The 113,121-nt window shown below is 41.7% G+C and overlaps 1 protein-coding gene across 1 annotated transcript; it reads left to right on the forward strand.

Annotated features, from left to right (window-relative positions):
• The first annotated feature begins 10,245 nt into the window (after positions 1-10,245).
• On the forward strand, positions 10,246-77,445 carry ATXN10 (ataxin 10). Its single transcript, XM_081913340.1, has 11 exons — positions 10,246-10,442; positions 12,982-13,173; positions 14,280-14,362; positions 34,873-34,969; positions 36,688-36,852; positions 44,119-44,199; positions 47,013-47,160; positions 48,955-49,063; positions 50,423-50,586; positions 62,395-62,458; positions 77,084-77,445. Exons 1-11 carry the CDS (start codon positions 10,267-10,269, stop codon positions 77,272-77,274), a joined length of 1,470 nt encoding a protein of 489 aa, XP_081769466.1. The 5' UTR covers positions 10,246-10,266; the 3' UTR covers positions 77,275-77,445.
• Positions 77,446-113,121: the final 35,676 nt, after the last annotated feature.

Consider the following 113,121-nt stretch of genomic DNA (forward strand, 5'->3'; position numbering starts at 1 on the left):
AGTCATACTGTATCACCACCCCTAGTTACAGTTGTTTATTAGAAACCAATATACTGTACTGGAATGTACTGTTCAACTATGGAGAGGCCATAGATGGAAAGAAAAGCAAACCTATTTGGGGGATGGAAAAACAAGGATTTGCAGAGTGTGTTTGAGTTATCTGGATTAATGGCAAATGGTGACTGATGTATTGGCCTGTATAGTAACATGTATTCTTTCTTTCAGGTCTCCCACTAATTGCACAAGTTGGTGGAGCATTTTGGACAATCCTTCCCGACTTTGGTCTAGAACTAGATTATGGTTTATCTCCCCCACTCCTCAGAGGCTAAGATTGACAGGTGGACAGAGCTGCCCACCTGCCAATCACCAGACGTCAGGTGACCTATTCTGCCTTCAGATGTGGTATCTTGCCCATGGTTTAGTAGCTCCATAGAAGAAGACATTTCAGCTGCTGTAGCTTGAATGACAAGCATTAGTGTTTGTGCAGTGTTTTACTGATCTGTAAGTAGTAGTAGTAGTAGTAGTAGTAGTAATAGGATGAGGGTGGCACTGTGGTCTAAACCACCGAGCCTCTTGGGCTTGCTGATCGGCAGGTCAGTTCAAATCCCCTTAACAGGGTGAGCTCCCGTTGCTCTGTCCTAGCTCCTGCCAACCTAGCAGTTTGAAAGCACGTCTGTGTAAGTAGATAAATAGGTACCGCTGTGGTGGGAAGGTAAACAAGCGTTTCTGTGTGCTCTGGTTTCTGTCATGGTGTTCTGTTGTGCCAGAAGCAATTAATCATGCTGGTCACATGACCCAGAAAGCTGTCTGTGGGCAAACGCCAACTCCCTTGGCCTGAAAGCGAGATGAGTGCCACAACCCGATAATTGCCTTGGACTGGACTTAACCATCCATGGGTCCTTTACCTTTACCTATTAAATATTAATAATAATAATAATAATAATAATAATAATAATAATAATAATAATAATTTTATTATCTATACCCCACACATCTGGCTAGGTTTCCCTAGCCACTCTGGGTTGCATTAGTGTGGTTGCAATGCACTAATGAAACACTCCAAAAAAAGCACTTTTTCATATATGCCGGTGCATCGATACGTAGTGCTGCTGCACAAACACACGGGTGCACTGATAAAAATACAGCATGGTAAAAAAAATTCAAGACTATCCCAGTTATACTGGTATTCATGAGTAGTGGAATTGCTGTTGTACAGAAGGTACAATAAACTGAGTGCAAAGAAGGGAAGATTAGGATCCCTTTCCAAATGCATAGCCATTTTTCCCTCTTGCTTCCAAAAGGGTGAATTAGGTTCACATTTAAAAGCAAATGTCTCTCCATCCCTCAGCTAGCTAGTAAGTTTTTGGAAACCACTAGTTGGTTTTGGAGTGCTTTGCTTATCTGCTCCAAAATGACTCGGGGCTTGTTTTGAGCCCCAAGAAGGCACTTCTGTGCAAGGATTTAGGTGTATGCGAATGCTCCAAAGGAAGATTAAGCATGGGAAAATATCTGCAGCCAATGTCAAAAGAGCGACCTGCAAAAGCTGGTTTCTAGCACAAAGCTTAGTCCTGCAAGTGAGAATGTATTGCTGCTAAAAAACCAGCTTTATCAGCTTTCTGTCAGCAGCTATCACCAGCACTTCCTTTCCCAATCAACGTGAGCTGTGACCTCATCATTGCAGAGGTGAAACTGTGACAGGGATTAGAGGCTAATAAAGAGCAACAAGGTAGTGGGACTGAACAAAGATGAGACTGTTGCACAAAACAACACTTACTCAGAAAGTTACAAGTGAAATGTGAGTAGAAAGGCCACAGGCAACACTGCCCCACCAATGAAACCAAGGTCTCCAATGCATAAAAGCCCCCTGCCAGCTTCACCAAGAAACTTTTTTTTTTAAAGCAGGGTTAGACTGGCTTTGTGATTTGTGGGTATTCTTCTGGGATTTATTTATTTATTTATTTAAAACATTTTCACCCTGCTTTGTACTTTGAGAAGGCCAATAGTCAATTTAAACAATGCCATACCACAGGAGCTACAAAAACCTAAAAACAGCAGAGGTAAAACCCACAATCAAAATCAGAAGGCAGTTGAACCAGCTTCCAACAAATTCCCAGTGTTTAAGAAAAGAAGTCTTCTGAAAAGGAAGAGAAGGGGGGGGGGGGCGCTGCTTAAACAGAGAAATTTCCTCTCCCCAATCCGCAAACTCCATTGAACAAGCTGGCTGCTGTGATTCACACTAAATCAAACTTCTGGGGCTCTTCAGAAGCAGAGAGAGATGTTGATTTAAGTTATCGATTTAAATAATTTCCTACTGATTCCTATTTATGCATTTTCTAAACAATGGTGCAAATCTGACCATTAAACAAACTCCTTGCTATACTGCTAAAACTATTTTTCATTTCAGCAAGTAGTCCCAGACATATGACTTAGTTATGCATTCTCAGTTTTTTTCATGTTGCTTATTTTATCTGCATATTATTGACTATTATTTTAGAAATGGGGCTAACAGACACAGCAAAGGTGCAGAAACTCTAATAATGGTTGGGCTGCCTTTCCTTATGGTAAAGGAAAAAGGAGAGGGCAGTCAGGGAACCAGCAAAATATAGTACAGCAGATTTGAGTTTATTGAATGGAAAAAGATGACTCAAAACACTTCCTTGGATACCTACAGCATTCATTATAGTGTTTGGAATGGATTGTTGGTTAAACTTCTTGTGCTGGAAGATTTTCGCTCTCGTTGTTATCTTATCCACCCCCCCCCCACAGCTTGTGTGCTATTTTGTTACTTGTAAGGATAATGACGCACCGCTACAGTAGAGACTTGGCTGTTTTAACTTTTTCCTGTTTTTGGTCTCTCCAAGAGATGGAGCTAGAGGAGTAGATTTCAGCCTCTCCCTAAGGTTCACCCTCCCCATTTAACGCGTTTGCTGAACAGCTTTTAAACCAAGCAGAGATAATCATCAATCCCACAGAGCAATCATTGAAGATAGAAACTTTGTAATTTTGATAAGAGTCATGGCATGCTGTCAGATTTGCACTGATGTTTCTAATATTGCCACACAGCAGCAAATTTTCGAGCCTTTGCAAAATTTGGAGACTTTCTAGTCTGACAGTCTTGGAATTCCTAGAAACAATTAGTAATTGATTTCCCCATCCCCACAGCTGCACCAAAAACCAGTTTCAGATACACTACTGGGTAGTAATTGATATTGGATTGGAAATATAGGAAAGCCAAAGTAAAAGTAAATTATGCGATCAGATTTCCCTCTCCCTCCAATAAAACTAAAAGTATTGAATCCAGGGGTGGGGGAAGAAGGAAACAGCATTTTGGGAATGGACGGCACAGTTCCCCAGTGTTCATCATACTCTCCAGCTTCTCTTGGGGAGGGTCTAGTGTGCGTTCCAGAGCTGGCACAATACCTTTGGGCACCTGAGGTGAAAAACAGAATGACCCTCTCTTCCTGCTAGGGAAGAAGGGGTGAGTGAAGATCTGCATCAGGAATGGGGGGGGGGATAAAGATCTACATTGGGAGCAAGGAGGGGAGACCAGCAGACCTCCTATGCACCCAGAGGCTGCTGTTAGAGGGGGCTCTGGGAGGGCTGCCAAGAAGGCAGATCAGACCTCTGTTGTTGCTGCCACCTGGGCAGTGAACATGCATTCCTTGGAGGCTGCCCCCCCCCCGTGGATCCTGACGCCTGAGGCAGTTGCCGCACCTTGCCTCATATGTGCCTCTGTAAGCCAGGGTGTATATAACCACTTGGCAAACTGCTCATGTGTATTATACCATTAAAGGGCAATGAGCACTTTACCTCATGTCAGGAGCAAATGTGTTGTAAAATCATAACCTGTAACCAACCCAGCTGAATGTAAAATTTACATAACTTGGTCTTCTATTGATAATGGAGTTCAGAAGCCAAATGCATTTGCATTTTAGCTAGGAGCACTAGTTCATGTAAGCCATGGCAAATGGTTCTTGGTCCAGGAATTGATCTGGAGAGCCCACCTGTATCTTCACACAGTAATGGAAGAAGTTGCCTGCTACTTCCCAAGACCCTTTCCTCCACACTTGCTGTTAGGCAGAAATTATTAACATTCCCAGGCTTCAACAGACAAGAGAAGTGGATCGCCAACAGATCCAGGAACAGGGCAGGAGGCGGCACTAACTCCTTCCGCATCAAAGTGGTGCCAGTAGGTTTATTGGACAACATTGTGTTCTGTGCTGTTTCTAAACAAGAAAGGTGCATTTTCTACTCATTTTGGTGTGTACATAAAGTACAAAGTGGTAGAAATAAAAAACAAATCTCTTAAGAGAGTGGAGTACAAACAGCAATCATTTTTTTCTAGCATCACAAAAATTGTCTGTAAGACACTAGGGCTGCAATCCGACACCCACTTATCTAGGAGAAAGCCCCAGAGCCATGGACGCCATTCTAGAGTTTTCTGAAGCATCCAGAAAGCAAGTGTTGGAAGTTAGATATTGTTGGGGGGGGGGGAGGAAAAGATCAAAAATGGTCCATTAAAGAGAAGCCAATTCATTATTTCTTCCTTCACAAACAAAGAAAACAAGGAAAAGTGTTCTCAAGAGAAACTGTATGCCTTTCTTTAAGAGGGTGCACTTTAGATCAAGGATAGACTAAAATCTGTATGAAGTTGGAGTTACTAAGGTAACGATGCATTTTTATGAATACCAAAGCAAACAGATGAATAAACCTTGGGTCAATCATTAATTCATATTACTATTTTTTAAACTTTGCTAGAGTGATTTAGGTACCATACTTCCTCTTTATTTGATATTACATATGGTATTATTTGATTTAAAAGCAAACACTTAACACTGACTTTAAGTAAACACTGTTGCCTTTCTTCCCATATTACACTTCTTTTGAAATGTTAAGTTACTGATCATAGTGTGTATGTGTTTTAAGCTACAAAAACGGTTTCTGATTCAATAAGGTAAAGAATTGATGATTGAGACGAGGGTTGAAAATGCTAAGCTTTTACCAAAAAAGAAAAGAAAAAGAAAAAAGGAGGTGTATCAAGCACCAGGTCAAAGTAAAAGATTTGGGTAGATAATAATGAAATAGGAAATGCAGAGAATTTGCATTCTTCTGACATTAAATGTGGTTATTAGATCTTTAAAAGCATAATGTGTACTTGGAAAGAAGTTCTTAAGGCTACTATGTTAAGCACATACTTACTGGAGAGTAAGCCCTGTTCAACTCAATAGACTTATTTCTCAGCAAGTTCATATAGGATTGCACTGCATACAACCCTCTCGTGATTTCTAAATACTGTTGGTAAATAACAGATAACTTGAATCTTAACAATTTGTATGTGGTGCATGTTGAAGATCAAAGATATATTCACATGGACCATGATTGTCTTTGTTAGAGCTGTTAGAATCCTTTGTGAATGAGGTGAGGCAGGAAATGTACTAAAGTTACTATGAGAGCGCTATCAAATAGTGGAAAACACAACTTCTTCCTTTTGAGTTTTATTCCACCAAATCCTTTGTTGTTTTGTCTCTACTTATTCACATATTAGCTATGTCTAGTGACATATTTAAAAGTTCCATAACACCATTTCAGTAAACAGCAAGGCAATGCAAACTCTCAACATTATAATGAACAGTCTTAACTATAAGAACCATTTCCCTGCAACTCTGCCTGGATAACTCAGTTGGTTAGAGTGTGGTGCTGATAACCCCAAGGTTGCAGGTTCCATCCCGTAAGGGACAGCTGTATAGCCCTTCATTGCAGAGGGTTGGACTAGATGAACCTCAGGGTCCCTTCCGACTCTACAATTCTATGATTCTAGATCGTTCACAAGAAACACTGATCAAGATCAACCTGGAAGTTGGAGTGAGGTGTTGTTGATAGGCTGATGACACCCAACTCTTATCCCTTTCATTAAATTCAGGTGAAGTTATTGACATGGTATTGGTAATAGACTAAATGAATCTTAAATCTGACTGTTGGTGGGTGATTTGTCTGTCCTCCTGCTTAAAATATAAAAGACAACAGAGCCTTAAAAAATAGCGGGATGAGGACTAACATGTAAAAATAAAACAGCTCTATGAAGAAAAGACCTAAAGAGACCTTGGTATCCCCAGTCCTAGCCTAACTCTAATTACGAACACCACACTGGCACCATTAGCCACTAAAAGCTGGCAGCTGGCAGTCCAGAACAAACCAAATGTTTTTTGTCCTGAGGTGAGCATTTCACAACCAGGGTACTGGGTCACTAGCCAGCTGATTTTAGAAGATCGGAGAACTCAGCATCTGAGAAGGTCTGAACCTCCTCGGCAAGGAAGACTTACTGCTACAACCAAGAAGACCTGCTGCTTGGCCACTATGTGCTCCTCCTCGGGTGGCAGGAGGGCCCAAAGAGGAAAAGCTCAACAATCAGACAGCTTTGTGGGGGCAGGTCCTAAACTGTACAGGGTTTTATGGTTAAAAACAGCACTTGAACTGTGCCCAGAAATAGATGGGAAGATGTTTTAACATTGCTGGGATGTGCTCTGACCAATTCACATGGAGAAAGAATCCATGTTTCAGAGGGGATAATTCTGACCTCCCTCATGTAAAAGCTCCACAATCCTACAGGATATATTTGCCAGTTCCCTGAACAGATTCTTTCAATGAGTAATTAGCTTCAAGCAGCATGAATGGGCTAGTTTTCTATCAAGAGAGTAAATTTTAGCTGACAAATTAGACAGATTCCCTAAGGCAACAGCTATGCAGCTTTGCCATCTGCACTTAAAAACATGATTTATAATGGAGTCCTGTTTTCTGGGCACTCCTTTCTTCAGGAATGAAGCCTACACTGCATCTTAGATTTCTAGGTAGGGTGATCATATAATCCTGCATTTTCCATTTCCTTTGGTTTACACCAGGAGCCAGCAAACTTTTTCAGCAGGGGGCCAGTCCACTGTCCCTCAGACCTTGTGGGGGGCCGGACTATATTTTGAAAAAAGAAAGAAAAAAGGAGTGAGTTCCTGTGCCCCACAATTAACCCAGAGATGAATTTTAAATAAAAGCACACATTCTACTCATGTAAAAACATGCTGATTCCCAGACGGTCCGCGGGCTGGATTTAGAAGGTGATTGGGCCAGATCCGGCTCCTGGGCCTTAGTTTGCCTACTCATGGTTAACACAAAATATAATGGCCACGTTACCCAATTTAACATGCTCTTTTAAGATCCATCAGCATATTCTTGGGGGGGGGTTCCCCCTGCTGATATTTCCTGCTTGAGCATGGATGGTCTGGTTTTGGACACAGGAATGTATCCAACAGAGGGATCACTCAGTTGGTAGAGCATGAGACTCTTAATCTCAGGGTTGTGGGTTTGAGCCCCATGTTGGGTGAAAGGTTCCTTTGGCAGGAGGTTGGACTAGATGATCCTGAGGGTCCCTTCCAACTCTATGATTCTATGTGGAGCCTTGGATATTCCTCTTACCATATATGATGATGAGAAACAGGGTTGGGGGCAAACCTGACTAGAGCTGATGGAAGTCCACAACATCTGGAGGCTCTGAAGGTGAGGCTGGTAGATATGGGAGTGAAGCTAGCATTCAAAAATGCCTGCCTCCCACTCTCCCACCCCATTGCGATCTTGTGTCCTAGAAAAGCAGCCTAGCCTACTTTCTTCTCCCTGTCTCCTTTGCTCAGCACCCTTTCCCTCACTTGCTTGGCATCTAGTTTTGTGTACAACCATCATTTACTAAAAGAGCAAGATTGTCCTTTTAATTATCTTCTGCATCCCACTCATGATCTGATCCAGACAGTAACCACAGTCCACAATTTTTCTCCCCTTATTTCCCACTGCAGAGAAACCGCACATCCTACATCCACACAGCAGCAATCCCATTCTTTTCATACTCACAACACATCAAATCCCACAATAACTCTGCGTCTCACGGCAACTCCTCTTTTTAAAGCCATGCCACAAAAAGAACTGTTTGTGTGTGTTTTGGTAAGAGTGCACTGGGAAGGAGGAATGGGGCTGCTGTCAACTTCTGGGCGTGATCCACTATAAAGTACAGATGGACTAGTTTTCAAATACATTTTATTGTGTAGACGGTTCCCTAATGGAAGTGAAACCCTATCTCCATTGTGAAGATGTACTCTTGCATCAAGCTGGCATGTATGGGGATTAAATGCAGCAAAGTCCCATCCTGGGCCAATGTTTGATCCTTATCAGTCTTTGACAGCAACATGAGCTTTTGGTCTTGTTTACACCTTGGCAACACCTGAATGTCTTCTTGTGTTAATAAAATATGACTGAATTTAATTTTATGGAACGAGTGGGGAGGGCATTTACGATGTGGAAGGCTTTGAGGGAAAGAAGATGGAAAAAGAGCAGGGTGAGGCATGCATAGGTGAAAATCCAGTGATGAAGTCATCATGGATTCAAGTTGAAGCAGCAAAGTTATTTCCAGCTTGGGTGTGGGAGCGGCAGCAGTTGTGAAATGTGTAGAATGTGACACACTAGAGAGGTGTGGGTGGGCAGAGCTCTGCATAAGAATCGGCAGTACAACCTCATAGCTGTACATGGGGAACTGCCTTATAGTGAGCCACACCACTGCTCCCCCGGCCCAAGATGGTCCCGGACACTCACCTTTTCCAGCCCTGCTACCCAAAACCATTTTGTCTGGGATGGAACTTGGCACCTTCCTCATCACAAGTATGTTCTCTGCCATTAAGCTATGCTCCTCTAGGCTGCCCTGCAAGGTAGCGGCTACAAAACCCACAAAGCTCCACACATCTAAAAGGCCAGGGTGGGAGCACAAAGCTCCTCCTGCCATTAGCAGTCCTCCGACATCAGGATGATGTATTTCCAGTAATTAAGGCGGCTTAATAGTAAAACACTTTTGGACAAATGCCATATTGACATACTTAGGAAATTTAAGGCTACATCAGTTTTCAAACAGAAAAGAAACAAGTGGCAAAATCAAACAGCTGCCATGGGTGGCAGAATCCCATGGGGCAGCATGGGCCTGCTGGCATTGTGTGGCTGTGGTTTCACGTGAGACCTTGTGAGAGCTCTGAGAGATCTCACTGGAAGTCACCAGTGCTGCAAGACCCAGGTAGGCAAGGTTTGGGAGGGGGGCACACTCCCATTTTCTCTCATGCTGCCCCTGACAAGTGGGGCCCTGCAACAAAAAGCTGTTGTGTGGAGGCTCCCAGCCACTCTTCCAATTCAGCTTCCCCTGGATTTTTGCCCTTTCAAGCCAGTATTTCATGATGAGGATGCTCAGTCTTTAGTGGACTCTTTAATGGGGTCTAAAAAAGAGGGTGGGGTAGGGTGGGCACATTTGTGCTCAAGGGTGTTTACACACTTGTGCTTGAATTGTTTAATTTATCCATTGATGTTCATGGGCAGCCTGGCCTTCCACCCCTCAGTGTCTCAGAGTGTGAACCACAGTCACCTATGCAGGAGGAGATGGTTCTTTCAAGGTATGTGTGTCCTTCTCTTTGTCCTCTGCATTCAAGCCCATCCTCTACCTATGGGTAGTGTTGTCCCCCTACCTGTAGCCAATACTGTCCTCCATTACCCTGAGTTGTTAGAGGGATCTTACAAGGGTTTTCAACCCCATGGCAGCTGGCTTCAAAATATATATTTTTTTGTGCACCTACAAACCTTAGATTTCAGCAAGACAGCCCATAGCCCAGAGTGGTGGTGAAGCTCCCTGAGCATAGGAAGAATCAGATCGATATTAGTATTTATGATATCTTACAGTAAATAGTTTTCATAGTTGGTGGAAATACATGTGCAAATTAAAATAAACACACCCTGTCATAGGAGAACAGCCACAGAAGGAAATATAAGCTGGTTACAAGTAAAAACACAAAATACATTTTTAAAACCTTCTTGGCGTTCAAACTCTCCAATTCCTGTTTTTCTGTCCTGCTCAGGAGCAGCTACGGAAGAAGGGAACTCGCCAGGGAAGTGGGGAGCTGGGCTCCCTCCGGCCCCTTCGGGAGAGTCTCCTGCGGAGGGTCGGGAGCAGGAGCTGCGCCCCTTCTCCCGGGGGGGGGGAGCCTCACACAAAATAAACCTTGGGCGCGAGTGGGGGGGGCGGATAAGAAGCTGCGCCGCTGCTGCGAGCGAGCGAGGCCACGAGGCCCCCACCCCCGCGAGAAGCCGGCAGGAAAGGGCGGGGATTGCTGCCTGGCGAGGCCGCGGAGGGCGAGCGGCTGAGGCCCAGGCCTGCCTGGAGCGGCGGCTGCGGGGCGGAGCGAGGCCTCGAGCCGGGCGGCCATGGCGTCTTGGGAGGCGCCGCCCGGGGAAGAAGAAGCAGCAGCAGCAGCGCCGCTGGCCGCCCTGGCCGCGCGGCTGACGGGGAGCGCCGAGGAGGAGCGGGAGGAGGCCTCGGCGCCCGGTCGCCTGGCAACCCTCGGGCAGATCGCGGCCCTCTTTCGCGACGCGGCGGGCAGGTGAGGGCCGCGGGGGGCTGGGGCCGGGCTGCGTCACGTGTGGACGCGCTGCCGCGTGTCTTCCTGCTGGGGCGGGGGTGGTTTTGCCTCGTCTCGGAGGAGGGACGGGACGAAGCAGGCGAAGGGGTGGGGGGGGGGTCGCTTCCTCCTCCTCTCATTCTTCCTGGCGATTTTGTAAGGAAGCCTCCAGAAATTTCTCGCCCCCCATTTCTCCCTGCATGTCTAGAAATACAAGGCGTCAAAAGTTCCTGCTGCTTCTCCTCGCTTGGCTGGATGCTGTGGCTTTTTGTCGGCAGAAGTTGCTTGGTGGGGTCTAAATACTACTACAGTACTGCTACTAATAACAACAACAACAGTAGCACTAATATGATTAGTAATACCCCACCCATCCGGCTGCATTCAGCCACTCTGGGTCGGTTCCAACACGTATGAAAACATAATAACGTGTCAAACATTAATAATAACAATCAGATCCAATACAGAAAAGTCACAATAACTTTAAAATAAGTAAAGGTAAAGGTAAAGGTACCCCTGCCCGTCTGGGCCAGTCTTGACAGACTCTGGGGTTGTGCGCCCATCTCACTCAAGAGGCCAGGGGCCAGCGCTGTCCGGAGACACTTCCGGGTCACATGGCCAGTGTGACAAAGCTGCATCTGGCGAGCCAGAGCCGCACACGGAAACGCCGTTTACCTTCCCGCTGGTAAGCGGTCCCTATTTATCTACTTGCACCCGGAGGTGCTTTCGAACTGCTAGGTTGGCAGGCGCTGGGACCGAGCAGCGGGAGCGCACCCTGCAGCAGGAATTCGAACCGCCGACCTTTAGATCGGCAAGTCCTAGGCGCTGAGGCTTTAACCCACAGCGCCACCTGCGTCCCTTAAAATAAGTAACTTATATCAAATAAAGCAATATTCAATAGTCGATTAGAATATAATGGCAAATATTAAAATTAAATATCAGCAAATAATAAACAGTTTCCACTAGGGAATTACAATAAACAATTACTAAACTGTAATTAATAAAAATCACAATGTATAAAATATCAGAAAACATACAGAACCATGTATTTAAAAATATATCTAAATTTCTTTCCAGTGAAAAATAATATAATATAGCTTTATTATTTTGTTATTATTATTATTATTTAATAATAAAGCTACAAATTTTATGTAGAAGATGCTGCTTTTCAGCATCTTGCAGTTTTCGTGTACATTCCTCATCCTAGTTCAGACAGTTTAGGAAGAAGCATCCTAAGAACCAGTTCTTTGATTCCAAGAGGAGCTTTTTCTTTTTTGGTAACATAGTTTCTATTCATTCTCATATTTAAAGCGTTTAACATTAAAGTGTATTACATGCAACATTTACATAAAATAAAAAATAAAGCAGCAAGAAACACAGAGTTAAATGTTTCTGAGTGTATTAGCAAAATTGTGTCAAACTGTATCTATCAAAATTATTACAGATATGAAATGATGCGTAGTAACATGTAATGACCATAACTAACATGTATTTTGAATTAATAACAATTAGAATTTATAGGAAGGGGCGAGGGAGAGGAGCAGGGGGGGAAAATAAAATATATAGTAATAAAACTGCTAGCCCATTTGCCCATGCCTGCCCAGGTCTTTGGATCCTGGGAGCCAGGGAAGTGTCCTTACACGGAGGCGGAGTGCCTACACGGAGCGGCATGGAGGCCGAACCTGGGACCTTCTGCATGCAGAACAGAAGCTCTGCCCCTGGACTATGCCATGCAAGGAAGTGTGTCTGCAGCTCCACTTTAGGAAAAAAGTCTGTGGGAAATACTGAAATACACATCAGTCCTGGCTTAATTTTTTAAAATTTCACATCTTGTCTTCATTCCGTGGCACCACAGGAAGGAATGTAGCTCAGTTCTGCATGCAAAAAATTCCTAGGTTCCATCCTGTTATCTCCAGGTAGTGCTAAGAAAAATTCCTCTCTGAAACGTTGAAGAGTTTCTGTGGGTAATTCTGAGCTAGCTGGATCAGTGGTCTGAAGTCAGCTCTTTATATTCCAGTTCAGACATCCATCGTCCCCAGAGCTGCTGTGTTTCAGCAAGATGGTTTCATCATATTCTGAAGGCAAGCGATGCAGCCACCTTGGTGAAGCTAAGCAGGTCGGGGTGTAGTCAAAGCCTGATGGGATACTGCCTAGAAGCTCTACTTAACTTGAAAAGTGGGTGTAATAAACAAACAGAATAATTCACCTTTTGACTTGCCCTGGGAACTTAAGTTCAGAATTTAGAAAAACTCCAATTTTTATGAATTCTCTTCACAATTTTATGAAGCTTGTAGAGGCTGGAGAAAATACCTGAGTTCATGGGTACCTATAGTAAATATTTCAAAGCCAGGGCAACCCTTTATTTGCTATATTTTTTCTATCCTATCAAGTACAAAATATGCAAAACAGCTTGGATTAGTTTTTTTTAAAAAATATTGCATGGTACAAATGATATCCTTCTTTCATGTATATTTTTTTAATGTACTGTTGATGCTGTCTACTTTATATTTATTTTTCTTTTCAGGGAAAAAGCATCAGAAAGCCTATTCCAAGATCTCCTGCAAATTTTGAGGAAGGCATCTTGTGAAATTGATGTAACCTACAAGCAAAAGAATACACTGGAACACACAGATTCCTTGTTCCTGTTGGTATCAGAATGTTTCAGATGCCTTCGGAATGCTTGTGTTCAGTGTACCAAGAATCAGAACGTTATGAGGTAGGATTATTGCCCCCCTACTTGCCTAGTTTTTTAAATGTTAAATTACAGTAACTTGTTTCACCCAACTGAGTTCATAGCTGATTTAACTTTTGAAGCAGGCTCTCTTTGAAATACATTTCACTCCTCACTAGTTCACTTCACTTTGCTGTATACTCTTGGCGTTTGAGTGGAAACCTTGTGAATGAATTGTCCAGACTAACTGACCAGTGTGTAATCATTATATATCTACATATTCTCTGAAAGTAAATTAATCTGCAAGAGAATCAAGGGTGCATGAACACAAGATTTATTCTGACAACTTTTTTCTTTGATTTGCTCTTTTTAAAATACTCGTGAAGTGAGATTTCATAGACATTATCTTCACCAAGTCTTGTGATTATTTAAGATCTGACTTTTTTTTTGTTAGTCTTGCATCTGGATTACTTAATATTTGTTGGCTGCAAGGATGTGCATTTTATTTGCCCCTGAGGTCAGGTGAATTCTGGGGTGTTCTTCATGGGATTTAAAGTGCACCTCAGCAGGGAGCGTTGTGTATCCATGAAGGTTCCTTGCACAGTCGAAAACCCGGATTTTCTAGAATTGTCAGTTGTGCAGGGAGCATTCATGGCTGGACAAGGATCCTCAGTGCAGAAGTGCACTTTAATCATGTGAGGGATCAGAATGAGTTGTTAGTTATTTTGAATCTTTATGTGAATCTTTATCTCTTGCCAGCTCCTCACCATGAAATCCCCCTCCTGTCTGTTTTCTCTCCTGGTGTGCCTTGCCACCTTAGGACTTTTTATTTTCATTCCTTTCCATAATTGCCCAGCATGACCTCCCTTTCCTAGACTTCTCTGGGCCTGTTGTTTTTTAAGCTACAGTCTGTTCTTTCCAAGTATTTTTAAAACCATCTTCCTCCCCTTGGCTTTTCTTCCTACTCAGTCCCTTTCTGTCACTCTTACCTTACTCAGTCAATTACTCCACAGAATTTATTTATTACATTACAATATGTATTACAAATTTAGGACTTTATATTATGATACAGCTTTGTATAAAACACTGGCTTCTCTGCTTTTTTTTTAATTTCAGAGAATTTTAAATTTAAAACTGTTCTTTTATAACAGAAACCTGGGGCTAATTGAGGCATCTGTACACTTGATCCAATTACTTCACAAATTAGAAACTAATCTGGAGTCATTATTGACAGGTAAGATATTGCGGGGGCTACATACATAAGCCCACATAGCTACTAACTTACAAACATGTTTACTTGCCTGTGTGCTCACACATACCTAAGAAAAGACAACTATTCCAGTTGAACAAAAAGACTTTACATGTCCAGCTTCCATCTCCATGTTGTAGAACTCTTAGAACTGTGGAACTGTCCTGATTTCCCCCCTGATGCTCTGTGGCCTTCTTGTACAGTGGTATCTCGGGTTAAGAACTTAATTCATTCTGGAGGTCCGTTCTTAACCTGAAACTGTTCTTAACCTGAAGCACCTCTTTAGCTAATGGGGCCCCCCGCACCGCCAGAGCACAATTTCTGTTCTCATCCTGAAGCAAAGTTCTTAACCCGAGGTGCTATTTCTGGGTTAGCAGAGTCTGTAACCTGAAGCGTATGTAACCCGAGGTACTACTGTAACTTGAAGCCATTGGTTTGCGTCCTACCCTTTGGAGCAGGAGAAAACAAGCTTGCTCCATCTTTCATGTGACAGCCCTTAAGTTATCTGAAGATGGCTATCGTATCTCCTCTCAGTCTCCTCTTTTCCAGGCTAACCATGCCAACTTCCTCAAGGCTTGGTTACCAGACCTTTGGTTATCTTGGTTGCCCTCCTCTGCACACATTCCAGCTTGCCAACGTCTTTAAATTGTGGTACCCAGAACTGGACACATTATTGCAGGTGTAGTCTGGCCAAGGCAGACTAGATGATACGTTTACTTTCTTCACTCTGGAGCAGTATGCTCTTTATGAGAGAGAGAGAGTTATTTCTTTATTCTGTTACAAAGCCAGAACATCTTGCTAGCTAATTGCCGCCGTGGCAGTGTAAGGCCTTGGGGTGCTGTTGCACTCCCTCCAAATGCCCTGGGACTGCTAGTTGCTGTCCTCAGCAACTCTGTACAATGAGATCATGCTCTGGGAGTGCCAGCTGACCTCCAAATTAGCATGTTGTGGCACTTATTAGTGCCAGATGTGCTGATGATGGATACAGTTACAGGTCTCTATACCAGCAGACTAAAATCAAAAGACTTTTCTTTGAGAGCAGGTGTTCTTTAATTTTGGAAGCTTGAAACTGAGTGGTATAGCTCAGTGTTAGATAATGTGTTCTGCATGCAGACAACCCCAAGTTCAATCCCAGTCAAAAAGATGGGGTTAAGGGAAGACATCAACTGTCAAGGTCCCTCAAAGTTGGAGAAACTGATTTTGTTGTGGTTGCCATATTTATTATATTAAGTGATCATTTTACCCTGTTCAAGGAGGTGCACATCAGCATTCATTAATGAAATATGAAACCTGAGTAAACAGATAAAACAGCAATGGAATTAAATGATAGGTGAAGATAGAATTATTCCAAATTATTTCTCACCAAGAGTTCATGTAATCAAAACAAGGTTTAACTTGATGTGAAAAGACAAGATTAGGTGCCAAGCCAATTCTCTGGAGAGGACACAACCTGGATGTTGACACAGAAAAGGCTTTGTATCTTAGTAGCCACCTTCTGTTATCAGGTTCATACAGAAGAAAGCACCCTGTTTTACTTAAGTGCTTTAGGGCTTTATAGGCCATCACCAGCACTTTGAATTCTACCTGGAAATACAGCGAAGCTCTTCAAGCGCTGGAGTAAAACATAACATAAGGCAAGAAAATTTATTTATTTCATAAAATTTATAACCCACTTGATTGGAAAAAACACCCTCAAAGCGGTGTACAAAAAGATAAGACAATAAAATCGAGAAAAAATACAACCCTGCTTTTTTAAAAAATAAAATAAAATAAAAATAGATTAAAATAAATGACATGACCATCATATGTTGATCCAGTTGAGGTTTTTGAGGCTGCTTTTCAGAGGCAGTCTGACACAACATATGGAGAGGTTTCCAAGGTGTTTACGGTTATGACGAAGTCGCCACAGAAGGAAACATGGCATACTAATTGAAATGAGCAAAAAGGTGTCCTTATATTTGCACCCACAAGCTATGAATCTTGCTTTAAGGGGAACATGATCTCCTTTGTTATGGGCCAACATCACTTCAAACTCTATTAAATCACCAACCATCAGGAGAAGACCTCCATTGGTCTGGATTGAATTTTAGTTCCCTAGAGCCTACTCCAGAGCCTGTGTTGGTGGTGATGGTGAAGAGAATGTTATTTCTGCATTTGCACAATGCAGTTTCAAGTGGTAAAGGGACTGCTTCATTCTGAGCCCCAATATAATAAATTTATAGTTCTGGAGGCACTTATCCAGCTCATTTCTGACTCAAGGAACATTCACATCACACTTGAATTAGAGAAAAAAGGAGGAAACAAAACTGGATGCCACTGGCCTCCTTTTGATGCCTCACCTAAAAATTTGAAATAAGCTCAGTGAGTGGCTTCATTTCATTGTTAAATAACATGAGAGGCAGAATAGATCCCCAAGGCACTCCATTGCAGAGTTGTCCCCTGGAAGCACTGGGATTCCTTTCCAGGGCTTTCAGTCCAGACTGATCCTGTGATGGATGCTGTTGAAAGCTGAGAGGTCCAAGACAACCTGAGGGGTCACTTTTCCTCTGCCCATTTCCTGATGTAGGTTGTTTCACAAAAGTAACAAAGGCACTTTCTGTCCCAAAACTAGTGCTTAGCTGCAAGCTCTCTCAGGAGAACTTTTTACTCAAATGTGTTTGGGGGAAAGGGGATTAACGAGTCCCAAAATGGGGGTAATTTTGGTGATGGCAGAAATCATTCAAAAAGTATTTGTGCGTATCTTACCATTTGTGATGGCAGTGGTGTAGTGGTTCCTTTTTAAGCTTGTGAAAGCCTGTTTCCCCAAAGTGCCTGGATGTAGCTTTGTTGTGGAGCATTCTGTCACAGCAATTCTGGGCCTCTTAAAGCAGAGAGATGATGTTAGGGAGAATACAGGTGAAACTCGAAACTCGATTATGGCGTACAGCTGATGAAAACCCTAAATTAACTATCTCAGAAAATTAGAATATTAAATGAAATCAGCAAAACAAGGATTGCAAATAGAGCAATATTGGACCTCTGAGAAGTAGAAGCATGCATATGTACTCAGTGCTTGGTTTGGGCCCCTTTTGCATCAATTACTGCCTCAATGCAGCATGGCATGTATGCTATCAGCCTGTGGCACTGCTGAGGTGTTACGGAAGACCAGGATGCTTCAATAGCAGCCTTCAGCTCTTCTGCATTGCTCGGTCTCATGTCTCATCTGTCTCTTGGCAATGCCCCATAGATTCTCTATGGGGTTCAGGTCAGGCGAGTTTGCTGGCCAGTCAAGCACAGTAATCCCATGGGCATTGAACCAGGTTTTGGTACTTTTGGCAGTGTGGGCAGGTGTCAAGTCCTGCTGGAAAATAAAGTCAGTGGAAGGAAGCATAAAGTTGTGTTGACCCTGGACTTAATGAAGCAGAGTGGACCAACGCCAGCTGATGAGATGGCTCCCCAAATCAACACAGACTGTGGAAACTTCACACTGGACTTCAAGCATCTGGCATTGTGTGCCTCCCCATTCTTCCTCCAGACTCTGGGTCCTTGGTTTCCAAATGAGATGCAAAAGTTGCTCTCATCAGAAAAGAGGACTTTGGACCACTGAGCAACAGACCAGTTCTTTTTTTCTTTAGCCCAGGTAAGACGCTTCTGACGTTGTTTCTTGTTCAGGAGCGGCTTGACAAGAGGAATAAGACATTTGAAGCCCATCTCCAGGATCCGTCTGTGTGTGGTGGCTCCAGCCTCATTCCACTCCTTGTGAAAATCCCCAACCCGTCATCCCTGGTCATCCCTGCTGCTTGTGCACCTTTTTCTTCCACACTTTCCCCTTCCGCATAACTTTCCATTAATGTGCTTCGGTACAGCACTTAGGGAACATCCAACCTCTTCTGCAATTACCTTTTGAGGCTTTCCCTCCTTGTGGAGGGTCTCAATGATGGCTTTCTGCACAACTGTCAGGTTAGCAGCCTTCCCCATGATTGTGCTTCCTACTGAACCAGACTGAGAGACCATTTAAAGGCTCAGGAACCCATTGCAGGTGTTATGAATTGAATAGCTACTGCACCTTTTCACAATATTCTAATTTTCTGAGATAGTTAATTTGGGGTTTTCATCAGCTGTACACCATAATCATCACAATTAGAACAAATAAAGGCTTGACATATCTCACTTTGCATGTCATGAGTCTATCTCATAAATTAGTTTCACCTTTTAAGTTGAATTACTGAAGTAAATGAACTTTTCCACGATATTCTACTTTTTCGAGTTTCACCTGTAATTCAAGCATGTCTGAATGTACTCTATCTATATTTAAGTGGCATAATTTGGGACCTGCATTTCTTCTAACCAGGAATAATAATAATACCTTTATTGTCATTGTACAACTTGTGTACAATGAAATTAAACGAGCCTCCCCCCCCCAAACACTCAGCCTCATTACATTCTCTGTGCTTATCGAACAACACACCACTTCGTAAGTCAATTGTGCTATGTTATTTTCCATTCAACAGCCTAACAGCCCACGGATAGAAGCTATTTTTTAGCCTGTGGGTTTGGTTGATTATATTTCTATATCTCCTGCCTGAGGGTAGAAGATTAAAGAGGTGATGGCCGGGGTGTGAGTCATCCCTGAGAATTTTTCTCGTTCTCCTAAGGCAACGATTCCTAGCGGACTCAAGGGACAGCCCATGATATCATGAGCTGTATCCACCACCCTCTGTACAGACTTTCTGTCCTTGTCTGTCAAGCCAGCATACCACACTGTGATACAATATGAAAGGACACTTTCTATTGTGGACTGGTAAAAGGAGTTCATCAATTGCTGTTTCACAAGACCCTGGGGAAATGGAGTCTCTGTTGGGAAAGAATACAGTAAAATCTTTTAAGTTAATTATCCTGATGGCTATGTGTTTCTCTCTCATCCAGTAACATCTATTTTAAGTTTTTATTGTGGTGTTCATAATGTGGGTAGGAAAGTCCAGAGTGTCCCAACAGTTTGGAATCGGTAATGCACACACTGAAGTGGTATGCTTTATGTGCCTGGCAGATGCTTTTACCACTGCGGCTGACTTGCGGGAGGAGTTTATTTTTAACAATGTATTAATGAATAAAGCAGCAGAAAAGGAAATACCGTGCAAAGTGCTGTGACTTAAATAACTGCTGTCTAATATCTGGTTAGGTCAAACTGCAATTTGCAATTTGCCATGAGAGCAAGGCATTTTTATATAAGGGAACAGCCAAGTCCCTGCTCTAAAAGTTTTAACCCATTTTGTTTACTGTTCCTGCTTTCATGTTTACTTAGATCTAGCAATCATAATTTAGAAGCTGTTCAATTAACAGCTTCTATATTATGACCAATTTGCATACGACCAATATGCAATTATATATAAAGAAGTTTAAATCACATTTTTTAATATTGTTCTAGAATATTTATTCAGTTAATGGATTGAGTTAGTATTGTTGACTTTGTGAATTGTATTATCATTCTGTACAATTTAAAACCAAACTGCATGTGATGTAAACTGTATCATTACATCCATTAGGCAGGTTATTTTAAAAAAGAAAATTGCATCAGCTGAGGAGGAAGCTGGTAATTAATCAGTTTGTAGCAAGTATGAAAGGGGAATATAATCCTTTTGTCCCCTGCTGCATTCCTGAGGAAAATCCCTTTTCTAATACAGTGGTACCTTGGGTTAAGTACCGTATTGTTTGCACCATAACACTCAATTTTTCCTCCTAGAAAGTAAGGGGAAATGTCTGTGCGTGTTATGGAGGGAGTGCCTACGGGTGGAATGCCTATGGATTTTCCTCCTCTAAAAATTACGTGCGTGTTATGGCTGGGTGCGTGTTATAGAGCGAAAAATGTGGTACTTAATTCGTTCTGGAGGTCTGTTCTTAACCTGAAACTGTTCTTAATCTGAAGCACCACTTTAGCTAATGGGGCCTCCAGCTGCCACTGCACCGCCGCTGCACGATTTCTGTTCTCACCCTGAAGCAAAGTTCTTAACCCGAGGTACTATTTCTGGGTTAGCGGCATCTGTAATCTGAAGCGTATGTAATCTGAAGCATATGTAACCCGAGGTACCACTGTACTAATAATTATATTGTGAGAAAATCCCCCATTTGCACCAGTTAAATACCCCAAGATAAATTTCATTTTTTTGCAATTAACGCGGGTGGCACTGTGGGTAAAACCTCAGTGCCTAGGACTTGCTGATTGTAAGGTCGGCAGTTCGAATCCCCGCAGCGGGGTGAGCTCCCGCCGTTCGGTCCCAGCTCCTGCCCACCTAGCAGTTCGAAAGCACCCCTAAGTGCAAGTAGATAAATAGGGACCGCTACCTAGCGGGAAGGTAAATGGCGTTTCCGTGTGCGGTGCTGGTGCTGGCTCGCCAGAGCAGCTTCGTCACGCTGGCCACGTGACCCGGAAGTGTCTTTGGACGGCGCCGGCTCCCGGCCTCTAGAGCGAGATGAGCGCACAACCCTAGAGTCGGACACGACTGGCCCGTACGGGCAGGGGTACCTTTACCTTTACCTTTTTATTACTCTTTTAATTCTCTTAATTTTTATTTTGAAATTGGGATTTCCTTTTGCAAGTTTCACAATATAGTTAGACTGTAATATTCACAACAGAGTGAATATTCTATTCCACTCACCCAGAAACCTCTGCATTTGGGATCCTAAGGTGTACTGACCACCCTTCAATAGAAAGGCCTCCCTCAGAAGGTGGTGGAGTCTCCTTCATTGGAGGTTTTTTAACTGAGGTTGGATGACCACCTGTCAGGGATCATTTAGCTCTGATTGCTATATTGCAGGGGGTTGGACTAGATGACCCTTCCAACTCTACAAGTCTATTACATATCCCTCTAAGACAGCATTGCTGGCCATGCTGGTGGAAGTGGTACTGGCGGAACCCAGGACTTTGGTTCTGTGTGACTTCAGTGTCTATGCCAAGGCCTCTTCCATGACAGCTTTGGAGCTATCACAGCTCATCAGTGGCCCAACCCACAGGGCAGGACAGATTCAGCCTGGGTTGTGTGGTCTGACAATAGATGGGATTCAAACAAGATAGACCACTTCCTGGTGAGGTTTAGTCTCATGGTGATTATCTCCCCATGCAGGGGTTCAGGACCTATTCAGATGGTCCATCCCAGAGACTTATGGAATCTAATGGAGAGAACTGGCAATGGTACTGAGGCCCTTGTCTTCCCCTATAACAGTGAAATGTGTAGGGCTATCCACACTTTCTCTCCTCAGTGCCCTCTCCACTGTTGTGGAGCTTGAAACACACCTTGGTGCTCTAGGGAGCTATGAGTTATGAAGCAAGATGAACAATGGCTACAGCGCTCTTGGCACAAACCCCATTGCAAAGGTGACCCAACACACCTTAGAGTGCACAATAATGCATACTATGTTGCAATGAGGGGCAAAAAGGGCTATTTTGTCTCTGCCATTGCATCCTGAAATAGACATCCGTCTCAACCCTTGCCTCTCATAGCTAATTATAGCTTGTTAGGTGTGCTTGTGTGTGTGATTGGTTATGTACTGTATATGTGCAAAAGTTCTGAGCCAGTGCCTGGATGCAGCAATGGGCTTGGTGAGGGCTAATAAACTGAAGCTGAATCCCCGAAAGACTCAAACCCTGTTGCTAAGCATCTGGAAACTTGGGTCAAGTACCATCTCTGCATGGGGTTGATCCATCCTTGTCATTGGGAAGCCTAGCATCCTCAGTGGCTAGGAATTTCTTTGACCAGCTTTGCCTTGTGTGCCAGCTGCCTTTCCTGGACTGAGATGATCTGGCCATGGAGCTTTCTGCCCTGGTAACCTCAAGGCTAGACTAATGTGCCAAATGCAGGGCTGCCCTAGAGATTAATCTGGAAGCTGCACTTGGTGGATGTTACGTTGCTCTGTGCAATGACTTAACACCAGCAAGCTACACCATTGTTAAACTTTTGCTCTGGTTGCCAATAAGCTACTCAGCTAAGTTTAAGGTTATGGTATTGGCAAACGGAGCTCTGAACAGCCCAGAACCTGATTATCTGAGATATACCTGATTAATATAATATAATATAATATAATATAATATAATATAATATACCTGTCTGTCTGCTCTGGTCTGCTGTGTTTTGTTTTTTTAAAATACCATGTGCATCAGTGGGCCTGTTGTTTGTTACTCACCACTGAACATTTAGTTGTATAGTCCCTTTCTGTCCCTTAATATTTTAGACAAACACCATATTGGTATATTCTTGGATGCTTATTGAACAGATCTTCCCAGACTAAGACTAGACTGTATTTTATCTCCACACAATGTTTATTCAGTTACATAGTTGTGCTTGTGTTTTGTAGCTGTAATTATATTTTACTGTATTTTGTATAGTTGTTGTTTTAAGGGAATCACTTAGATATTTTGGTTTAAAGTGACAAATAAATAAAACAGTAATGACTATGATGCTAATCTGTGCTGACTTTTCTTTAATTACATAAGAAAAATAGCTTAAAAGCTACTTATTTACATCTTTGCTTTGTCTTTCTGCACTTCCAGGACAGGGAATTGAGGCCAGTATTTTGCTACTGTGGTTGAAGCAGAAGCTGTAATTACATTGTCAGAATAATATTTATAGCACTGTATTACTTTCTCAAAATAATTGCAGGCATATGACAAATACATTACACTCATCAAAATTTTATGTAAACACATGCACAAGTTTTTATTTGACTTATTGATAGTGTGTGTGAGTTTCATGCCTTGCAATCTGTTGACCAGCCAACCAAACAAGCAAAAAGCAATCTTCGTGGCCTTTTAACTGTTAACACTATAAATATCTGCTGTAAAATAAACGGTCACTTCTACTGTGGGCAATATTTGTTCTATCATACTTTATGCTATGCAACTCTCATATCATGCTTTGAAGTGAGACATTTAATCTTTTTGTTCCTGGGATGTTATTGGATGAATTTGCTCTTGAAACAATTATTAAATTGATAACTTTTAAAATATGAGAGTTGAAAGTGATCTTTAGGGCTCATAGGGTCCTAAAAACCTGGTTGTCTTGTAAGCAAATGAACCAACAACAGCCAGAAGACCTGAAAGCAAAAGCAGACTTTTGCCCAAACGATTCATGACAGGTGCACGTGGTTCCCACGGAAATGGCTTGATGTGTCCTTTGATGTCGAGATAGGTAATTTGCAGCTTCAAGCTGATTCACTTATGCTGAAATAAATAAGTGGAAAGAGCTTTCTGAACTCTTGCTTACTGGCCTTTGGGGAGACCATGTGAGGCCCTGCGATGCTCCCAGAGTCCTTTCACATCCTTTCCAGAGATTGGTAAGCAGCCCTGTCTGTCTCACTGGGCTTGGGGAGTGTATTCTCAGGTGGGGGCATCATTCTACACAAACCTGGGTGTTGTAGATTTTACCTGTTGGCCTTGAGTGTGACATTCACTATACGATTCAATTTTTCATTGCAAAATGAATATTTTCGCTGATTTAATTTCTAATTGCCTTACCTTATATAATAAGATGCAACATAAAAAGAGTACTGGTTACATTATAAAACTAATTCAAAATAGCTTTTAAAAATACATTAATAGTTTTAAAACAGCTAGTAGGGAGGACCACAAACTATTTTCCTGTTAAGTAAACACTGCTATTTTTTTTTAATTATTCAGAATATTTATATCCCACTTTTTCCGGAATATTGCTAACAATAAAAATGAAATTCATAAACTTGGCAAAAGGACCCCATAGTAATAAGATACATATCCCGCAGGCTGGTAGTTTTTTGGTCCAGCTTGCTGGAGTCTGCAGTGTGGCACCCATAGACATCCTGGCACCTCAGGTGGTCCCCTGCCCCTCCCAATTTTTAAATTTGACTTAAACAAGCTTTGCAGGTTTGCTAATTTGGTCAGGAGTGCCTGTTTTATTTGGAGAGAGAAGGTGATAAATCACCAGTTTTCCTTCTGAAAAATTAGTATGATGTGGTGCTCACAACAGTTTCTTCGATTTCCAAATGTGGTCCTGGGCTCAAAAAGATTGGGAACCCTGTTCTAATATTCTCAATTGTGCTTTCTTCTGTTCAGAGTGCAATACAATAAAATGCAGTATAAGAAATAAAAGAAGCAATAAAGATACGCTAGCTCAGTGGGAGAACACATGCTGTCCATGCAGAAAGTCCAGGTTCAGTCCCTGGCACCTCCAGCTGAGAAGCAAAATAAACAAGGAGACAAGAGCATTCAGGCAGCAGATGATGTGAGACATCCCTGCCTGAGAGTGTGCCAACTTGAATAATTTTGGGGGGTGGGCGCCAGGTAAGCCCTGTCCCGCATACACTGTTTGAATGGCCATGCTCATCAGCTGGGGGACAGCACCCTCAATTTTTTGGGGGGCAAATACCCCACGGCCCCTAGGAGTTGGCTCCTTACACCAGAGTAAACAATAAACTGCTCGATGACGATTAGTCTGACTACGAACTCCTCCTCCGCCTTCCTTCCTATCTTCCTATTGCTTGCTGTCCTGTCATGGAAGTGGAGATCTAGGCCTATTTGTGTCAACAAAACAGCCTGTCTTTTAAAATGTATAGTTCCCAACTCCAGGGATGCAATCTTAGAGTTGATAAGCAAAGCTAGGATCCCTCATTTTCACAGAAGACTGACATTCTTTGAAATTAAATGAAGCAGCCAGTCTATCCAGACATCTCTATAAATCTAAGTGTGCAACATCTGCTACATCCTGTGAACTGGCAGGTCATATGGTCATGTAATACAGCAGCTGGACACTATGAATAACTCATGGTGGGTGGCCGGTCAGCCCTGTTCACTCGTTTTCTCGGTTACCAAGTGTGGTTGAAGTTCAGGTTAAGACTCAGACCATTCATTTTCTGCTGATTTTATGCAATTGCTCTTTGAAGGGATACTGTTGCCTGATTATATGCTTAAATGAAGGGCTAATCCCAGGATTGTGTTTGCTATGAGGTATCTGAAATGAGAACACTTGTTCTTTAACAGAAAGATTAACTGTTGTTCTAATGCATCAGGGACTAGTGAAGGAACTTCAAGCAATCAATAATGTTTAATTTATTAACTACAATTTAGTCCCTCAGTTCCTCAAAGTAATTATACTTGCAGGCCCTGGGGCACTAAAAACGAACAGAGGTAAGGAAATTTCTGCATTGGTTTTTAGACCACAGAATGAATAAAACTCCCTTTGGTCCCTGTAAACAGAGGCCTTTAAAAACAAAGGACCATATCATATGTGACCTTAAATTCAGATTTACATTTAACTTGTAGGTTTAAAATCCAAAAAGTATCAGCTGTTAGCGCCAATAAGAGAATGCAGAAACAACCTTCAGAGGACAAATTTGTCTTAGTAGCTCAGCTGGGGAGAAAAGAGTTAACCTCCCACATGCCTGCTGCAACCCTGATAATTATCAGCACACCCCTTACCACTATTTGCATGTTTTAAAACACCAGGTGTCCTAAACCCTCTCCAGTTTTTGTATTCTCAGTGGTTGCTGTCATCTCGAAACTGTGGGCTTGGGCTGGCAATATATTCTGCCTTAAATTGGCCCTCTCACAAGTTATCCAACTTCCTAGGAAGGCTAGTGCCCTTTAGCCTTGTTGCACAGCTCAGAAAAGCATGGCATACAAGTGTGCAAGTGCATTAAAAATCCAAAATTAAAGTTTACCATTAAATTACAGAATCTCTCTAGCAACTTGAAAATACTATTTTATTCTTTGCCTACGGTTTCATTCACAGAAAAAAAGTTTTGTATTACCTTGCTTAAATCATTGTAGAGTGGGGAGGGGGGAATCGTTTAAACCTGAAGAGTAAAATCAACTGTAAATTAGAAATCAGGGATGGACTGAAAAGAAGCTTTTCTCCTTCAAATAGAGGAAGCCATCTAGCCTGTGAAAGACTGCTTCCAAGGCTGAGAAGACAGACTCCTGATTCAAATTCCAGAGGACACATAGTCTTCCCAGGTCCCTAAATAACTTCTTACCTTTGCCAAGGGTGAAAGGCTCTGATGGGGCTCCCTCTCCAGCAGTTCCTAAGGCATAAAAGAATGGAAATGTAGCTCACAATTTGACTAAAGGAGCTGTTTATTTCATGTGTAGACAGCCAGCTATTTTTTTTATTATTATTTGTGTTCAGGGCTACCACCTTTCCTGTTACAGCTGCAGCCTCCCCCCCCCCACTTTACAGTGTCTGCTTTCCAGCCCAAAGTTGGTGGGCATTCTTAGTGTTCAGCGCTCTGAAGGTCCTGGAGGGTCTTCCTCTGGGCAACAGCTCTCACAGGAAGTGACATCGTCTGGTGGTCTTCCACAGCAGCCTTCCCATCATTTGTTGTAGAGCCAGGGGTAGCTTAACCTGTGGCCCTCTAGATGTTAATGGCCTAAAGCTCCCACCATGGCTGGGCTGATGGAAGTGGGACCCCAACAACCTATGGAGGGTCAAAGGTTGCTCATCCCTGCTTTAAACAAACAAGTGTGATTTCTCTGTGTGCCATGTTCTCCCATGGGAATATGTAGGTCATGCGGCTGCCATGACTTGTAGAATTGCAGCCTTTTAAAAAGGTCCAGTGTGATCATGCAGAATTTAGAGGTCATGTGTTTACTTCCTATGTGGAAGAACCAGTTATTACCAGTTATTACCTGGTTTTGTATGCACATCCCTCCCAGGTTGCAAGCCTGCCAGCGGTCAGCTCTATATGATTGCTCTTTGATACAGTAGTGCCTCACAAGACGAAAATAATTCGTTCCGCGAGTCTTTTCGTCTTGCGAAGCACGGTCCGTCGCAACTGCGCTTCTTCAAGCGGCTTTGGGAAAAAAAGCGATCATAGCAAGCCCATAGGGAAATTCGTCTTGTGAAGCGACGCAAAAACCGAAAAACCCTTTTGTCTTGCGTGTTTTTCGTTTTGCGAGGCATTCGTCTTGGGGGGCACCACTGTATTTAGGATCTATAATAGGCATAGGCCTTCTTTTTGTGCAATTCAGATGAAATCTAGCCTTAACTTTTAAGTGGTTTGTGGCTGAATTCAATCAAATTTTGATGTAAGATGAACTTGTGGCCAATCAATATTCCTTTTACTGTTCAGATAGCCACATAGCCTGATATAAATTGGTCTCCTAAATTGTAGCATACAGTATTGTGCTAAAAATCCTTTAAGCCTGAGATCCACGATGACCTAGCATTTGTGAATCTTAAGCCGCAGACTCCTTGATCAGGGTACATATCCTTCTTTGGTAATTTTCTAAGAAAGGAATATAGAGAAAATTATTCTCCTCTTGGAAGCAAAGTGGAAAGCTGAAGTTACTATTCTTCATACTTCACTGGCAATAAAACGGGGGCATGTTCTACGTTTCAGCAAATACAGAACAGTAAGGCCTTTAAATTGTGTGTAAAATGATCTATTGCCATGGTCGCCAACCTTTCTGGGCACATTAGCAATCTGGAGAAACTCCTGTGGTCACCAAGCATATACCACAACCTGTTCTTTGTATTGGCTACAGTAGGATCCTCCTTTCAAGCCCAGTTTCATCAGAGCGAGGGGAGAAGACCCTGTGGGTGCCAGGGGAGGCTTCTGCAGGCGCCTCCTTGGTAGCCTCTATTCTGGTGTTCTAAAACTAAGTTGCAGTGACCATACACATCAAGTACACATTTTCTTCTACCTAGATTACCCTAGACTAGCTATCCCAAGCAAGCTTTGTTTTTGTATTTGTGGTGAGGTGAAAGCAAATTGGATGGCCAAGAAGATCTGTCCCAATGGATCATTCAGAAATAAGAAATAGCCTTCTGGCACCTTAAAGATTAACAAAAAAATATTTTAGCATAAGCTTTCATTGTCTGGAGTCCATTTCATTGCATGCAAGTGGACTCTAGTTCAACAAAGCTTCTGCCACAATAAATTTGTTAGATTTTAAAGTGCCACAAAACTTTGTCAACAGACTAACACAGCTGCCCCTCTGGAAATACCCTTAGAAAACCTGAAGTTAGGTTGTGACACATAAGGGCTGGGAATATACTGTATTAAACTGTCTTGAGGTATATATAATTCTTGTTAACGCTGTATCTGCATGGGCCAGGATGCCTCTGCTACTCAAAGACCAAGTCACACACAGCTATATTCTGCTGCTAACAGTTGGATGGCTGGCAAATTAAATATGTATTACCTTGGTAAGACAAACCTGAAAATGCTTGCCCTGTGTTTTGCTTTGGGAAATTGAAAACTTCCTCTAGAAATGGCTCAATTTTAGGTAGGTTTTATTAGGAGCAGCTTGTATGGAAGAGTCCGCCATGACATCTTATTCCCTATGGTGTGTTGCTGCATCACTTTGTGTCCTTGGATATTAGAAAGGGAGGTATTAGAAGGAATGCTCCCTGAGTGCCAGGCTACACATTCTGTAAGGATAGAGATGAACTCTGGTTTCTTAAAGGTAAAGGTAAAGGGACCCCTGACCATTAGGTCCAGTCCTGACCGACTCTGGGGTTGCGGCGCTCACCTCGATTTATTGGCCGAGGGAGCCGGCGTACAGCTTCTGGGTCATGTGGCCAGCATGACTAAGCCGCTTCTGGCAAACCAGACCAGCGCAAGGAAACACCATTTACCTTCCTGCCGGAGTGGTACCTATTTATCTACTTGCACTTTGACGTGCTTTCGAACTGCTAGGTGCAAGGAACAATTGCTTATTTCTATGGATGTCCTGCAACGAAGTAAGGAATTGCCTGCCATGGTATCTAGTGCCAAGAGTTTAAATTTAGAAACAATGTCTTGCTTTTTATTTATTTTCTTCAGGTCTGGGGAAATTGAAATAGGCTTCTGTTATTACACACTGATTCCATTTATATATATTTTTGTTCCAAAGGACTGAAACAGAATGTCAGCCTCTTATGGGAGTTTGTGGGGCAATGCAGCTAGGGATTGTCAATTTCAGTTCCTCTCAGGTGAGAGCCTGAGCGGGAGTTTATGTAGGTAGAGGGTGGGCCCATGAGAGAGAGCTGGGAGTGAGAGTTAACGCAGGACACAAGCAGGGGGTGGGGTGGGGCCGGGGGGGTGATGTTGTGGTGACAGAAAGGGGTCTGACTTAAAGGTTGAAAGGGGGCCAGAGAGCTGGACGTTTCCTTTCCCACTTTTATTCAATTCCGGTATTGGAGCTCAGCTGCGGAGAAAAAGGAGTCATTTAAGTGTCAGGATCATGTATGAATCAGTCCCAGGGCAAGTTTGCAGGGAGGTAAGATACCAGAGGGATTAAGCCTCAGCACCCATTTGCTTCAAAAATTGGATGTATATCACCTGCTTTATAATTGATTTTAAAAACAAGGATTGCTGCTCACAGCTTGGTTTAAGTGGAGGGATTTGCCGCTAGAGGGGGCTGTAATACATTCTTTGACAACTGGTTAGACAAGATTGTGACCTTTGCCCAGAGATGTCCCCAGAGCCACAACTCGGCCACAGTTTCTTGATGTCCAAACTGGCCAAGCACACATGTCTCTTTAAATCCATTCAGTCTTAAGTTAAAATCGGTGTCTCTCTATCTATATAATGTGAACTGGAGGATTTATTCCCATCCTGCTTCTCTCTCCCCCCCCCCCAAGCTGGAGTGCAAAGCTGTGACTTTTTTTGGCGTTTGGAACATTTGTCTTTCTATGCTTGTTTTATAAGTAAAGAGTAAAAATGATCTCACTGTTGCACTATTTCATGATGCTTTTGACTCATTAGCCAAGTATCTGAAATCCTAGTAATAATTATAGATTCTTAACATCAGTCTTCCATTTGAGATGAATCTTAATTTATATCACAGAATAATAGAATCATCATACCTTTCAAATTTTAAAAGCATGATGGTTATGTTTTGGTGATATTTAACTTCAGTTAGAATTTTGGAGTTGATCCATCCACATAATGATTTGATTTTTGTGAAGTTGTAAGTGTTGGTTCCATGTCCCCTTTTGTATAAAGGTAGGCAACATTATGCTAATTTAAACAGTTTTCCTTAAATCTTTGAGATTTGAAGAAAAATCAGTTTTAAAAAGTTAAGAAAGTAAAAGTCAGAGGTTGCTTTGTGCCTAACCCCAAGTGACCTTACTTCAAGTTCTCTTTCTGTGTGTTCCAAAGGAGCAATGTTCCCAGGCCCTTCTCGCAACTTTGGTTGCCAGCTGGCTCCGTCCCTTTCAAGCGGATACTCCTTTGCTATTTCCAGGACCTGGCAAAGGACGCTTCCATTTGCAATGGGCTGCCTTTTAGTAATATCTGTTTAACTATATTTTAATATGTAATAGTATGTTTATAAGCCAGCCTGTAAACAACTGAAGAAATTGAGAACTTGTAAGTCTTGCCCAGAGTGTCCTGTATGCTAATGTTTAGACTTTTATAGACTGGAATTATTTGATTATTCTTATTTAAATTTACTGGCCTTCTTCTTTTGGAGTCCTAGCTACAAACCTGACTAATATTTCATTGAAAATCAATAGTTTTCTTTAACTGAAAATAAACCTGGGGTGAAGATTTACATAGCTTGCATTACTAGCATACTTGATGCATTTACATTACCGTACAAAAATTGGCTTTTACGATATCGCTGCTGAAGCAGACATACGATAAAAGAGAATGGGTGTGAGTGCCTGTGGAATTTGAAGGGAGCGGCTTATATTTGGGTATTGTCTTTTTTTCTTTTCCCCTCTTGAATTTTAAAGGTGTGGCTAATATTCGGGTGCAGCTTATATTTGGGCCAATATGGTAAGAAAGCAAAATACTCTGGCTTCAGTGTTCTGGAAGGGAGATTTTAGGGTGTTGTATTCCCTGACTGCAAATTGCAGTGGTTTGCCAAGCTGCCTAAAAATAAAGTTAGTAGTGAGTGACTTCAACATTTCCCCTTTGAAATATTGCTATTTTGCAGCCTACAGCCTGCAATATTTTTTTTTTCCTCCATTAGATTGTATTTTTGCTCCATAGTCGCTCCTGTTTACTTCTTTGAGTCACTATAAAATGTAACTTTTCTGTTACATGACAGGTTGAAAAATATTTTAAGTACTTGAGGCAAAGCAGACAAAAATAGTGGTAAAAGTTAAAGTACGCTGATCCTGTTGTTGCCCCTGCAGAACTCCAGGGAAATAATCTTTGCATTTCTACCAGGTTCCTTTCCAGCCAGAGTGCAGGAGCAAGCAGATGTTGTACAGTGAACAAAATACCACAACCTGGTTTTGAATTTTGAACAAGATATTTATTAAGGGAAATCTACAATCATTAGGCATATGCAGAATATGAAACTGTCTAGTATTATTTTATTTTATAGAGGGGAAAAAGGAGTTTCATTTACATGCTCTTAAAGGGTTTGTCTCCGCAGCATGCCTGTAGTGCCACAGGGGCAGGCTGGCATGTTAGATTGTTTTGAAGTGTAACAGTTGGATTCATTCTGCAGTGCCAATTAATCCTCCCCCTTTGTCATGCTAAAATTTAAAATGGAGTTGTTTATGCATCAGCTTTATTCCGTATAGAAGACCATATATGTAACAAAGCTCTATTTTTTATTTATTTTTTCAACCCCTTTTCACCCCTCTCTGCAAAGTTCTCCTTCCCTCCCAGTTGCAGTGGGGACAGTCTTGTGATTGCCTTCAGTATCCTATAGCAGTGGTGGCGAACCTATGGCACGCGTGCCAGAGACGGCACTCATAGCCCTCTCTGTGGGCACACGCACAGTCGCCCCACTGTGCTGGAGGTGGGAGGAGGAGGAGGGCTCACGCACACGCCCACAGCCTGCATCCCTAGTGCCGTAGCTTCCATGCCAGGGTAGGGAAGGAGGAGAGAAGGGCTGGGTTAGGGTAAGGAGAGGGGGCGTCATCGCTGTGGAAGCAGCGGCCTCCCCTGACAAAGGGAGGCGACTTGAGTGCAAAAAAACTAACAACCCCAAGACGGGAGGTGATCTGGTGTGGGAATTTGCACGTGGGGGCCTTAGAAACCTCCTGCGCTTTCTTGGGAAGGAAGCGTTGCTGAGGTTGGTGAGGTTTACTCCCGAGTAAGGGTGTGCTGAATAAGGAGGAGGGAAGCCTGGTGGGGACTCAAAGGGGGCCAGGTGTAGGTGAGGGAATTAAGAGCAAGATGGTGGGCAACACTGGGGTGTGAGGGATGGTCGTCCTCTCTGGAACGTTGTTTCCCATTATAAAGAGTATCTGAGGGGTGGATCAACAGGACTTCAGCCAGTCGACTTCCCCTGGGACTGATAGGGGCGCATGTAAACACGCTTGTGCAGGTTGCATTTTGCAATAAACAGGTGCTTAATTATTGGCAGGCAGAAGGGTGACCCTTTTCTGGTCATGTGGTTTGTGTTTATCCTTTTATCTTGTGAATGTAGATGTTTACATATGGAAAAAGTATTGGAAGAGAGGAGGGTTATTGGTTTGTTCTTGTTTTCATTGTGTATTTTGTGTTTTTTATCTTCTATTTTTATGCTGTGAACTGCCCTGAGACTTGCACATGAAGGGCAGTATGCAAATTCAATAAATGAATAAATAGAAGGATTTGGATCTGAATGGAGAAAAAAAGCACTGAGTTATACCATAAAATTATATATCAATGGAAAGATAATTTAATAAAGAACTTTCATGAAGGATTATTTATTACAACAGCAGTCATAAAGAAGAAATGTGAAACACACAGAAAAATATACAGGTGAAATTGCCATGTTGGCACTTTGCGATAAATACTGTATTTTTCGCTCCATAAGACGCACCTGGCCATAAGGCGCACCTAGTTTTTAGAGGGGGAATGCAAGAAAAACAATATTATTTAAAGAGAGCGCTGAGCAGAACCTGTATGAATCACAGGCTCTGCTCAGCGCTCCCTTTCATGAGCCGTGTGGAGCGTGTGTGTGGCACTTGCAGGCTTTTCCCCAAGGAGGGAGAAGGGCAGCCTATCACTGATGGGCTGCCTTTCTCCCTCCTTGGGGAAAAGCCCCCAACAGCCACACACACACTCCACGTGGCTCTTTAATGGGAGCGCGGCTATCCCTGGCTTTTGCAGGAGGTGGGGGAAGTGTTCTGGCTTTTGGGATAGCCGCGCAGCCTGCATTCGCTCCATAAGATGCACACACATTTCCCCTTACTTTTTAGGAGGGAAAAAGTGCGTCTTACAGAGCGAAAAATACGGCAAGTGGGTTTTGGGTTGCAGTTTGGGCACTCGGTCTCTAAAAGGTTCGCCATCACTGTCCTATAGTATTCGTCTTATTAGTGTGTTGAGACCCACAGCCTGGATCACATACCCATTGAAGGTGGATTGTGTGCCACCACTATTTTTCTTTTGGATGGCTTTTTTCTCTTTTAGGGAGGAGGGTGAAGAGCAGGCAAAAGAGAGAGCATGGGAAACCAGATTCAAAAAGGCCATCTTCTAAGAGAGACATTTAAAAGTCGCCCCCGTGTTTCGGGCTCTTTGATGAACATAGGCCCTGGGTTTGAAAAAGTAAAGAGGTCTGGCAGCAAACCCGGGATGGATGTTGCGCTTGCCCGTAGCTGCACTGCCGCCTCCCAGCACCATCACGGGGGGTTCATGGCCCTTTGAATGAGGCAGTGGCGACATCCTGCTACAGATGTGGAAGGCTTTTGTCCCTGCCATCAGGGTGTCTGTCTGTAGCAGAGCTGCAAAAAAAGGGAGGGAGAGGTGAGAAGCAGGGGGACCAAGCAGCACTGAGAAGGACATTTTGCACCTGCAAGGCTGCCAAATGCTGCTTGTCCTTCACCCCCCAGAGGTGTGCTCACCTGGCAGGGAATCCACACCTTTCCCATTTATGCTGTAAGAATTATAAGTCTGTATTCTTACATTTCGTGTCCCTGTGATATCACTGCTAGTATTTCTCTCTCTCTTACTTTATAGCCATGTACCTGCCTCCTTCAGATAACATTCCATGCATCTGATTAGGTGGACTTGAGTCCATTAAAGCTTATAAAATGATCAATCTGTTAGTCTTTCAGGTGCCAGAAGACTTTGCTGTAACAGACTAACATAGTCACCACTCTAGAATTTTTTCTAAATAGGTGATCAGGGGTCAGCAAACTTTTCAGCAGGGGGCCAGTCCACTGTCCCTCAGACCTTGTGGGGCCAGACTGTATTTTTTTGGGGAAAAATTAAACGAATTCCTATGCCCCACAAATAACCCAAAGATGCATTTTAAATAAAAGGACACATTCTACTCAAGTAAAAACACGCTGATTCCTGGACCAACCACGAGCTGGATTTAGAAAGCGATTGGGCCAGATCCAGCCCCTGGGCCTTAGGTTGCCTACCCATGGTGTAGATCTAGTAATTTGTGAATACGTAGCAAGCTTGTAGATTGTGAACATGTTAATCCTATACATGTTTCCTCAGAGTAAGTCTCCTAGATTTAAATTGCAGTTAGTTCCAACCACATGTGCATAGCTTTGCAACACTAATGTGCTGCTGGACTAGATTATTGTGGCTTTCTTTGGATAGCTTTGATATGTTGTAAGGCGCTTTGACTGGGCAATTAAATGATTCTCTCTTTTCCCCTTCAGCTTTTCGCTGTAGCCTCCAGTTTCTTGGAAACATTGCAGCTGGAAACAAAGCTTCTCAGCAAAGGATTTGGACTCTTGCTTTCCCTTCGCTTTTCTTGTAAGCATCTTGTCCCGCCCATCAACAAATGAAATATTATATGGTTATATTTTAAGTTGCCTTATTTACCATCCCTAAAATGTGTTTTTGGAGAATGAGAGAGTAGTACTTTATTTGTGTATGCTAATCACAGGAATCAGGTTAACTGGAAAAAACCTCTTGTTCTAAATTTGACCATGGATTGGGTTGGTTTTCGACATAGACCGCAAGATCACCAGTAGGCTTAATATGCTTAACGTTTTGTGCCAAATCATATGCAGGTAGGTACAATGGGTTTTAATTCATTAATGCTTGGCTAAATACAAGTTTATCTTGACCAAAATATCACAGTTTACATACAAAAATTCAGTTATGAATTTAGAACAGGATCTTAAAATTCTTTACAGCTAGGTTTTAATAGGACTGCTATGAATTTCAAGAAAACCTGGTCAGTTGATTAATTGTTGATTAAAGCTGCATAAATTTGGGTATTAATCGCATATGAATAACTCAGTATATAAATAGCTTTACTTGCTTTTAAATGATTTACAAATTCCTGATGGCAGTATTTTAGATAACACATTTCCTTTTGCATGTGAGAGAAGAATAAATGGTTTTATTAATATTGCACTGACATTTTTTGTCAGTTATAGTATTAAAATAGTTACATTTTTTAAAAAATTGCTGCCTGATATTAATTTGGGGCCTTCTTTTAGTTAATTAATTGGTTGGAGTAACTTTGATTAAATAAATGTTGCAACCCCACTTTTTAGTCTAACGTCACCTCTAAGAGGAAATGCTAAATTCAAATAAATTGTCCAGAAATGTATGGTAGTATTTGAAACCTTAAACTCCTTTCTCAATGAAAAACTAATGACTTTGTATTACACTGTTTAGAATTTGCAAACTACTTTTTAAATTGCCCATTGCAACATTGTCATGAGGCAACAAAGTTTTTGAACAAAGTTTGACAGAGTCTGGGGGATTTAAATAGAAAAATCTCCATTTAAAAATCTCTACTTGGCCACAACTCTAACCTGCTTCCCAAAACTGTGAGGGCAAGGTAGCAAACAATGAAGTAAAAAACACTGTACACAGCATCACAATTTAAACATTTCTAGTTACCATTCCATTCATATAAACATAAGCGCTTAACTTTATATGAATTCCCTCTCAGTTTCCAAAGAGTGTCAAAGCAATTGGTGTTAAAAGGATGACATAATAATACAGCTTCAGTGCTTGCTTGCTTCAGTAGCAATTCTTAGATTAGCATAACCAGACAGGAACCCATCCTGACCTTTCTAGTTTCAGGTAAACTTTTGGATGGATGGATGTGTGAGTGAAAACACTTCTCTATAAACAGGCCTTTGGTTGATTTACATTCTATGGCTTTTTAAATGTATTTGTGGGAGTGGGGTTATTGGTTTGTTTTCTTTGTTTTTGTTTTATTAAGTATTTTGTGTTCTTATTTTGTATTTTTATGTTGTGAACCACCCTGTGATCTTCGGATGGTATTTTATTGATTGATTGATTGATTGATTGATTGCATTACACATTGAGGGATTAATTGGGGATATCCATTAGAATAAAATAGCCCCCAAAGTCCCTTCCAGCATTCTTAGATTCAGTAAATACCCATCACCATTTGAAGAGTTGGGTGCATTACATATTGGCTGTTGGTACATAGCCTAAACAATCCAGAACAATAAATATTCCTGTTTTTTTGTTTTGTTTTTGAGGAATTGCTTGAAGCATCAAGATGAGAAAGTGGTTTCCTATTGCTGTATGGTTCTTTTCACTTGTCTTAACCCTGAGAGGACAAGAGAACTACAGGAAGAAAGCAACTTGAACGTTGCCCTTGCTGTTCTGCAGGCATCCAGGGAGCACCTGGAATCGGAATGGACGTCAGTATACCTCTCCTTTTTCCCAATACATTACCTTAAGTCTTTGATAGTTGTCTTTTCTCAGATGAGATGTGCAGCTTGCTTTTAACTTCTTTTAGTAAATACATTGTAATAACTTAATATTCATTTTAATTCTAAGAGAACTTTAAGGCTGGGATTGAAAGAACTGAATGCCCAATGGTGTTCCATAGTCTCTGGTAGAAGTCACGTGTTTCTAACAAGCTGGGCCATAATTACAATAATTTCACACTCTTCATCTCTTGCTAGAAGTTGTTGTAGGAGGAAGGAGAATGTGATAAACCCTTTTGGATGTGCAAGTTGTTGGGCTTTTTTTTTGCATGTCTGCAGGGCTCTTTGGACTCTAAAATAAAATGCCACTTGCAGACAGGGATGGTGAGAAATTTGAAACTCTCTTATTCACACTTTTTGAACTAATACATGAAGTGAAAAACAATTCTCATTTGAATTCACACTTATTTGTGCCTCCTTGAACCACACAATGAGGAATGAGTACCCAGACTGCTTTCTGTCTGTCAGAAACAATAAAGTGGAAAGTGAGGCGAGTGCTGTGCCCGCCTTGAGCTCCTTGCTGCTTACGGTGTTAGGACCCTGAACAGGAGATTCATCACCATCATTCCTTTTGATGAATTTTGTTGTATGTCCAGTTAGTAAACTGCTATAATAAATCCAGTTCAGGGAGAGGAGGACCTAATGGACATTGATCCCAGCTGAGTGATGGAGACGGTTCTGGGAGGAGATGAGGGGAAAAGCAATATTTAAAATGGAAAGTTTATTTTACTCTGTATCTGAAGAAGCCATTACAGAATCAGTAAGATTCCCGAGGGCATTGGAGTTATCCTATACCAGAGCTTGTATTGTTGGGAAGAATAACAGAGGTAGATTTTCAGCAACTTGACACAAGTGGAGTTTGGTACTGGTTGTGATAGCTAGATTTTGATGTGAGAAAAAAGCTTTGGAATAATTTTGTAAATAATGCATTTTACAAGGAATAATAATATATATTTTTTAATTTATATGCCACCCCTCTGACTGGCTACTCTGGGTGGCTCCCAACAGAATATCAAAAACACAATAAAGCATCAAACATTAAAAACCTCCCTGTACAGGGCACCAGGCACATTTTGTGCCTAAAGATTCTCCATTTGCGAGCACCTCAAAAAGTCTGGGTGCCATTTTTTGTGTCAGGTTGACACTCAATGACTACTGAAATGTAGGTGCATTGAAGCCTTGTACAGTAGTGTATGTTAAGGATAGACAATATGGCAAGGAGTTTAATAACAAAGAGTAGAGTGTTTTGAAAACTGAAGTATGGTACCAATATTTTTATTGTAAACACCAAATTAAACATGTATTAATAATTTCTGATAAAAATGATATTCACAATCGTGTCACTTATGTGAATTGCATATTAGTCCATGTTTATCAAAATGATAAATAAAAAAGTGTTGCTGAACCCTCCTGTGGCAACTAGCCATTCTCTTTTGACACCCACAACCCAGGTCCCAGAAGCCACTTGGCTCCTAGCTTTTCTACCCCAGTTTCTAACACTGGCTGCCTTCAGATGTCTTCTAAAAGTCAGGTTGTTGTTTATTTCCTTGACATCCGATAGGAGGGCGGGTGCCACTACCGAGAAGGCCCTCTGCCTGGTTCCCTGTAACTTGGCTTCTCATAGGGAGGGAACCACCAGAAGGCCCTCGGTGCTGGACCTCAGTGTCCAGGCTGGACGATGGGGGGGTGGGAGACGCTCCTTCAGGTATGCAGGGCCGAGGCCATTTAGGGCTTTCAAGGTCAGCACCAAGACTTTGAGTTGTGCTCAGAAACAGATATTTTGATTATTAAAAAGTCTTCTGTCTCTGAGATTCTTCTCAAAGGGTTAGCCATGGTTTTATATATTTAAATGTGAAAGGCAAGATACCATCTTTACTTTGATATACTGTGGTGGTTGCCTTAGTTACAAATTTATTAGCATATTTAGTTGTTGACCCCCCCACCCCACTCCCAGGATACTCATTTTTGTTTTCTTACATAGAGGCTGACTGATGACTGGTATGCTCTATATACAGAAATAGTATATGCTATTGTTTTAAGTGAGGGAATTATTTTTTCTAGCACAGTAGTGGCCTTAAAAAGGGGGGGGGGGAATGGGACATTTTATTAATGTTGAAGGTGTGTGTGTATCTAGCTTTCTTCAGTTGTTGTTTTTCATCTAAAACAAGTTGAGCCCTCTTCCCATCTACCAGAAATATACACTGCTTAAACTGAGCATCTTGGCCTCACTAGATATGGTAACCTGGATTTCTTCAGGTGCAGAATTGTACTGAGGCAGGTTATACAGGTTCCTTTTTAAAACACAAAGCAGTTTAACTTGGTCTCCTTCGAAGGTAGCCTGGCCAAGGGGTCTTGGGACTCAGTTGATCTTTAAGAGTCATACTTGGCAACTCACTGTGGCAGAAACGTGGGCTTAGGGATGTGAGCAAATAGGATGCTGTCCACTTGGCTGCACCCTGTATTATGTGCAACCTGGGGTAGCTTACTTGCAAGTAGATTGGTCAGAGAGACAAAAGGTTTTCCAAATATAAATGTTCCTGAAGCAATTCACAATATATCCAGTTAAAAGGACCTCAGGTATCAGGGGTGGAGAAAACATCTAGCTGAAATCTTGGATAGCCGCTAGATAGTAAAGGGGATAGTTTTGTGCTAAATACACCGATGGGTGATTAATTATAAGGCAGCTTCTCTAATCCTTATATTGCAATGATTAGCATAGGCCATAGTAATAATACAAAATAGAGCAAGGATCTTGTGTGGATGTATTGCATTATTGCATTGCTGACTGAGAGTGTGAGTTCTGTGCAAGACATACTGTGCCAAATCATAGATATATAGTCTGTGTGTGTGTGTGTGTGTGTATATATATATATATATATATATATATATATATCCGTCGTCTTCTACCCTGTTTATTATCCCAGTCCTGTAATCATTACTGTGGTTATCTACTCATATGTTTTCTTGGGTAGAGGGAGAGGAGATAGCAGAAATAAGATGGGAATGTCATGAACTGCAGTGTAAACTGATCCGACTGCTTCTCTGAGTTGCATTTCTTCCTTCCCTCCCCCTCCCCCTTTTATGTATAAAAAAACACTTCTTTACACGCAAGCAGATGAAAAGTCATGCCTTAGGCACTGGAAAATTTAAAAGTCTTCAAGAAGTCAGATAATTTTTTTCTATTTTGGTTTGCTCTAATCAACAGCAGAGAAGAGCCTTGTGTCTTTTGAAAGCTACCGCCTGTAAAAGGGAAAAGAAACAACATTGGACACCATATGTTATCTATTTTAAACACTGAACCTGCAAACACATACTGTATATCTGGGATAGGGAAAAGTGCTTCAAAGATGCATTATAATTTATCCAGTATATGTTATAAAAGCTAATTTAGAAAAAACTATGGATACTCAATTACAGACTAGATTTAGGACTGGTGCTCCATTAAGGAAGGGTTCGTCAATGAGCTTCAGTCAGCCACATTTGTCATATTAAAATTATTGATTTGAAGAAAAAGCATTATTTGTCTTTAGATAATTTTAGAACAAGCACTCCCTCCTGAGCACCCAAGGAGAGCCTGCTGGATCAAGCCAGTGGCCCACCTAGTCCAGCATCCTGGTCTCACAGGGCCAAGCAGATGCCTGCGCTCTGCCTCCACGCAGGACATGAGTGTGCCCTCCCTTGTGCTCTTCAGAGGCAGACTGGCTCTGGCAAGGGAGGTCCTATCGCACAGCCCTCGTAGCTAGCAGTAGACGCAAAGCCTGCCAGAAGCGCGCTTCAGAGGCGTCTCACCTCTGATATGGGAAGTAATACACAACCACCGTAGTGGTAACCACTGATAGCCCAAACCTCCAGGAATCTGTCTGACCCCTTTTAAAGCCATCCTGGTTGGTGGCCATCGCTACATTTTGTGACAGCACAGTCCATAGTACAGTATGTGAGAAAGTGCTTCCTTTTCCCCATTTTGACTCTTCCAACATTCAGTTTCATTGAATGTCCCCAAATTCTAGTATTATAAGAGTGGGAGAAAAGTTTTCTCGGTCTAGTTTCTCCACACCATGCATAATTTCTATCATATCTCTTCTTAATCACCTCCTCTCTCAACCAGTAAGCCCCCAACACTGTAACCTTTCCTTGATCATTTTGCTTTACTTTTTCTACATCTTTTCCAGTTTTGAAATACCCCCTTTGTGGTGAGGAAACAAGAACTTTATTCCAAGTGTGTTTATACCTAGACATAAGAAGTCCAGAAAAAAGCAGAATTCTTTGGGGAGGAACCATTTTTATCTGTTGATATACCGTAGTTGTGGTGGAGGAGAGGATAATGGGGAGAAGAAACTAAACTGTGCCCTTCTTCGTATTTGTTCTTAACTGGAATAAGCATATATGAATATTTACCTCGGGATGCGAACGGGATCCGTTCTGGAGCCCCGTTCACATCCCAAACGGAACGTAAGATGCAACAGCACATCTACATGTGCACGGGGCGCGTTTCGCCGCTTCCATGCATGCGCCTGATGTCATTTTGAGCGCCTGCGCATGCTCGAGCGGCAAAACCGGGAAGTAACGCGCTCTGTTACTTCCGGGTTGCCGCGGAGCGCAACCTGAAAGCGCTCAACCTGAAGCACATTCAATTCGAGGTATGACTGTATAGCTGATTCTGTACCTCTCTTCTACAAGTTTAAAGACCAGAAAATAGCGCTATCTTTCCCCACTTCGTAGTTACTTTAAGCTTGTGGAGCTAATCATGAATGGAAAGCCAGTAGTTGAGACCAGAAGCTGCGAGGAAGAGTTTGAAAAGGGAGTCATGGAATTGTATAATCACTATGCTATGATGTGTAAAGTATTCTCTAGCTATATGTAAAAATATTTTTCTGCCCTCTTACGGGTTGAAAATCCTTCCTTTCTAACTTAGGGATAGATTTATTTTTCCCCCTACAAAATTGTGTGCTCTCCAAAAGACCAAATTTGTTTTTAATTCCTGGAAAGTTGGAGTTTCCTCATGTTACAAGTTCCAAGTGCAAGTGAGGGTTTGATAGCTATTTCTCACTGGAAAAAATGTTCTTTAATTGTAGCGTTGCAACAGATACTTGACATCTGTAGAAGCAATGCTGGTATTCTACAAGAACTCTTTTAATAGTTTTCTCTCAAAGCCATGACTATATTTGACTTTTGAATGGGAATTGTGACTAATATAATCACAAACACCATGTGGAAATGATTTTTGTGCTGAAGCTGGGCAAAGCACATCTAATGGTCCTCTTCTCAGCATTGAAGCTGTGCCACATTGCATAATATAAACACAATGCCTTTGTGGGTGGGGCTACAAGTGGATCTGGCCGTTTGGAGTGTCAAGGGACATACTTTGCACAACATGAGAATGCTGCTGAAAAGGCATATTCCTTTGGTGAATTTGCCTTCTTTATCTGTAAAATTTAGGAGCCCTTATGCCATGTTGTGAAGTCATTCTGTGAGTTTTCATGTCTGATTCCTTATCATAGGCTGGTGGAGAGAAGAAAGAACGCAATGGTGTCATTGCATAGGGCAAGCATTATGGATGATGACATTTTTGGTGGTACCCCCATTTTGCATTTAATGTGTAACTTGGTTGTGATTCTGTTTTTTTTCCAACCCCCTTCCTTAATCAGTCAGATTTATTACTTGTAAAAGGTGTAATTTTGCTTCTTAAGGAAATGCAACTATTTTGGTTTGAGATGAAATAATCCTATACTGTAATCTGGTAAATCTTCCCTTCTCCTGTTTATAGCGAAATCATAGCACATGACTTGAATGGAGCTCATGCTCATGTAAATATATATAGGATTGCACCCTTAGTGTTCTGACTGTCTCAAAAACCAAGTGCCTAGTTGGTTACCTGGTCACCTGAAATTCACAGTCAACAGCTAAAAAAAATTATGATTGTTTTTTCTATCTTTGTCCAAGATTGAGTCCTGAAGGTTTCAAATGTTTGTTACGCAGCAGTGCATGATCCATTGGACAAAGGGGTGCATGCGGAAATAACATTAGATTGGGAATCTCCATTTTTGTAGTTTAGGAAAATCTACAGAGGAATTTGCCTACTTCTGTTATCAAAGATGTCTTGGCTTGCGTGGGACAGGGAATTTAATCCAACTATTTGTGTGCATATGAAATTCAGTATCATAATTGAGTTATCTATTTAGCATGTTTAACCTATTGTCTTCTGGACATTTACAAATGATTGTATTCTTGTGTCTCCCATTTACGTTATATTACGTTTAAGTTTGGCTGAACAATATCCAATTCATTTTTTTTTTTTTAAAGACCATTTACTATTTAATTTTCTTAACCTGGGGTCAAGGAACAGAGCTGCAATGGACCAACTTCTGAAGTGTTGCCAGCCAGGACAGAAAGCGGGGGGGGGGGGGGAGCATTTGTTATATTTTGCAATGCTACCACTAAGCTAGCATACTTGAGGGGTCTGAGGATTGCACCATTTGGTGGAATGCATGGTGTTTTGGATCGGACAGAACCAAAGCTTTGGCAACCCATGGACAGCTAGGAGTCTAAAATGACTCCCAGGCTGCACACGTGGTCCTTCATGAATTTAGGAGGTCAGGGATTGCAGTAGCAATTAGCAAATATATTTATAGGCTAGAATATCTAACGACACGTGTCCAGGGCTGGATTTAGGTTTGATGAGGCCCTAAGCAACTGAAGGTAATGAGGCCCTTTATATGTCCAGCTGTCCTTTGTCAACAACAAATTTTCACTTTTTTTTGTGTTGAATATATGCTATATGGTAATTTATGAACCTAATAGGTATCTAAAGCCATTTGCACATAACAAAATATGTCTTTGATCAAAGTAATTGTTGAACTTACCTTATATTTTGGAAATGTACATTAGTTTCCCCCCCTTTAAATTTTTTTGGGGGCCCCAAGAGAGTGGGGTCCTAAGCTACAGCTTGTTCAGCTTATACGTAAATCCGGCACTGCACATGTCCATGGTTGCAAAGAAAAAAATAGTTAAATTTGTTGTTGTTGTTTACTTCTTATATCGTTTAGCAGGTACTGATAGAAATGTAACTTGATTAGTGACCAATTATTATAAAATGCCAGTGTGAACTACCGGTAACTTTGCACAGTGCAAAGTAGCTAACTTTTGCAGTTTTCCTACAACCAACAACAGTTTGTCCTATTGTTTTTCCTCCTCTTTCAGGTTCTTGATTGTTACCAACCATTTGCTGAAGTGCCCCGAGTTGGTCAAAGCCATGTATGCCAAACTGAGCAATCAAGAAAGGTAACCCCAAAAACCAATGTGGGTTTCAGCATTTAGCATTCCATATAGAGTATCCTGTTCACATGATTTGAAAAAAAAAGTGTGGTTTCATAGTTGGCACAGAATCTCTAAATACATGTTTCTATGTCAGTAATGGTTTTAAATTGGTTGGTTAACATTACAATTTAGCCACAACTGGCAGGGATTTAGATAGGGGTTGCAGAATCCAGGTTGGCGCCCTTACTCTGTAAGAAATGCACACAGAGAAAGAGAAAATGAAGACAAGATTTCATGCTTATGCCTTGATTTCATAAGTGCACCGCGCCCTGTTGTATTTTATGGCTCAACTTATACAGCCATTTAATAGCTATTTGGAAAAAAAACAGATTTGCACCAAATAACTTTAGATATGCTTCACTACCTTGTAAAGGAAGTGCAGAATGAATGCGACAATGCATTTGTGCCATGTTCTTTTATATCTCAGTCAGCACAAACATGCACATAAATTCTGTGTATGGAAAAGAGCAAGTGTGCTACTCTTCAAAAAGGAGATGGGTCGGGTAGATTTGCACATTATATAAAGTGAGGTCAGAATCTACAATATACATATTTTTAACACCATCAGGCAGGCCTCATTAAAAAAAAATAAGGAGATGTGGGCCAGCAACTGGCTGCACCACTATTTAGTGAACAGAAACCTGAAAGGCGGTTTAGGTTAGATTAGCACCCTGTGGATGGGATTTTTTTCTGGGGAGCGGACAACGTATGATGAATTATTCTGCATTCCTCACCCCACTTACATGGGAGTTAGCCCTATTGATTAGACATAGTTAGGATTACAGTCTTAAGTGAGTATGTTTTTTACTGAACTAGTTTTTACTGATTTTGAATCTGAAGCAAAAGCTGAGCTTTTAACTTGGCTTGAGGCCTGCCCTTACCATTTAGTTTATATGCTGCACTTAACCTTAAGTCGAACCTGTGGTAAGCTTCCGCTGATGTTTTTAGACGTATACGTTACCCTTTAGTTTAAAGATGTCAGTTTCATACCCTAAATTTGAAACTGAACTATGGTTGTATCTGCGGTTTGCTGCAGTCCCCCAAGGCTGCCCTGCTAGAGTTAGAGCAGGAAAAAAAGGTTCAACAGACTTCTCACCCCTAGGATGCCACTCCTGAGCTATACTTTTTACAGGGTTTAGATTAAGCTCCTGCTGCCCATTGCCTTTCCCCTTGTTACAGGGGAACAAGTTGTACTTTAAGAAAATACATGAATAAATGGTTGGTAAACACAGTACTTTCCATGCCCAACCCTCTGACTTGCTTGCTACCTTGACAGTTTCTTCCTGGGCCCTAGACTTTACATCAGCTTCATAAGGAACAAGCAAAGCTGTCAGTTATCACTTTTCACTGTTGGTGCCAGCAGTAGAACTGTCAGCAATAGCAGGCAAAAGAAATCAAGCAGTGTATACATTTTATGAAACAAACAAACAAATAACAATATAAAAAGTTGCCGGGGTCTCCCTCACACAGAGCCTGCCACTTCTGGCTGCAGCCCTAGCAGCCAGAAGGCAGTAGAAGGGGCAATGGAGTGGCCTCCTCCTGCGTTTCTAGCTTGACATTTTCTTTTTTCTAGTCTGCTTTTTACTCCCAAGAGGGGCTGGCAAAGAAGGGACCAAGTAATCTGTCCAAGCTCTAAAAGCCCCTCATATAAGAAATAGCAGAGAATTTCATTTTACAGGCTAGTAAGTTTTAAGACTTGGGATATAGTTTGGGAATCAGGATTTGTCTCAAGGGAACATCTTATTAATTGAACAATAATTGGCCAACTTAAATTGGGGTGGGGGTTGTTAACATTTTGTAACACAAGAATTGGGAATACTGTAACCCAGGCAGTTGACTCCTTGTGACGTTAAAGGAGTATATTCATGTATCTTATCAAACTTTACTGCCTTTTAAATTTGGAAAAAATGAGGGTTATCGTTTGGGAAAAAGATTTTGGAACTTCTTCTTCAGAGAGGTAGGGCCGAAAATATAGGAGCCAAAAAGCATTTTTCTGCCAGTACATAATTGAAAGAGACCTAATTTAAGATACTCTAGAATAGATAATATGTGACAAATCAAAGAATGAATATATGGAATGGATATGTTTGGATACTTGAAATGTGGAATGGTGGATGCAGACTTATATGTTATGAAGATGTCCCACAGTTCAAAATGATTGGGTTCAAGTTATAAGGATCAGTTTGCAAACTGACATACTAATAATGGTTCTAAATTGTATAATGAATGTACCAAAGAAACCTGATAGTTAATCTTTTGCTAGTGGCCAGCATATTACTTGTTCAGTACTGACAAAAATTGTCAGCTCATTCTACTGGAGCAGCAGACTCCAGCCTGGTGCCCTGTTTTGGAACACAACTTTCATCTGCCCCAGCCAGCATCTCCAGGGGTCAAGGATTATGGGAGTTGTAGTCTTAAACAAGAAAGAAAAACAAAAAATGGGTCATTTCCTGAATTTAATAAAAGAAATATATCACACATCTGGTATAGACTGAAGGATAAACTGAGTGAATATTACCTCTTACTTCAGTTTAATTGTTGTAAACCACTCTGATTTTTTTTTAAAAAAATGAGTAGTGGTATATAAACATTTTTATAACTAGGTAAGTAAAAATCATACTTAAGGTGTGGATTGGAATTTCTTTGGTCAGAAACTCCATGAGGCATCAGGAGATCTGTGGTGGCCTAGCAACTGTGGTCTAATTTAAATATATTGACTGTGCCCTCCATTCAGTATACTTCAATGTAAATAAGCAAGGTTTGCATTTTTATTCTAGGGCTTCGTTTTTAGAATTGATACAGTCAGAAATTGGTGAAAACAATACAGTTATCAGTGCAGAAACAGCCAAATTTCTTGTAAGTTGTTTCAAGGAGAAATGTCAAGCCGTGCTCCTATTGGCTTTTGCAGCAAATGATGATGATGAGGTAAGTATATTTTTATCTGATGTTGTAAACCTGATGAAACGTGATCTGATGTGAAGTTAAAGCTCTGTGAAGTGCATTTAGCTCTGTGGCTCACGTTTGCATTTACCAGTTCAGCTCACTACAGACAGTTACTCTGTACATGTCCTGTAAGACATTATTGACAGGAAAGCAGAAATTTAGAAAACAAATGTTAATAATCATCTGCACCCATGGATTTTTCTGCTGTCTTGAAACAAATAGGGATGTTCTGTGGGTGGGCAAACAGCGCATGAGCCAATTTATGAGATCATGGTGATTGAGTCTGTAGTATCAGGTGCATGAAATATCAGAGATGTTTGGATATGCATGTCCCAGTAATAACTTGTAGTATTGCCACACAGTTGATATATTAGCTGATACAGTTCGTCCTAATACTTGTGGCTAGATCACATTGAAAATTACTTGTACTCTCTCAGACTACAAATGGGGGGTTCCTTTGTTTGAATTCTTCCCTGTGGGAAGGAAAATAGCCTGAGTTGAACAAAATGTCAAGGAGAAGGCTGGGAACCATATCTCTTTCTGAAATCTAGTTCTTTATAGATATTTGGAAAGGAGGAAAATATACAATCATACCATCTTCTCAAATGGATATAATCCAGGAACAGATTGATCTGTTTCTGTTAACTGGTTTGTTCATGCAGTTTAGAAAATCCTGGATTTATTATAAGGGTAATTCCTGTCTTATTTAGGAAAGCCATGATATAACACACGGCTCTGCCGCTGTTAGCCCATAATTATCGCTTTCTAGTCTTAAATTTTATATAATCTGTTTTCTGCATATGATGATTTGCAATTACCACAGTTGGTACAGATCAATCCAGCTGCAGTTAGACAATTCCAAGCAACAGCTCTCAGGTTGAATAAATAATATGCAAATGACAATAATTTCCTTTTCTATCTAGTCACAAATACTACACATTATTTCAAATGAATATTTATTGAACTTTAACGTAAATATAATTACTTTGCCACAAACTATTTAATTCTGTTGCAGAACAATCTTATATTGAAAATAATGTAGCTAGAGACTTTCTATATTTCTTTATTTCAAGTTTGTTTTTAGTTTTTAGAGTATCACCCTTGCAGCAGTATTTCTGTTCTTGATTATGTATTTGTGATTCTGAGGTTGATTGGATATTTGTAGTCCAATATGCTCATTTTTATGGAGGTTTGCGTTTGACTATGTTACAAGGCTTTTGAGTTAGAAAAATATCAGTACAGTGGTACCTCAGGTTAAGAACTTAATTCGTTCTGGAAGTCTGTTCTTAACCTGAAACTGTTCTTAACCTGAAGCACCACTTTAGCTAATTGGGCCTCCTGCTGCCGCTGCGCCACCGGAGCCCGATTTCTGTTCTCATCCTGAAGCAAAGTTCTTAACCCGAGGTAATATTTCTGGATTAGCGGAGTCTGTAACCTGAAGCGTCTGTAACCTGAAGCATATATAACCCGAGGTACCACTGTACCAAAGAAGGTTGTAAAAAATTCTGCACAAGGGTAATAAAATTTCATTGCCAAGAAAAACTGAATTCTGCAGTCTGTACAAAACATGCGTTTTTTTTGTTTTGAATAAACATGCATTTATACTACATTGGGACAAGGAACTGTGTTTGCAAGTAAAGCTTACCCCATGACCATTTGCAATAACCTCTAATACCATCTGACAATTTCAGTAGGCATTTGCTGCCATAGGTGCTAGAAATTTGCTTCTTAAGTAGGTGAAAGCTGAGGTTTCAAACTGTTGCCTGTTTTTCATAGGAAGCACTAGTCACGATTCGGCTTGTTGATGTTCTTTGTGAAATGACATCAAACTCTGGACATCTGGAATGTCTGCAGGCTTGCCCTGATTTGCTTGAGGTGACTGTCAGTAAGTAAGAAGCACACACATTTTTAAAAATGTAATAATCTAAGGAGTAATGCTTTGTATTTTATTTGAAATTAGGTTTTATAAGGAACACTTGACAGTTGTGACCAACAACTTAAAAATAGGAAGCAGAAAGTTGATAGCATGTCTTCCAATATTTATATTTGGATGAAAAAGGTATTCAAAGGTTTGCTAGAGGATTAGCTAACCATGAGGTAAAACGTATAAGCTTTGGTGCTATATATGTTTATTCCAAGATATTGTGTATCTTGTATTAAAAAAATTAAATATATGAACCAATTTTCACACACTACTTTCTGCATGCCTTTATTCTTCACATTGTACAGAATGTGTGAAACAGAATTGAAACTTGAATGCTCCTGTGAAGTAATTTGGTAGTAAATGTTATAATACCTTGGTGTTATGGCAGCAGTTGGAGCTGAAGAGGAGCACAGCCAGAACTTTTCAGCAGCATGCACTAGAGTTGGTTCACATTAAATTGTAGTTTGTTTTTAACTCTGATTCTATGTGATATGTGAACTACGCTTATGAATTAAAGGACTCTGTTTGATTTCTTATCTATTGTACCAGAGCAGAGGACTAAACAATAATTTCTAAAGTTGCACACTGAGCAATATTTGCTACTTTTGGTGTAAAAAAGTTTACCAGTGAGCTTAGAGATCAATAAGTACTTTTATGAATTTTCACCCAAATAGCCCAGCTGACTAATTAAACACAGGATAGCATAGAACATTGAAACCATATGTTAATGTTGAGGGTTCCCAAACATTCTTAGCCAGCAAGTTTTAAAGTATTTATGCAGCATATTTAAATATGCTACAAAATACATTCAACTTGATGCTTGAAATGTTGGCTAACTTCAGAAAACTGCAGTAATATGACTCATTATACCAGCCTTAATTGAACCAGTGCATTTAGAACATGAGTTAGAATGTCACATACAGGAACCTGATCTTGAACAGGAATATCTTGTCTAATGCATTTTCTGTTTTTACTTTTCGGAATGATTCCCAGGATACTCTCGGAGACCTCAAATACACACACATCACCCCTCTGACCTCCCCATGCCACCTTTCCCGTTCTCGGGTTGTACCCAGATTCTCCTTCAGCTCTCTGTCCTTGCAAAGAGGACCATCCATCTGGTTCCCCTCCTGGGGAGACTTCTGGGACAAACTATTCCAGATTTTAGTAGTGTTTCTTTCAATAGCAGTAAGATGTAGATTGATTTCCTTTTGTAATTATATGTTAATAACTATGAAGTAAAACAAAATATAAGTATCATGGGCATTATAAGGATTTTTTTAAAAAAAAAAATAAGACAGAATTATTTTCTCTGTTTAGAAACTTTGCAGCTTACACATCTTGCTGGGAAGCAGAGCACAAACATCTTCACAGTGACTCATTCTGGGCAAGAACAAAGCTGTCATCCAGCTGTGGGGTTTAAGTCACATCTAATTCGTTTGATTGGAAATTTATGTTACAAGAATAAGGCTAACCAAGACAAGGTAAGAAAAGCTAAAGACTGTAAGCAATTGGTTGTGCAGTTCATAGTACAAAAAGACATTTATATCTTAGAAATTTTGCAAAAAAAAAGGCTCAAGTAAGTAATAAATATGGTATGCTGCAAGGGTGCTTTAAGTCAGTTGTAATATTTAAAATCACTTCCATTAATTCCTGGTGTTTCATGTAGGACTGCATGTATATGCTAAAAATACCAAATTTCTACTTATTATAGGGAGGGTAATAGCTCTGACTGTGCCCGCCCGCTGACTTTTGAGATTTCATGAGGCAGTGTCTGCAAACTTTCAAGCATAGCTTCAGAGCTGTAGGAGCGAATACTTTTGAAAACAAACATTGAAACTAATTTCAAGAAACTAATTCTGCACTAAATATAAGCCACCATTTATTTTTTATTCTCCAAGGCAAATTGGGATGGAGATGATTCATCACATATCTTTTAAAATAGATTTGATCTGTCAGCAAACTCAGCCTCCATTGGGAACAGGGGTAGCATTTAGTGACTCAAATTCCCCATAGTTTAAAGGTGGGTTTATAAGCCACTGACTAGTTGAGGCTTGAGAAATCTTCAGATTGTCCTATCTCAGTTCATTAAGCGAAGAGGTGCACAGACCTTTTGCCCACACACACAGTCCCTTTCTTCTTCCTTTGTGTCTTGTAGCAATTAAACAATATTTCCTTGTTTCATCTGAATTGGGAAACTGATTAGCAGATTTGGAACAAGCCAAGGTGTTACACCACCATTTTTAGAAAGTGTTTAATTGTCCCAAACTGGTAGCCATAGTTTCCTACTTTAGATAAAATGGGAAACTATAAACTGTATATTTATCTCCTGCTTTAATTTCCTCTTACATGAATAATGGAGTGAAGGAGCTTTTTGTGCAAGAAAAATGATAGTGCATATCGTGGCTTAATAGGCTGAAATATTATCTGACTTGCGGCAGTGTCATTTTCCATTTCACTATATAGAAAAATCATTGCCATTGTGTAGGTGTTACAGTATTTAATACATTTGTAAACCAATGAAAATAGCTCACTGAGCTGAAATAAGTGCTTTTTACAATGGTTTTTCACTTCTTGTTGACAATGTGTGTGAGGTTGTTTTTGGTGAGGTTTGTTTCTTCATAGTTTTCCTTGGGGAAGAATAGTCAAGTTTGAAATACTTGGAATTTTGTTTGGCAATAAAAAAGAGTTTTTCTTCTTACTGTGAATTTCAGTCCCCATTCCTGATAGGAATGACTCCCCCTACTGGAGACAGGGAATCTTCAGCTTGCAATGTCCTCTCTAAAGAGGAGGGGTCATCCCATCTCTCCAGGCAGAGTAACAGAGCAGAATAACACCTCAACACTACAGCAACTGCCCATACGCCAGCCCCACTGCTGGAGTACAGGACACTCAGACACAAAACATGTGGTTAGACAGCAATGCAAAAGTTAATGTTCCAGAACTCCTCCCCATATCAATCAATCTACAAATCAACCACAGCAGCCAATAAAGTCAAAAAATTATGCAATGCATAGAACCAGAGGAAGATAGAGGAGGGTCGAATGACACCCCCCCCAATTATGATATATGTAGGTCGGCCTCTGAAGGCTCTGAATGGCCAGGTTGCTCCCCGGGGCAAGCCAATGGCACTGGGTACCAATTAGTTTCTGGACCCAATTCAAAGTGCTGGTTTTGACCTATAAAGCCTTAAAATGGCTCAGGACCACAAGACCTTAAGGGGCATGAGGTTCATACCTCTGTATAAACCTTCTTGGACCCTAAGATCATCCTCTGAGGCTCTTCTTTGTGTGCCTCCTCTACAGGCGGTCCGAAGCAATCCTGGGAATTTTTTTGAACTAAGGAAGGCCTCAGAATCAGAGGGGGCTTCCCCCTTACTCATGCTCACCTGCTCTGACAAAGAACCTGGAGAATCACCAAAGGCAGCTTGCCTGGAATCTCCAAATGCATAGATCTCCTCTGTGCCAACACTGCAAGGAGAAAGGCTGCCCTGCAGAGGTGCAGTCATCCTGTGCATAGATGCAGAGAAAAGGTGGGAAAAGCAATGCGACTGAGCACACTGCAGCAGCTGCTCAAACTTCCAGTTAGCACTGGGACCCAAAAGTGCAGTGATAATGCAGCCAGTCGAAACTGCTAGACCAACAGGTGCAGCGATCACGTCTCTAGGAGCTGCTGGGGCCATCCCAGGAACACTTGAGTTGCTGAAACAAAATGGCGTTCCTGCTTTTTTTTAGAAAGAGGCAGGAAACGCAAGCTCCTGGCCCTGTGTCGCCTCTGTGGACTCCTCCTGTGCCTGCCTGGTAATCCAGTCAAAATCCAGCTGCTCCCTACAGTCTCCCCAGAGAACAGGGTGGGGGATAAAAACAAAGAAGAAGAAGAAGAAGAAGAAGAAGAAGAAGAAGAAGAAGAAGAAGAAGAAGAAGAGGAGGAGGAGGAGGAGTTTGGATTTGATATCCCGCCTTTCACTCCCCTTCAGGAGTCTCAAAGCGGCTAACATTCTCCTTTCCCTTCCTCCCCCACAAGAAACACTCTGTGAGGTGAGTGAGGCTGAGAGACTTCAGAGAAGTGTGACTGGCCCAAGGTCACCCAGCAGTTGCAGGTGGAGGAGCGGGGAAGCGAACCCGGTTCCCCAGATTACGAGACTACCGCTCTTAACCACTACACCACACTGGCTCTCAAAGAGAATGAAGTAGAAATGAATAAGCTGGAGGAGGCAGCCAACAGGAAAACAGAGAGAAAAAATTCACTCAGAAAGATGATACAGCAAACAGGACGAAGGAGAGGACTAGACAAAGGGGAAATCCACACAAAACAAGCACTCAGGCAAGTGTTTCTCTCCACACACAGAGAGAGACACAAAGACCCAACCATCCCTTGAGCAGGCAGGGTCATTGGGAGAGAAGGGGTTGGAGAGGACCTTGCAAACTGAAGACCCTGCCTGTCTCCATAGGGGGAATCCTCCTCTTTCAGGAATAGAAGCATCCCCCTCCATCTGATGAACATTCTCTGCACCTGGCAGCTTCTGCCTTACATATATGCTTACTTTATTCTAAGGTCTTACGAGAAATGGCATGCAGTCAGTGGCTAAGTGGCTGTGCCAGGATATCCCCCTGCCTTGATCCAACATGGGAGTTGCCCATGTGAAGTGCACAAGCCACATTTTCTGTGTTTTTACCCATTGCTGCTGCTATGTCGGAGCAAATCACAAGGAAGCAGTTTTGTGGCAGCATATATAGCAATTGCAATGTGTAAATTGGTCCAAAGCTGTGTGTGTTTTAAAAAGTCTGAATATAGAATGGATGTAAGAAAAAAACTTGGATTTTTAGCCAACTAATACTTGCTTAAAAGTTTCATTTGTAATTGTGAGACTAGAGAATTGGTGAGTTTTAATAAGGACAGATCTTTCGACAACTTTTAATATGTTTGAAGGGGAATCTTGCTGAATTAACAGTGATACTTTGTAGGTGAAGAGGGGATTGCTGTACAATGTCTCCATTCTTATTCAGGAAGATGCAGGAGGTTGTGATGGACACATGGTCAATTGTAAAACAAGCTGTCCAGCTAGATTTCAGTTCTCTTGCCTCATTTAATTTCTGGATGTATAAGTACTGAGGAAACTAAAGGCTGAACAAATGTTGATTTAAATTGAAACTTTTAGAGAGTGGAGTCTCAAAGACGTGAAGAAAATGGACATAATTATACTGATAATGTTGTTATAGGATCTTTTAATTTGCCAGTGGGATTTGTATTTGCCTGGAGTAATTGTTCTCAAAATCAACCTATGAAAGGGGGTGGGGGGGGGAGAGAGGTGAAATTATGAAATCCTCTTGGATTACCTCATACAGTACTAACAATTGTTAAGTGAAAGGTTGAACTGTCAAACACACCCTGTAAACAATTTCTGTAATCACCACCATCATCTTCATTATCATTATCACAGTAAAATCCACTTCAGCCCTCATTCTGTAAGGGTGACTTATGTGTGTAAGCATACAGATACAAATGCTTATCATTGGTCCCTTTGCATAGGCTCACCTGGGTCCCTCTGAACAGGTCAGATGTGCCTTTTTGGAAATACCCATTCCCATCCATGTCTGCTAGTAGCACACAACTGTAGCAGGATCAGGAATGATTTTCTTTTTTGTTTGTATTGCCTCATTAAGGAATCAGTGAAACCTATCACTGAAGGAACTGCTTCCCCACATGGGGTTTGCTAGCTAATGCTTTGCATGCACAGAATGATATGTTGTGGAGCAACAGGGTCTTCCTCAATGTTCAGAAATGTGTCGAATGATCTTCACCTTGATTTAGATGTCTCGTGGCTGGGTGGTGGTAGAGGGCCGTGATAGGGGCAGCATTGAACATGTAAGAAGTATTTCAGGCAAGGGGTTTTTTTCAACTGGAACTCACTAGAACTTAGTTCCTGCACCTATCAGGTGGTCAGGTGGGTGCCATTGCCATTCTAAGAGAATGAGGGAGGCATTCATGTTGAGTTCCTCTTTTTCTAGAAAAATAGCACTGATATCAGGCATATTTCCAGCAAAGATGTGTGCAAGAGGTCACATGGGCTATAGGGAAGAGCAGGATTGCAGTCGCAGTTTGGTGGTTTTTCTTTTGGTCCATTTTTGATTGGCATCCACAAACTGGGTTTAATCAGTAGAGGAGGAGGATGCTGAACATAGTCTGCAAGCACTGTATCCCTCTTGGCACCAGGGCTAGGTAGATCTGGATGTACGTCTCTTGTCTCAGATGTCGTGGAGGATGCAGCACACTGCAGTCATGGTAGGGTCTTCCTTTCCTGCTTCAGAACAGGTGACAAGATTTCCATTCCCCCTACCCACCCCCAATCCCTGCTACCACCATCCATAAAGAGCCTTCTGCACCTTTTAAGGGGGAAATGCTGTGCCTCTGATCTCACAATGATCTCAAGCGTAATGGTTTCCAATGGAATAAGCCCACACATTCTACTGTTAATCATCAAATGTTAAGAAATAAATGTTTGTATGAACCAACAGGGCCCACATCTTAGGGCAGTATTTTTCTTTTTATAGACCAACAGTTTGGTGGATGTGTCAGAAAGGAAACTCAACTAAAAAGTGAAATGGTTTTTAAGAAGTGAAATATTTTTAAAGGTTTCCATTAAATCAGTTTCTAGATTAGTTAAGACAAGTAATTGGTAGAAATGTACTGTATTTCTTTCTCTGATGTGAAAAATCAGTGGTGTTTCACACACTGCAGGGTTTTATTGTTTTGGTTTTTGCTAGGCTGCCAGGTTTCTAGAGGAAGCTAACGCACCATGAAACCTGGCTAGCTTTAACTTTGACATTAAAAAGTGGCATATAATCTAGTGATAGTTTGCTTCATGTGTTGCCCTGTTCAGAAACACTTGAGGCTCCAGTCATCTCTATACTGTAATGCTTAAGTACTACAACATTGCATACCTTGGTTATTGTATATTCTTTGTTGTAAATATATAGATTTCATAGATGCATAAATCACAAAAGTAAGTTACAGGTTTATACAAACATATTAAACATATTAAAGCCTGACCAATATGTATATGCTACTTAAGTAAGATCCATTCATCTTGGAGGACCAAGAAGCTATTTCCCTTCATATAGTTCAGGTCTCTCTTTTTTTAGTCCTCCTTTATAAAAACGATGGAAATGTAAAAGCAATGCAAAAATTATTAAAGTTGCAGTCCATCAGTTTTTTTTTTATGAAAGGTTACCATCCAGCTGTCAAATAAGAGATATTTTCAGCAATGACACTGCAGTTAGTGTGTGTGTGTGTGTGTGTGTGTGTGTGTGGATCACTTGTGGAAACTGTAATAAAGTCCAATCATAATTGCAATAGGATGTAGGGTGTGTCATTCTGGGAAGTTGCCACTACTTGGGTGGTTGTGGTGCTGAGATCTCTGCTTCAGTCTGCAAGTGAATCTTGGGAATTGCAACCTCAGCATGAGATCAGCAGAGAGAGAGAGAGAGAGAGAAATCTTCTATTGCATACACTCCTTACAAAGACCACTTCAACTTTTCTTATCTCAACGCTATTTTAAACAAATTAAGTAAGGTGTCTGTACTGTTGATTGCATAAGTTGACCTGATTCTTATCTAAGGCACTTAAGTACTGTATGTGCTAAACACTAAAATTAAAACTAAAGGGAAGTTGACTCTTCAAAGTTAGACATTCTTTTCTCAAATATTTTATATAGAATTATATTGTTCTGCTTTATAAGTAATGATTTTTCTACATTGAAAATCTTTTTGACTCCGTAGAAGAATTATCATGTATAACAGAGAGTTCTTAGAAACTATGCTACTCAAGTTTAGGTTCAGCATAAATCTGCTTTCATGGCTATATTTAAAGAACACTTTAAAGACCCTTCCCCTCTGCAGGGAGGTGGGACCGATTCGGATGGTCCGCCCCCGCCACTTAATGGATCCAAATGTTTTCCAGAGAGTGGTAGGGGATGCTTTATCCCATGTTGATGGCCTTTCAGCTGATTCTCTGCTGGTCCGCTGGAATACCAAGTTAACCAGGGCTATTGACTGTTTGGCTTCAAAGTGCCCTCTCTGATTGCATGGGGCCCGGCAGCCCTGTGGTTTTCCACGGATCTGAGGGCAATGAAACAATCGCTGAGATGGCTAGAGTGCCGGTGGCGGATAACTCATTCTGAAGCTGACTGGACATGGGTTAGAGCTCAATGTCGAGCCTACCAAGTGGCGGTAGCGACGGCGAAAAAGACTTTCTTCACTGCCTCTATTGCATCTGCAGAAAACAGCAGCAGGAGATTCTTTCAGGCGGTTCGCAATTTAGCGGAACGGAACCACCTACTACTACATCCTGCAGTGATTTTGAATTTTTTTTTTGCAGATAAAGTCCAGATTCGGGAAGAGATAGACTCCACTGTGGGAGCAGGGCTGGGGCGGGATAGTGCTAGAGTCCTGTCTAGTCAAGTTACGTGGGATCAGTTCCAATCTGTTACCTCCGAGGATGTGGACAGGCTGCTTGGACGAGTGAAACCAACCACCTGTCTCCTTGATCCTTGCCCATCCTGGCTTATAAAAGCTAGCGGGGAAGGACTGTGCGATAGGCTTCGTGGGGTGGTGAATGCTTCTCTCTGTGAGGGAGCCTTCCCAGACCCACTGAAAGAGGCAATTATCAAACCGCTTCTTAAAAAATCCATCTTTAGATGTGGCCAACATGGCCAACTACCACCCAGTCTCAAATCTTCCATTCTTGGGCAAGGTGATTGAGTGGGTGGTTGCTGAACAACTCCAGACACACCTGGAAGAAGCGGACCATTTGGATCCCTTACAGTTGGGATTCAGGCCTCATCATGGGACTGAAACTGCCTTGGTTACACTGCTTGATGATCTCCAGCGGGCTAGGGACAAAGGTGAGAGCTGTTTCCTAGTTCTGCTGGATCTCTCAGCGGCCTTTGATACAATCGACCAAAACATCCTTCTGGACGTCTAGAGGGGCTGGGAGCTGGGAGCACTGTTATACCGTAGTTCCGCTCCATCCTCCTGGGCCGTGTTCAGAAAGTGGTGGTGGGGGATGAGTGTTCAGACCCCTGGGTTCTCACTTGTGGGGTGCCTCTGAGGTCCTGTGCTGAGGGCCTTCTGGCGGTTCACACGCTGCGAGAAGCCAAGTTACAGGGAACCAGGCAGAGGGTAGTTATTGCCAACATTACAGAAGATAATGCTTGGTAGTGGCACCCGCCCTGTGGGAGGGCACCCGCCCTCCCACCAGATGTCGAAGAGAAAAACAACTATCAGACTTTTAGAAGACATCTGAAGGCAGCCCTGTTTGGGTAAACTTTTAATGTTTAATAGACTATTGTATTTTAATATTCTGTTGGAAGCCGCCCAGAGTGGCTGGGGCAGGGTATAAATAAATTATTATTATTATTATTATTATTATTATTATTATTATCATTCGTGGAATGGTAGGTTCTTACATTCTCAGTACAAAACATTTGAAGCTGTGTGAAGAGCAAGTTCTTTTTTCAAATAAGAAAATTAAATATGAAATGATGTAAACAAAATAATACAAAACTGTAAGATGCATATAGTTCAAGAGCACATCTTTTTTCCTTTGTTTGTGAATGCTGCCTGAGAAGTCACTTCTCCAGTCTCTTATTGCCAACATTACAGATGATAATGCTGACTCCCCCCCAAAAAAAAATGAAATGTATTTTTAATGCATGAATGTCTGTATCTCATTGTATTATTTTTCATAGTATAAGAAATAACAGTTATTCCACACAGTGAAATATTATTCAGGGACGTCTCCCTGTAACCAATAGCTGCTTTCCCCAGCTAACAGGACAGTATCTTATCCCTGCTGAACCTCAATCCTTTAGTGGCTCAGATAACTGGAAGGCCAACACGTGCTTTGTGTCAGGGTTTGCTACCCTGTAAGCTTTGCTGCACTCCTGATTTCCAGTGTTCATGTTCAGTTACTGTGCTGCAGTAATAATGCTCATCACATTCATCTCATATGGGGTTGGTTTATGCAGTCAGTAAGATGAAGCTAGTTTTCTAAATCCACACAAGTAAATTACGTTTTCAAAAATGCTTTTTCAAAGAATGAATGAGAGCAGTGTGAGAACAAGATTAGATGTGATGTTAATTAGGTAAATGCAGTTAACATGCACATTTTCATATGCAATAGTAGCAACCAAAAGGAAGACTAAGCAACCATATAAGCATCCTTGAGCTCCTTGATGAAAGGACAAGCAAGGTGAAAAGAAGAAGAGAGAAATTCTGAATTATGCTGAAGTACATGAATAAAAATCAATAAAAATACATAGCTAACTGAGGTTCTCCCCTCCCCCAAACAAAAATCCTGGCTATGCCGATGCTGAAGTAGTAGAGGGAAAGATGGGCAGTAGATTGAGATTAGGGAATGGGGGAGGTTAGTAATAAGAAAAAGAAGGGTGTCCTCAATATTCTCAATGAGTGCGAACTCATTTTCTAGCTTTGTTTTGAGTGTATTGAGCTCTGTTTAACTTAATGACATGCGAATATTGTACAGTCAGCTTAAATTTCAGTGGGATATCTGTTGTAAGACATTAATACAATTGTGTCACTAGACAGCCACTTTTATTGAATGACACTTTAAATATATATAGACTTCGCAAGGAAAAGGTCAAAATTATCGTTACATTTGCAGGAGAGAAAAAGTTTTCCCCTCATATGTATATATTTAAATGTTTCATAGTGTCAGTAGAGCAACGCAATTTTTAAGTATGGTAGAGGCAATGATCATAGTTTTGCTTTCAATGGGTGGGCATGGGGCTTCCTGCTGTGGCTGGGAAAGAATCTCTGCTACTTACACCATCCATCTCGTATGGGACATATATGTCACATCAGAGCCTTTGCCATTCCAGCATATGTATACCCTGGGAAAAAGAGCCACAAGTATTTCAGCAGTTTTGCAGGATGTGGTAGCTTCCAATAATAGACTTGTTTGCCACAAGCCACAGTGCCATATATTATAAGCCAACATGCCTGTACCCTAAGCTCTGAGATCTTTAAACAGCAGGGAATAAATGCCCCATCTTTCTTTGGGTTAGACATGAATTTGCACCTTGCCTTTGTGTGGGGACAATATCTCACATATAAAGCTAACGACAGCAGGTTGCCCACCTCTAATAACAGGCTAACTGGAAGCTGCTGTGGCTCATTGGACGTCCAGGCTGGTTCACTTGGCATGAAAAACTGGAACTGAAGTTAGAGCAGGGACTTCTGTCTTTGCAAAGTCCCTCCACCCCAGGCCCTCAGTTACAAGATCAGGCAACATTTGCAACAGGGATACAGCACAACACCTTTTTGTGGGGCCCAGCTTGTCCATGTGACAGGCTTCAAGAGGGAAGCCACAGTTTATAGTTGTCTTTGTAAACCCAGGGCAGAAATCCTACAATTTTTGTCTCTTAAAGACACTTTTGTTTGTACAAGTTGTGTGCATGTACAAGTGTGCCAACAAAAACAAGGCTTACCATTGCCTTGTTCCTTGTGCAAATGCTAAAAGGGGATTTGTTTTTTAATCAACAGGAGCAAGGCAGTGTAAGCCCCTGATCCTTCCTCTAACACATTACAGTCTCTTTGCAGGTGAGCAGTGCTTCATATATGTTGGGCGAGGCAGGTATTTCCCTCTGGCGCAGGGCTTGGGAAGGAGCCCAGGCCTCCTTTCCTCTCTCTCTAGTTTGGCACGATGCGCGACTGACCAAGGCCTGAGTCAAGCAGGGAAGCCCAAGGCTGAGAGAGAGGTGCTTGCAGAAGGTCACCCAGTGAGGGCACGGATGAAGTGAAATTTAATGGAGGATTCTGGATTGGGAACTAATTCTCTAAACCACTGTAATATGTACAGTGGTACCTCACAAGACGAATGCCTCGTAAGACGAAAAACTCGCAAGACGAAAGAGTTTTTCGTTTTTTGAGTTGCTTCGCAAGACGAATTTCCCTATGGGCTTGCTTCGCAAGACGAAAACGTCTTGCGAGTTTGTTTCCTTTTTCTTAAAACAGTTAATACCCAGGGAATCCGTGCTTCACAAGACGAAGAAACTCGTAGAATGAAAAAACTCGCAGAACGAATTAATTTCGTCTTACGAGGTACCACTGTAGTGTGATTGGAAATGGGAATGGGGTGGGGAATAGTAGCTATGAGTGATATGTATATTGTGGAAGGCATTTAATGACAGCCCTGCCCTGCCCCAACCTGTGGTGGGGAGGTATTGTTTTGGTTCATGATTAAGTAATAATAAGGGACGCGGGTGGTGCTGTGGTTTACACCACTGTTTCGATCCCAAGCAACCAGCAAGCCGCTTGGGCTTGCTGATTGGAAGGTCGGCAGTATGAATCTGTGCAACAGGGTAAGCTCCCGTTGCTCGGTCCCAGCTCCTGCCAACCTAGCAGTTTGACAGCACGCCAGTTCAAGTAGATAAATAGGTACCGTTCCACGGGAAGGTAAACAGTGTTTCCGTGCACTGCTCTGGTTCGCCACATCACCCGGAAAAACTGTCTGCGGAAGTGGACAAACGTCGGCTCCGTCGGCCAATAAAGCAAGATGAGCGCTGCAATCCCAGAGTCGTTTGCGTCTGAATTTAACTGTCAGGGGTCCCTTTACCTTTACCTTAAGTAATAATAATAATAATAATAATAATAATAATAAAGCCATTTCACAGTAGTGAGGATTGGGAATGGCCTTTGTTTTTTATATTAAAACTGACAGCACTGCAGATCACATGCTGAATCCTTAGACCTGTTATATGTAATGAAACAAACCCTTGTAGTGTTCACTTATCATTGTTGCCCAACTCTCCATTTAGAAATTGACTTACTTCTGATGTATACTTTCTGGAATGAAAACTGTCTGAATTGGTAATTACTGTGTCAAAGAGAGCTTTGCACCTAGAGTTGGCATGCCTAGGCATATCCAAATGTTTTAAAAGTATATTGCTATACTTTTGTTGTAGGAGACTAGTTTAAATAGTGTATTGTGATGTTTTGGATAGTTGCAAGTTTGGTTTTAATTGTGCATGCATTGAGATTGTTTAATCTGAAATTGCGTGATTATTTAATTTCTGAACCGCTTAATATATAAAAAATATCTCTTAAGCACTGTATAGAGATAAATAAATTAAATAGGTTACAATAAAATAACTGTTGGAAGTAAAATATTCTTGCTGCATAAATATATTAAATATATTAAATATATATTATGTTTGTGTATTTTTATCCACCAAGGAGAAATATTTTATAATTTTTTTTCTTTTCTTACAGGTTTATGATCTAGATGGCATCCCATTAATCCTGGATAACTGCAGCATTGATGACAATAATCCTTGTATCCTTTCAATAACTTTCTAAATTAATAAATAATTACTCCTTCTGATGTAATTTTAGCTGGAGGTAGGGATGTAGATGTGAATGCTTTGGGAATAACGTGTGTTGTCCTTGTGCCTCAAAGTATCTTAAAACTCCCGCCTAGAGAAAACATTACTTCAGTTGTAAAGACTTCAGAGAGACATAGCACAATCCTAGCCCACTTCCCCTCAATTGGTGGCTTGTGGGTCGGTGGTCAGTAAGAAGCAACAGCCAGTTCTTCCACTGACAGTTCAACGTGGCATCAAAACAGGGTGTTGCAGAGCCCTGGTAGCTTGGGATCCAAAATCCCATAGAAGGATCCTCTCCTTGGGTCATTCAGCCATTCCCAGAGCTACAAACAAACAAAGACCAAGGAAACTTCCCTTCAATCCTGGCTGTTGTGAGCTGGCAGGGTTTGGAATGTAATGGTGTCCCTGCCACTCCAATCCAGTGAGACCTTGGCGTAGAATTATTCTGCCCAAAGGGCAATCCTATACATAACAACTCAAAAGAAAGTCCCATTGAATCCAGTGGACCCTTTGTGGGAGTGGGAATAAGCATTGGCCTATTTTAACTTCCTCTGGATTCTATCCCAGGTTGTCAGAGTTGACCGCTGACTCTAGTGTTCTGGTATACTCATTTGTTAACCTTTTACCACCAGTACTAAACCTACATTATAATTTCTACTGCCTATTTTAGGAAAAATTATAGCTTGCATCAGAAAAGGGTTATTGTCATATTTATTTTAATTTTTAACACGAAGAGAATCATTTTATTAAATGGCCATCGGTTTTCATTTTGCATAACATATTTTAAATCTTTTTTTCTGTGTGTGTTTTTGGCTGTCTACTCTTTTGTCTTGGGTTATACTTGTTAATTGTATGAAATTTAATTGCTGGGAATGTTGTACTGTATTATGAGATCAGAATATCATAAAATACTATGCAAACAAGTTTGAGGGGGTAAAACACAAAACACCGAGGCTGCTTTTTTTTGGCTGGGGTAGCAAATTGACAGAGAGGTTTAAATCTCTTAACTAAATACAAAAATGGCCTCTTTTGAAGTGGAGAAACTACATTATTTTTAGTCTTAAAACAAATGGGCCTGGTTGAACATTATCTCGTGTTCTCTAACTTTCTGAATATCCCAGAATCATTGTTGTCACTTTAGATTACGGATTGTAATGGAATCTAACCAAATTTGGTCATTGTAGCTAGTCTTGAAGCTTTTGCTTCAACTGACATCTGACCAGTCAGCTGAAATGAACAGGTAGATGAGTTAGTAAGCAGCTCATCAGTTTTACATACCTTATTAAATCTGACCAGTGGAAAAAATATTTCCAACTCGTATATCTGGTATTATCTGATGAAAGAACAATAGATATTTCTGTTGTTAGGGCTGGTGGAGAAATTCCAGTGGAACCACCACTAAGAAAGATGGCTGTTGGTTATTAAACTTTGTTAAACAAGGTTGTTTTTGAAAGTGAGTATGCAGTAAATAATCTGCCTTGTAAATATTGTGTGTAATATTTAATTATTATGACTAGCCAGTAAAGCCCTCAGCCTAGCATTCATTGTATTCTTCAAAATGATATCACAAAAATTTAGGTTTAATCCCAGAATAAAAGGGAAGGGAAAATTAATAGTAAGAGACAATCACCTGCATGAAAGAAATGGTGGAAATAAGCAAAATCATCCTGAGAAATCTCATGAGTCTTATTGACTTCCTTCTGGGAAGGAAAAAAACTTCCAGTTTTTTCGAAATTCTTACGCAGTCCTTGAAAAATCTTTAAATTTTTACATATGAGAGTTCCCAAAAATTTTTTGGGGTTTAGCTCTGGACAGAATTCTTGTGGCAACTTTAGAGAGGTTTAACTGCTCTTCAGATGCTACAAGGATGGAGAATACTTTGTGGTATTGGTTACATAGTGTGGTACTACCAGTATGGTTTGTGAATAAATTCTAATGATGCAATAAAGGGAGAAGCACCATCTTTGTATGAATTAGAATATTATTTCTTATCTCTGCCTTTCTCACACATGCATATACATATATGTATATGTATGCACCCACACACTTTTGTTAATATTTAACATTTCAAACTGATTCATAGTCCTACATCATTGTGAATTCTGTTATTGCAATATACGCCATAGATACCAAATATTCTTTCTATGGATAGCTTCTTTCAGATGCCCAACAGGCCTCAGCCAGAAGTCCGTGTTTAGTCCAGGCAGCAACCATTTTGCATGCATTCAGTTGAAGGGGGCAGGGTGGACTTACCACTTATGCCTTACAACTGACGTTTCAAACGGGGGGTTGCCTGTACCGTCAGTCCCATGCTATGGAACCCTCTTCCAGCAGAGATATGGCAGGCATTTCTTGACTTCCAGATGTCTCTTGATGCCTTTTCTTTCTTCTGACAGGCCTATGCATTTGTTTAAAACCTTTTGACTAGCCTGTCATTTTATTTCTATTTTTCGTGGTTTTTATATTTTATTATACACATATTGTTGTACACCGCCTTGATTTTTTGTTGTTGACAGGATAGTGTATATAAATGCATTTATAAATAAGTAATAACAAATCTCCCAGCTTTCTACATATGGCAGCAACTGAGGCTAGTGGCTAAACTATCCATCTTTCTGACCAAAGGCACTGAGCTGAATTCAGTTTGGGTACTTTGAGGGCCACAAATTATTTGAATTTGCCTCAGAGTGCAAAGGAGGTTTTCAGTTGAGTTAGAAAGTGAGCCCTACTCTCTTGCAGTGCAGTGTTTATTCCACCAGTTCATCCCAGTCAGTCTGTTAAATGTTGGTAAAACTTTAAATGCAATGCATTTTTTAAATATTTCATTTATGTTGCAACCAGCTTACTCCCCAATGGATTACCTCTTATAAAAAGAAAACTCCAGCATTAGAAGGGAGAAACAGGGGCTATTTACTTTAGAGTAGTCCCATAGGAATCCCTGGAACTACTTTAGAGCAGATAATTACAGGAGTGTAGTCTGAGTGATCTTGTATTCAGTTCTTGAGAAGGTAGTGAGAAAAGGTTCTGATGATAATATGCCATTTAACATTTGATGAAAATAAGTGGCTCTTTGACTCCAAAGACCTTTATACTAAAGCTTCTGTGTTATGTTAACACAGTCCTCTTGGCAAGTCCTCTTGCGACCAAAATGTCGGTAATATTTGGAGAGGAAAAAGCAGGGCTGCCTTTCTGGGTGATCATTCAACTGGCTACTTAGGAGACAAAATTGGCGTCGTTTGTGAAAGGAAAACCTGTGGTTTCTCTTATGCTCTCCTATTGCAATGGCAGTGGTTTATCCACACATACAGACCCTTTAGTTTGGATAAAATACTGAAAATATAAATGCGAGCTAATTTTTACATATACCCATTTGAAGAACATTTTCTGTCATTATATTCAGTCTGACAGTCATCTCAGAGGTAGATTCAAAATACTTTTGACCTCATGGCAACGGTTAGTATAATTGTGGTTTATGAAACCTCAGGTTAAATCTAGGAGAAATCAAGTTGCTATGGTCTATAACAATGGCAGTTTGTTTTGTGTCATGCCAGGAAAGACTTTCTTGGGGAAACCGATGAGCATTTCATATTTAAAAGTGTAGCTTGAGACGGGCCTCATGCTGTGAAAACAATCCATGCTGCTGAGGAGAGCAAAAAACAGGGATGTGATTAAGTTCTGAAGGAGTGAACTATAGTGGCTACCACAAAACAGACAACTAATAGAATACAGTAGCTTTAAAATGGTGATCAAATATGAATTACAAGTACTTTTATTTGACAACAGCTATGTTTTCATAGATTTGTACCCATTGGGGGGAAAATATTCATTTGTTTATATTGTTTCTTACAAATTATAATGTAAATAACAAAAATAATACATTTGATGTAATATGGTGCCTCTGCAAGACACAAACTGGCTCTTTGCTGAGGAAGGCAAAATAAATGGGGATAGTTTTAGCTTTCACATTGGGATTTTAAGCCAAGCATGCACAGTTTTCAACTCTCGAAACCAAACAGAGTACACACCAGCCCCACCAGGGGCTTCTGAAACCTTTTCCGTTTGCTGCCTATCTGGGATTGCAAAAGCAGCAGTGTTGCTAAGCCCCTGGCAAGCCACAATTCACTTCTATGGGCTGCATTTGGTTTGTGGGTTGGAAACCTAGTAGGCTTGTTCATAACTTAGTTGAGAACCATTCTAGTATTAATTCTTCGAATATTTGAGTACCATTGTGGTTCCCCCACCCAGAAAGTATTTTCCTGCCCCCCCAGTCCCCCAATAAAAAAAATTAATTAAAAATGCTTTTACTGACTGCTCCGATAGATGTCTAACTGAGATACTGTGAAGCCAAAAGCTTTTTGTGCTCCCCCAAATGTGTCCATTCTTTTTAAGAAGTTGTTGTTGTTGTTTTTATTTTTAACAATGTGTAAAAAAAAAGAAAAAAAGAAAAAGCTAATGGTATGCAGCCCCCAGAGAGATAGCTAAGGCCCTTGGCCCAGAAATGGCTGGTCACATATATTTTAAGGAATGTTTTGGCTGGTTAATCTTTTTTTTTTTAACTGCTTGATTCATCAAATACAACTAATTTTACGGTATGTAAATGTATGAAATAGCATGCTAATAATTATACATTAACAATATTATTTGAAATTAACTGTGCTTTCACCCAATCTATCTGTAATTAAACAATATCATTTCATTTGTTTTAATAATTAAGGTCAACAAATGCCAGAGGGTCCAATTGATTTACTACTTGCTAATGTTTATTTCTACCTCCAAAACATATATAGATTCACTTCATTCTCTCATTCCATTAAGACATAAACAAACTCTCATTTTAGGTAAAAGTATTAGCACTTTGTCTACCTTTCCCTGGCCCTGATTATGTTTGACATTTCTTTCTTTTTAAAAATATAGTTTTATTAATTTCCAATACAGTGGTACCTCGGGATGCGAACGGGATCCGTTCTGGATCCCGTTCAACTTGAGGTATGACTGTATATGACAATTACAAAAAAACAAGAAAAAATACAAAAACAAAATTCCAACTCTCCCACCTCCAGGACTGACCAATCTAGTTAATTTTGCCAAAGTCCAGTCTGCGATTTGGGTAGCTGCCATTCTTCAGGGTTATCAGTAAAGTATTTTTTAAATGGATGCCATATTTCAACAAAATCATCTACATCATTTGTATTATACAATGCATGTAATTTCTTTCTTAATTTTTTTCTGATACAGCAGTAGACCATATATTCTGTCTTCAACGAGAGATACACAGATGTTCCAATTCTGTGTCACTAGTAGGCATGCTACAGAAAAATAGTTCTGTAACACAAAGGTCAGATTTCCCTTATTTAAAAAATAGTTAAGAATCCCAAACTTGTGGCACATTTTGTAAACACCCATTATTCTAGATTCTTTCCAAGATATCGGGACCGTTGCCATTCTTAGAATGCTGTTAAAGAACCTGCCCATATGGGGATCAATGTTTCAGAAAAAATTCTTATAAAAGGTACCTGGCAGAACAGCTATACCATGTTTGCCATTTCTTGATATTGAATTACTTGTTATTTTTTATTTGTACATTTGCATACTTTCATAACATTGGTGTGTATTGTAGTGTTAAAATTGAAGGAATTGTGAGAACCTACAATTTATTTTAATAAAAACCCTACACTATCATTAAAAGAAAAGCCCTCTTAATATTTTCATTTCTTTTACTATCACCTGCCCTAATGGTCAAGTTGGTGGCCCCACGCTCATAGGTTTGGAACCAAAACGGGAGCCCTGAGAAGCAAGGTGAGAGCACCAAGATTTTCAGAAATACCAAAAGTAAATCCCCACATCCTGCAACAGCCAAATGTGGAGAGAGCCTGCTTGTTGTAACACTGGCACTTGCAGAATGGTCCATGTTAGTTGGAAAGGGAAAACGGGTGGAGAGGAAATTGATTTGTGTGAATCCCTAACACTGTGGTTCTCAAAAGGTGCACCAACACTACCACAGCACTGGTGCAACAGGAGAGGATGTGGCAGGAAGATTCACAGACAATCAAAGAAACATTAAAGCATTTCAGTGCAGTATCGTATCGTATCATATTGTATCAAAATGTGTTTTATTTATTTGTGGAATGTGGATAGATATATTTTCAAAATGAGAGCAAGAGCATGTGCTATTCTTCTACTGTTCTCCGTGACCTATTGTTGTGAACAGGAATTGTTCTTAGGTAGCTTCCTAGATGTCCCATGATCATATTCTAAGGCAGCTGTGTTTTGTTTTCCAATGTATGTCTTCTCAATTACAAATTCATTGTGGCACCAGCAGATTTTTATTCTGAAAGTGTGGCCCAAAGGAAAAAGTTTGGAAGCCCCGGTCCTAACAGGCTGGTTGCCTGCAACAGGGAGCGAGGAATTGCCAGCCACATTTAGCTGTAGGTCCCACTAGAACCGAAATATTGTTTGTTAACAATTTTTGCCCAACTGGCATGTTTATGTAGGTGGTAGAGAGTGTTAATGACAGATAAATAAATTAAAGTGACATTTCACAACTCTGCATATTTCTGGATAAAGCAACTGAGTGCAAAATGCATTGTTGCATGTTGTATCACATTCAGTTATTCTGATTCCATGGATTTTCATGACAGTGTTTAAACACTGACAATTAATTGCATATGTTCCCATCTGGAGATAGATATATAATAACTCTTAAAACTGAATATCTTAGGCATGGAATGTTTTTGGCTTTACATTGTCCAAGAGTGTGATTTTTTTTCTTCTCCTTTTTTAAACCCAAAGGATTTTTAGTTGCATATAAATTATAGGTTTCTATTAAAAATGCCACTTAAAAATATGGGCAGCCTCTGTAGCAAGAATGTATGTGCCGCATACAAGCTAGCATTATACATTTGAATTTAGTGCCTGCTTTTACAAAAAAATATATATTTTCTAAATGTAGACATTTATAAATTTGACAGACTTTCAAAGAAAGCCTAATAGGTGCCTTACTTATGAGCTTTAAAATACTTAATTGTCCTAAGCTGTAATAATGAAACTCCTTCCATATTTTTTTTAATTAATAATCACAAGTCACTGCTTTGAGCTGACATTCTGCTTTTGAAGCACATGATATAAGAGCGCCTGCCTTAGGAGATTGCACTTCTTAGGCTTTGTCATAGTAAGCTGCCTTAGGTGAAGATTAAAAGCCTTAAAAACACTAAGGTGCTCCAAAGCACTTTTAAATGTAATGTGCCCCCCATCTCCAGTTGTACCAACTTTCAGGTTGCATTTGTGTCCCCTCTTTTACCTGTTTATATTCAATACACTTGTGGCAGCTCTACATAACCATGATTCTGCCCAATGCTGTCGTTGTACCCACCTTGTAGTTTGGTGACTCTGTGATTCGAGGCAAAATACAGTGGTGCCTCGCAAGACGAAATTAATTCGTTCCGCAAGTTCTTTTGTCTTGCGAGTTTTTCGTCTTGCGAAGCACGGTTTCCCATAGGAATGCATTGAAAATTAATTAATGCGTTCCTATGGAAACCGCCTTCAGACCAGGTCCGGGGACAGTCTGTCCCCCGACCTCTTCTGAAGGCTGGGGGGCGGCGGACAAGGGCTTTTCTTCCCACCCCCAGCATTTTAAAAAAAACCCGGGACAGCAGAGGTTTTTTAAAATGCTGGCGGGCGGCAGCGAAGGCAGCCCCGGGGCGATTTAAAACAGTCCCGGGGCGATTTAAAAGCCCCCGGGAAGGCAGGCAGGGGGGACAAAGACTTTTGCCCCCCGCCCGCCTTCGGAAGAGGTCCAGGACCTCTTCTGAAGGCGGGCGGGGGGCAAAAGTCTTTGCTCCCCCCCCCGCCTGCCTTCAATAGCCATCCAGAGGCTTTTAAATTGCCCCGGGACAGTCCCGAGGCGATTTAAAAGCCCCCGGGAAGGCAGGCAGGGGGGACAAAGACTTTTGCCCCCCGCCAGCCTTCAGAAGAGGTCCTGGAAGGCAGGCAGGGGGGACAAAGACTTTTGCCCCCCGCCCGCCTTCGGAAGAGGTCCAGGACCTCTTCTGAAGGCGGGCGGGGGGCAAAAGTCTTTGCTCCCCTGCCTGCCTTCCCGGGGGCTTTTAAATCGCCCCGGACAGCCTCCGCTGTCCCGGGGTTTTTTAGAATGCTGGCGGGCGGCAGCGAAGCCTTCGCTGCTGCCCGCCAGCATTTTAAGATCGCCCCGGACAGCCTCCGCCTTCCTGGGGAGCGGAAAACACAGCGCTGCCTTCCCGCTTTCCGCGGAAGGCAGGCAGGGGGGACAAAGACTTTTGCCCCCCGCCCGCCTTCGGAAGAGGTCCAGGACCTCTTCCGAAGGCGGGCGGGGGGCAAAAGTCTTTGCTCCCCCCTGCCTGCCTTCAAAAGCTGTCCGGGATAGTGGGGAGTGCTTCCCTGCTATCCCGGACCGCTTTTAAAATGCTGGCGGTGGGGAACAAAGCCTTTCGCCCCCGCCGGCCTTCCTGGACCTCTTCTGAACGCTGGCAGGGGGCAAAAGTCTTTGCTCCCCCCCGCCTGCCTTCAAAAGCCATCGGGGGCTTTTAAATTGCCCCGGGACAGTCCCGGGGCGATTTAAAAGCCCCCGGGAAGGCAGGCAGGGGGGACAAAGACTTTTGCCCCCCACCCGCCTTCGGAAGAGGTCCTGGACCTCTTCTGAAGGTGGGCGGGGGGCAAAAGTCTTTGCTCCCCCCTGCCTGCCTTCCGCGGAAAGCGGGAAGGCAGCGCTGCGTTTTCCGCTCTCCTGGGAAGGCAGGCAGGGGGGAGCAAAGACTTTTGCCCCCCGCCCGCCTTCAGAAGAGGTCCTGGACCTCTTCTGAAGGCTGGCGGGGGGCAAAAGTCTTTGCTCCCCCGCCTGCCTTCAAAAGCCGTCCGGGATAGCGGGAAGTGCTTCCCTGCTATCCCGGACCGCTTTTAAAATGCTGGCGGTGGGGAGCAAAACCTTTCGCCCCCGCCGGCCTTCCTGGACCTCTTCTGAAGTCCGGAGGGGGGGGGGAAAGGCTTTGCTCCCCACCGCCAGCATTTAAAAGAGGTCCCCGGATATTTCCCTATGGGCTTTCGTCTTGCGAAGCAAGCCCATAGGGAAAATCGTCTAGCGAAGCGATGCAAAAACTGAAAAACCCTTTCGTCTTGCGGGTTTTTCGTCTTGCGAGGCATTCGTCTTGCGGGGCACCACTGTAGGAATTTTTTTTGCTGTGGAATGAAAAAAGGAGAGAAAGAACAAGGAAACCAGGGGGGCCAACCTGCTGATGAGTTCTGAGTTTTGGGGAGGTATAAGTTTGGGGTAGTTATTTAGTGGTGAGGCAAAAGCACTCTGTGCAAGCTTGGAAGTACTTCTCTCCCTAGGCTGAGTTCTTGTGAGATCACAACACATAATTAAGTCATAGGGAGGAAAAGACAAAGAATGGAGGGGGGAGTTGTAGCAATAACAGGCACAACCTTTTATTGGGTGAAGAATTCCTGGAAAATAAATGGGTTAAGTGGAGATCCACTCCATGTGCATCCTGGCTGTCATTTGCTTGCAGTGGAGGTCAGTTCAGCGCCTAATTCCTTTATTTTTAAAGAGCTGGGGCTTTAATCTGTGTGGGAGACAAGCATTGCTCTGTCAGCTTTTCTTCTTAATATTCCATGTCTGGGGAGGGTACATTCTCATTTATCAATATGCCTTCGCACTCTTCAGCCACAAAATGGAGCCCATGTCCTTTAAGTAGGGAGGGATTGAGCAGTCTCATTCTGCAATAGTTTCAGTTTCACTGGTGCTCAGAGGTCTGTCCTCTTCTCTCTCTCTCACTCTGTGTGTGTGTGTGTTTAAAGAATACATTAAAACTCTGCCTTTAAATTGTATGGATTTTATACACATTTTTATATAAAATTCGCATTTTTCAATTATTTTCAATGCATTTCCCCATTAAACTATGCATTTTGTGCATTCTATTTACATAAAATATGGATTTCTGTACACACTTAGTAAACACTGAAACCACATCACAAAATCTGGCAAACTGTGTAATCTGACTGCAAAGTTGTATTCTGATCTTTAGGCAAGTTCCGGCTTGTTGCATTGGGCCAGTCAGCTGTTTAAAGCAGGCCTAGCTAATTCCTTCTCCCTCCCTCCCTCTAAAGGAGTTGTGGATATGAGAGTTGTGACTCTTTCCAACTTGCCTGGTGGTATCAGGCGCTGGGTTGAGCTGTTTTTAGGACTTCCTTAACCCTTGCAATATTATGAAGATTTCATTTCCCTTCACAGATGTATACAATCGGGTCATGTTGACTGGATCAGCCCTGCTTGGTGTGAAACTAATGGGCAAATGAATGTCCCAAAATTTGTGCTCGCTTAGGAAAACAGGGCGGGGCAGCATTTGTAGGACAAAATCAGTGGAAGGGGGGGTGGAAGCTTGATCCTAACGGCACCCACTGGTTCTCCTAGGTTACTTTAAGTCATAGAGCTGGAAGGGACCCCAGGGGTCATCTGGCCCAACCCCCTGCAAGGCAGGAATCTCAAGGAGATCATACCTGGCAGGTGCCCATCCAAGCTCTGCTTCTAAACCGCCAAGGAAGGAGAGTCCACTATGTACCTCTCATGGGAGTCTGTGCTACTATCAAGCAGCTATTACTGTCAGAAGGTTCTTCCTGGTTTTTTGTGGAAATCTCCTTTCTTACACAGTGGTACCTCGGGTTAAGAACTTAATTTGTTCTGGAGGTCCGTTCTTAACCTGAAACTGTTCTTAACCTGAAGCACCACTTTAGCTAACGAGGCCTCCTGCTGCCGCCGTGCTGCTAGAGCACGAATTCTGTTCTCATCTTGAAGCAAAGTTCTTAACCCGAGGTACTATTTCTGGGTTAGCGGAGTCTGTAACCTGAAGCGTCTGTAACCTGAAGCATCTGTAACCCGAGGTACCACTGTAACTCCATTGGTTCAGGCCCTACAATCTGGAGCAGGAAAAAACGAGGAGTCCTTGGAGTCTAGCTGTGAGAAAAATGATTTGGGGAGCATTTCAAGGGGAGCACCAGGCAGTTAACCACCCTCTGCCAGTCTATATACTTTTGTACTGGAGTATCTCACACTTTTTAAATTGAAGGTATAGTTAATACCAGCTCTTATTTTAAAGAAAGAGTGGCCATGTGGGGGCATTGGTTAAGTTTTCCACCAACCCCCCTCCCTGGGTGCTATTTGTGCTCTAAGATCCTGCAGTGTGAACATTGAAGAGCACAAAATTTTCAGTGGGAAACTAGCACAAGATCTCAGTCTGGATGGGGGAACTGCATGTTTGCCTGATAAGCTGCAGTTCTTTTGGAAAACACAAACACTTGCATGTGCGCGCACACAGAGGAGCTCTCTTTTTTCAGCTGAGTGTTTAGGAAAGTGGTATCTTTAGCACTTTATAGGCTGAGATTGGGAACGCAATGGAAGGGTTGTGCAAAATCTGAGAGAAAATCTAATTGAAATCAGTAAGACTTGGCATCAAGTAAATATTCATAGGATTTTACTGTAAAATATGTAAAATTGTAATTGAAGACACAGAACTGAACTAATTTGGGGGGGGGGGGTTCCTATATTTTTTCATAGGAGATCCAAGTGATTACCTTGTCATATGATTAACATAATTCTGCATACTGCAGTGCTATGCATTTGTATGGTTTTCTAGAAATGTAAAGCAAACCTGCAAAATTGGGTTTAGTGTGATTGCTGTGTTTTGTTTTATTTTGTGAGGTTTGGCAACCAATGGGCTCATGCTCCTATTTATAGTAACTATGGAAACTTTAGAAGCACTCGCTTTCTAAGGCTGATTATACAATAAAGTGCTTAAAGTGTTAGTCGGATTATGGACTTCAGAATATGTTCAATTTTCTATCTGTCTTTTGGGTAAGAACAAGAGGGTAATGTGAATATTAATTGGGGACTCGCTTTAATCTCTCGTGACACTTAAGTCTGTATGGGTCTGCATCCAGCCATCCAGAAGTCTCAGGCTCACTCAGCATGTTAAGAGCAATCATACATATTCATGACTCTCCATTGCAAGAGTGCGCTAGGGAAGGAGAAAGCTGTGAGCAAGCTGCAGCACACAAACCTTCCCCCAAGCAGGCAATATACTGGTAGTAGGAAAAGGGGGATATGACAAACACAGAAGCCATGTGACACTTTATAATTTATATCATGGGTTTGTTTTGTTTATAGCACTTGTATTGTTCAATCACACTCTACAGCAGTATACTTTAATTGTAATTTAATTTTAATATCTCTGCCCTTGCAAATGTTTGAAGACACTCTTAATCAGCGGGCCAGTTCATGAAGCTGATGTTCTCTACATGGTGGTCTTTTTAAAAAAATTAAAAGTTCATTGGCATAAACACAAACAGAATACACTAAACTTGAAAATGCTCTGTTAAAACAATGAGAATCCATATTGATCTTTATATTGATAACCTGCTTTTTCCAATCCTTTGTTTAGTTACTGAGAGCCCCTGTTCAGGGCCCCAATGCACTGGACTGGATCAGGGTTGCCTGACATAGGCATGTCTATCAAGAAGTGCCTCCGTGTGTCTCCCATACTGCTGGTGTTTCAGGACGGGTCAGAACTGGGCTGGTTAGGGATCTGCTGCCATTGTGATGGCAACAAGTCTGATCCATCCCTCCTTCATGGCTCCTGCCCTTCCACCCCAGCCAATATGTGGGGTGGGACTGTGAATGAGACAGTGGCTCCATCGCTCTCTTAAGCCCTGCTGCTGCAAGTCTGGGTCACTCTCTTATAATTAAAACTATATTATTTGGTACTCATGTTTATATTGTGGGTGCAATAAACCCTTTTGGATTGTCCTAACATGGCAAATATCCTCAATGGTCTTAATTTTTCATATTTAAAGCAGAGGATTGTACATTGCAACCAGCTTTTAAAGAAACAACTTCTTAGCATTCATTCTTCCAGAAAGCTGTACTCAAGTCAATCAAATGCTAATAATGTGCTGCTGAGTGCCATGTGACCATAATTAGAATCTGTGACACTTGGAGATCACTATCCTTTTCTACCAAGTTGACAATATGGTACAGCTCTCTGAAAAGGTCTTCATGTTCTCTGTGCTAGTAGTGAATAAAATCGGTGGAGCTCTGCTTCAGATCTGTTCCTGAATTAAGATATTGCCAAAATAGCATTAGCTTGGGTAAACTAGCACTGTGTTACTTTCCACTGCCAGACTACATGGCTGTCTTTGTTTCCCTCCTCAGCATTATATCCATCTACTTATCTTTCTTCATTTTGTTAATTAGGACAAATCTCTGGTCATAAACAGTTGTGTTTCATGCTTTGGTCTGAGGTTGTTAGAGGGAATTCACAGTAAAAATAAGTAGTCTAGTATACTTGAAGATCCAACTTCAAACTAGGCTTTTCTTGTTTATTAAATTTACATGGGATACACAGCAGTGATCCATGTTGACCAATACTCCTCCATACTTTTCTAGTCTTCACTCTTTTGACTGGTATTCTTGCCACACCCAGACTCCAGACAGCTCTGCTTATGCCCTGAAGGTGAATGGCCATGTGGAACTTAGCAAGAAACTATGAAGGATACGAGTAAATTATGCACAGCTTTCTCTTGTATGTGAAGCTACATGTAGCAAATAATTGGTGCCCTGCAGGCATTTTGTTCTTGCATGGAGAGTTGGAATTCCTTGTCTCCTCTGTTGGTGTTTTTGAGAGCAATTACATTTTGTGACATAACACCTTGCTTGCAGCATTTAAGCAAATAGTTTTAATGGAATGCTCAGGATGTAGTTTATTAATGATGATGGAAATTATTAAACCTGGATCTAACATTTGCCTGAAACTTTGCTTGAAGGGAGACCACCATGAAAGAGGAATGGATCATTGCAGGGTATCCTAGCTCTAAGTGTCTTCCAAAACCAGTAGTTATAGTTTAGTGACTTTAAAAAGGTAATTCATTTTTCATTTTACAGAAGCAACACATGTCAAGAAATAACTTAAATATTATAAACAAAGTACAACCAATAATGCTAAAATATAAATATACATGATAGAACGTATTAAAATATGGAAAATATGCTTGCAGGCTTCCCATTGTCACCTTATTCACCACTGGGAACAGAATTCCAGACTAGTTGGGCCTTTGGCATGACCTAACAGGCTCTGCTTATGTTTATGCTATTAAAAATATAAGGGGGGGGGGATTTTGGTCTGGATGCATTTTTCTTACACCTAATTTCCTGCATTAAAACCTTCTTCCATACTAGGTTCATGTTGAATATTTTGGTCACACATTTGATTTTAACTGTAATTCTGTACATAGTCATGAGAGCTTCTACTTTGTCCTTCATAGCAGTGGCATACACGTAGCTGAGTACAGGACCATGGCCTGTTTTTCTGATATCTGTGAACTGACATTCCCTTAACACAGACTTTTGGGTGGTTAAAGTGACTTTTGTAAATGACAATATGGATTTAATCAGTCTGTTTAATTTATTGAAATACAAGTATTTGTAACATGTGCCGCATATTATATACATTAACTGGAAATGAACATGGGATCAATTCCTTAACTCTTTTCAACAGTTGTAAGCCAGTGGGCAGTATATACAATTCGCAACCTCACGGAACAGAATGAAAGAAACCAAGAACTCATTGCACGGATGGAGCAGCAGGGACTGGCTGACAATTCTGTCCTGGAGAAGATGGGATTGAAAGTTGAGAAACGAGATCAGAAGTTGATTTTGAGATCCAGTGGAAAGACACCACATCTATAAGCAAACTGAATGGTTTTCATCTGTTTTGCTGTGGATACGATACCAATGTAGTATAAAATAGACTCTCAACCAGATTGTTGGCATTATTTCTTACCAAAATCAAAGGTTAATTTTAAACCTTCCTAGATTGAATAAAATGTTAGTACCAAATAAACTGCAAATCCCAAATTACCTGGCTGATAATTTTTTCACTCTTTAGTTCCATTAATTAAAAATATAATGTATCTACCAAACTAATTCATAGCTGCTAGATGCCTGGAGGTGGTTGGAGGATGGATGGCGGCTAACAGATTGAGATTGCATCCAGACACAACAGAAATATTTATCTTGGGGGACATGGTGTGGGTGGGTATGGGGGACTCATAGCTGTCCATGGAGGTGCAGATCAATTCTGTGTCCAGGGCAGCTGTTTACCAACTCCATCTGGTACGCAGCCTGAGACCCTACCTGCCTGCCGACTGTCTCACCAGAGTGGTACATGCTCTGGTCATCTCCCGCTTGGACTACTGCAATGCGCTCTGTGTGGGGCTACCTTTGAAGGTGACCTGGAAACTGCAATTAATCCAGAATGCGACAGCTAGACTGGTGACTGGGAGCGGCCGCCAAAACCATATAACACCAGTTCTAAAGGATCTTCACTGGCTTCCAGTATGTTTCCGAGCACAATTCAAAGTGTTGGTGCTGACCTTTACAGCCCTAAACAGTCTCAGTCCAGTGTGCCTGAAGGAGTGTCTCCACCTCCAACATTCAGCCCAGACACTGAGGTCAACTTCCAAGGGTCTTCTGGTGAGAAATGAAGTTACAAGGAACCAGGCAGAGGGCCTCCCTGTGAAACGCCCTCCCATCAGATGCCAAGGAGATGAACTACATAACTCTTAGAAGACATCTGAAGGCGGGTATCAGGAAGTTTTCAAAGTTTGACACCCCCCCTATATTTTGCTAGAAGCCACCCAGAGTGTCTGGGGAAATCCAGCCAGATGGGTGGGGTATAAACAATATTATTAGTATTTGTATTATTTGTATTAATATTTTCATCTAAAGCTGCAAAAAAGGAAGCTTGCCTCCAAGTGTATGAAAAGGTGGGAGATGAATATGTCTGGCTGCAATAATGCATTTTCCCCCTTGTGTAAACACAACATATCAGACTCTTAATCACTCATGAATTTTCTGCCTCACTTTAGTGAACATGAGAAGCCATCTTCTGAGGAATTACTGAAATATGCCCTCATACATTGCAACCATTAGAATTGTTTGTCGCTCTTTTTTATTTATTACAAATATCTATTTATCATCACTGCAAAAAACTGATACACTACTTACACATCAGAGTTCTTCTGTAATTTACCATTTGCAAAATGAATTAAAAAATGCAGAAGCTGCAGCAGCAGCAGGTGTTAGGTTTAACTGTCACAGGGCTTGTCTCTGTTTCTAGAGAACTGGATGTTTGTTTGAATTTTATTTGTTCCCTTGGTAAGTCATCCCACTTACCCTTTTATTATTCTTTTGCTTCTCATGAGCTTTTTCTAAACTCTGGAAGACTTAAGAGGTAGTTTCTCACTGTGATTAATTCTAGCAATTTCTTTTCACCCTGTGCCTTCCCTAAACATTGACAAAACTCATTTCCAGTTAATTAATTCAAGAGAGGCTGAAGAATGGAAAGCTCTGCCTTTCTATTTTGGATACCATTCTGTATTGTTGTTGAACTCTGCCACTGTGGAATGTGGCATGAATGAGATGGGTGGGAGAGAGACAGTGGTCAATTAACTCCCTGTGCCCCAAATTCATTTTCTCAGGTAAAAACAAAAAAACAGAACAAATTAATTCTTAATATTTTTAATATGCTTCCTTCAGTTTCCAAACTTTGGGCTGTATTCCAAAAATGTGTATTATTTTAAGATAAGCTACTGCAGCTTCCCTCAGATAACAACGTGGTTTGCCTTAAGTTGGAATATTCAAACACATGTTATTAACATTGACCGTCTTCTCTCTCCCCAATAAAGCAGAAAAGGAATGTGATTTAATGAATACACAAGCAATATATTCCTTTTTTGTTTTAATGGAACACATGGGAGAGAACAGAAGGACAGAAGTTCAGCTAAGTATTTGGCATAGATGAAATATTTCCATAAGAAGACCAGGGATGCTTTCATATGCCCTGTAAGTTGAACCACACAATTCCAGTGGTGATTTTCCCCCATGATCAGCAGCACAGCTTCATGGCGGCAGAAACATCTGACTAGGCACAAATATGTTGACAGGCACTTCTTTCAAGTGATGTGAGCAGGCTGGGGGGAAAAAATCTGCCATGCATTTAGCATTTCAATTGTGCTTAAACAAAAAACATAATTCCAATGAGAAATTGGACTACTTTTGTATAAACTACTTCCATTTCATTGGGGTTTCTCTGTAAGTAATCCATACTTTTGTTGTGGTTGTCATGGGAAATAAAACTACAGCTGTAAGAGAATATTATGCATAAGAATTATGCATATTATGCATAAGAACTCATGCTCTGGTAAAATAAAATTGTTCATAACTTTATTCTTTAATGTTTCTTTTCACCCCTTTAAATATTTATTTTAGTTTTAGTGGAGAATGTGAAAAAAGACAGTATTACAGATTCAACTGGAATTTTGAAACTTCAGCATTGTACTCTTATGTGTACCTGAGGCTATAATTGTGTTGAGTCTTACTTCTGAGTAGACATGCAAAGTGTTGCACTGTAGATTTTTGCAACTGATAGTTAATATTTAAAGCATATTTCTGGAAAATGGTTGCTGGAAGGAAAATGCAGTTCAGAATGACAGTAAAAATTGTGTGCAACAAGTATACCCAAAAGGCACGCAATATTTTTAAAAACGGGTTCTGCTTTTCCTCCTTTGTGTCAGTGGCTGCAATTGAAGAGTGTCAACTTGTGGGCTCTGCACATGCCCACGGAATCAGGAAGCATAGAACTGTAGTTGGGAGGAACCCCAAGGATTATCTAGTCCATAAATAAGAGGCTAGGAAGAACAAAGGGATAGAGAAGCATTTTCTCCTTTGTTTGTTTGTTGAAAATATGTAATGGGTAAAATTTTAGTTCTAAGTAGAAAATGCAAGACTTTTACAGTTGAAAACATGCTGATTACTGTATTGAGGTTGATCAGCTCTTGATTTTCCAGGATGGATTAATTCTTTTGAGCACAACGGCTTCCCTGTCCTCCTTCCGTGGTCTTGTGTTTTCTGAGGGGTGTGCTTTGCAGGCTTGAGGACTAATATAGGGCATCAACTAACGATAGGAAAATGCCTTAACAAGATTGAAAGGAAAGAGAGTAGTCAGATCAAGGCTTGTGGCAATCTTGCTAAACAAAAGAGATCAGTTTTCTCCCCCTTTTCTTTAAAAGCAAGTGAGGATTTGGGTTTTCATGATAATGGGTAATTGAATCCTAGCAGAAAGTGTGTGCTATCTTTTACAAAAATCAGATAGAAAGGTATGAATCCATTATTTTATTGAATTGTACGCTGTGCCTTTTGGTAACTGTTGACTTGCTGTGGGCTTTTTAAAAATGCCATTATAAAGAAATATTTCTAAATTATTTCCCTTCACTAACAATTATTCTTTAAAAGCAAAATCAGTCTGAAGCTGACTGAAAATTGGTTTTGTTTTGTTTTGAAATATGTTAAATATTCCTTAAAATGCTTCTAATTTGGTCATTCTGGCATGGTAGGTTCCACAATATAAATGCAACTTACATGAAATTCAATATTTGGATCAAAGTGGAAGATTGTAAATTCAGAATTTCATGAAGCACAATAAATGCAAAACATCTTGGGGCAAAATAAGATGAACAGTCTCTGCAGTGCTGTCCAAGGTTCTGATAAAATGCTTCTCTGAAGAGTATTTTTGTCCTTGAAAGGCTTAAAATATTAGAAAATCTTTGGGGAAAACAATGGAGTTTTTTTGTTTGCTTTTTGCAGTTTCTTTACATTATGACACAAAAGTATTGCATATCTGTTTTGGTCAGCACTTTATTGGCATGACCTGTAGAAATTTCTATCAGACAATCAATTTATGAAAGCTTTCTTTGGGTGGCTGTGGCTTTAATTAAAATTGCTTATACAGAAGGATAATTTCCTCTTTTCCCCAGATTAAATTTAAATCTAAAAAGAACTTTTGGCCTCCCACCCCCCCCAAGGTATGAACTTTTAAAAAGTCAAACTCACTTTAGAATGCTGACATGATCTTCAGGGTTTTTCTTTATACTGAGAGTCCAACATTTGTATTGAACTTTTCCACGGATCTTTAGGAACTCTTATCAAAACAAGGTAAAACAACATTTTCAAGTTTACTGACATGCAATATCAGGCAAACGATTATTAAAGAGGGAATGAAAACAAACACACATTTCCCCCACACTTCCTCTGTTTCTCATCTGCGAATTTCACGCTGCAAGTTCTTAGGAGCAAGGAGCTGTGCTCTTGTACTCTACAGCACTAGGCACATAGATGACACTGCGCATTTATTATCTCAGTTTCAACTGTGAACCCAAAGGGACTTTTCAACGCGACAGCAAAAATGCATATCAATACATCAGTATGCTAACAGTCTAATGCTAATTCATTTCAAAGCATAATGCAACAATCCAAATAGTTTATTTTGATAATTGGGTATTTTAACATTTTTAAATCATTATAAAACAAACGGAATCAAATGTTATATCAGAGTCCTAGGACAAGGTTGGGTTGTGGTGCAATCATCAATAATATGTCACCTTGATACTTGAGAGTCTATGGAATATATAAATTTGCCTGATGGCATAGGGCAAGTTCTTTTTACCTTTTTACTTTATTGCCAAATATATTACAAACCAGTTCTCTCCATGTTTTTCCACAAACAACAAAAGATATTCTGTGCTCTTAAGCTAAAAACATGCATAGAGTTATTTAACCATGAAATCTAGATCATTACAGTTAAAAAAGTAAACACATTTGTTCTCTCCATGAAACCCACCCCCATCTGTTCTGGGGGTTCCCAACACTTCAGAGCATATTCAGAGAGCCTGGGGGCACACAGGTAGGGGAGGGGGGGGGAAGTCCTGCAAATGTTGGATACAAGCCTGTGGGTGGGGAAGTTTAAGTTTTACCCAGAGTAGACCTAGTAAAATGAATGGATCCAACTTCGTTGTGTTTTTTTATTTCAGTGGCTTGATTCTGAGCAAAATTAGCTGAATAGCACCACTGACTCTTAATTCCATATTGGACCAACATGAAACTGCTGCCAAATATTCTAATACATTTCCTGATATTTTGTTTTCTGCTCTGCAGCAGATAAAGGACAGCAAAGCTACTTCCATTATTATGAACACTAAATTGGTGTACTAAATGAATCATACCAAAGTGGAGTTGGACAACTGGCAAAACGTCCTTTTCAGGAGTAGTAATTAGTGTATCAGCCTAACCTGAGGTTACCCCCTCACCATCACAATAAACCTGATCCTTCCACTGAAGTAATTAATAAACACTGTTAGTACTAACAGACATTAGCCTCCTAAAGCTAAGCATTCTTAGGTCTCATTGATTTCAGTGGCCAAGGCTTAAGCAAATACTTAACTTCCCATTGGTATCACAAGAATCTGACAAAGCTTGCCTTAGGCTAGATTCCACTCAACTTTTGTGTGCGTCTCTGCCTGATACATATTTATTGCAAATGTGCATCCTTTCACTCTAGAGTAGACTTCATGCAGCAGTCCGTGGGTTAAAACTCGTATTTTGACACAAGAACAAGCTCTCATTTAGATATTTTCTCTCTCCCTCCGCCCCCTGTTTGGGATCTTAGGCTTTCTAGTTCAGCTTTTGTGGAGGCTGCAAAACAGGTGCTCGCTCTACAGAGAACCTTATTCTGTAGTTTCGACTGGAGCTAGTGGCCTTCTGAACTCCCCTTTGCTACCTCCTTCCCCCTCAATAATTTTTTATGAATGATAGCTTTTCAACACCCTGGGAAAAGCTTGTTGGGAAAAGCAGCTCTTCACAGGGTGCAGTCAAATCCTACACATTTCATCAAGGGGATCTTATGAAAGGAGTAATACTGTGTGCTTACAGGTATGACGTGTTCTTGGGGCCCATCGCCTCCCCCCCCCCCGCTCCGCTTCTTTTATGAACACTTCTAAATATGTTCCTTTTTATTATTATTAATTCCAATCGGCTGGCTAGTTCTTTCTGTCTCTGCATGTGCTTCTCAATTAAAGTCTTGTTTGTTTAAAAACTTGAGGCTTGTTTAGCAGATCCCCTGGGGAGATTGCAGGAATAGGTGACAAAACAGAAACCCCAGAATCCAGAGGGTTGCATTGACAAGTCTGTTCTTTGGTTAGCAAAGGGCAGTGACACCTCTGAGAGGAAGTCTGGAATGCTTTGACAAGCCCTGAGCACTCCTGGTTACTGGTCCCAGCCTGTCTTTTTTCTCTCTCTTTGCTGGAGTGGACATGTGCATTCTTTGTCTCCTTTGCCTTGTCCTTAAAAAGAAAAAAGTTGCATCTTAGAACCTTCTTGAATTACGTGTAGCAGAAAAAAGACCCAACCCACCATGAAGTGCTGGGGGGGGGGCATTTTGCTTCACAAACTGATTCACTCCCCTCACAAAGAAGTCAGACTTTGTATTAAATATGGTCCCATGAAGCAGTAAGTACTTCAGAATTAGGGAACGGAGGCCTTTGGGCCCAAGGTGGAAATTGCATGTAAAGGGAAATGATGATGATGTTTTTATTATATTGAATTTCTATTCCACCCTTCATCAGAAGATCACTGGGCAGTTTGTATCAAACAATACAAAAATACATACCATAACATCAAACAAAAGCAATAACACCCCCCCCCCCACACACACACAGTTTAAAAGGCCATAGATCATTTAATTAGACAAAGGCCTGGGAGAAGGGGAATGTTTTTGCCTGGTGCCTAACGAAGGCACTAGGGGAAATGTTTCTAGAATGTATTTATTTGTTAATTACAATAATTTAAAACAATAATACCAATTACAAATGTTTGAAATTAGCAAAACAGTAGCCACTGTGAAAACTAAGATTTAGAAGGTACTGGGAAATAGAAATGTCTTCACCTGGTGCAGAAAAACACCATAGTCTCCATTAGGCAAGCCTCTCTGGGGTGAGCATTTTAAAGCCTGGGTGCCACAACTGATAAGACCCTGTGCCTAGGCAATACCTGGTAGGTGAAACCTAGAGATGGGCCTCTAAGGATTATATTAATACAGGGAAAGGTTCACATGGGAGAAGGTGGTTCTTTCAAGTCCCAAAATGTTTGGGCATGAAAGGTGAGCTAGTAATTTCAGCTGTGCTCAGAAACATTTTCGAGACTGGTGAAATGTGTTCCAGTTGACCAGGCCCAGTCAGTATCTACTCAGGGTCCAGATAAATTGTTTTGTGTATTGAATCTAGACTCCATGGCCCTCATTCCTGGCTTACACTTGTAAACAAAGGTGCTTCTTATTACATTGATTCTAATCCACTTTAGAATCTGATTCAGAAGACTTGGAAGTAAGCCCTGTAGAGGCTTTTCTGAAAGCACCAAGATTATTAGCAATTAGTTCAAATTATAGCTGCTATCTAAGATACTTCCAATGATCAACCTATTGGCACAGGATTGGTCAAGGAATGGTTCTGGGTTTGTTCAGTTAAGATATGTTCAAAAATTGAGGAGTACAGAGAAACTTATGTAATAGCATAAATACAAACAGCTTGTGTGGCCCCCCTCCTCTGATGTTTTGGCCTCATTGCCTTGGCCTGAATTGAGCTTGTATGTGTACTTTAAAAGCAACTTCCTATTTTGAGAAAGACTACATTAGATATCTTGGAATACCCATGTGTGACTATAAGAAAGGTTAACAAATCTTGTTGCCCAAAACTTTGTTAAGGTGCTTCTGATAATTTTTATATTTTATTCTGTTAAATTTATATCCCACCCTCTCTCTAAAAGGGAGACAACAGCAGCAAACACACAATGGGTAAAAAAAGGTAAAACATCTAAAAACAATCTCAGTACAGATGCAAACTGGGAAAGATCTCAACTTAAAAGGCTTGTTGGTAGATAGAGGTCTTTTGCAAGCAAATAAGCTCCAAACCCCAATAGAGACAATACCTGACTAATATGTATGGTGCAGTGGTAAAAGTGTTTGACGAGGGCCTGGGAAACCAGGGTTTAAATTCCCTGGCATGAAACTCACTGAGTGACCTTGGGCAGTCAATGCCTCTCAGCCTAACCATTAGGGAGGAATAGAACCACGCATGTCACCTTGAGTTCCTTTGAGGAAAGGTGATATATACATGCAGTAAATAAATAAATAAATATCCAAGGGGGGGGGAGGCGGATTCCAAAGGGTAGTTGCCACAATTCTAAAGGTCTGATTCCTATATTGTGCAAAATGCACCTCCTGATGGTATCTGCCAGAGGCTCTCACCTAAAGATTATTGTGGCTCATTAAGAATATTTTTAAAATATTTTATGGTGAATAGATCTCTAATACAAGATGTTTTTGTTCTGTTTTTAATACCCTGAAGACAATGGGAATACAAATAACACCTTAAAATATTTGGATGTGCCACAGTATCTGATCTGTGATTGGCACTGATCTGGGGCATGTTAAAAATAGCTTTAGACCTTTTTAATGGCCATGCTGATGAAATTCCAGGTTGTCACTGCTCAGACAGTTCAACAATGAGTTAGGTTCAGGAGTTGTACAAAAATCCCTGCTGCTATCTAACCAGCAGCAATCTGCTGTGGTTCACCTTTCTTCTCCTTCGCTGAATAGGTTTGCTGTGTTAGGCTGTAGGAACAGAGCTAATACTGTAACAAGCTGTAATGGTCCAACTTTGTTTGCTGCACTCATTAAGCTTCTCAGCGAGATCTTGATAATATGTCAGATTTTGTACCACAAAGACAATGTTGATTGTAAGAGCTTTCAATACATTACAATGCATTTTGCTGCCTATATTCTGCCCTATTTTCCTAATGCTGCAGACTTTGTTGCCAAAATTACCATTCTTTTTTTAAAAGGTGATAGAACAGACTGCAGAAATTGTCAAGGCATCTCTTTATTATTAGCTGCAGCCAGCAAAATTCTTGCAAGGATCTTAGCAAACTGTTTCCTAACTATATCTGAGGCTACCCTTCCTGAATCCCAATTGCACTGCTCTGCGAATTGTCACCATCAATTTCATTTGACTGGTCATGGTGTTTGGATGCCTGATTATCGTCTTCCAAAGCAACTACTCTATTCTCAAGAATGGAAAGCAAAATACTGGTGGACAACAAAAGAGCTTTAAAGATGCTCTGAAGGCAAATCTTTAAAAAATATAGTAGAAATATAGATAACTTGGAAACACTGGCCTACAAGTGCTCCATTTGGAGAACAGCCTTTACCAAAGGTGTCATGGACTTTGAAGAAGCATGAACTCAGGGCCAAAAGGAGAAATGAGCTCAGAGGAAGGCACATTTGGCAAACCCTCACCGTGATCAACTCCTAGCCCGAAACCTATGTCCCCACTGTGGAAGGACATGTGGATCCAGAATTGGCCACCACTGTCACTTATGGACTCACTGCTAAGACCGTGTTCATGGAAGACAATCTTTCTTGGCTATGAGTGATCACCAAAGAAGAAAGAGAAGAAGAGGCAGATGAATTAAATGAAAAAATGCAAGAGTAGACCTCAGCCCAATTTAAAAGCTTAGGAACTTAAAAACTAGACTGTAAGTTAAAAAAAGGTACAAAAAGTCTGCTGAGATCTCCTCTTTCTCCCAGATTTTTTTTTATGAGCTTGTGAAGTTGTTGTGTAAGTTCAATTCCACCCGCTTTGAAGACTTCGGCAGGTATCCCATCAGCTTCGCTGGCTTTGTTGTTTTTCATTTGGTTAACAGCTGTACACAACTCTCCCAGATTTGGAGATACTGCAAGCTCCCCTCTAACAGCAATTTAAAATGAATTTTACTAACAAGACAATTATGCATAAAATGAAAGGAATAATCAATGTACTGTACTATAAAACAAATAAGACAGTACTGTAGATGATAAAAATTTAACTTATTTTTTTTCTTACCTGCAATGCTGATAGTCATCAGCTTTTATCCATTTCCACAGTCACACAATCACTCAGTAGCTCAGCTGGGTTCCAGTCACGAAAACAAGTCACAAAAATGAAGTCACAAGCCAGAGTCCCATAAAACGAAGAGCAAGCCACAGTCACAAAGACAAAAAAGTCACACAAACAAAAACACAAAAATTAGCAAAAACAAAAGCACCAAATATCATATCAGAACACTGCAATGGAAGCTCAGGAGCACATTTGGTTTCCAAAGCAAAGTTTGCAAATCGGAACACTGACTTCCGGGTTTGCAGTGTTCGATTTCCAAGTTGATCAGGCACTAAGCTGTTTGAAAACCATGGTACCACTGTAGAAGTGTGGCACTAACTATTGAGCATATGCCATGATTTTTGGCCCATTAATGACATGAGTGTTGGCTAAGTGCTGGATCTCTTGAGCTTTTTTTTTTTTTTTAATCCCCCAGGAGTTCTTTATTTCTCTGGTTCTTCTTTGAACCTCAGCCTTAGTGTTGGAATAGGTTTTTTTCCTTAGTGGCACAGTTTCTATCTCTGCCAGATCTGAAAGGCCTTTTCTTGTCGATAATGCCTTCAATCTCACTGTCATTCTCATCAAACCAGTCCTGGTGCTTCTTGGTTTGGTATCCAGTAGTTTGTTCGCAGGCTGCAATAATGGATGTTTCTAGCTTGGTCCAGTGTTCCTCGATGTTATCTGGGAATGCTAAAAGCAGGTGGTCCTTAAGAGTCACTTGGAAGCAATTCTGCTTTATGGGATCTTGAAGGGCTTGAGTGTTCATTCTGCACCTTGGTTTCCTTCATTGAAACCTGAGTTGAGATATAATATCAATAGCCATCATGTAACGTATTAATTGGTGATCTGTCCAGCAGTCGTTTACACTCGTCATAGCTCTGCTAAGGAGGACATCATGGCGATGTTTGGCCTGGATTATTCTTGCACTTTTCTTTTAATTCATCTGCACACTTAAATCAGGATATGCTATTTTCTGTCCTCTCTTTTGTGTTGCATGGGGGACCTGATTCACATACAGTATACTGGATCCAGAAAATAATAGAATCATAGAATTGTAAGAAACCCTGAGGATCATTTAGTCGAACACCCTACAAGGCAGGAATATGCAGCCATCCCATATGGGGATCAAACCTGTGACCTTGACATTATCCGCACCACACTCTAACCAACTGAGCTATCCAACTGGTACCATAGTAGAGAATGAATGAACAAGTAATTAGTTAAGGATATAATTGCACTGAGGAACATTAGTTTGGTTCTGAGCAAAGACAACTGAATTCTGTGAAGATTTCTGCTATGATGTCTCACAGTTAATTTGACAGCCATCAAATTGCACCAGATGGCCAGGATATAAAACGACCATGTCAGAAAGGAAGCCTGAATGGAACGCTTCTTTCTGATGTGCAGTTTTCTCACTGACCTCCTTACCTGCCTTATGGAATGGCACAGTCCAGCAACAACTGCACTGTATTGCTCTGCTTTTAATGTACCCTGGTGTCCTGAGCACACCCAGCCCCCCAGCCCCAAGGAGGACACACAATTGGAAGTTTAGTTCTTTGCTTGCCAAAGCACTCCATTACATCAGCTCCAGACGTGCAACAATCACATGCACCACTCCTGCAAGTTAGCTAGCTGGGCACCTCCTTCTTCAGACTTGTGCTCTGACCCCGGACAGTTGGAGCCAGAGCACGACCACGCCCCTTTCAGCATACTTAAACTCCTTCTGGTGTGGTGCATGCAAGCAACCAGCGACTTTTTCTGTGCAGCATCTCCAGCTGCTCTTCTCACTTTAAGCTCCTCCTTGTCCTTGGAGACAGTGGGAGAGAGGATGGAGGAGATTCTAAAGACTGGACTCTCTCTGGGACTGTCTCTTCCCCGTTTTTGCCTTCCTGCAACTCTTCCTCTGCCTGTTCCCCCATCTCTGACTGCCTGGCCTCTTCCTCTTTCCTCTGCCTCAGGGGTGGTGCAGAACCCCACAAATCACTGGCCCTAGATCCTCCTCCTGCCCCTGTCTCCTCTGCCCCCCCGACTCCTGCCTGTCCCTGACATCTGGCCTTCAGGGTGGGGCTAGCCATGATTACTTCCCAGTGGCATTACATACCCAGTCTCCAAAAATAAATTATTATTTTCAGTCTGGAGGACTGCCTGTCACATGGTTGCTATTGAAAAACATTTTATGACTGCAAAACTTGGTTCCTGGAGAACACATGGCTTTCCTCTGCCAGACGGAAAGTTCCTTCTGGTGGTTACACCAAAGTTGTTTCATACTCCTACGGACACCACAACTTTTTGGGTATGGGAGAAGATGATAGAACCCAGATTGGAGGAGCGAAAGGGATGAGTTTGGACATGTTGGGGGTATTTTTTGGGTGTTTTGTGTCCCTGAATTTCAATGAATGTCTTTAAGACTCAAGACATGTTTCCAATAAAGTGGTTTGGGTATTCTTTTGTTTTTGTTCCACATGTTTGTGTTGTTTAGTTTGTCTTTGTTTATGCTGAAGCTAAGTTAGGGTGACCAGATATTTTTCTTTTCAAAATGCCTTCTGCAATTTCCCTCATGACATTGTGGGGAATGCCAGAAGGCTTTACCAGCTGGAAATGTAGGTCATGCTGGGGACAGGAGTTTCTCAAGGGCGTAGGCAAGTCTGGGTAAAGAGGAGGATGTGGAACCTGCTGTGGAGTCCAGGTTGGAGATGCTGGTTGGTTCACTTTCTGACCTTCCCATGGCCTTTCTTTGGTCTCCCAGACACTGCATTTATTACTTAATTTTGCACATTTACCTTTCTGTTTAAGTCCATGCAAAACAACAGCAGCAGCGATACATGCCGGTTCTGAATCTATCATGGATGTGGCAGTTTACATACCAAGTCTACAGGAATTCCTAAATGCACTTTCCACATTCATCTGCCATATTGCAAGGGCCTCCCAGAGGCCTGGTGGTGTGGTTACAATCCACACAATCCAGCATTCCCACACTGGAGGAGCATTTCAACATGCAGCCCAAAGCACAGGGCTGCAAATTTCAGTGGCAGCCTTGAAGAAGATAGCTTGTCCACCCAAACAGGGCCAAAGAGCAAGTGAAAGCAGAGGAGAAATAGAAGTTCAGACCCAAGTTTCCCATCTCCAAAACCAACATCAGGCTGCCTCTGCTCAGCTCATGGGATGGCACTGGGCACGTTGCTGTCTCTGTACCTGACACCAGTGTGGCGTAATGGTTTGACTATGACATGGGAGACCAGGATTCAAATCCCCACTGAGCCATGAAACTCAGCTGGGGCAGCCACCATCTCTTCGCCTAACCTACCTCACAGGGTTGTTGTGAGGATGAAATGGGGAGGGGAAGAATCATGTATACTACCTTGTGCTCCCTGGAAGAAAAAGGTGGTATATAAATGTAACAACAACAACTGAATGGTGAAGAGGTATTTCAAACAAAACATTGGGCTGAGAGTATTGTGTTGGATCCACAGCCAGTTAGCAATTACTTCAAGTTAGCATAACAGTTCTATTGAAATTAATAGCTAGCTTCCCATTGACAAAAATGTAACTAGCTTGCTCTGGCCCCAACTTATTGTTATTTCCCTGGCAAATTGCCATATTGTGGCTAGAGTTTCTATCCCCAGTTTGCTGCCTGCTATTCTAGGATTGGTTTTGTTTGTTTGTTTACATAGAGGAACATTTTTTAAAAAACGATTTCCCTATTTGCAATCTGAAGTGGTAAGAATCCAAACTACACACATGGGACCATCTAATTTCCATCTCCTTCTGCTGTTGGAAACTGGAGGTGAGAGCTAACACCTGTGGCAGTTAACAATATGCTATTTGGACACAGTGGGTGGTGTTCAGCTAAGTTTTACTTAGACTAGAGTCAACAAAATTTGTGGACCTAACTTAGGCTACTTTAAGTAAGGCACCATCCTTTCTGTACCACATCAAACATTTTTTAAATTCCATTTATTATAATCATGAAATATTTTCATGATGTACTTAATCACTGAAATCAAACCAATAAGACTTAAGAATGCTTAGCTTTCACTGGATGATGCCCATATTTTACTATGGTAGCTTCTAACTATAAAGATACTCATGCGATAGTTTGTAAAAGATATACAACACATTACTTCATCCCAAGCCTTTGTAACCTTCACCCAAGAGGCAATACGTTTTCATCTGTGAAACTACAAATAATGAAAGTTATAATTCCAACCGATGCATGGGGGCAGAAAATGTGACAAATCTCAGCCCATTGTACAGTGGGTATCTCAGGATAAACTACATCACATCTTTGGCATGGCAAACACCACAATTACACAGGAATTTGCTGTTATCTTCCATCCAGGTATGCAGAGGGCATAGATTGAAATCTAAGCTCTGCAAAAAGCCTGTCTGAATGGGGGAAATGTAAGTTCCTTAAGTATTGGGATCTATTGTTCTCCTTTTAAAGCAAGCCACCCCATCTGGAGAAATGTGCCGCTTTAATGAAGTTCATAGAATTATAGAATTGTATAGTTGGAAGGAATCCAAAGGGATCCAAAGGTCATCTAGTCCACCCACTGCAATGCAGAAATCATAGATTTATATCTATGATTTACTGCATAGAGGGGCTGGGGTGGGGGTCGCCCTAGGGCTCAATGGAGCCTTCTGCTGCCTTTCTGCTTCCTTGGTCGGCCAACAGAGGAAGCAGGAAAGCAATGGCTGAAGAGGGAGATGGAAGGAAAGAGTTAGACTGAATCATGTTTGTTTGTGTGTTTAAAAATCTCACTTGTAAAAGCCCTCTGCCCTCACAAACATGCGCACAAGACTTTAAAACATGAAAATACAATGACAGAACACCTGCACACAAAAGCCAAGCAGCAAGTGAATTTTTCCCCAAATGCAGCACAATTCAGCCAAATGTAGACTCACATAAACATGTATTACGAGGGTTTTTAAGCACCCTGTGCTAATCATTTCCTATATGATCAGTCAGGGGTGCCAACTTGAATTAAATATTGGGGGGACCCTGGTAAGCCCCACCCCACATAATTGTTCACATGACACAATGCACACACAACATTAGAAGGGCATTGTCCACCAACTTTTTTTGGGGGGGTAGCCCCTTTTAATATTTTATTGGCGGGGCTGAAGGCCCCTTGGCCCCTGGGAGTTGGCTCCTACGTGCACTGTAGTGCCCACTTGGATCCGGACCAGAACACAGATTGTGCCCCAGTGGCATAGGATGGGTTGCCAGCATCTAGGGCGGCATGGAGGGGGTGGGTTTGGAGGGAGGGAAATGGACAGAGTACACATACTACCCCCCAAAAAAAAACCTCACAACAATATGTATGGTTAAACCCAATATTTAAGAAATTATGGACCATAGGAACATGCAACTTTGGCCACATCATGCAGCAATTGACATTTTTCTCCCTCAGGAGAAATGCTGAGAGGAGTGTCATCTTTTAGGAGCCCAGCCAGTGCGCCTCAGAGTTATCATTTTTATCATTTGAGGCTGCTGGTTCGTTTCTCCAGATGTGCCATCTGGCACATTAAGCAATTCTTTTCTTAGAAAAAGAACCTATGGTTTTGCCATGTAATGCAAAACACCAATGGAATCACTACACAAGCAAAATACCAGTAATGGTATAGCGGTTCAGCCACAAACGATGGCATGCTAATTTGTTTGATTTTTTCCCAGTGTGTCATCTGTAGTACTAGATTTTCTACCCAGGTTGTGGAGTTCATCATTTGGCAACAAATCTTAAAAGTACACTTTCCTACTTTTTGCGTTTTAGCTAAGGATATTGATAATGATGTGCTAATGATTCAGTTTCAGGATTCTGTCCACAAATAACGGTGACTACAGTGGTACCCCAGGTTACAAACACCCCGGGATACAGACTCCCCTAACCCAGAAGTAGTACCTTGGATTAAGAACTTTACCTCAGGATTAGAACAGAAATTGTGTGGCGGCACGGCAGCAGCAGGAGGCCCCATTAGCCAAAGTTTCAGGTTAAGAACGGACCTCTGGATGGATTAAGTTTGTAACCAGAGGTACCACTGTACATTTTTCAGATTAGGAATTTGCTTAATTTTGTTTGCTTCCTTAGTGTTTCATCCCAGATGTATCCCTTCCTAGTTTTAGCAAATGCTCTCAGCTGATGTGATGCCATGTAGTGAGACCCAACAGGTCTGGACAATGCTCAACAGAGTCTCACATGAACTGCAAGTGTGCATCTTGGAACAAGATACAGAATCCTACAGCATGTGGAACAGATTTTCAAGCCAATGTGGAAATTGCTGTCAAAAGAAAGTATGGGAAATCAATGTTCTAAAACAGGGGTCAGCAAACTAAGGCCCGCGGGCCGGATCAGGCCCAATTGCCTTCAGGATCCGGCCCACGGACTGTCTGTGGATCGGTGTGGGGATTCTGTTCATTCGGGCTGCACCATCCCCCCCCCGTGCCATTCCATTCCCCCCTCTCACACACAGCACAGCACAGCGGCGCCTCCTCCCTCCCTCCTCCTGGCTTCTCCCCACCCTGCCTAGAAGAGGAAGGGGGCTGTGCCGAGCTGGCTGAGTGCCACTTTACACAGCCTCTCTCCGGAGCCAGCACTTTTGCACAGCTCATCTACCCCCCACCACCACCCTGGTGCTCCTGTGGGCCAGAGAGTGGAGCAGACAAGCTCACTCTGTCTACCCATGAGAAGCAGCGGCGGTGGTGGTGGTGGCAGCCTCTGGGAAGGTAAGCACAGTGGCTGGGGCTGGGGCTGGGGGGTGGGGAGGAGGACTACGTGCCTCTCTCTCTTCTTCTTCCAGCCCCCCTCCGGCTTCTCTGGCCCACCACTTCTTCTTCTTCTTCTTACTCGTAGCCGAGTAAGATTGTCTTCCATAAACATGGTTTAAAAAATGAGTCTGTAAGTGACTGTGGAGGCCAATTCTGGATCCACACATCCTTCCACAGTGGGGACATTGGTTTCCAGGCGGGAGTTGATCACGGTGTGGATTTGCAAGGCGTGCCTCCCTCTTAGCATGTTTCTCCCTTACATACTGAGTTTGAGTGTCTTCAAAGCCCACGACACCTTTGGCAAAGGTTCTTCTCCAATTGGAGCTCTTGTAGGCCACTGTTTCCCAGTTGTAAGTGTTTATACTATATTTTTTTAGATTTGCCTTGAGACAATCTTTAAACCTCTTTTGTTGACCACCAGCATTATGCTTTCTATTTTTAAGTTCGGAATAGAGTAGTTGCTTTGGAAGACGATCATCAGGCATCTGCACAACATGATCCGTTCAACAAAGTTGATGTTGAAGAATCATTGCTTCAACACTGGTGATCTTTGCTTCTTCTAGTACACTGATATTAGTTCGCCTGTCTTCCCAAGTGATGTGTAAAAAATTTCGGAGACACTGTTGATGGTCGAGGAGTTGGAGATGGCATTTATAAGTGGTCCATGTTTCACAAGCATATAGTAAAGTTGGTAGTACAATAGCTTTGTAAACAAGCAGTTTGGTTTCCCTGTGAATGTCCCGGTCCTCAAAAACTCTTCAGTTGGGAGAAGGCGCATTGCAGAGCTCAAGCGATGCTGAATTTCGGCATCAGTGTTGGCCCTTGTGGAAAGATAACTTCCTAGGTAGGAGACGTGATCAGCATTTTCCAATGTTACACCATTGAGTTGGATTTGTGGCACTGCAGAGGGGTTATTTTGTACTTGCTGGTGCAGCACTTTGGTTTTTTGGATGTTGAGTGATAGGCCAAGCTTTTTGTAAGCTTCTGCAAAGATATTTAGGATGGTGTGGAGGTCATCCTCTGAGCGTGCGCACACTACGTTGTCATCAGCATACTGAAGCTCTATGACGGAGGTTACGGTAGCCTTACTCTTTGCTTTCAGCCTGCTCAGCTTGAAGAGCTTTGCATCTGTTCGATATTTGAGAGAAGAAAGGGAGTTCCCCGATGAGGGGCCTGCCCCTGTCTGTGTAAGACAAGGATTAAGATCCATCTTTGAGAGAGGGCTTTGGTTTTTCATCTCTCTTTCTTTTTTCTCTTTTGTTTTATTTTTATTTAGATGACTTTTTGTTGTATTGCATGATGAAAAGTTTCAATAAAATCTGTTGGGGCTGGGGGGAAGAGCTCTTACCAAAAGAAAAAAAAGGGGGAAAGAAACTAGATGGTGCAATCTGCAAAGCACCTTCATGGAAAACAGGTGTGTAGGAGCCAAAATTTCTGCTTCACTGGTGTATCCATGGCTCCCTCCAGTTTGATTAGCTCTACTGCTATGTGTTAATAATGCTGGGGTGTGGCAATGAGGTATTTGTATTTATTGAGCTGCTTTCTGTTTTCCCATGAGTTAATGGCACACAGAAGGGTGGGAGTGAGCGAGTGTGAACTCTCTCTCAGTCTCCATTATCTCATCCCAAGAGTATGGCTATGCCCATGTCTGAAACCCCAGGAGGTGAGGGACAAACACTTCATTATTTTCTCTTTGGGCCTCAAGGGTTATCAAAAAACACCAGAAAGTTCTGAAAGGAGATTAAGCCCTGTTCTTTTTCAGGCCTCCTCTGTGGAGTGAACCAAAGAGCCACTGCTGTGTCCCTTTTAATAGCAGAGAAATCAAGGACAACAGTGAGAAAATGGGGATTATGGCATACCAGAGTTCCAAGAGGAAAAAGGCACCACCATGATTGCTTACTCCCAAGAATGTAGTTGTCACAGGTCTTGCTATTCTGGTTAGCTTGTGTGGGAAAGAAGCAAAAGTTTAATGGTCATCAGTTCTGTTCTGTAAATTGTTAAATTTTATGTGTGGACATGCTGGACATTCATTTTATTAATTGACTTTCTACCTGGAACCATTATGCATTAGTTGGCAAGAAATCTGTGCTGGTGGTGGATGAAAAATTGCCCTGTTAACACTGAACACAGAAGAGATGCAAATTTATTAAGAATTATGGCTGAGTTGGCCACCCTTTTTGGTTGCCCAGCACTGGTTTCAAATACATAGTACTTAGTTGAAATGAACCTGGTGGTGGTTTTATGAGAAACTTCATCGGAATTCAAGGAGGCTGCATTCACTGATTGAGGGAAGGATTTTGAAAAGACTAAGAAATTATTGTTGTGAATTTATATAGCACAATCAGTGTGCATATTGCTTTATAGAACAGAAGACAACAGGTCTTTGTTCCAAGGAATTTACCGTCTAAACCAGGCTTCCTCTACCACAGCTCTCCAGATGTTTTGAGACTACAGTTCCCATCATCCCTGACCACTGGTCCTGCTAGCTAGGGATCATGGAAGTTGTAGGCCAAAACATCTGGAGGTCTGAGGTTGAAGATGCCTGGTTTAAACCATGAGAGAGGGGAAACAGAGCGAGGGGGGTACTGAGGCAGGGGTAGCAATCTGCTGTTCTTTCAGTTGCATACAGCTAGGCTGAGTTATACAGTAAGGTATGGGATGAGGTAGTTGTGCCAAAGGTGATTTTTGAGAAGGGATGAAGTAAGAGAGGTTTCATCATGCAGATGGTCTGCGAGGCAGTTTCAAGTATAGAGGAGAGAGTATGGAGTCTTTTAAGGGAACAGGAGATCTTCCCATAATAGAAGCTGATGGAGGGGAGGAATGAAGAGCTGTGTGGAGAGATGGGGAGGGAAGGCTATAGAGTTGTCCCTAGGACTCTATAGTGGACAGGAAGTATGGGGATTTTGTGAGGGTGGTGAATCATTTCTGCAGTACAGTGAGCGATAGACATGATGAATCCCAGGTGAGACACTGGAAACTGCAAGAGAAAATTGCAGTTGTCTAAATGAGAGATGCCCAAGGCTTGAAGATGACAGAGAAGAATGGCCATGTGATTTCAGTACTGTAAAAGGAGAAGTAGCATAAGTGAATAATAAAAACACATTGACACAACATATCTGCAAAGAAAGTGACCTGTATTTCTATATGTTTTCCCCCTCCAAGGAAAGTGTTTCATTCTGCTGTACATCGTTCTCTCAAATGGCAAGGTCTGGTCGTGCTTCACTCTGCCAGGGATGACTCTGTGTGTTCAATGAATCTTTAGAGGCTTCAGATGTTACAGCAGAACGCGGACGATGGCTGCACAGCTGACTGGGGCATTTTCTTCCTCTGTTTCTACTATAGCATATTGTTAAAGGAGGACCTTGCACATCTTTCCTATAGCAGTTGTCTCTCGTTTATAAATTTTTCTTTCCCTTAATTGTTTAGCAAATGCCTGTGAAAATGTCTCTTGGCATCCCCTTTTGGATCTTTGGGCCAGTTAACTTGAGTAGTTATGAATATTCAGTTCAGCTCTGGTGATGAATGAAACCTCTCAAAGCAAGAGTTAAGGTAAAAGACAGTGGGAGAAGACTTGTGAAAAACATCCTAATGAACTGATTTGAGCATGCGGCTAAATTTGATTAGACACTTTTGTCCAAAGACACCCGGAGGTGTGACCTCACTAGATATTGATTCACATAAGCCAACTTGGCTGTCACTGTACAACCTCTTTTGGAATTGCTTTCTGCCTGGGTGAATGGAAACAATGCATATCCACCACAGTAGTTCTACCACAGTCGGTCTCATTTCCTCCACATGATATACAGAGTTGTGTCTCATTTGTTGCCTTTATTTATTAATAAAGGCCAATTGAAATCCATCCAGTTGGGCTGAGACAATCCTCTACTATTTGGCGTGGGGGTGGCAGTTGGCATTTCTACAGTCTTAAACTGCTTAGCATTTGATCTCTGTAACAGCGTTTCCTGGAAAACAACATTTCTGCCATGCATCTAGTGCATAAATTGAATTGGGAAGAGGGTTTCTAGGGAACCAAAGCAATCTGGGAAATCATATAAAGTGAAGGAGGTGAGAATAGGCAAAAGGCGCACCGGGGGCGGGGGGGGGATCCTGATCTCAGGCGAATGTGAAAGCAAGTTGGAGACTTCGTTCTAATAAAAAGTTTGAATAATTTGTTTGGAGTTGTGGGCATGTGTTTTCCCTCCTCCATCTGGAGGTTGAGCTTAATGGGACACTTCCTGATTTGTCACACTACTTTGCCATGATATTTGATCTAGCAAACTGTAGTTTGAGCAAACCAAACCAGAGTTCCAAACACAATTCCATCCTGGTTAGCATTTCTCATTTGGAGGATTGCTCAAACCACAGTTTTCTGGGGCAGGTGTCATGGCAAGCTGATTTGACAAACCAGGAAGCAACAGAGGAGGAGAACATGCACACACGCTCATTCTCCATGTTTTCAACCATGGCTGAGGATAGAACATAGCAGCCACAATACTATATACAGTGGTGCCTTGCAAGACAAAATTAATCCGTTCCGTGGGGCTCTTCGTATAGCGGTTTTTTCGTCTTGCGAAGCAAGCCCATTGACAGCTTAGTGGATTAGCGCTATTAGCGGTTTAGCGGCTTTTAGCGGCTTTTAGCGGCTTATCAGCTTAGCGGATCAGCTGATAAGCAGCTTAGCTGCTTAGAAAAAGGGGGGGAAAGGAAAAAAAACCCACAGGAACTCGCAAGACATTTTCGAAGCAAGCCCATAGGGAAATTCGTTTTGCGAAGCGCCTCCAAAACGGAAAACCCTTTCGTCTAGCGGGTTTTCCGTCTTGCGAGGCATTCGTCTTGCAGGGCACCACTGTATTGTAAACCTGCTGGTCAGTTTGTAAGCTGGAAAATGTGAAATTACAATGTATCTACTGGGTGAAATTCTTCAAATTCTACCTTGTAATTCCCTTTGGCTTCCAGTGATTGGATCTAAACAAAATTAGATAGAAGCATGTTGCATGTCACACAGAGCTGACATCAGTTTCCCCTCCCAAATTCTCCACAGCAAATTTGGTGTTGAACATTATTCAGATGCTTTCTAAACAAGTATCCTTGCATAATAGTCAGAAAATATTTTATATCTGTCTGAAATATCCTATACTGACTTTTGATATTTGATACTGGGCAGTATTTGATAGTTGGCATGGAATTATATTTGATTTACAGCATTTGTCATGCAATGATATTTAGCATCTTACGGCTTGCATCATAATGATGATTGCTTTGGCAATCAAAAAAATGCTGGCAAGTCTAGAGGCCAGAAAATGAGATTTCTGAGGGAAGGTTTCATATAGCTTGACAACATGTAGAAATTGCCTGTCCATTGACAGTGTTTACAAATACTAATTTAATTTCCAACAGCAAAGGCTCCCCCCCAAAATATTATTTACTTCTCTCTTCGTCCACCCCTTCTCCATTTTCGTGGCAGGGAATTTCTGAAAACCCTAAACCAATCTAGACTGCTCTTTCCCAAATGGTCACAAGGTGGTTGACACATTTGAAGAAGTCATAAATACGTGATATGAAACATTGAAACAGCAAGCGCTAAAGGAATAATGATATAAGCAAACTGGCCATGGTTCCAGCAATTGCATCCTTCCACAATGCCTGTGTCCCATATCACAGAGGCATTCCTTTGCCAGTCTTCTAAAGGAAGGCAATAGAAGAGCAAGATATTACTTTATTTAGAGAGATCCATGAATCAAACCTGGTGGAGGGGAATTCAAAGGTTTTTTTTAAAAAAGGTTGTTCTTAACTTTCAGCTCATTGAATCTCTAAAAAGCAAGTAACCTTAGACTGCAATCCTATGCACACTAAACTAGGAATATGTACCACTGAATTTCTGAGTAAATATGAATAATGATTGGGTTGCCAATCTCTAAAGCCCCTTCCCATGTATGTTATTTAACGAATGTGTAAAGAAGAATGAAGATGCCTGGAGATTCTCATAGCTGTGACTTGTAAATGCCCCCCCCCCGTTTTCTTTGTACTTAGGCTGTGAAGACAAGTAGTGGTTATTCAATAGCCTCTGAGATAAAGAATTTGGCCTTTAAAAAGGTCACTCTCACTAGTTTTGGCCAGGAAAACACTTCCACTTTTTGAGGCAGTTGCTGGGAAGTGCAAGCAGGGAGGGAGGGGCTGTGGCCCCCTGTCCTGCTTGCAGGCTCCTCTGCAGGGCATTTGCTTGGCCATTGAGTACAGGATGTTGGACCAGATGGGCCTTGGGCCTCATCCAGGTGGGCTCTTATGTTCAGGTTAATTTAAGCAACGCATACAGAGGCAATTAAAAAAACCTTCCCAGAATTGTAGATCATTACACTGTCTCCAAAGGCCTCCGCACAGTTCTAGTCCTTGCACATGGAAGCCAGTTTTCTTTGTGTTCTTGTTTGCATACTGCAGGAAAGTGACTTTGCTTGGAGAGCTGGAAGGCGCCAGAGAAGTGGAGAGAGAAGCAGGGCTGCCATTCTTTCTTATTTCTTACACCGTTTACAGTCAGCGGGCAGACAGGCATGTGCATGGTTCCAGGCGCTCAGTTTATTATTTTTCTTTTAAAACATACTATCCTTTTTCTACAGTAAAACGGTGCTTGTTGCAAAGTAAAGTGTTTAGCAGCAGGGCAGCAGGAGTCAGATTTATTGTATTCCTGTAATGGTGGTGCTATGATTCAAAGTGAGTTTAAAGAGCAAAACTGCACATGTTCAGAGTATTTTAAAAGAAAAAAATCAGGATTGGCAAACTATTTGTTGTTTCACACAGGAAGTAAAAGTAGTCCTATTGGCATATTAGAAAAAATCCAAAATTCATATATATAATAGACCAAGCACTTATTGCATGCCTTGTTTGAAAGTCTGCTACACCCAGCCCACCTTGTTCCTTAAGACTCTTAACAGATGCAGACTTATGGCCAACCTCTCACTGGCTTTGTCTGGAGTCCAGCCCAGCCTTTCTGAACCTTGGGTCACCAGATGTTGTTGGACCACAACTCCCATCATCCCTAGCCAGCATGGCCAGTGATCAGGGGTGATGGGAATTATAGTTCAAGAATACCCGGGACGCCTCAGCAGGGAGATATAAGGGAAATAATAACACAGAAAAGAAGGCGGGGATCTTAATTTTCAGCCCCTCATTCTATAGGTCAGGTGTGGGGAAAATTTGGCCCTCCATAAGTTGCAGAACTACCACTCCCATCCTCCTTGGCCATTAACCATAATTTCTGGAGCTGATGGGAGTTGTAGACGTAGGCCCCAAATACCTGAAAGACCAAATCATTCTTTGCAGACCCTCGGGGGGGGGGCGGCTAGGTTTAGCAAAGGAGGTCCACTTGCTGTCTCCTCTGCCCTCAGGATGTCATGAACTGGTTGGATGCAGAGGATTGGTGGGAGGAAGCAGCTGGCAAGAGAAGAAGGCTCAGAGCCATGGGAAGTGGTGGTGGAACAACAATGAGTTGTCAGAGGGGAAGAGGGAGAAGACTGGGATGAAGAGGTGTCAGAAGCTGAAGAGGTAACAGGGCTTAGTGACATGGGAGAGTCTGTGGCAGAGAGAAGCGCATAATCGGAGGCAGAAGCTGAAGCAGGAGTGTGGGAGAAATAGGTCACACAGAGAGGATGTAAGTGGCAGGTCAAGAGCAGATGTCAAACAGGGTGACAAAACAGCAGAAGCAAATGTCCAAATCACTTACATTGCACCAGCGAAAAGAATTTTACAATGGAACCAGATAAAAGAATTACATTTATACAGGTGAAAGTTACATTTCTTGTAGAATGAAGGACATTCCAGTGATGAAAATAAAACAAGAAGATGATTTACTCATTTCTCTACTCAAACAGCTACAAACATTTTGAAACAAAAAGCTCCTCAAAGATACTAAAAAATCAAAGCAATTTCATTTCTCAGGAAGGTGTCAGACCTTGTGTGAGTGAAGTCAAAAGAATGGTACAAACAAAGTCCCATAAGTCAGATGATATTTTATGGATCAGCTTTGCAGATGTTCTCTGGTCTCAATCCTCCCTCAAGCTTGGAGGAATACACAGGTGGAGGAATATTTACCTGGGAGGCTGTCATTTACCATTCCAAGGCCTTCCAGGTCAGAAAACAATGCTTTGCCAGATTCCTCTCACTCGGAAGAACCACTCCCAGTGCAGCCCCCACCACCTCCATGGGTGCAATGGCTCTTTATTAGTAGAGGCATCTCCTTGGGGGTGGGGAGCCAATTGCAGGACCACACCAGCCAGCCTTCAAAAGGCCTTTGCACTCCTGGGAAAGACCTTGATGTTGGGAAAGATGGAGGGCACAAGGAGAAGGGGATGACAGAGGGCGAGATGGTTGGACAATGTTCTCGAAGCTATCAGCATGAGTCTGACCAAACTGTGGGAGGCAGTGGAAGACAGAAGTGCCTGGCGTGCTCTGGTCCAGGGGGTCACAAAGAGTTGGACACAACTAAACGACTAAACAACAAGAAGGGCAACATTTCTTGGGTGGGTAAGAAGGCACCACCAGTGCCCTGACCAGGGTTCTGAAATGACCCTGCCTTGCCTCATGTGACCCTCTTGTTTCAGATTCACCTATGAGCTTTGGGTTGTGACAGGGCAGGGCAGGACACAGGGACTTGGAAAATGCACCCAGACATTTGCAGGAAGCAAATTTGGGGTTTATATGTTGATACATGGGGGTGCAAATCATTATAAGGCTGGGGAGATGAATAGCTCCCTGACCCTTCTGGAATATTGGTGAAGAACAGCCAGTAAATAGAAGCATTTCAAGCAGTTAAAAGTCATTTGGAGTTAGAGAAGGGTGAGACAAAAAAGTAGGACATGGAGGAAATGGGGGGGGGCAATAGAGAGCTTTCAGTTGTTTATGGTGTCAGGATTTGCAGTTAGTTAGGATCACTAAGTAACAGGGATTATTGGTAAATAAGACTTCTGTTGTCACCATTCCCCCAATAAATACAGTTTTTGAATGATGAGGAAGGAGAGAGGCCTTTAATGAAACCCACAAGCCCCTCCTTTGATGTTTCCCAGTCTTAGCCAAATGACAGCCCCTTCTAGACCTTTGAAAAAAGCAGCTGGGGACCCTGGCATCACTGAAGTCAAGGGGATGGACTGAATAATTACTTTCCACACCTCTTGCAGGCTTGGAAGTCTTATTTCCCCTATTAAGCCACCTCACATTCTTTGTTGATGTTTGGAATTCCAATTTATGTGACAGAAAGGTGTCAGCCACATTGCAAGAGCTGGTCATGAAAAGTCTGCTGGGAGGCAGGGTTGGCAGGGGATGAGAGGGGAGATCATTCAGATATGCTTGCACCGATAGAGCATTCTCCTCAGTGCTAATTTGAATTCCACCGTTAGTGTCAAATCAGTGGTGTGTCACAGAGCTGATCCCATTTGCTCCAAAAATTATTTTCAAAAATCTTTGAACACTTAAGTATTTTTCAAGCATTAGATCCCTATATTGCCTGTGATATGACCTGGCCACGCTGTGCAGTTGCCTGTCCTCTCCTGCAGCAACCCATAAATGAGAAAACACACAAGTTGATGATGTCACAACAAGGGCATGTTTTCCCACAAGTCATTGGGCAGGAGGGCAAATGAAGAAGCTGCTTTCTGCTGTTGTTCTGTGTTGATTACACAGTCCAATCCCAGAATAAAAGTGAGAAGGTGCATCTCCCTGCTCCCACTCAGAGATTTAATTTGTAGAGATTTAGACTAGAGCTGAGGAAGAGGCTGAATGGCACCTCCAGCAAACAAGCGCTAGAAACATTTTTAAAAGGCATCTGCGAAAAGAGGACAGTGATTTAGCAGAGAGGGAGTGTTCCTGGTAAATGGAAACTATTGGAGCATATGAAGACTAGAGTTAGAGTGGGAAAGGATTCATGCAAGAGGACTGGGGGGCTAAGTAACTTGCTCACAAATTGAAACGGCCTTTCTGCTGGTGAAGGAGTGATTCAAAGTCGACACAATAGAAGAAAGGGAAAGGAACGCCAGGACTTGCCTGAGAACTCATCCGTAGGCCTGTGCTGAAAGATCTTATTCTGATGGAGGCTAAATCGTGCCGACTTTGCCAGTAAAAGCTATTCCACCAGTGTGTAGAGGGCTTATTGCTGCATTCACCATGGCCCCACACAGCTCCGCAATGAAGTCATTCTGTAGCCTGATTAAAACAACATCTTCTAATTCTCTTTTTGTTGTAATTTACAATCTCTTTCCTTTGGCTGAACCTGCTGGCCGTCCTGGAGGTGAACAAAGAGAATGTGCTAAAGTTGCCAATTCAAGGGCTTGGTGTCGGAGGAAAGCTTTTGTTTCCCCAGGGTGTATTTATTTGGGAGACAGTTCATAAAGCCCTACAGAGCCTTGTAAATCTCCAGTTAAGTGCCTGATCTGTGTCCCCAGTTCTCCAAATCCTGTAGCAAAGTAACTTAATTGTAATTTACTCCAAGATCTCAGGTTGGTTTCGGCCTCCCTTCAAAAGATAAATTTGCATCACCCCGGACGATTTCTTTTTAAAGACTTGAATAGTGGGGTTTTTGTTTTTTGATTTTGTTTTTAAAAGAGCATACACTAAAGAAATATAAAACACAACCCAGACAGAGAATGTATTCTCATCTCAAAGAAAACAAAAGCATACAGTTAAATCAGTTATATGAAATATTCTACTTAATCACTGAAACTGCAATATGCCAACCCCACAACCGTACATGAAAAACCTCTTATTGAATAACAGTTATTTTAACCTAATTGTTCTTCATTCTGATATTCGTGTACTGCCCAATAACATTTTTTTCCTGGGAAGTTTACAATGAAAATCTTTAGACACAAAAAGCAGCACAAACCCAGAAACACCAAGCAGCATTTGCACAGTTGCACGTCCCCCCCCCCCAATCTCTGAGTGATGTGCGATTCCAGGGGCTCCAGGTTCACCTGGTTCAGTTTCTTTGGAATGAGATCATGGTGTGTGTGTATATTTTTATTGAGTTTTTTCACAAACAACAAATAAACCAATCTTTTACAGCCATGGTGTCTTTATGATACACGGTTTATTTACACATACAGTCCTACCTTGCTTTTCGAAAAGCTTCGTTCTTGAACATTTTGGCTCCTGAATGCCACAAACAGTGGCTGTTCCAGTTTGTGATCTATTTTTGGAAGCCGAACATCCGACGGGGCTTCCACGGCTTCTGATTGGCTGCAGGAGCTTCCTGTAGGCAATCAAAAGCCGTGCTTTGGTTTCCAAACATTTTGGAAGTTGAACGGACTTCCGGAACGGATTCCATTCACCTTCCAAGGTACGACTGTATATATAACCTGAGCCTGCGATGGAGGAGCTCACACAGCTTTAAGGATCCTGCTTCTTCCATAAGTCACAGGCTTGCTTCCAGCAGAAATCAGGCATGCTTCTTCCCCGCCTGCTTCCAGCTTCCGGCTTCTTGCTCGCATAACTCAACTCCCAGCTCAGGACAATAAAATGATTCATCTGGTGCGGAAAAGGCCGCATTGTGAAGACCAGGCAAGCCTCTCTGTGGAGGCCATTCCACAATCAGGGCTCCACCGCCAACCCCCCCCCCAAAAAAACCTTATACCCCACCCATCTGGCCAGGTCTCCCCAGCCACTCTGGGCAGCTTCCAACAGGGTATTAAAAACACAATAAAACATGAAACATATACAAATGTTTGCACAAAGTAATTTATACATGTATACATTTATAATTTATACATTTGATATACACATTCCCCTAATAAATGACTATTTGGACACATCATTTGGTTAAAGAACTGCATAGCAAGAGTCAGAGAAATGCCAATTTAGGAGGATAACTATGTTTTGGGTCATGCATTATTTAGTGCTGATTAGATAGGGTAGCATTAAAATGTGAACCAAACCAACTATCTGTCCCTAGCAGAGAGTAGACTACGGTTACCAGATTTTTTTCAATGAATCCAGGGACACTTTTCAACTTCCTATTAAATAGATGGATTTTGTCAGGGGACTGATTTGCAAATCCGGGGACTGTCCCTGGGAAATGGGGAAATCTGGTAACCTTGTTGTTTAGTCGTTTAGTCGTGTCCGACTCTGCGTGACCCCCTGGACCAGAGCACGCCAGGCACTCCTGGTAACCTTAGGGTAGACCAAAGTGGGAGATGGTTGCTTCTTAGGTACCTGCTCCCAAGCTGCTTAGGGCTTGAAATGTTACTACCAACACTGTTGATTAGGCCAAAATGTCACCCTTTCTGATTTAACTATCAAGGTTTATTTTGAATAGACTGTTTTGAAACTGAAAGAATACCTGCTGATTTCTAGCTGGAAGCTTCCACAATTTTTGCTACTGTTAAAATGTTGCTATTGCATGGGATAAGGAGGGAGCCAGAAAGGACAGCATCCTGTCAGCATAGACAGGAGCATTTTTCTGCGTGGTGGTTGTGGTGGTGGGGCTTTATTGGAACTAACCCTGGAGTGCAGCAACTCCAGTGATGGAGGACCCACTGTGATGATCAAATTGCCAGACACTTTGTACATAAAATTGCTCATATCCATGCCAGCTTGGATGCTGTTTTGACACGGCTGGAGATAGTCATTGCCAATGCACTGTCTGGTCTTATTATTAAAGATTTATTTCAGCTTGTGTTGCCTGGGGATAGGGACAAGCTGACAGGAGCTATGAGGCCTGTCACCTGTCCTTTGTGAACACTGAAGGGTCACTGAAGTTTATACAAAGTAAGGTAAGGGCACTTAGCCTCCAGGAACAGGAGGAATTTCCTCCAAACAAATTAACCCTCTTGCCATTTTATTTATTAACAAATGGGTTTTGTCTTTGCATTTCAAAAATCAAGCTAAATGTCAAATTAAAAATATAAATTTCAAAAATGGAACATTTGCTTTCAAAATTTGGTAAAATTGGATATGTGTCCCCAGTCTCAAATATTCATTTCAGCTCTAACTCCTGTATTCAGAGATACAGAAAAGGGTTTTATCATTTACACTTAGAGCATGGATCAGGGAAGAGGCCCACTGAGAATTCAATTTAATCAGAATCATTTTACTTCTATAGCCAAGTTACTGGTGGGGCTTTGAGGGATTTTTTTGTTGCTGCTGCAAAGCTTTTGAAAACTAAACTAGGGCGCAGGAGGGAAATCCTTGAGGATGGTACTTGCCACAGTCCTGCAGCCTTTCCCTCCTGTGATTGGCTAATGATGTCATCCGTTGTTATTTCCCTCCTTCTGCACACGATTCTCCCTGGTCTGTCTTCAGTGCAACATCTCCCTGTTGCCTTTGGATTTGATTTGTGTTTTCATTGGCCAGAACTTGTAAACTTGAAAATATAAAGCTATTTCAGGCAGGCAAAAGTTCTCTTTCCCCCCCCACCTCAGTGTTTTTTCACGGTCTACAGCCACACCCCTGACCTTTTCCTCCAGCCATTCTATTAAACAAACAAGCAGAAGAAATGTGTTATTTCCGCCTCTGACTGTAGTTAACAAGTGCTTTAGAGAAACTGATAGTGATTACAGTGGTACCTTCTGTTAAGTACTTAATTCGTTCTGGAGGTCCGTACTTAACCTGAAACTGTTCTTAACCTGAAGCACCACTTTAGCTAATGGGGCCTCCTGCCACTGCCGCCATGCCGCCGGAGCACAATTTCTGTTCTCATCCTGAAGCAAAGTTCTTAACCTGAAGCACTATTTCTGGGTTAGCAGAGTCTGTAACCTGAAGCGTATATAACCCGAGGTACCACTGTACTGGACAAAATGGAAAGAAAGCTCCAACAATTACAAAAAGGCTACAAAAAGAAATTTCAGGAAGCCAAAGCAGTCTTATCTACAGTGTCAACACCTTCAATCAGGATGTTTGATTCCAACCAGAATAAGTGTTTTCTGCACTGCCAAGACTTCTTCAGGCCTCCATAGCACAGGACTCCTAGAATGATGGCAGGAACCAAAGTGCTCCAGGAGCAGAGAATCTAATGCCACTGAATGGGTTTGGCTAGTCAAGTTTGGTGAGACCAGGTTTGGTTATTCCCCCTCAACTGTTCAGTCTGAATGACAACCTTCACATCAACTGCATTTGTATATGCATCGTCCCCTCCCAAGACGGCATACAATACTTGTCACCATGATTTCAGCCCAAGCCTGCTTCATCCATTCACATAAAAGTTTGGCCTGACATTTACTTACTTACTTACTTACTTACTTACTTACTTACTTACTTATTTTGCTCTCCCTACCTGTTCTCCCAGTGGAGACCCCTCCTAGCCAGGATGCAGCACTTGGAATAGTATATAGCCTTTAAAATAACTATCCTGGAACACCTTTGTTCAGAGTGCTTGCAAGATCTAATGGGATTATAGTGTTGGGTGATCTGCTAGACAACTTCTTGGTAACATCTACAAAGAGTATAAAGCCTCTGGGGCAACGGTCTTGCCAAAAGAATATTTCCAAGCAAAATCGGCCTACAAGCAAATTCAAAAGGGTGCCAGACTGGAATGGCAAGTGAATCAATGGCGGGCAATTATAGAAGCCTCATCATCACGGAACACCAGACAATTTTGGCTCCTGGTAAATAAAAGAACTAAAAGATACCCTTTAACTATTATTCCCGCCCCGGTTTGGGAATCTTATTTAAAAAATTACTTTGCCACAACTGACTGTATCGTTAACACAAGAGACGAATTTCAAGATCAGCTTCCCCTCTGGCCCCCTACCGATCCGGAAGACATCCATGACTTGATCGTCAACCTTAAAACAGGGAAAGCGCCTGGGCCAGACCTGATCCCGGCAGAAGCTATAAAATACCACGCGGACTGGTGGGCCAAGGTCCTGGCGAACATCTTCGATGCAGTTAACAACTCTGGAATGATTCCGGAAGTATGGAAGGACGCTGTTATCGTTCCAATCCACAAAAAGGGCTCACCAGATGACCCGGGGAACTACAGGAACATCAGCCTGCTCTCAATAGTGGGGAAACTGTATGCCCGCTCCCTGTTGAACAGACTAATCCAATGGGCCGAAGAGAGAAAATTAATTGGGCCCGAACAAGCTGGATTCCGCCCAAAACAGTCAACAATTAATCATATTCTAATTTTACAGCATCTTGCCTGGAAATATTCCACCCCAAAAGGTGGCCAACTCTGTGTGGCATTCATTGACCTAAAGGCAGCATTCGATAGTATCCCCAGGAGCATCCTCTGGGAAAAACTCACCCGCTGGGGCATCGACAGAAGGCTTCTCTGGCTAATAATCAAACTCCATGAGAACTCAGCGGCCAGAGTGAGATTCACCCCGGAGGGTGATCTCACGAATTCAATTCCCATTAACAGAGGTGTCCGACAGGGTTGTATACTGGCTCCACTCCTGTTCAATTTGTTCATAAGTGACATGAGGACTCCCCTGATAGAGGCCCAAGAAAGGATTCATGCACCCCGCCTAGCACTTTATCGCTGCCCCTTGTTACTATATGCGGATGACGCAGTCATTCTTTCTTTTTCTAGAGTAGGTCTCAGGAGGGCCCTAAAATTTTTTGGATCATACTGTCACGCAAATTCCCTTACAATTAATTATGGAAAATCTAAGATCCTGATTTTCTCAAAGAGCCGGAAACTCCATAATTGGAGAATTGATGGGAGAGTCATCGAACAAGTCTATAGATTCCAATATTTGGGAGTCTGGTTACAACATAACCTCAGATGGAAGGCCCATGTAGCCTATGTTACAAATAGAGCCAAATCTATCTCCTTGGCGATCTTGCGATTCTTCTTCACCGATGGGGCCCTTCATATCCCATCGGCATTGAAAGTCTTCAAGGCCAAGGTGATCCCGACAATTGCTTATGCCATCTCAATTTGGGGGACTTTTGCCAACCTATCTCACCTGGAGGTCATTCAAAATCAGTTTTTAAGAGGGATATTGAAACTGCCCAACTGTGTAAGTAATACAGCGTTACGCATGGAATTTAATATTGTATCCCTGGAAAATGCTCTGTGGAAGCACATACTTTGTCACTGGTTATCTTTATGGCACAATCTCCCAAACATGTACTTGATACAATGTATGTGGAGAGATGATTTCCAGAGCCCATGGGTAAAAAATTTACAGCTGAAAATAACGGCAATGGGAATCTCCCCATCCAAATTACTAGAGCAGGACATAGTTCCAGCTAAAAGAACAGTAACCTGTAAGCTAGAGGAGATGGACTTGCAGCAGAAAATGATCTTGGGCAATGGTACCTGCTCACCTCTAAATCTTGGTTTATTACCCCTCTTAAGGCTCCCAAACTATTTGAATTCTTTAACTTCCTCAGCTCATAGATATGCCTTTGTAAAGGCAAGATTCAACACCTTCCCATCAAACGTGCTGAGAAATAGATTCTCCAATGGACAGATATCGCTCTTATGTGATTGTAATTGTGGGGCACCGGAATCGTTCCATCACATAATTCTTGATTGTGCTTTTCACTTATCGGCCAGGAGCAAGTTTCTTGCTCAATATCTTAAGGGAATTGCCAATGATACGACTGAAGCCAAACTGAGATATCTATTAAATGATGATGACCCCCTAAGATCACTCATGGTTGCCAGATTCTTGATCAGCGTCCTATCCCTAAAGAAGAGAAACGGACTCCTGTGTGGCTCGGATAATCCCTTTAAACCATGATCTATGTTTTAGGATGTAATTAGGTGATATCACCATTGATGTCTTCTATTAATTTATGAGCAGAGGGCGATGTTTATGCTACAAATTTGTTGTAATGTATGATGTTGGTCTTTTGTTTTTGTTTTGCTTTGGTTCTTGTCTGTTTTTTGTAAGTTTTGGCGGTTCTAAATTTGGAGGTTCAAGTACATTATGGTGGTATGGGAAACTGTCGTGTGACGGGCCAATGGCCGTAATAAAGATCAATCAATCAATCTGCTGATGAATGCAGAATGATTCACTTTGTCTTTTCCATCTTGGGAAAGTTCCCCCACTCACCGTACTACAAAATTTACATGGCAATTGAACAGGCTGCCTCTGGCGCATGGATATTTGAGTGCATAATTGGAGACCAAAGCTTAATACACAATTAGCAATAGGTTCTCAGCTGGAATGAGAACAACGTTGCAATCATGGTATTACAGGGCAGTTGCATGTTTTGATGTGGTCTTAGTATAACAACATGCAAAAACAAGATGGCATCATTATGTCCAGCTGAAACAGATATCAGTGAATCTAAGTCTCCTGACACACATACAGATTTCTCCCCCCTCAAAAAATAAATAAATAGTTTTTTACCACCATTTGAATTCTCTGAAATGCATTATAGGCAAATATGAAAAATGAACTGCCATAAATTAGCACAATATAAGTAGTTTCAGCAAGAATCCCCCCAAAAATATTTTGTGCTGTGCAATATTCCTCCTTCAGCCTTGTTGCCTCTCTTGCACAACATCAATGTTTACTCATGACTGGTGCCTCTTGCCAACAGAGCCACTCAGCTGCTGCAGATGAGGCTTTCACTTTACTCAGAAAAGACCCATTAAAAGTAATGAACATGCCCTCCTCCAGTCTGCAGGGACCTCACCTGTTCTCCTGGAATCCATCTTTGCCTCCAGACAGCAGCAGCCCCGGGGGGGTGTGTGGAGGGGGGCACAGACGGGGCAAAATATATTTCTGGGTGGGAGAAATATGTTAAGATCTCAGAGAGTATATATGAATGACAGGAGTGGGGGAGCAAGTGAATTGCACATGCCTTGTGTGAAGAAGTAGTTTCATTCTGAATTGCAGATCCATTTCTAGTGTTATGAGAAAGGGAGAATAAATTGTCTACACCTACATTGCATACACCAGTCATTATTTTACAGGAATGCAGTCAAAGACAACAGCAGAGCAACCACTTCACACTCCTGCAGCTTTCCTTGAGTGTGGGGAGAGAGTCTTTTAGATTCTAGAAAGGAAGAGTGTGTCCTTTGGCAAGTATAACACACATCCAAGCCTCTAGATGTTAAACATAAAGATGCCAATAAGGAAGCCGGATTAGATATCTTTATCCCCTGGGTGTTAATATCCCCAAGTTACTGCCAAAGACAGTGAACTAAATGATGAAACGATCTACCCTTTTCACCCTTTCCTGCTAAGGGTCTAGCATTCTGAGCAGGGGGAGATGCCTCACCCTTACTACAATGAGGCAGCTGTCCAAGCATAATATTCCAAGATGAGTTCCTGCAGAGGGATGTTGGGTTTTGTGGTGGGGAAAAGCTGGCAGCCATGGACTGTGATCTGTAAAAATCGTCCTTTTGCGTCTTTCCTTCTTGGCAGGCTCCCACAACTCACCCACTACTGTGTACAGTAAAAGATGCAGTATCAACTCTGCTTTTTGAAAGGCAGAGGCAAGTTTTCAGCAGGGTTTGAGAGGAGGGTGGGGGGATGAAATTACTTACTGTGATTCTAGATGTATTTTATTTTACTTTACTTTTACAGCCTCCTGCACATGCTGGGGGGACATAGCTGCCCTATAAATGGTACCACAAATGTGCTAGACTTTTCTTCCCTGGCCTGTGTTACCTCAGAGTCCATGCATCCTGTATGTCTTCAGTTAGGAGTACATTAAAGGCAAAGGGAGGTGTGTGTGTGTGTGTGTACGTGTGTGTGCACACACGTGCGCGCATGTACATGTACAAAATATTGCTGCAATTCTTAAACTATACATACTATTCCTTTCTAATATGGGGCATAGAACAGCTCATGGTTAACTCAGTGGGCCAATGCAAACATCCCATTTGCACTGGGAGAGCTGCTTTGCCTTTGCCCAGCCCCAGAGGCTTCAGTAACGACTAGAAACCAGCACCCTGGGAGCAGACAGGTTCCTGTGCTACCATAAATCACCAGTGTGGAGCCACCTTTTCTTACTTGTCCATGGGGAGCTCATTTACTCACCCTCCTAGAATGAAGTAGGATTAGCCATGCCGAAACA

Source organism: Podarcis melisellensis (genome assembly GCF_964234715.1).
Source record: "Podarcis melisellensis genome assembly, chromosome: 5".
Lineage (NCBI taxonomy): Eukaryota > Metazoa > Chordata > Lepidosauria > Squamata > Lacertidae > Podarcis > Podarcis melisellensis.

Bases quoted from the DNA above. Each gene is read 5' to 3' on its own strand.
- ATXN10 (XM_081913340.1), top strand. From the start codon at position 10,267: ATGGCGTCTTGGGAGGCGCCGCCCGGGGAAGAAGAAGCAGCAGCAGCA. The intron at 10,443-12,981 runs GTGAGGGCCGCG...TTTTCTTTTCAG, and splicing joins TTTCGCGACGCGGCGGGCAG to GGAAAAAGCATCAGAAAGCC. The intron at 14,363-34,872 runs GTAAGATATTGC...TTTCCCCTTCAG, and splicing joins TCTGGAGTCATTATTGACAG to CTTTTCGCTGTAGCCTCCAG.